This window comes from Oryctolagus cuniculus, chromosome 1 (assembly GCF_964237555.1).
Source record: "Oryctolagus cuniculus chromosome 1, mOryCun1.1, whole genome shotgun sequence".
Lineage (NCBI taxonomy): Eukaryota > Metazoa > Chordata > Mammalia > Lagomorpha > Leporidae > Oryctolagus > Oryctolagus cuniculus.
Window position 1 is genome coordinate 116,293,732 of NC_091432.1, and position 144,179 is coordinate 116,437,910.

Here is a 144,179-nt window from a genome sequence, read left to right on the forward strand (position 1 = left end):
TTTTTAGAACCATGTTGATATGTCACAAGGTTAAAGAACACTCCCCAACTCACTTATAAAATGAACTATGCCAGGTGGAAGTGCAAGATGGAATACAAACAGAACACCCTGATTTATGAATTAGATGAGGAAGTGAAGAACTCACCTGAGTAACTTTGGGAGATGGCATTTGTTCCTGTACACTCTAAATATAAAAGCAGATTTATTGTACTACACATTTATTGTACTCTAGGGAGTAAACGTGCTTTTCATAGAAAATTATGGGTTAGAAATTTGAAAACTACTCTGAGCTTATGATAGGATTAAGCAAAAAGTAAAAACAATGATAGATTTCCTACTTTTAGAGAAATTAAAGAAAATGGCAGGTTAGAATAAACTCCATGGAATGGAGAAATATGAATGTGTTTTTTAAAATATTTATTCTATTTATAAGCAGAATTAGAGAGAGAGAGAGCCCTTCTATTCTCTGGTTCACTCCCCAAATGATTACGATGGCCAGGGCTGGGCTGGGCCGAAGTCAGGAGCCAGGACCTTCTTCTAGGTCTCACCCATGCCTGCAGGGGCCCAAGCATTTGGGCCATTCTTCGCTGCTTCCCTAGGCACATTAGCAGGGAGTTGGGTCAGAAGTGGAGCAGCAGGGACTCAAATTGGCGCCCATCCAGGATGCCAGTGCTGCAGACTGCATCTTAAAACCTGCTGCACTGCAGTGCTGGCCCTGAATCGTGGTTTTTAGAAGCTTTGGAAAAGTGGTCCTTTTGTTACATATGTATGTGTATATATATATATATATATATATGTATGTATGTATATGTTTGTATGTATGTATGTAATCATGCAGATGTGTGCTTGTGTATGTGATAGATACAGGAAGGGGTGCAATGTATGCATACATTTGCATTCCTCTGCAATTCCTGGCTGGGGCCACAAGTGGCAGCTTAACCTGCTGTACCTCAATGCCAGTCCCCTGCTATGTATTTTTTTTTTTTTTGACAGGCAGAGTGGACAGTGAGAGAGAGAGAGACAGAGAGAAAGGGCTTCCTTTTCCGTTGGTTCACCCACCAATGGCCACTGTGGCCAGTGCGCTGCAGCCAGTGCACCGCGCTGATCTGAAGCCAGGAGCCAGGTGCTTCTCCTGGTCTCCCACGCGGGTGCAGGGCCCAAGCACTTGGGCCATCCTCCACTGCACTCCCTGGCCACAGCAGAGAGCTGGCCTGGAAGAGGGGCAACCGGGACAGAATCCGGCGCCCCAACCGGGACTAGAACCCGGTGTGTCGGCACTGCAGGTGGAGGATTAGCCTATTGAGCCACGGCGCTGGCCCCCTGCTATGTATTTTAAACTATATGTTAAAACTTAATTGGCATTTGGGGGCGGAGCCAAGATGGCGGAATAGTGAGGGCGCGCACCGATAGTCCGGGAAAATTTAGTTTAATAAAAGGGGAGTTACGGTAGCCGCAGAAAATAGAACCAAACAAAAATTGCAGGGGAAACCCTTCTGAATGGAGCAGGCGTGAATCGGACGACCTACTGGGAGAACAAGGTCGCCCACCGCACGGAAGCAAAGTCACGGGACCCAGCCGCAGAAGCCCCAGGGTCTGCGCGACAGTGCTCCAAGGAGAGTGCACGCCACACAGAAAACAGTGGGGAGACTTGAGACGCTCAGGGCTCCGAGTCCACACATCGGCGCTGGAAGGGGAGGTGAGCTCAATAACCCGAGACATTGGTGGGGAAACGGGGGTCAGAATCTAGAGGGGGGCCGGAAAGTGCAGCAAACTCACTACCGGAAAGAAGGAAAAAAAAAAGCTTCGGGGGTTTCTCTTCCCCCTAACCTTGCAAAGGTTACAAGCCTGCAAGACTTGAAGAATTCCCAAGAGACAAAGAGCAGGCCTCCTCTTTGGATTTACATATCAGTGGGGGAGAGTTAAGGAACTGAGTCACTACAATTCAGTAGCCTAGGCAACCCAGTGGGAGTCCAGAGGAGCCAAAGACTGGAAGCTAAATACCATCAATTCTGCACAGCCCTGCCCTGCAGTGTTACTTACCCCCTGAATAAATAAAATAAGTAAATAAATAAAAAGAGAGAGATTTACCACGCATAACCTGAGGGTGTCACCTTTGCACACCCTTAACCTGGAAGAACCAGGCAGAGCTCTCAGGCCCCACCCATCTCAAGCCTCCAAGGCTCCTCCAACAGCAGGCAGTCCACTTAACACGGACACAGTATAAAAAAAAAAAAAAAAAAAAAGAAAAAAAAAAGCGCACAGTGACGCAAGAAGAATTAACTATGCCGAGTAACAAACACAGAAATAGAGGGAGCAAGATCAACGACGACACTATGATGCCTCCAAATAAGCAAAACACCCCAAGCCAAGAGTATGAAGATGATGAGATAGAAGAAATGCAAGATACGGATTTCAAAAAATTTATGATAAGAACATTTAGAAGTTTTCAAAAGCAAATCCTTGAACTACAGAAATCCTTAATGGACAAGATTGAAAATCTTTCTCGTGAAAATGAAATTTTAAGGAAGAGTCAAAATGAAACTCAGAAACTAGTAGAACAGGAAAGTGTAATAGTCAAGAGAAATCAAAATGAAATGAAGAGCTCAATAGATCAAATGACAAACACATTAGAAAGCCTTAAAAACAGAATGGGTGAAGCAGAAGAGAGAATATCGGACTTAGAAGATAGAGCACAGGAAAACATACAGTCAAACCAAAGAAAAGAAGAGGAAATTAGAAACCTGAAAAATATTGTTGGGAATCTACAGGATACTATTAAAAAAACCAACATTCGAGTTCTAGGAGTTCCTGAAGGCATGGAGAGAGAGAAAGGATTGGAAGGCCTTTTTAGTGAGATACTAGCAGAGAACTTTCCAGGTTTGGAGAAGGACAGAGATATCCTAGTACAGGAAGCTCATAGAACCCCCAATAAACATGACCAAAAGAGATCCTCACCACGACACGTGGTAATTAAACTTACCACAGTGAAACATAAAGAAAAGATCCTAAAATGTGCAAGAGAGAAACGTCAGATTACTCTCAGAGGATCTCCAATCAGACTCACAGCTGACTTCTCATCAGAAACCCTACAAGCTAGGAGGGAATGGCGAGACATAGCACAGGTGCTAAGAGAGAAAAATTGCCAGCCCAGAATATTATATCCTGCCAAGCTCTCATTTGTGAATGAAGGTGAAATAAAGACCTTTCATAGCAAACAGAAATTGAAAGACTTTGTGGCCACTCGTCCGGCCCTGCAAAAGATACTTAAAGATGTGCTACACTCAGAAACACAGAAACACGGCCATCAATATGAAAGAAGGGAAAGGAAGAACACCTACCAGTAAAAGAGCATGGGAAGCTCAAAGCATATACTAGAAAATATTTCCGGGAAAATGGCAGGGCAAAGTCACTACGTATCAATTGTCACATTGAACATTAATGGTCTGAATTCTTCAGTTAAAAGACACCGTTTAGCTGACTGGCTCACAGAACACAACCCAACTATTTGTTGCCTACAAGAAACACATCTCTCTAACAAAGAGGCATGCAGACTGAAAGTGAAAGGTTGGAAAAAGATATTCCATGCCAACAGAAACCAAAAAAAAGCAGGTGTAGCCATATTAATATCAGACAAAATAAACTTTAATACAAAAACTGTTAAGAGAGACAAAGAGGGACACTATATAATGATTAAGGGTTCAATTCAACAGGAAGATGTAACTATTATAAATGTATATGCACCTAATTACAGGGCACCGGTCTATTTAAAAGATATGTTAAGGGACTTAAAGGGAGATTTAGATTCCAATACAATAGTACTGGGGGACTTCAATACTCCACTCTCAGAAATAGACAGATCATCCGGACAGAAGATCAACAAGGAAACAGCAGATTTAATTGACACTATTGCCCAAATGGATCTAACAGATATCTACAGAACTTTCAACCCTACATCTACAGACTTCACATTCTTCTCAGCAGCGCATGGAACCTTCTCTAGGATTGATCACATACTAGGACATAAAGCAAATCTCAGCAAATTTAAAAGAATTAGAATCATACCATGCAGCTTCTCAGACCACAGCGGGATGAAGCTGGAAATTAGCAACTCAGGAAACCCCAGAAAGTATGCAAACACATGGAGACTGAACAACATGCTCCTGAATGAACACTGTGTCATTCAAGAAATCAAAAGAGAAATCAAAAACTTTCTGGAAGTAAATGAAGACAACAACACAACATATCAAAACTTATGGGATACAGCAAAAGCAGTATTGAGAGGCAAATTTATAGCAATAGGTGCCTATATCAAGAAATTGGAAAGGTACCAAATAAATGAGCTTTCAGCGCACCTCAAGGACCTAGAAAAACTGCAGCAAACCAAACCCAAATCTAGTAGGAGAAGAGAAATAATTAAAACCAGAGAAGAAATTAACAGGATTGAATCCAAAAAAACATTACAAAAAATCAGCCAAGCGAGAAGCTGGTTTTTTGAAAAAATAAACAAAATTGACACCCCATTGGCCCAACTAACTAAAAAAAGAAGAGAAAAGACCCAAATCAATAAAATCAGAGATGAAAAAGGAAACGTAACAACAGACACCACAGAAATAAAAAGAATCATCAGAAATTACTACAAGGACCTGTATGCCAGCAAACAGGAAAACCTATCAGAAATGGATAGATTCCTGGACACATGCAATCTACCAAAATTGAACCAGGAAGACATCGAAAACCTAAATAGACCCATAACTGAAACAGAAATTGAAACAGTAATAAAGGCCCTCCCAACAAAGAAAAGCCCAGGACCAGATGGATTCACTGCTGAATTCTACCAGACATTTAAAGAAGAACTAATCCCATTTCTTCTCAAACTATTCAGAACAATCGAAGAAGAGGGAATCCTCCCAAATTCTTTCTATGAAGCCAGCATCACCTTAATCCCTAAGCCAGAGAAAGATGCAGCACTGAAAGAAAATTACAGACCAATATCCCTGATGAACATAGATGCAAAAATCCTCAATAAAATTCTGGCCAACAGAATACAACAACACATCAGGAAAATCATCCACCCAGACCAAGTGGGATTCATCCCTGGTATGCAGGGATGGTTCAACATTCGCAAATCAATCAATGTGATTCACCACATTAACAGACTGCAGAAGAAAAACCATATGATTATCTCAATTGATGCAGAGAAAGCATTTGATAAAATTCAACACCCTTTCATGATGAAAACTCTAAGCAAATTGGGTATAGAAGGAACATTCCTCAATATAATCAAAGCAATTTATAAAAAACCCACAGCCAGCATCCTATTGAATGGGGAAAAGTTGGAAGCATTTCCACTGAAATCTGGCACCAGGCAGGGATGCCCACTCTCACCACTGCTATTTAACATAGTTCTGGAAGTTTTAGCCAGAGCCATCAGACAAGAAAAAGAAATCAAAGGAATACAAATCAAGAAGGAAGAAGTCAAACTATCCCTCTTTGCAGACGATATGATTCTGTACTTAGAGGATCCAAAGAACTCTACTAAGAGACTATTGGAACTCATAGAGGAGTTTGGCAAAGTGGCAGGATATAAAATCAATGCACAAAAATCAACAGCCTTTGTATACACAAGTAATGCCATGACTGAGAAAGAACTGCTAAGATCAATCCCATTCACAATAGCTACAAAAACATTCAAATACCTTGGAATAAACTTAACCAAGGACGTTAAAGATCTCTACGATGAAAATTACAAAACCTTAAAGAAAGAAATAGAAGAGGATACCAAAAAATGGAAAAATCTTCCATGCTCATGGATTGGAAGAATCAACATCATCAAAATGTCCATTCTCCCAAAAGCAATTTATAGATTCAATGCAATCCCAATCAAGATACCAAAGACATTCTTCGCAGATCTAGAAAAAATGATGCTGAAATTCATATGGAGGCACAAGAGACCTCGAATAGCTAAAGCAATCTTGTACAACAAAAACAAAGCCGGAGGCATCACAATACCAGACTTCAGGACATACTACAGGGCAGTTGTAATCAAAACAGCATGGTACTGGTACAGAAACAGATGGATAGACCAATGGAACAGAATTGAAACACCAGAAATCAACCCAAACATCTACAGCCAACTTATATTTGATCAAGGATCTAAAACTAATTCCTGGAGCAAGGACAGTCTATTCAATAAATGGTGCTGGGAAAACTGGATTTCCACGTGCAGAAGCATGAAGCAAGACCCCTACCTTACACCTTACACAAAAATCCACTCAACGTGGATTAAAGACCTAAATCTACGTCCTGACACCATGAAGTTATTAGAGAACATTGGAGAAACCCTTCAAGATATTGGCACAGGCAAAGAATTTCTGGAAAAGACCCGGGAGGCACAGACAGTCAAAGCCAAAATCAACTATTGGGATTGCATCAAATTGAGAAGTTTCTGTACTGCAAAAGAAACAGTCAGGAGAGTGAAGAGACAACCGACAGAATGGGAAAAAATATTTGCAAACTATGCAACAGATAAAGGGTTAATAACCAGAATCTACAAAGAGATCAAGAAACTCCACAAAAACAAAACCAACAACCCACTTAAGAGATGGGCCAAGGACTTCAATAGACATTTTTCAAAAGAGGAAATCCAAATGGCCAACAGGCACATGAAAAAATGTTCAAGGTCACTAGCAATCAGGGAAATGCAAATCAAAAGCACAATGAGGTTTCACCTCACCCCGGTTAGAATGGCTCACATACAGAAATCTACCAACAACAGATGCTGGCGAGGATGTGGGGAAAAAGGGACACTAACCCACTGTTGGTGGGAATGCAAACTGGTTAAGCCACTATGGAAATCAGTCTGGAGATTCCTCAGAAACCTGAATATAACCCTACCGTTCGACCCAGCCATCCCACTCCTTGGAATTTACCCAAAGGAGTTTAAATTGATAAAGAAAAAAGCGGTCTGCACCCTAATGTTTATTGCAGCACAATTCACAATAGCCAAGACCTGGAACCAACCTAAATGCCCTTCAATGGTAGACTGGATAAAGAAATTATGGGATATGTATTCTTTAGAATACTATACCGCAGTAAGAAACAACGAAATCCAGTCATTTGCAACAAAATGGAGGAATCTGGAACACATCATGCTGAGTGAAGTAAGCCAGTCCCAAAGGGACAAATACCATATGTTCTCCCTGATCGGTGACAACTGACTGAACACCAAAAAGGAAACCTCCTGAAGTGAAATGGACACTATGAGAAATGGTGACTTGATCAGCATAGCCCTGACTGCTAATGGACAACTTAATACATTATCCCTCATAGTATTTTTTTTTTGTCTGTTCTACTTAATATGACTGGTTTAATTCTGTAATTATCACACAGTTATTCTTAAGTGTTGAAAATTAACTGAAATGTGATCCCTGTTAAACATAAAAGTGGGAATAAGAGAGGGAAGAGATGTATAATTTGGGGCATGCTCGGGCTGACTTGCCCCAATTGGTAGAGTTGGAAACATACTAGGGGACTCCAATTCAATCCCATCAAGGTGGCATGTACCAATGCCATCTCACTATTCCAAGTGATCAATTTCAGTTCACAATTGATCATAATGAAAGGACTAAGAGTCAAAGGGAGCACATAAACAAGTCTAGTATCTGCTAACACTAACCGATAGAATAAATAAAGGGGAGAGTGATCCAACATGGGAAGTGAGATACTCAGCAGACTCATAGAATGGCAGATGTCCTAAATAGCACTCTGGCCTCAGAATCAGCCCTAAAGGCACTCGGATCTGGCTGAAAAGCCCATGAGAGTATTTCAGGCATGGAAAGCCAAGACACTCTGGCAAAAAGATCTCTGTGAGTGAGATCCCAGTGGAAAGAACAGGTCTTCAAAGAGGGAGGTGCCTTTCTCTGAAGGGAGGAGAGAACCTCCACTTTGACTATGACCTTGTCTAAACAAGATAAGAGTCGGAGAACTCAAGGGGCTTCCATAGCCTTGGAAACTCATGACTGGTGCATAGGGAGATTACTGATACCATAAACAGGAGTGTCAATTTGTAAAGTCAACAACAGGAGTCACTGTGCACTTACTCCTCATGTAGGATCTCTGTCCTTAATGTGCTGTACACTGAGGCTTAATGCTATAACGAGTACTCAAACAGTATATTTCACTTTGTGTTTCTATGGGGGTGCAAACTGTTGAAATCTTTACTTAATGTACACTAAACTGATCTTCTGTTAAAAAAAAAAAAAAAAAAGAAAAGAAACTATCAATTCCCAACTTGACTCTCACTGGGATTAAACATGACAATAGGTCTGATCTGATTTCATCATCATTTAAAAAAAAATCATCTATTATTTTTCACTTTATGTTTCTGTGTGGGAACAAACTGTTGAAATCCTTACTTAAGGTATACTAAGCTGATCTTCTGTATACTAAGATAATCGAAAATGAATCTTGATGTGAATGGAAGGGGAGAGGGAGTGGGAAAGGGGAGGGTGGTGGGTGGGAGGGACGGTATGGGGGGGAAAGCCATTGTAACCCATGAGACGTACTTTGGAAATTTATATTCATTAAATAAAAGATAAAAAAAAAACTTAATTGGCATTCATAATGTGTCAGTTTTTTGATAGTTTTCTGATTTTTTTTGTGTTAATAGTAAATTTTAAAATTACTGTACATGGAAGATCAGATTAGCTAGCTAATGTTCCATTGTAACTCCTACGTTTTCCACCAGATGTCACTAATGCTGTAATGTTCAAATTGAGCTGAATGTCTTCAGACTGCAAGACTAATATTCAGCTTTTATGGTTGGAAGTTCACATGGGGATTTCTGGGTTCAAACATATTACTGCATCAGATTAAAATCACTTAGCATCTTTGGTTTACTACATCTTTGATGTGAATTACTTCACTGAAATCCGTGCTCTTGTGAGAAGTTGAATTGTGGGCTCCATGGGCATATCAGTTGTACTGTTGTTTAAAGTTGAGATGGACTGTTGCTTCTGTCTTCAATCAAGGAAGCCCATCCATGACTCCCCCCAGCTTCCATTACAGAGAGAATTGGAGGAATTTCTTTTTGGCTTAACTTGCAAATAATAATGTATTGTTCAAGCTTATTAATATATGAAATATATTTCAAGTTATTGTGCTCAGTGACTATAATCAAAATTTATGTTGTAATAAATATAGAATAAAAGCTGTCCCCTCTATTTCAAATGTTATTTATATTTTCTAAAATCAGATCTTTAGAGATCTTTCCATTCTAAATGGGTTATGTCTTTGAAAGCCAACAGTATTCAGTTTGGCTACTTCATCTATTAGAGTTACAATTCTGTTTTAGTCTAGCAAAAAGCTTGTAGCCCAGCAACCAGACCATTTAAAAATGGGTTGGCAGAAAAAAGTCAGAGCTGACACTCTAATAACTTCAGTTGTTTTGTGTTAACTCATTCTCTATTATTCTCTGCTATCATCTGATATATTTTTATAAGAGAGAAATGCAATATAATTATTTATTTGTAGAGTCTACTTCAACTATGTTTATTTGCATCATTTTCTAGGCAAACATGTTTTCTTTTTTTAAAAGAGTTTTTATTTATTTGAGAGGTAGAGATATAGACAGAGAGAGGGAGAGACAAAGAGAAAGCTCTTCCATCCATTGGTTCACTCCCCAAATGGCGGCAATGGCTGAAGCTGGGCTGATCTGAAGCCAGGATCTGGGAGCTTCTTAGGGGTCCCCACTGTGGTTGCAGGGGCCCAAGCAGTTGGGCCATTTTCCATTGTTTTCCCAGGCCATAAGCGGAGAGCTGGATCAGAAGAGGGACAGCCAGGATATGAACTGGCACCCATATGGGATATGGTGCAGCAAGTGGAGGCTTAGCCTACTGTGCCATAGCACTGGTCCTGGCAAGTTTTCACAGTCAGACTTAGAGCAGACCAAAATTTTTAAAATTTAAGAGACTTTTATTTTATCAGTTAGAAAGATAGAGAGACAGGAAGACAGGGACAAATGGGTAACATGATCTCTCATTTATTGATTTATTCCCCAAATGTCTTTAGCAGCCAGGGCTGGGTTAAGCTGAAGTCAGGAGCTAGGAACTCAGTGTAGGTATCCCACATGGATGGCAGAAACCCAAGTATTTGAACCATCATCTGCCTCCCATGGTGCACATTAGCAGTAGGCTGGAATCAAGAAAGGAGCTGGGTCTCAAACCCCAGGACTCCCAAGTGGGATACTGGCATCCTGAGCCAAACAACTTCCCACAAAATCTTTATGGTCTTGGAACCTTATCTGTGCACCAAAAGGCCTCTAAATATAAAATGGACCACATCTACTTCATTTTGATGCAAAGGAAATATCTTGAACATCTTTGAAAACTGTCTAGACATGGACATATAATAGTGGATGTCTTGGGTCGTGGGTGTGAATTTACTTTCAGAAAGGGCAGACTCACTTTCCAAGTATAGAAATTAGTTGTTTTGAAGATGTGTTGATTCTGGTGGCCACAATATTTCTACAAAACAGCTTTTGGATTGTGTATTTGCAACGACTAATAGCCAGCATAGCTCTGTAAAACAGGCTGTGAGTATAGAGCTTCCAGATCTGAAAAGGGAGCTTCATGGGTTTGGATCATCTCCTGTGCCAGGCACCAGTGAGGTGCTCACACCTGTTCAGTGAGCTTTGGAGTGAATACAGGTTGGGTTGATGGGGAAGTGGGAGACTTGGGCCACATGCTATTTTGGAAAGATTCCTTTGCTGCTTGAGATAGAGTGAGAGAAAGAAGGCTGCAGTACCATTTTCTGATATCAGGATTGGAATACAAACTAGAATAGTGGAGCATTAAGTTTCCCTCCCTGCATTTGCCTGTTTGTTCTTCTCTCATCACGGAACAGTGTCCTTGTTTAAGGGGATTTGAGGTAGCCTCCAGACAAGCAGTTTAAGACATTTTTTTCTAATCATAGATACTTAGATAAACAGATAGGTGTCCATTTGTATTCGGAAATATGTATACCTAAAGTATTTTGGCACATTGCTGTAAGCAAAAGATTTCAAAAGTACACCATGAATATCTTAATACACCGGGATTTGATGGTGATAAGCTGATACAGAAAAATCATGGAGGAGGATTGAGAAGAAATGCCACCACCCACAGGACTGCACGAGTAATCAGAGGTGAGCCAGGGTGGGCTGTTCATCCCCGTGGGAAGTCTGCATGCTCCTAGGACTGTTGCCTTCTCTATGTCTAAGCCCTGCATCTTTCTGCTGTTAAGTCCCTCTTAGACTGCTGATGAGCATTCTAAACTGAGAATCCATTCCCTATTCTAGTACTCATTGGTAATCATGGAGTGCACAGCTGGTGAGTCTCTATATCCTGAACCCATATTGCCTATTAGCAATTATGCTCCCACAAATCCGTGTGAGTTTCCGTGTGTGTGTGTTGTTTCTGGTGGCATTGTTGTTGCTTCTGGGAAACTCGTCATGTATGTCACTGTTTTGTCAGTGAGCACTGGAGACATTATTCTTTCTTGTGTTTTCATGTCCTCATGTCTAGTGTCGAATGCTTTCAGCACCTCAGTGCAAGTTGGGGTACGTCTAGAGAAAACTTCTGAAGTTTCTCAGGTATGTTCTCTTCAGGAGTGAAGTGAAATTCACTCTTCTCTCTGAAAACAGAAGGAATAGAATACCGACTGCTATCCTTCTCCCTCAGCACTGTAACTTAATAGATGATTTTCTGTTTATTTGGTTCTAGTAATTTCATCACCCTGCCACAGACTTGTCATTCTTGCCTAGAGAGATCAAATAGGTCTCAACTGGCAAGTAGTTGATGCTAATTAATAATTAAAAAAACTATAAGGACACAGGAATGATCAATGAATCAATGTTAACTCTTGTCAAGTAATAACAGAATAATTCCATTGCTCTGTAAAACATTAATGAGATTCTAAATGCCATGGATTAGTCAAAAGTTAGTTCAAAAGGTTGGTCCATTAAAAAGAGAGATCTTGAGAACCAGGTAGAAAGACCCCAGATAGCCCACACATGAGGATGATTGTTCTTTATTACTCTTTTACTTCTTTTTAGAATCTGATCATGAATCTAGGAAGAATGGCTGCCACCAGAGGAGGGGTGGGAGTGAGGGTAGAGCCGAGAGCAGCAGGTGCAGCAAACTTTGCATTTTTTTGTTCTCATTTTAACTTTTATTGGATAAAGTGAATATACAGACACATACAAAACATCAAACAACAAAAAATAAATTCTCCACCTGGCTTTTTTCCCACACTTCCCACTTCTAATCTAGCTCCCTATTTTAAAGCCTCTTCTGTTATGTTGGTGGTTATTGTATTTTTTTAATCATTTGCTAATACTCCCACTTCTTGGCTTTCAATGCAGTTAGTGCCTTAGTGAGTTTTGTGATCCGCACAGACCACTACACACTGTGTAATTTATAAACACTGGAAATTGATTTGGCTCATGGTTCTGGGGACTGGGAAGTCCAAGATTAAGAGACCACATCTGATAAGGCCTTTTGCTGTGTCATAACATGACAACTAATAGAAGGGCAAAAGAGCTCAAGGGAACATGTGAGAGACAGCAAGACAGGCCTGTTACACTCTTTAGAAAAGACTTATTAATTTATTTTAAAGGCAGAGGGACAGAGAAAGATCTTTCATCTCCTGGTTCACTGCCAAAATGGCCACAACAGCAAAGTGTGGGCCACACTAAATCCTGGAGCCAAGAACTCCATTCTGATTCTCCATGTGGTTGGCAGGGGACCAAGTACTTTGGCCATGATCTGATGACTTCTCAGGTGCATTAGCAGGGAGTTGAAGTGGAAGGAACTCAAACCACTACTCCAAATATGGAATGTCAGCATCACAAGTAGTAGGTGAAGCACTGTGCCACAGTACTGGCCCTCCTAACTCACTTTCCTTTCATACCAATTCCTTGGATACTGAACCCACTCCTGAGTAAAGGACTTTAATCCATTCATGAGGCAGAAGCTTCATGATGAAAATACTTCCCAATGGACCTTACTTCCCAAAACTGCTGCACTGGGGGTTGAGTTTCTAGCACAAGACTTTGGGAAACAAATTCAGAAAACTGTAGCAGAAGGAATCTACTGAAAGAAGAGATAGTTTGGCCACATTTCCACATTTCCATGTCTATCTACACCTATGACTTCCAAGTCATATTGTTTGGGTCTTCTGGTGGTTATCTTTTCAATTTTAAAGAATATGTTGAAATTGTATATTTTGTTGTCTGTTTTAGTAAACACATTTGTGTGACATTACCTGCCATATCTCTCTACTACTTTAACATTTATGTTGTATTATTTTTAGATACATACTTCTATTGCTTTTACTCTCAGAATTATTATTGTCTTTCATGTTTTATTTGTATGCTGGCTGGGCAAACTGAAATAGCATTTACATTATTCCAATTATTAAATTGCCCCATACTCATGGACCACTTAGAATGGGTTTACCTGTTGAGGGAAAACATGTAATCTTAGGACATTAAAAACGGAAGGCCGGCGCCGTGGCTCACTAGGCTAATCCTCCGTCTTGCAGTGCTGGCACACCGGGTTCTAGTCCCGGTCGGGGCTAGCTCTCTGCTGTGGCCAGGGAGTGCAGTGGAGGATGGCCCAGGTGCTTGGGCCCCGCACCCCATGGGAGACCAGGATAAGTACCTGGCTCCTGCCATTGGATCAGCGCGGTGTGCCGGCCGCAGCACGCCGGCCGCAGCGGCCATTAGAGGGTGTGGCGGCCATTGGAGGGTAAACCAATGGCAAAGGAAGACCTTTCTCTCTCTCTCACTGTCCACTCTGCCTGTCAAAAAAAACAAAAAAACAAAACAAAACAAAAAACTGAAATACATTTGTCAAGTGTTAGATCAAATGGGATTCCTTAAGCTTAGCCTTCAAACCCTCAAGAAATTACTCATTTGGCTGATGGTGTGTTTAATTTCTAGGATCATAAACATAAAACATTAAATGTTTCTGAATGTTCGTTATTCATAGTCACTCATTCTTTCCCTTCTTGATTCTGGAAGTGTTAACTATTTTTAAATATCAGTTTTTTTTCTTTTCTTTTAGGTATCTATTTTTTTCAGGAGTTAACTGTTACAACTGTTTTCCTTGAACTTTGTCCCTTTGCCTCTTGTGTTATCCTGTTTTGCAGCTGAGTTTTTTTTTTTTTTTCCCTTCATCTCTATGAATCATGGCAAAGAGTTCGTAATATTAGTACTACAGTTTCCTTCTGTGGTCTTAGAACTCTCCCTTTAATGAAAAGATGACAGTACCTATTTAAGGTGCATTTAGATTTTTTAAAAAGATTTATGTATTTATTTGAAAGGCAGATTTACAAACACACACACATATACACACTCAGAGCGGGGGGGAGAGAGAAGAGGTGTGTGGGGGGGGCGAGAGAGAGAGAGAGAGAGAGAGAGAGAGAGAGAATGAGAATCCTTACTTCATTCTTCAAATGGCTGCAACACCTGGGGCTTGGCCAGGCTGAAGCCAGGAGCTTGGAACTCCTTATGAGTCTCCCACATGGATGCAAGAACCCAAGGACTTGGGCCATCACCTGCTGCTTTCCCAGGTGCATTAGCAGGGAGGTGGATTGGAAGCAGAGCAGCTGGGGCTCAAATTGGCTCTCATATTGGATGATGGTGTTGCAGATGGTAGCTTAGCTCACTGCACCACAACACCATCCCCAACATAGATATTTTGTACATCCCATATCTTAACAGTTGTTTTAAATTTTTCAAATATTGTCTCAAAATTTTATTTATTTCTTAGTGTTATGGCACATTCTTATCTGGTACTCAGGGTTCCACTCATATCACTGAATGCAGTCTTTGTCCTCAGCTGGGTTCCTGAAAGGCTCAGTATGACTTCCAGTTACGTTCCACAGAGGGCAGAAAAGGGCACAGAGACAAGTGCTTTCTGTCAGGATGTGGGGATGCATCACGTGGTGGAGCAAATATGAGAGCATCAGAGCAGCAGATTGAGAAGGGAAAACTCACAGTAGCAGTGACTCAGGATGAAGATCAGGTTGAGCTCAGAGTGGAAAGCTCAGAGTGACAGGAAGGGGGAGAGACAGACGGAGAGAGAACTCTTCCTTCTGCTGGTTCACTGCCCAGTGGCTGCAGTGACTGAAACTGGGCCAGGCTGAAGCCAGGAGTCAGGAACTCCAACCATGTCACCCATGTGGGTGGCAGGGGCCCAAGTACTTGCACCACCTTTGTTGCTTTCCCAGACACATCAGTAGGGAGCTGGATTGGAGGAAGAGCAACTAGAAGTGAAACTGGCACTCCCAAATGGGATGATGGGGTTGCATGCAGGGCCTTAACATATTGGACCCCACTGCCACCCCAAGAAAGGGCTGTTAAAACTGGCCACCGTGGACAGCCTGGCCATTGTCATGAAGGTGGGTCTAAATGCTTAAATTAACAGGTGTCTCCTGCCAGCTCTGATAGCTGATGCCAACTTGCTGTCTGAGAGTTGGCAACAAGCTGCCCACAGAGGTTAAAATGTTCAGAACCAGCCGTGAAAGAGAAGAGAGTGAGTGAGTTTGAATGAGCACCCTCTCTAGATACAGAGAGTGATGAAGCCTCAGATACATGCCAGGTACATGAGTCTGCAACCTCCCTGGACAGGATGTGATGTCACATAGAGGAGTGTTTTTCCCTCCTCCACAGGGGAAAGCATTGCTTGATCATGGAAACACTGTGTAACTCAGGAACCCAACAATCCTGACTACAAAAGGTTGAATATGTGGCTCTCAGTTATTTAACTCCACTAAGCATCAGTCTCTACATCTGTGGAATGGAAACAAAGATTCTTAGCTACAATGTGAAGTGGAGGAAGTGAGATTGTGTCCGTAGGCTACCTGGCCAGGAGCTTGGCACCTTGTCATTGTTCCATGTATTTGATTTTACCACCTGTTCCTTCTCCCTTCTCTGGGCATGGAAACATACCCACGATACCATTTGCTAGTTTGCAAGGTGAAGGCTTCCTGCCTCCAGGAAGCATACCTGATGTTTACAGGATTACTGTGTTAGGTACAATCCTCAGTTCTCTGTAGTATGATCTCATGTAATTGTCCTGACACCCTCTGAGGAGCTCTGCCCATCATGTCTGCAAATACAGGCACTGAGACTTTAACAGATAACTGCTTTGCTCAGTGTCCCATAGGTAGTAAATAATGCAAGCAGATTCAAAACCACGTAGTTTGACCCCAAATCTCCTGCGATCATCTCTACAAAGACTTCTTTTTTTTTTTTTTTTTTTTTTTTGACAGGCAGAGTGGATAGTTAGTGAGAGAGAGAGAGAGACAGAGAGAAAGGTCTTCCTTTTGCCGTTGGTTCACCCTCCAATGGCCGCCGCGGCCGGCGCACCGCGCTGATCCGATGGCAGCCAGGTGCTTTTCCTGGTCTCCCCATGGGGTGCAGGGCCCAAGCACCTGGGCCATCCTCCACTGCACTCCCTGGCCACAGCAGAGGGCTGGCCTGGAAGAGGGGCAACCGGGACAGAATCCGGCGCCCCGACCGGGACTAGAACCCGGTGTGCCGGCGCCGCAAGGCGGAGGATTAGCCTAGTGAGCCACGGCGCCGGCCTAAGACTTCTTTTCTATATTGCCATTTCAACACTCATTTAAAGTTTTAAGGAAAAAACAGAATGAAGAAAATAGCTTTGTGTTGTGATGTGATGTGGTTAAATATTGGTATTACTGGCATAACATCACCTTGATATGCTATTTGGCATTTAGTGTAGAAACATCAGTGTTCAATGCAATAACTGAAGTAAGACTGCTGTGGTGTGAATTGTGTGTCTCCAAATTCCCATGTTGAATCTCACCTCTTTCTCCCTGCCTTGTAAAGAAACAGCAAGGAGATACCAGCCAGGAAAGGTGGCAAAATCAGTGGCACATCTGATCTTGGCCTTTCAGCCTCCCAACTTTAAGATAAATAAATGTCATATTTTTACACATTACCCAGCCTCAGATGCTTCTAAAGAAACAAACAAATCAAGACAAAAATAATAAAAATACCTATTTTGGGGCTGGCATTGTGGCACAGGGATTAAGTTGCTGTTTGTGATGCCAACACATATCAGAGTGTGAGCTGGGGTCCCTGCTGCTCTCATTCTGATTCAGTTTTCTATTAATGCACCTGAAAAGACAGAAAATTATGGTCAGAGTACTTGGACCATGACTATTCATGTTGGGGACCAGGATAGAGCTCCTGGCACAGCCTTAGGTGTGGAGTGAACCAGAGGATGAAAAATCTCTCTCTGGCTGTCCCTCTGCTTTTCAAGTATATAAATAAATAAAGAAAAACTTATTTTAGTATTGTATATAATGTTACTATATACAGTATTATATAATTTTATAGTAATATTCAATTGTACTGTATTTTTTGGGAGAACTGAATGAAAGTTTGCTGGTATCTCTGTGTTATTTGTTACAACTTTGTGTGAATCAACAATTGAAGAATCGAAATATGGGGCCAAAATCAAGGAAACCAGTATGTCAGCCTGTGAGAATCCTGGTTAGGACATGAGCCTCAGAGTGGTGACATCATAATGGTGGGCTGTCCTGACTACTGCAGAATCTGGTCTTTGTGGATTAGTCCACAGTGCTCTAGCGATTGCTGCAGACAGGACTGCGTTCTAGTGCTTAAAATTGAAGAAAAAAAAGATGTTTTCATCAACCAAAAAACGTTTAAAACGTTTTGGACGTCATTCAAAAGTTCACTGCGCCAGGTAGGCCCTCCTTTTACTGTTGCTGATCATCCTGACAGACTGGGGGTCCCAGGAACTGTTCTCTGCTGGTGCCTGAAACAGGAACTTATAGCCTTAGCACTGATTTAATGAAAAGCTGATCATGCTTCTCAGATTACTGCCCTTGAGCTCAAGAGAGCAGATTTGTATGCTTAGGGGAGACATTGGCTCCATGGGAAATAATTTTCTGTAGGTCTCTGAAAGGGCTGCCTTATTTATGAAAGAGCTTCATTTGTTTTCACTCTAGTTTTCTTTCACTCTGATTTCCTTTCTCCCTCCCTCTTCCTCTCCCTTCCTTCCCTTCCTCTCTTTCTCCTTCTCTCTCTCTCTCTCTCTCTTTCTTTCAACTGATATCTAAGCATGCTCTGATGTTTAGAAACTTTTGGATGTTTCTATTATCATTTGGTATTATTTAGCACTTTCTCCTCCAAATGTGAATATTGATTTATGTAAGATGGGATTCAATTTAATAGACCCATCATTATACAAATTTTCATGTTAACATGAAAGTCAGTTATAATTACCTTTTCCCAAATCTTCATGTCATTCGTTTTACCTATGGTGGGTAAATTAAATAGGTTTTAAAAAAAAGTGTTTTCTCCTTTTTAAGCTCTTGGTAAGTAAAAACTCATATCTAAGTGGCCCTTAAGGCATGTAGATAGTGACTGAGGTAGAATAAGTGTTTATTAGGTAACAATTTATCTATCTCTCTCTCTCTCTATATATAAATTGCTTTAAAATATTAAGAAAATATTTTATTTTCAAGTAAAAATGTGACAGGAACTTTTGCCAATGTACATACCTGTTGCTGTCAATCAGAATGAAACAGCAGCAAATGATTATGGAGAACTTTACAGAATTTTGCTTTTGATATTTAACTTTTATCTTTCAATCTAACACTATAAACTGATATTGTTTTTCCACATCACACATTTTCTTATTGTATGTGCTCCAGTGATACTTGGCTAGGTAGAGACATTGGTGCTTTAATTTTGTTAATGTCTCTCAGTACCTTCTGAGCCTTCAGTGGCAGAAACCTGAATGTCCATGGTTCTTCTCAAGGAGTCTTCAAGATCTTTTTTCTCAGCTTCCTCAAACTTCTTCTAGTTTCCATTTCTTGCTGACTTCAAATCTACATTCAGATAGTTTTGTGCTTATTACAAGAAAGCACAGTCCCACAGAACAAAAATTTTTTTTTTTCCTAAGTGCAGCTACAACTATTATCAGAGACTTAGTGACTTAAGATTGCACAGGGATGTCTTGTTCCAAGCCTGTAGGTCAGAGGACTATTTGGTCTTCTCTGGGTCCTCTGATTAGGGTCTGCTAGGGCCTGGTCATGGTGGTGGCAGGCTGCCCTTCTTCCTGGCGACTTTGAGCCAGCATCTGCTTCTGAGCTCATCCAGATCTTTGGCTGAATTCTGTTCCTTGAGGATGCAGTACTGAGGTTTCCCTTTCCCCACTGGCTGTCAGCTCATGGTTGATGTTGGCTTTTGGGAGCTGGCTGTGTCCTGTCTCACGTTCACATGTGGCTCCTACCTGTGTGATTCACTCAGCCTCTCTCTTACCCTTCAGCTCTTTGGCTCCCCCTTTTGTGCATCTCCCTGACTCAATCCATGTGACATTTCTTCAATTTCGGGGCTCCCGTGAGTAGTTTTGGCTCACAAGGTTAATCTCCCTATAATATTGTTCACATTCTTACATCTGCACAGCCTCTTTTGCCAAGTGGTGCATTCATTGGTTGTAGGGGTCAGAGTATGTGCATCTTTAGGGTGGCCACCCTGCCTAGCACAGGCCTCCAAACAACCCTCCTCCCTTCAATTCTCCAAACTCATTTGTTCAGGGTCACCCATGACCTCCATGTTACTACATCCAGTGGTCAGTCCTCAGAAAGTGTCTGCCCAGCATTAGACGTGGTGGCTTGCTCCCTTTTTGTTACACTCTCAGCCTAGGGCCCTTCTTCCCCCTTCCCCATGGCCTCTGATCCTAGCTGCTGCTGCCTTGTTTCCCCCACCTCTAAGGGCCTGCCCTTGGGCACTGCCCTTGATTGTGGTTTCCATCCAGCTCCCGAAGTGTCCTCTTCTCTTCGATAGCTTTGAAAACTACAACCTCACTTGGCTTATAGCTGTAGAGCTGTTTGGGGACTTGAGTCTATAATTTTTAGCACAGGGCAACCACTAAAATTTGGCATAAACTGTCATATATTTGATCATGACTGTCTGTTCTGGGTGTTTGGTGTACCTAAGGGACAGCTCACCTCCTGCGGTTGACAACCGAATTGAAAAGAACACATTGTTGGAAGGTGTCGATCATGAAATCCTGATCCATGGCCCTGTGACCTTAAGAGCTGGGTTGAAGAAAAAGAAGCATTTGGCAATTTTATATCATTCGGTTTTACTAATATCTAACTCAAGGTATGCATATACTATATACTGTCCTGATTTTCTTAAAATATATTACCACTAACAAATTGTGTTTTCATGAACTCTTACTATAAGCAAATAGAGTGATTTTACTTTTGCTTTTGCAAATATTTTGATTCTTCATTTAACCAACAAATAACATGGAGGTCCTGGTTTGTGTTGTGCCACTGTAGAAAATACAATCAAGAATGGGGCAGTTTTTAAAAAACAATTTTATTTACTTTGTACATCTATTGTGGATATCAGAAAGGATAAGCAGTCAAAGGTATTTGAATTTGGCTTATATACCTCAGACCTTTGAGACAGAGAAAACATAGATTATTTGATAAGGTGCTTTTGAGTGCTGAGTGCTGCCACCTTACCTAAGATCATATCACATATTTTAGAAAACTGATTGCAGCCATTACCATCGTAAATGTTTGGGTACATTCACAGTCACTATTAGTATGACAAGCTTCTTTGTTAAGCAATAATATACTTTGTAAAGAAATAACTCCGTTATATGAACAAACTTATTTCTTCTTTGTAACACCTCACTCTCACAATGGAACATTGTGTTATGCCTTGATTCAATTAATTTGGTCAAATCAGTCACCCCGAATCAGTGCAGCATTGTTCCTCTTATCCCGAGAGAGAAACTGGGTGACTTAGTTTCCCTTAGACTTCAGCCCACCTTCAGGTTCTGGGGAAACTTGCTGACATTTTAGGGTGATGTAGTAACCAAGTTCAGCAAGTACTTGATCAAGTGACATGTATGCACTTTGTACAGTAAGTGAATTTTAGTTTGTATGCAATAATGAAGAGGATTTAATTGTTTCTTCACAAAGGCCATTTTCAATCTTTGGCCTCTGAAGTACTTTTTGAAGTACATGATATGTAGATAATAAGAGTGACTCTCTCAAAAAGTAGTATCTTTAATATACAGAGTGTGCTCCATGCCCCATAGTCAGCATTCAGAGAAAGAGCAGTCCATTGGTAGCTATTGGCTACCTGCAGTTCTGTGTGTTCAGGTCTTCCTGGGCCAGCCTTTTCTGAGGACACTCTTGGTGAAGGCCTCTCTGTGCTCTGCACTGAGGGAAACAGATGTGAAGGAGAGGTGGTTGTCCTGAAACAGGGAGAACCTGGGTTTCCTCAGGAGCTCAGCTGTTGAGAATTTTGTCAAGTAGCCAACTAACAGAGACTTTGCTTGATTATCTTTCCTAGCTATGAGAAGTCTCTCAACATAAACTACAGAATACCAGTGAACCACCTATGGATAGCTGAATGTGGACGTGATACACAGAGAAAAGGCAAACCCTGTTTAGTCGAGAGATCGTTCCGTCTGGGATGGCCACTGTTGAATTTTGTGGCCACTTTCCCGTAAGTACTACAACTCTATCTTGTTTTACTTAGACATGGAAGGACACAGTTGACCACCTCTTGTCCAGGATAGATAGAAAAAAGTCATTAAATTTTTGTCCAAACTTCTTTTTGAAAAGGAAAGCATCTTAATCTGCTCATGTAATATGGCACTGCTTCACATTTTGACCTCTAGTCATAGCACTTGGCTGCATTGTGCTTTCTCCCAAGAGGTTTTTGTATGCAAATACCACTGAAAGGATAGTCAAATAGTGGGAATTAGTGTAGTAACTTCATTTTTTTTTTCCAGCAATGACTTTTCAAAGGGGCTCTGGGAGCTACTTGGGGAGTAGGTGTTTGGTGTTTAGAAAGAAAATTGGAGGGAGTGAGGCTTGAAATACAATCCACTGTCCGACATCACTCCCCTCAAGATGCAGGTATTATCTTCCCCAGTAGAGTTTCAGATGAATTTATAGACTTCTCATATATTCGTCATTGATAGTTGCTCACCAGTTCCTTTGCACATACTAAACTTTAGCACAACAAGTGTATGGCATTCAACACAGAAAAATTATTAGTGTTTGACCCTTTATAGTGGGCATCTGTGAAGTTAATAGCTAAAAAGTAGTTGTTTACACAGAGTAGGGCTATTTTGTGTTCTTATGACCATTTAGGTTCACAAAGGGGATTCAGTTCCACCAAAACTTCAGTTTGAAGAAAGTTATTATTTAGAGATAAAGGATCAATAGGAAGGAGATGGTGGAGGATAAAGAAATAGGAGAGTGAGCAAGTGAGATTCAAGAACTCTCTGAGGTTTAATTAACCACTTTTTCAGTTGTGGAGACTGAGGCTTACAACAGTTCACATACTTTCCCATGGTCACAGAGCTTGCATCCCATAGTCTACTGTTTAAATTTAAATTTAATGCTTAAATTCCAAATCAGTGTCTTTCACTGTGAAACCTGTTTCCATCCTTGTGACGTTGCTGTACAAGAGCAGAGTTCATCGAGAACCTGAGTATGAGAGAACTACCTACACCTGCATTCCCACCAGCCGCCACTGCCTTCTGGATGGTAATCTGCAATGACCGTCCCAGCATGGTAGAATCTATGTTTTGTGACATCTAATTTTTCCCATTTGTCTAATTGCAGATCTTCAGCGATAAAAGAAAAATGGTATTCATTACTTGAAAGGTATTTGGCCAGAATACATGCTTTGAATCTTTAGTTTGTGATAGAAGTGTGTAAATTTCTGCAAGCCATGGCCCCAAATTATTTCACTATTAAAAATAGATACTTTGTTAAACTGTCCTCAAATAATTTCTGATTTGGACTTCTGCATATGCTTTCAATAATATTCCCTCATTTACATGCATGCTTTATTGTTGAGGAAGTTAAATGCCCCTCTCATCTTTTCCTTTTTGCCAGCCTGTGGCTTGGAGCTAACGTTATTCTCATTATGTATTACATTCCTGTGAGTGCAGCTTACTCTACTGAGTGAGGCTCAAAGTAATTGCCCCCTCCTACTCTTCAACTCTAGAAGGTTACAGGGCCTTCAATCCAGGCAGGAGTACTTTGAGTAGTGGATCACAGTGCCACCTGTGAGTCTCTGGACCATGTCTTATTTTCCAGAATTATTTTTGTTTATAGTTCCTATCCATACTTTGATCTTGCTGAATTATCCTGTAATATATATATATATATATGTATAAAACATCAAATATACAGAAATTTTTGCAATATGGATTGATCTGAAATGAGCTGATAGCTAATTCATCTATTTTTGGTTATTACTGAATTTTATTAGGCAAATAAATTTAGCCAAAGAAGAGAACTACATGCATAGCATCCTTACTGAAATCAACATTGAGGCTATGAACAGAAGTACTTCTGTAAGTGTGTTTATTCAATTGAAGCTTCAAGTTCCTGACTTAGAGTAAAAGGGAGGTAGACAGGAATAGAGGCAGGGATTGTGAGAAACAAAGAAGTGTGCGTGTGTGTGTGTGTGTGTGTAGGTGATTAGCAATGGAAGGGGGAGAGAGAGGAGGGAGGGAGAGCAAGTGAGCGAGCATTTGGAAAGGACCATATGGGAAAATATATTTTCACATATAGTTCTATGTCTTTGTATACATAAAAAGTAATTTACTGGTAATATGAAGCAATAATAACCAGTAGTAACCCATAGTATCTGAATGGGCATGCTCAGAAATGATACCTGTTAAATGTACATAAACTGTAGTGTTTTGCTTTATTAAAGTATTTTCCACAAGGTGGTTTTTCTTTTGGAATTAAAACATTTCGTTCAATTATTGCTACTTTCAGAGTGTTGCTTCTTATTTTCATTTTTTAATGATATCTATTTTAAAATGCTTTTGTTTATTTTGGATGACTTGTCAACATACAGAAACGTACAAAAGAGTGCTAACTATATCACATGATTTTTATCCCAAGGTTCCTATTTGGTACCATTTTGCCCCACTTGCATTATTATTTATTTTTTCTGGTTTCTCTAGGCATTTGCATCTGAATATCTATTTCCAAAGGCCAGTTACATTCATTAAAGCCCTTCAGTACTGAATGCCTGTGTATTTCCAGGCAGTACAGTGGTTATACAGTCTCCACCTGTAAACTGAACACTGATATAATATTTTAATCTACCATTCATGCTCCCATTTTATCAGTTGACTCCTATAATGCTCCATTTCCTGATAGGGTGAACTCCAGGGTCAAGTATTGCATTGAGCTGTTGTTCCACATAGAGTGGATTTTGGAAAGGTGTTCCTTTCTGTAAAATGTCAGGACTGAATTGACTTGGAGGGATCACACTTTTAGGAGATCAGCATGTTTCTACCTCATTTTCCCATGCTGTTGGGAAGAATAGCTTCAATTGAGTAAAATTTGATTTATGAACTGTTGTGCACTAGATATCCCAGATATCTCATTTCTTTGTTCTTTATAGTAATTTTAGAACACACAAAATATTTTAGGAGGAAATAAAGCTAGTATAGAAAAGTGATTTTAGGCATGGAAAGCCAAGATACTCTGGAAAAAAAAAAGACTTAAATGAAAGATCTCTGCGAGTGAGATCCCAGTGGAAAGAAAGGGGCCATCAAAGAAGGAGGTACCTTTCTCTGAAGGGAGGAGAGAACTTCCACTTTGACTATGACCCTGTCTGAATAAGATCGAAGTTGGCGAACTCAAAAGGCTTCCATAGCCTTGGCAACTCATGACTAGAGCCTAGGGAGATTACTGATGCCATAAACAAGAGTGTCAAATTGTTAACTCAACAACAGGAGTCACTGTGTACTTGCTTCTCATGTGGGATCTGTCCTTAATGTGTTGTCCAATGTGAAGTAATGCTATAACTAGTACTGAAATAATATTTTACACTTTGTGTTTCTGTGTGGGTGCAAACTGATGAAATCTTTACTTAATATATACTGAATCGATCTTCTGTATATAAAGAGAATTGAAAATGAATCTTGATGCGAATGGAATGGGAGAGGGAGCAGGAGATGGGATGGGTGCGAGTGGGAGGGAAATTATGGGGGGGAAGCCATTGTAATCAATAAACTGTACTTTGGAAATTTATATTTATAAATAAAAAAATCTAATTGAAGAAAAAGAACAACAACAACAAAAAAGAAACTTAGGAGCATGGTATCCAATGAATGAAATTGTTTTAGTAAATTACAATCATACTTTTTTCTGATTTCCTTAACAAATGCCCTTTTATTAAGAGAACATCAGGGGATGAAACATAATAAAGACAATTTTTCCTGTAAAAAAAGAATTTAAAGGAAAGAAATAAGTTAGAAATGTATTTCTATCCAGTTTGTTTTAATATACTTAAGGCCTGTGGGAGTCCAATTTTGCTATTTATTTATTCTCTTTAAGCATTGCTTATCAGAGGACCCAGACCTCTTTATGGATTTGTCTGATTTCTCCAACTACATCCATGATACATGCTCTTGTTTCTATATTATCTTATTTAAAAACAATGTCTTGTATAGTATCTAGTGAACTCTAGATTTGATTTCACAAACACTATTCATGTGATTTTTCTGTAAATCATCTCCGGTTTCCATAGAGGAGTCTATGAATATGAGGGCAATAGAGAGCTGTTTTAGATCCCTTCTTGACTGGCAGAGCTGGGAATGAAACTTCAATTTCTAGAATGTTCAGTTGTAAGCCCTGGATTTATTGTCTCCGTAAGTTTGGTGATTAACTCAGATAAAATGCTCCTTCCATTCTGGTTGGTCAAACAAGAGTGGCTGTGATAGCCAGTTCTTAAGGGACTAGAAATGAATGTGTGAGAAGTTATGGTACTAAAATAAATGCCCTCTCAGCATTTGCAGCATTTCTTTTCCTCACCTAAGCTGTTTTGAGTGTCATAGCTTTTTTATTTAAAAAGAATTATATGCTTTACTGAAATTCTTTCTGTTGGCTTCCTGTTATATAAAGGAATGAAAATAAATTCTAACTAAGGACTAGTACTCTACTTTTTACTTTGTGAGCTTTAAAAACAAACTTTGTGTTTAACTTATGGATAACAATTGATAATAATTTTGTCATGTGCTCCAAAATTCTTCCATTTCAGCAATGTTTTTCTCCTTTTCCTTTTACAGTCTATAATTGTGACAGTAACCAATTTAGACACAGCGAATGATGTCATCAACCTATCACTGCCAGTACTAGGATTAACTGTAAGTAACTAACAGCCACTTTTAAATAGCAACCTTGATTTTTTGTGACTGATATATTTTCAAAAAGACATGTATAGAGAGAGACAGACAGACAGAAATACAATGGCAGAGATGTATATAGAGAAAAACAGAGAGAAAGAAGCTTGTATAGAGAGGTCCAACTCATTGGTTTAGTGCCTGAATGCACACTATGCACTGGGGTGTTCTGGAGCTGAAGCCTGGAGCCAGGAATGCAATCCAGTCTTGGAACAGAGTCAGTTGTTAGGGGGGTGGGTCACAGGACATTGATTTAAAAAACATAGTTCATTTTCTTTAGTATGCAGTGTTTTCCTTTGTTGAAGCAACTGGTATCATCAGACAAGAAAGAATTCCATTTTGACAAAGAGTTTGTCTATGTCCAAGTCAAGGTATTTCAACAGAAGCTTTTTAACTCCTACCTTAAAAGAAAAGACTTTCCTGAGATCTCACTTCCTATTGGCAGAACAATTTTGAGAATATTATGCTGTGTCTGTGTGTGTGTGTGTACGTGTGTGAGATAGCCTTCTTGTCTGGGATACTCTGTAATGTCAAGGTCTTGTGTTCTCATCAGGAATCAAGAGCAATCATACTAGCATTCCACACTAACTCCATCTGAATCATGTTTTTGCTTCAGTCTCCTTTGGAAGACACAAAAGTTATTTAAGAGATACACAGTGTAGGTGTGCTTGTTTCAACTAGCATTTCCAGAGCTGCTAGGGGGATTGTTTCCTGGAGCTGGCCTATTCCTCAGATTAGAGTCCTTGTCCCTTTTGTCTCCAGAATGAGGCTTGTCTGAATGGAAGCCAGTGGGCTGACATTCTGCTCTTTCAAGGTATCTTATGATATCCTCCAAGTGTTATTTGGTTTAAGCATAGTCATGGCAGGTGTGTGACTCCATAGGCAAAAGGGTTGTATGGACAAGGACACGTGAGGGTAAATGCAATATTCTCTAAAGAAACTGGAGATAGCAGAAGGTAGAATTCTCAGGATCGGACTTTCCTTTTAAAAAGGCATAAATGTGATTTCTCATTTCACGGAGCACACAGAAAGCACCCAGCCAACTACACTGTGGTTCCACAGATACATGGCCTATCAACAGCGATACAGCAAAAATGTGGGGTAGATTCTTGGAGGTTCTAAGAGGGACAGGAGGTACTTAAACAAACCAGTCTTGCTAACTCAAAAACTGTGGTCACCCCATTGGATGGAATAGCATTTACACTGGTCCGGTCCTTTTCTTGTTTGGAAATGTGGAAACACTAAGGAAATAAGTCCTGCAGGTATGTACTGATGAAGATTTGTTGTGATGCTTCATTCTTTTTTCTCCAAGGGCTCTGAAAAAGACTACCAACTCTTGGTCAGCTCTGCAAATGAAGAGGCTCCACAGCCTCTTATTGGTAAGATTTGTTTAATGCCAAATCTATGCCCAGAATGTGTATCAGTGTAATAAGAAAATCAAAATAATCACATTTCTGATAGAAAAGCCTATAAGGTTGAGTTTTGTAGCATTTGATCTAGAGGTCATTGATAAAAGGATTATACCTCTCCTAAGATAGTTTTGGAGCAATTTAGCTACAGAAAAAACAATTCAAGGATGAGCAAACTTGTTCATGTCCTTAATAGAAACAGAGTGGTTAGAAGGAGAGGAGGGAGAACGTTTGTCACAGACCTTGCAGTAAAATGTTGAAGATGATTCCTAGGAAGATCACACAGCATTTCCTCTTACCTGCTTACGGTTCAACAATCTTGGAAGCACTTTCATGTGTAACTTAGGATGTCTTCACGTAATCTGTAAAATTTAAATATGAAATTTCTTTTTTGGAAAGATATACTGCAGTCTCAGAATACAGGAATCGCTGAGTGCATCTGAGGAAACCTCCACCTGCACAATGCGCGTTTGTTTATTTATTTTTGGTGTTTTCGCTGAACATTGACATCTTTGCAAAAGTCAATAAAATAATGTAATAAATAATGTAATGCAATAAAATAATGTAAAAAAGGTAAAAACTGGCAATATATTTTAACAAAAGGCTTTAATTTACATAAAACATGTTCTACACATAGGCATAGAAAAGGTTCATACATCATGACTGGCTCTGAAGATTTTAAGAGCATATCATTCATGGTGGCCCCTTGGCTGCCATCCTGAATGTGTCCTTTAACAGGCTCTCAACACTCAAGTGTTGATTAACTCCTGCGCATCCTGACATTTTGGTTTTATTGTGCTAAAGTCATGGAAGTTTCTTTTCCTGTAAGACAGAAGTTACTATAATTCTTGTTCACTATCTGTGCCTGATGAAAAGGAAAAAAAAATAAATTAAAAAATAAAATTCAGTGATAGATTGTAAATGGAAAAAAGGGAACATTTATTTTTTGTAAAAAGAAAAACAAAACCCATCTTAGGTCCGGCACTGTGGTGTAGAAGGTTAAGCCACTGTCTGCAATGCTGGCATTGCATATGGGTGCTGATTCGTGTCCTGATTGTTCCACTTTTCATCTGGCTCCCCACAAGTGGACCTAGGAAAGAAGCAGAGGATGGCCCAAGACTTGGGCCTCTTCACCCACATGGGAGACTCAGATGAAGCTCTTGGCTCTTGACTTCGACCTAGCCCCGCCCCGACCATTGCAGCCATTTGGGGAATGAACCAGCAGATGGAAGATCTCTCTCTCCACCTCCCCTCTCTAACTCTGCCTTTATAGTAAATTAATAAAATATCAAAATATACATCTTAAGGCACAGGATATTTAAATTATTTTAACTTTTATTTAGTAGATATAAATTTTCAAAGTACAGTTTATGGATTACAATGGCCCCCCCCATAACTTCCCTCCCACCCATAGCCCTCCCATCTCCCGCTCCCTCTCCCATTCCATTCACATCAAGATTCGTTTTTGATTATCTTTATATACAGAAGATAAAGTTAGTATATATTAAGTGAAGATTTCATCAGTTTGCCCCCACACAGAACACAAAGTGCCAAATACTGTTTGAGCACTAGTCAGGATATTTAAATTTTAAAAATTTATTTTCTGAGAGGCAGAGAGAGAGAGTCAGGAGAGACTGAGTAAGTGCTAAACTGCGCCTGAGGCAGGAGCCAGAAGCCAGGAACCAGAAACTCAATCCAGTTCTCCCATATGAGTGGCAGGAATCCAGCTTTTCAAGCCATCATGTCTGCCTCCCAAGGTCTGCATTAGCAGAAGGCTGAAATTAAGAACTATGGACAGGGATCAGACCCAGGCAGTTCAATGCGGGACACAGGAATCACCACAGGCATCTTCACTTTTGTGATAAATATCGACCCCCTATTATAGGATCTCTGAGAATTTCTCAGGTCACCAGCAATTTCAAGGATGTAAGAGTAAAATAAATGACTGGGCTTGCACTCTGGAAATAGTACTTTGCACAATGCCTCTAGGTTTCCAACACCCTGTTGCCTTCCCTTGGCTAGTTAGCTGGGAGGGCCCCTGAGAAGGAATGGTCACAGAAAACCATGGTTCCACTGCTCTTGAGCAGTCCTGACTATAGAGCTGACAACATAAAATGAAGTCTCTCTTGATTGCCAGCACAGGAGTGAGATTATTGATCACAGCAACTCATGACATGTATGGTCCAATAATTCACAGAATGTTAACCACTGATGTTTCTTCATGCATTTGCACTTAGATGTTTATGTGACAAGGGAGGTTAAGGATTGAAAATGATGAAGGTAATCATAGTGGGGTCAAGTAACTTGCAGGAGACATAAAAATCTAGTTGGTGTCAAGGCAGAAAATCAGGAGGCCTTATATATTTTCTGATGGAAACAGCAGACGTCACCAACATGGAATGCAGAGAGGGATGTATGCATTCCAAACTAGGCAACAGGTTTCCACTTTTGTTCTCTTTACTTTTGAAAAGTTCCTTGCTGGGACACCTGCTTTACGTGGTGTCTCTTCAGAGAGTTTGCATGATATTCACTCACAAGACAGCCCTCTTCTTTCCCAAAGCCCCAGGAGAACTTCAGCAGGCCCTAGTGTGGTACCCATGCTGATGACAAGGCATGTTTGATCATCCCCATCAGCCTGATCTGTATTGAAATTTTTCTCTGCATAGGACACGAAAATATATACACAATTCAAACAACCTACCTTCGAGCTGCGAACCCGTCACCTGCATCTGAGAATGCTGTCGTTCTTCCCAGCCTCCACGAATCTACCTTAGAAGAGTTGTGCTCACATGTATGTGGCTATTTCATTCTGAAACCCAGGTGCCAGGCCACAGGCCAGCGCAAGAGTGGTGAGTCCTTTCTTTTTCAGCAACTTCCTTCTTTCAGGTCACATCCCAGGTAAGAAATTCATGACCCAAAACTCCTCTCCATGGGGGAGGGGGAGCAGTAGAAACAGAAACCCTATGCCCATGCAAATTCAGGCTTACAGAATCCATTCAAAGACCAAACTCTGGTCTAGAAGTTTGTCTTCATTTCTCTGTGTTAGGTCTTTAGTCTTCTCTGGATGCCCTGGATATTTTCTGTACATAGTTGTGCCCATACCCACCTATGTCACATTACAGTGCAGCTTCTGAGAAGTCATGACTTTCCCATCCCCGGGCTTCTCTCTGAATCTCGGCTGAGAGCAGCAGGTGATCAATTTACTGCATGACTTAGACACACTCAAAGTGGAAGATCTCTAGGAGAGCAAAGATTTGTGCAGTTGAACTGGGATCTGTCCTGCCTTGGGCAGAAGTGGCTGAGGGGTTGTAGCCTGAACTGAATCTTTTTAAAATATTTATTTGAAAAGCAGAGTTAGAGAGAGAGAGAGAGAGAGAGAGATCGATTGATCTTCCATCCCATGATTCACTCCCCAAATGGCCCCAACAGCCAGGGCTCGGCCAGGCCAAAGTCAGAAGCGAGGAGCTTCTTCACCTGTGTCTCCCACATGGGTGTAGGGGCCCAAGGACCTGGACCATATTCTGCTGCTTTCCCTGGTGCATTAGCAGGGCGCTAGAAGGGAAGTCAAGCAGCCAGGACTTGAAACAGTGGCCATATGGGATGCAGTATCTCAGGCTGCAGCTTAACCAGTTATGTTTCAATGGTGGCCCCTTGAATGGACTCTGAATGAGCCCACAGCAAGCTGACTTTACACATCTGCTTCAGACACAGATCTAGATTAGACCCGACTGAATCTTTGTGGTTAGGGGTTTCTGAGCTTCCTGCTTTCCATTTTCCTGCTACCATTCCAGTGTTCTTTTTATAGATGTGTCTCTGCTGAGAAACTTGTTAGGAAAATGAGAAATATGGTGGCAGTAACTGATTTTCTTTTTTTTTTTTAAAGATTTATTTATTTATTTGAAAGTCAGACTTATACACAGAGAGAAAAGGCAGAGAGAGAGAGAGGGAGAGGAGTCTTCCATCCACTGGTTCACTCCCTAGATGGCCACAACAGCCAGAGCTGTGCTGATCTGAAGCCAGGAGCCAGGAGCTTCTTCCAGGTCTCCCACATGGCACAGGGGCCCAAGGACTTGGACCGTCTTCCACTGAACCTGAGTCTCTTCAAAACTCTGTATTTCATTGGCAGTTGATTTTAAAGGGGGAGAGAGAGAGAGAGAAATAGAGAGAGAAATAGAGAGAGAGAGAGAGAATATCACAGTGAGATAGAAATTTCATGTCCTTCAATTCACTCCCCAAATGGCCAGAAAGGGTCATGGCTGGGTCAGGGCCAACACTGGGATCTGTAAATTTAATCAGATCTCCCTTGAGAGAAACCCAATTTCTTGAGTCCTCAGTGCTGCCTCCTTCCCAGAGTCTGCATTTGAAAAAATCTGGAATCAAGAGGAAGAGTTGGAAATCAAACTTAGGTATTCTGATATGGGACTCGGGTATTTAACCACTAGTCTAAATATCTGCTTCCTATCTACAAGTTTACAGGAAATGGGAAAGAAGAATTCATTAATACCACATGAATGCGATTGGCCAATTTCAGAATGTAGGAGTTTCTACACAATAAATAACGCAACTTCTCTCTTTTCTCTAACTATGGTCGAAAATATCTGTCAGATAGAAAAGGTGGAAACTAGAATCTAGTTCACTCATCTACTCTAATAATCTCCTTTCCTCTCCAGGTAGGCGCATGACCCGACTGCTCAGGCCGAACAAGAGCAAAAAGCGGGGTGATCTGACCAAGGGGGACTCTTCAGCAGCTCCTTTGTCAGTCCGATTCTGTCCAGCCTCCCTCTTGGTGCTGTCTAGGAAGAAAAAACTGACGAGCCCACTTTCGGTAGGTCTCGCTTCAATCTTCTACAAACCTCCCAAGGACAGGAATGTTGAGGGTTAGGTGTCTTCCTGTTATTCTATTTCCAAATGAGGAAATCTTGTGTCAGCCCCTTCCTTTGGCTGAAATGCTTTATTACTATTACTTCAAGGAAGAAAAATCAGATTTAGATTTCACAGTCAGACACAAAAGCAAAAAAATGATATTCTTATTGGTTCCACTGATTTCAGCTAAGATCCACATAGAACTGATCAGAAAAACCACAAAGGGCTATGTGTGACTGAACCACTGTGTCCACCTCACCCTCAGATTCTCCTTTAACCTCTTCCTTGAACTCTGCATGAGTTTTCAGTGTCCTTTCATTGCTTCCTCCTCATCCAAATGACTCAATCTTGCAACTCAGCATATCTCACAGATATGCTATTTGTAGCTCAAATGCTTCCATACATCCTTTGGCATATATTCATGCTTCTATCATGTGAGAATGTGGCCCATTTTATTTCCAATTAATATACTTCATAATCACCATATTTGTTAATTGTCCAGTGTTCCCATGTACTCTACTAGATGTAGGGAGTGTTATGCTAGGTGGGAAGGAGTTTATCATGTTAGTTTCATGTTAAATATTGTCCAGACCTTGTAGAATTTGCAACAAGTTTAAGGAGTTGCTAGGACCATCATCCAGACATCAACAGTGGATAAAAAGAAAGTTAAGGTTGTGTGCAATGCCCAAAGTTAGAGTGAAAATGAGTGGGCTAGTAGATTAAACATTCTAGAATACCTGACCCTGAAAATCCTTTACCTTCTCCCGTGGGCATAAAGGTGGAGCAATAGGAAATGAAAATCTGGTGAGTAGAGAATGCAATCCGAGATAGATTCAGGGAAGAGATGGATTTTCAGCCTGGATTTAAATGAGTACAAGGGACTACAGGAAGTAGGAATGGGTCACAGTCACTGAAGCATAGTAAACCAATGATAAATAAGTGTGACAGCTAAGTTTCCCTATGTGGGCAAGATCAAGGATATTTGGAAGTACTGAGAAAAGCATAGTAAATTAATAAAGAGTGGTTCATTAGAAGTTTGAATCAGAGAAGTTTGATTTAAAAGTTCAGTGCACTGAAGAAGAAAATATGATTAAAGCATGTTGAAATTCTTCAGATGGAAGTGTTAAAAATATATTCAGAGATCCCAAAAACAATTTCCTTCATTCCTGTCAGCTCTCTCAGTGTCCCCTCACACACTCTTGCTGTTTTTTTCTAAAATGGAAAGAAAGAAAGAAAATAAAGAAAGTAGGGGTGAAAGGTGGGGAGAGAGTGTGAGTGAGTGGATATAGAGGAAGGGGAGAGAGGGAAGCATCATTATATTCTTAGAATTGTATCTGTGAACTACATTGAATCTCTTATCTTTGTATTAATATAACAGTATTGTGAAAATAAATGGAAATAAGCCTTTGTTCAAGGCTTCTGGATCTGTAATGCCCTATCTCTTGTTCTTTTTATTTGCCATAGGATTTACTTTACCTTATTGACAAAGGATCACAGGCAGAGGGAATATTCAGGAAACCAGGAAGCATAGCATCTTACACAGCCCTGAAGCAAAAAATAAGTTCTGGAGGTACAGTTGACTGGAGCAATGAATCTCCTCTTGTGGCAGCCGCTGTATTACAGGTAGGGAGAGTTCTAGCGTCATGTATGCACAACATGGAGGTATGTGGATGGTTTCATTCATCACAACTACTCCAAGGCTTAATAGATTTAATAGATGGAATACTCAAGAGACAGGAAATTGTAGCAGGCAGCTACTCCCTTCATTGTGTAAACATTGGATGTCAGATAAATTTTCCTTTTTCTTCAAACTGACGTCTGAACACTCCATTCTTAGAAGTTTTTGATGGTCAGCAAACATTTGCCATACAATGAATCAACAAATGCACATAGATGCAAAGAAAATCTTCAGTCATTTCCCCTGTCTTTTATGCCTTTTTAAGAATGTGGTGGACAAAGGACTCTGCCATTGTGCTTGACTTCACTTTGATCACCTTTGGTATACTTTGTTTTTTGGATTGGGCTTAGCCCAATAGTCACAGTTGTATTTGAACAGTAATCTGAGTATAACACCAGGCACATCTCAGAAATCTGAATTTAAAAGTTGATGCAGCAGTCAAAATTGGATTAGAATTCTGAAAATATAATCAATGTAAAATATAAGTAGGTTTCAAAAGATGCAAAAAATTCTAAATATCTAGGAACACTTGCAAAAGAGAAAATAATAACAGAAAGAATTGAACCCTTCCAGATACTTGAATTTTGTTAACAGCTATAGAAAAATATGCTAACACGATAATGTCTACAAATGGGCCTTCAAAACCTATGAGAATCTGTATCACATTTGGTCTTTCTTTATCCTCCATGTGTGGCCAAATGAGAAATAGCAATAGGCCACTGATGACTTATAGGTGACAAATACTACACTCAGATCATAGCAATATACTAGGGAACATACATGAGATTCATGTCACTTTCCAGCAAGACGTAGAGAAATTGCACTGAAGGCTTTAAAATCCTTGGGAAATACCATGGGAAATACCTGGAGAGGTGGTCCAGACTAGACACGAATATTTGATCAGGACCAAATTGAATTTGTCATTGAGCTGTCTATAAGCAGAAGGTAAAGAACAAAATGCAATTTTTAGAACAAGCCCTATCAATTGACTGTAGCATAGAAAAACCCGAGATAAGACACAAGTTCCAAGTGCATGACAGTCCAGTACACAACAGACAAAGGTACTCCTGAATCCTCCTAGACTCCCACATCCAGCCACAGCTGGAAGCTTTCTCTCTCCACACAGATAAGGATTACTCCCTGGAAAACACAGTGGATGACTCTAAGTACCAGAAAAGGGTACTGCACACCAATGACATAGTCAAGGTAGAAGAGGCCTGAGATTTTGTCCATTTTCTTCACTGTTTTATTTGCTGTAGTACAAACTATGTGTGGCAAAAGAACAGCTCAATAAATTTTAGAGTTAGTGAACTGTTGCTGGATTACAATTGCAGTAGTAGTTGGAATGCATCTTCAATATTCATTGCTATTGAGAGTCTTGAGGCTTCTAGTGAGACCAGTGGAAGGAAAGCTGGCAGGCAATATGACAGCCTGCCCTGACTGTTGTCCAAAAAATGTGACTGTTCACTAAAGTTTAGGAGAAGGACTGACTTTACAGTGGTAAGACTTGTTCATCAGCCACATGATGTGACCAGTATTCTGAGTTAGCAGTTAAGAAGCCTTCCTTTGCATGCATCTAGCCCAAATACTCTAAGCTCTCGACTGGTGCTTTGTTTAAGTTGTATGATTCCCTTGTATAGAGGGCATATATGTTCCAACACAACGATTCATTCTGAAGTCTACCTACCTATTGGGAATTTGGAAATGCATATTCCACAATCCTCTGCTTTCATGTTGAGAACACTAAATGTTAAGGTGTGAAAGAAATCTAGGGTGAGGTTGTTAGGGAGTTTTCCCCCAAGAACAACACATAACTGCCATCGGAAGCTTGAATCCTCACTTAACATTGTAAATGAGTGCATGTGTTTGTATATTTAGTTCATTTGATTAAGAACCTTTGTTGTTAAGGTTTATTTAAAAGCACTGGGTCTGATATAAACATGTAAAACAGGTATTTTTCTATGCTTTTGGGGAAGTGATAGGGTTGAGGGTGATGCAGAACCAGACTCTGTAGGTTTGAATGAGTTTGCTAGAATATACAAACAAGATGAATCACACAGGAAGAGACTTTTTCTTCACTCCCAGAACTTCCTAGCTGCTGCTTTTTTGCTTCTAGCTTTTGTCAGAAGAAAGTTGAGCACCCATTTCTACATGAGCCCTTCAGAGAATTGGAGGTCATAGTTTGGATGTCTAAGAAGAGAGTTGGGATTAAACTGAATATTTCAATTAAATACTTTCTTTGTAATTAACCTCATATATATTTGGCATCAAATTAACATGACTTATCTTTTAAACTCTAAGGATTTTCTTCGAAGCCTGCCAGGAACTATATTTTCAGCCAAGCTGTATGACCAGTGGCTTGATGTATTTGAGGAAGAGGACAAGAATAAAGTACCTGCAATTCAGAGGTGTTGATACAATAATTACTGTACTTTAACTCTGCTTCACAACCACAGTCTACACAGCATGCAAAAACAATACTAGTTCTGCTTTAGAGTTCTATCTGCTAAACAAAAGAACAATGTGAAAGGGTCTCACTGGTCACACAGGTGAAAGCCAGAATGAAAAAAGATATAGGCTTTGCCTCTGTCATTTAGTTCTTAATTCTCTCCTAATGTTATTGATATGGAGTCCTTCACCATTGTACACATTCTGAATTTGTGACATTGATATGGGAGGAATACCGCTGGTCCAAGAGATAAGACCAATTTATCAGTGGTCTGACCTAAACATAATCCAAGAGCTAGCCGAGCAGAGAGGTCTATATACGGTGTACAATGCAACATTTTTGTATGTGTTTGTATCTAGACTGAGTCAGTTAAATTATAGCACTGGGCTCTTGTCATGAGGCAGCATTCTTGTGCTACTATCTTTAAAATGAACGTAGTGCTTTCAATTTGCTCGCTGTTTAATTTCAACAGTAAACTTTCAGTGCCACACATATGGCATGCAACACTGTTTTTTAAAATTTACTTATGCTTACTTATGTATTCAGAAAGTTTGCTGCAGTTAAAGCACATTGCTATGGTTTCACCAAAACTGCAGGCAGTGATTTTTAGATATGTTGGTTCATTTTCTGTATTTTCATTGTGTTGTGTTAAAGGCATTCAAAGTGCCCTATTTCCTTTGTATATATATGCAAGTTGCTGAAGAAAATGCATTTTCTGTGTTTAGGCTCTTAGCCCAGCTGCCAAAAGCCAATTTTATTATCCTGAAGTGCCTGTTTGTGTCCCTAAACAAAATTGTTCAACAGTCTACATTCAAAATTATCGCTACCTCAGACTTATCATTGTGTCTTGCCCCAAGAATTCTTCCCCTGTGGCATTCAACGTCCAGAAGCTCAGAGGTAGCAGATGAATTAAGGAAGAAGGTAATTAGATGTCTCATTTTTATGCCCTCGAGGAGCAGGGTCCCCTTGGAACCTGAAATTCAGGATATGAATTCTGAAAGACCATTTTTTAAAATGAACATTTTAGTGACACTGCTCCAAGTTCATTTATCCTATCCTGGGAGCTACGGGAGGGCGGCATGTTAGGTAGGAAAAAGGTAGCAGTGAGTCACTTCTCCTTTCCCTTTCAGGAGACAGAACAGTGATTTGACTTACCCATGGAGAGAGTAGGAACTCATGCACTATGATAGAAAGGAACCTGGAGTTGGTTGGACAAATCAAGGTGCAACAATTCTAATTCTCATTGTTGAAGGTTGTGTACATTTGAGCCAGGTTTCTACACCAGGGTTTTCTCAGCTGAGCAATGGCAGTGGGGGTAGCATCCATCTCTCCTGGCTGTCAGTGACGCTGCCTTGTTTGCTTGCACAAAATGAGCACACCTAGCTCCACACACCTTGACCTTACTCTGCCAGCTGTGGCTCATCCAGAGAAATGCTTGTCTATATCTTCTCTGCTACTGGCACTGGATGCAGAGCATCCTAAGAGAGCCACAACATTCCAAATGCAGACACAGTTCCTTCCCGAGCTCCCTCTCAATGTAAGGCTGAGGGGAGACAGAGCAAGGCTACAGGAAGCCTAGTCAAGCAGAAGTTCTGTTTGTAGCTGACTCCTTTCTTGTCAAAGGATTCACTGAGAATTTCTGCCTCCCAAGTTTAAGGTATATCATTGGGCCAGTGCATTTCACAAGTCTTTGTATACTGAATACTTTACAGATTTTACCATGCAACCATACATCTTCACCCCTAACTTCCTTTATGGATGACATTGAAATTATCTTTATGGTGAAGTCATTGATTTGAAAATGTTAGCAATTCAGCAAATCCCTAGTTACCCAATATTCTAGAGAGTATAATGGTTATTTCTGAGAGAAAACTAGTTTATATAATTTTATGTTAACTCTGAATTTTTCTCATAATTCTGAATTTCATGTTTCTTATAATGTTAAAATTCACATATGACATGATTTATGGCTATGTAAAATTAAAAAGAATACCTTATTTTCACCCTTTTGTGTCACAGGTTTCACTGACATACTTTCTAATACAAAACTGTCCTGAGATATTTAAAGATGCCACCAATTCAGTCTTGTGGAAGAGATCCATGATTTTCTACAACAATACTGGGGACAATGCTGTGAATTGCAATAATGTCTCGGGGGACAGTGACAACATTGTGGGTGAGAGCTCTCTGGGATCTCCATGAGAACATGGCAGATCCTCCATCTGGGGTCACTGGCTTTGCTGAGAAACAGATAACAAGGCCACCAGGTGTGAGAGAAGATGCTTAGACAGTGTCAGTTCTAGAGCTCAGGGGCCAGTACCAAGAACAATGTTGTACTGCCCAGACTCTACTGCCTCTGCCTTTTCAAGGCTTCCACAGTTCAGGAGCAGTTTCATAATGTCTTGAGACCAAAGAAAAGTTGAGAAGAGGTCCCTAATGTACAGAATTGCTTGTTCAAATCATAACTGCTTGAGAGACATCATGCTATGATCCATTTTGTGGATTCATTTTCTAACCTAATTTAAATGGGGCCTTTTCATATGAGAGTACCTCACAAGTTCTATGGAAACATGGAATTAAAATATCAGGCTTATGGCACAAAACATAGTCAAATCAATGTATAATTTTTCATAATATATATTTTTGACATCACGTGAAAATATTTTTGATCAACATGAAGTCCTACTTTAAAATTCTTTCATCCATAAACTTTTTGAAGTGCTCTCAGACATATCATTAATATGTCCAGGTTGAAACTCATTGAAGAGGCTCACAGTATTGCCTGCTTTATATCGGCTCCTTTGACACTCTGGGGTACCTGAAGCATCCCATGTTTCCAGTGCTCTTTGAAAGGGTGTGAAATGAAGCAGCATCACTGAGGAGCAGAGCACTTGCTCTGATGTCTTACAATTGTTCTGGAAGCTAGAACCCTGTGCCATCATTGAGTAGTGGCCCTGTCTTTGGCAGTTATTCTGTCACTCAGGCTCATACCAGTAAAATATGGAAGGAATATCGGAATTTTATGATTGCTTTAAGGGTTAAAGATGATTGCAAAGCAAATTAGTTTAAAAAAATCACAAAATATGACTAGTAGAAATCCCCATGAGCCTAGAAATTTGTACCATTCAATCCTAGGTAGATGTAGCTAAGAGACATCCAGCAATTTGATAAGGGTGAGTTTAGTAGGACTTGGGGGCATGTATCATGAGTCCCTTCCTATGTTTTCCAATCAGTGGTTTTATCATATTCATCCTATTGCTTAGAGGAAATATTTTGGAAAGCTCATTTGATCAGGAATTGACCTGACTCCATTATATGAGAATATTGATAACCAAGGCAATCTGTTTTTTTCTTCCACAGATACTAAGGAGGTGCAATCTCTTGATTGCCAACCCATGGATGTGACGCTGATTAAAACAAGTGAAGAGCTGAAGGGTGACTCTGAGGCCACCTTTGATGTGGGCCCACCTAGCCTTGTGTCAGAATTTTTACTAGGTTAGAATCTCCGTAATTACTTAACTACTTTTATTTTTCCTGAACTCTCCTTAACAATACACTAATAACTTCTTTTAAAAAAACTTTGCAAGATGATTCTTACTTTGGATGAAATCTTCCATTTCTGTAAAGAAAGAATTGAACCTCATGATAAAGGATTGGACATGAGGCACCTTAAGCTAAGACAACCTTTTTGCTTCATGGTTTTTGATTATTGGTTCTCAGCTGAACACTGTATGAACAATTTCCAAGTTACCAGCTCACCATATTGGATCTTTTTTTTTCCTTCTCTTTTATCTAAGAGGACATTTCCTGCAGAAATGTACTCAGAGATAAAAATAAAAAATATAAATTAGAATTGAAAACAGGAGTTTATTTGGCCAAAAATTTTAAATCCATACATCATTTTCTCATTAAATATATTTTAATAAACTTTGCTATGAAGCCTCAAAACATTCATGGAATATGTATTATGACTAATAGATAAATGGATTCAAAACTTATCATATCAATATCAGAAGTTGACATGAGTCTGTAATCTGAGAATATTTATACAAATTTTTAAACAACAAAAATTTAGATAACCTTTTGGTTTCTTTTCCACAGATAACCTGGTACCGCTCCTGGTGCCTACTCCTGTTTCAAGCATAGATACTGATTACACAGATCACGTAGAGGAAGACCTCAGATCCATAACTGGTATGGACCCATCCAGCTCTCTGTCTTCTATTTTGTAAATCACTGATGATTAGAATTTGCACTGTTATTATGACTCTTGTTATTCCTTGCTTCCTTTAATATTACACTAAGAACTTTTCCAAAAATATCTGCAAGATTTTTCTCACTGCTTCTCACAGCTTGTGTCCAGAAAGAACTGAATTTCCTGGTACAGAACTGGACACAAAACATTGTAATTTAAGACAACTTTGTAGCTTCATGTTTTTCGATGATTTGCTCTCAGCTGGACACTGGATGAGCATTTATGATGTTGCCAGCTCATCCCATCTGATCTCCCCTTCTCCTTTATGCAAGTGGACTTCACATATTTCGTTCAAAGATGGTATTTAAAGTTAAATATAAAGTTAAATTTAAAGTTAAATTTAAAGATGGAATCTATATATTTATTTTGGTCAAAATAATTTTTAAATCCATGCATAGTTTTTTCATAATGTATATTTTCATAAACTTTTTTCATGAAGCTTAAAAACTTAAGAAAATACTTATCATGAGGAAGCAGTGCATGTATTTAATAATTTTTTGTTCCAATACCAGAAGTTGAGTTTGGTATCTGAGCGTATTCATACTAAGACAACGGTTTTTTTTGTTTTTTTTTAATTAACAGAGGAATTGCAGACACCTCTGGAGTCCTACTCAGGCATAGAGACTGATGAGGAGACACAAGTTGGGGAAGTTGACAAGGCTCCACCTGGTACGAGTCTACCCAGCTCTCTGCTGTCCATTTTCTGAGTTATGAAGATAAGAATCCTATTACTACTTCTTTTGTTTTCGCTATACTTTCATTAACATTACCTCAATAACTACTTTCTCAAAAATGTTAAGGCCCACCTTGCTCTCTGTCCTCTATTTTCTGATCTCCATAGATTTGAATCTCCATCACTACCTTGGATTTTGCTTTTGCTTCATTTCCTTTATCAGTGTGTTAAGGACTATTTCCTAAAAGTGTCTGCAGGCTTTCTCTGAGTTTAAATTAAGGCCACACATTCCATCCAATAATAATCAAATTTCTGGTAAAAGGATATCCATGAGGTACTTTCTACTAAGAGAAGGCACTTTTGATCGTGTTTTTAGATCATTTATCTTTAGCTCATCACTCACTTTTCAGGCATTAATTGTGAAACTAGGCCCTTCTGAGAAGTCAACGGTGTTTTTTTTTTTTTTTAAAGATTTATTTATTTGAAAGTCAGAGTTACACAGAGAGAAGGAGAGGCAGAGAGAGAAAGGTCTTCCATCCATTGGTTCACTCCCCAAATGGCTGTAATGGCCAGAGCTGTGCCGATCCAAAGCCAAGATCCAGGATCCAGCATCCAGGATCCAGGAGCTTCCTCCGGGTCTCCCACGTGGGTGCAGGGGCCCAAGGACTTGGGCCATCCTCCACTGCTTTCCCAGGCCATAGCAGAGAGCTGGATTGGAAGTGGAGCAGCTGGGACTCGAACCAGCACCCATATGGGATGCTGGCACTGCAGGTGGTGACCCTGCTACGCCCCAGCACTGGCCCCAAGTCAATGGTGTTTTCTAAAGTCTCTGCTGCTACTAGTCAGTTCTGTTCCATCAGGGCAAGTGCAAATTTTTGTAGATGGTATGTTGTTGCAGGCTTCATCATTAACATCCTGTTGTCACTCCTTAAAATTTGCAAACTGCTGATTTTTTTTCAGGACATTGTCCTCATCACTTTTTTATAAAGCATCAGTGAGTCCACCAGCATTCAACCCATGCTTCCATATAAACCTTGTCTTAGTTATTACATCAATATTTGCTGAATAAAGATGCCATAACCTTGCAGGTGTCTGAAACTATCCTGTTGAGACATGTTGTAACAAGTTGGTATGAATACATTATTGTGCAAAGTTAATGAAATGTGCTTCATATGACATCTATGCATGCATTTAAAAGTGTTTGAATAAAAATAAAGTTTAAATTGCATTTCCACAAACATTTAGAACTTCCTCAGACATATTTGATAAAATACCTATTCCATCTTTCCATTTCTACCATATTTAGAAATATTCATATAACTAGTTGTTTACCATAATGTATATGCTTCTTATGGATGCAATAAGAATGATTCCATAACACACATCACTTGTATAACCATTCATTTGCTTGATGATGCATGTTAGTACTTTAGTGAAGATTCAGCTGAACGGTTCTTTTGTATGAATCTCGGTTATCCATGGGCTTACAATCAATCTGAAGCTTGACCATGGGACAATTGTGTGTCCTTAAGTGTAGGTACATCAGGTTGCATTAAACTGGACAAGCTATGTACTAATGTAAAATGCGAACAAAACTTTGCACATGTTACATACAGAAATAGGCCCTTGGATTTAATAATGCATTGACTTTCTTCTTCTTTCTCTTTTTTGAAAAATGGCACAGAAATGAATTCTAGGTAGATCTGACATTTTTCTTGCCTGCATCTTTCCTAGAGACTACTAAACTGGATGCAGTATTAGGATTGAGTCAAATGATATCCAGGCTGCTTTGGGTCAAATGAGTAAGAACTGAAATTACTTGGATCAGGGCTTATATGAACCAAAACTTCTGCTAAGTAGTCTATAATTCAGACTGGTACCATGAAGTGGCAACAGAACCAGGAGCCTCTTGATCTTTCTTACCACCAGGAGAGTTGCCCTCATGTGTATGCAAAGGTGATACACTCAATACCCTTGAAGTGGCCAGTAGATCTGTATTTAAGTCTGATTATGGAACACAGCCATCTATCAGGCTACACCTTGGCTCCTCAGTTGAATTTTACAGTGTTTGCTGTAAGGGGATTACTTGAGAAAATGTTAAGATACCTTATTGAGAAGGCATGCACACTTCAGCAATAAATCCTTTGAACTCAGCTGTTTGTTACTGATCACCTTTTCTTTGAAAAGCGACTCTGGATCAGCATTCATTTTGCAGGGACTGCTGATAAGTTAGAAATCATTTTGGTTCACTTGGTCAGATGTCACAAGGCACAAGACCATAGAGGATCATTGCACACAACCAAGGACACCGACTGCAAATGTGGGTTATCCGTTAAGCTGCCTGAAGTTGCCATCCCTACAGATGAGTGGGCCAGAGAATGACTAAGGAGTAGGCTCAGGCACTTGTGTGCGGAAGGGTGGATTCCTATGATGGGAGATAGTTGGCAATTGCTAGGCATTCCAAATGCCAGGGAAGATAAATGAATTGGGGGAGAATTACTATGAGATAAGATGAGCATCAATGTCCAATTGGTTTGAACACCAAATGCCTTCTACTTTTTCAGGTGAGATCTTACCCATGAATTTACTATAAACTTAGCATCAGGAAACTTGCACCTTTATATATTAAAAACCTCATGGTACAATGCAACAAGCTGTGGCTAGCACCATCTAACAAGTATTCTCACTGCAAAAGTTGAACATGGGGCTGTTCTAGATTTCCTTACCAGTTTCTAGGAGGTGGGGAAGGAGAGTACATGGGTTCTGGGAGCCAATTTCAGAATGTAGACCTTCCTACACAACAAAGGATACAATTTCTCCCTTTCTAATTACTCAACATATGTGCCATAACCTGGAAATACTGTAAATGAGTATCTATGACTTCAACTCTGCAACTAATCATCTCACTTCTTCTTCAGATCCCCACCAGGAGCGTACTCAAAGTCAACATTCTTTAAGAAAGTGGCTGAATCAGTGGGGCTTTTATGGAAGCAGGAACAGCTCGCTTGAAGAACCTACCCTGCCCACACCTGAGCCACCTCAGCTATTTGGGTCTCTGATCCAAGATGTTTGCAAGAATGACAACTTGCCCAGACCTCTCTTGGTAGGTCTCATTTTGGTTTTCAATAACCCATCTTTGTTGAGAGAACTTGGAGGGGTCAAGTCTCCTCATTGAAATCTGTCCCCCAGTGGAGAAAATATGAGATAGCCACCATATTTGGCTGATAAGCTTTGTTCATGCTACTGCAATACAGACAATCTCATTTAGGTATTGCAGAGTGAAAAAAGCAAGTCTATGTTTCGGAAAAAAGACCCCATACTCTTGGACAGAAAAATTAAAATGGGCTCTGTGTTTGAGTCTCTGTGAGTCCACCTCCCCTTCACATTCTTCTTGGATTCTTAAGAACCGGAATTATCTGCTAATCAGAAGTTTCCTGTCATTTCCTCTTCCAGGCAATTTAATCTTACCACTCAAAATGTCTCACATGTATTACATTTGTCTCTTCAGGGCTTCAACATAAAAATTCATCCCCTGGCATGTGTGAATCCTTCGTTCTAAAGGAATTTGTAAATTGAAAGCTACAGGTTGAGGCCTATAAAAGTTGGGGTACTATGTTGTGAGTGGTACATTTATTGAGGGTTCAGCCAAGCTCATCTCTTAATGTAAGGATTTGTAGGCTAGATGTGAAGAAATTCATCATGTCAGCTACATGGCAGATGCTGCACTAGACTTTGCACCTTCCATAGGTGTATGTAGAGGAAATTTGTATTGACATCCCCATGTCACCAAAGGAATAAAAGTCTTAATGAAGTTCTTTATTGTGACCAAGCTCACTGAGCAAACAAATGGCATACTTGATTGAAAATGCTGCAGAATAACTGAATCTGAAACTTACTGTTCTTCTGCATTAGACATGTAAATAGGGCAGTAGGAAATTAAAAAAAAACTTGGTAAAAGGGAATGCAATCAGAAGGTTTCAGAGAAGATGGTTTTCAGCTTCATTTTAAAGGAGAAGACAACTCTAAGAGGCAGAAATGGAGTATACAGTCACTCTAAAGGGAGTATAACATGGAAACGGATATAGAAACAAAATGTCCACCCTTGGGGACAATCATTGGGAAAGTTGGATTTAGAGGTGTAAATTCACGGGAAAGGATAACACTGTTAAATCAAGCATTAACATGTTTTGTTGTTTGAACATAGAATGACTGGTGGATACAAAATGTATTCAGAGACACCAAAATGAAATCTTCATAGTTATTTTCATTCCATTCTCTGTAGAGCTGTAACTTTTCATACTTTTGGTACCTTTCATACCAGAGACATACATGTGTTCTGGGTTTGTGGAAATGGGATGTCATGTAATTTTATACCCTTTATTTCACACACAGGATATGCTTTTCATAATTGAGCACAAAAGTCTGTGCACACCGGGCATGTTTAGAAAACAGGGCAATCGGAAATCATGTAGAGCACTGCAGAGGAAATTGAATTTGGGACGCCAGGTGAATTGGAAGAGGCAGTCTGTTTTGGTGGTTGCAACCACCTTCATGGTAGGAAAAGTTTTAGCATCACCTATTTATAATATGGGTGCCGTATGGTGGGTTTCACTCATTATGGTTGCCTAAGAACAATAATAGGCCTAAAGATTTAAGATTCTGAAACCAATGTCACAAAGTACATGTTGACGGCAACTACTTCATTCGTTGTTGAAAGCCCCATGGAGTGCATATGCTTTCTTTGATCATCACAGATGACCCTGTCCTTGTTCATTCTCAACAATCCATATAGAACTAATATTATTATAATGCTGTTCCCAAAATCATGTCAAAACTTACCCTTCCCAACACAGAATGAGGATCCAAACAAACCTTCTGGATTTGATGATTTTCACACCATATTATCAAGCTCTCTTTTTAAAAAAATTCTCTTAAGCTTCGAAAGCTGTTACAGTATTTGCCTTACACTGAATCAACAAAGGCTAAAAAAAAAGGGGGCCATCAAAACCTCCATTTATTTAATGATAATTTTTTCCCCCTGTCCCCTACGCCTGCACTTTAAAAGTGGTATAGGAACATTTTCACCACTTTTGCCTTCTTTCAGTTTCATGAACTCTGGTATGCTTGGTTAGTAACTATTTAATTTAACACACTATCCATGGTACTAAAAGTAGAGTAACTTTCAACACAAGCCTTGCTTTGAAAATGACTCTGAATTCAGGTGTAGTACCCAAGTTAGTTCAGAATTCTGAATATTTAGTTAATCTCTATGGAAAATAAATGCATTTTGAAAAGATGAGGCTAAATCACAAGTGCATGCTGTATTTCTATAAGAGAAAATAAAAGAGCAGAGAAAAAAATGAATCAATCCATCCTGCTGCTTTTTAAGAGCTATGTACAAAATATGTCACTGTAGTGATGATTAGAAATAAATTTTCCAAATTACATTAATATAAGACAGTTTTCCATCTTTCGTAGTCAAATAGGCCATAGGATAAATAGCAACAGTGTCATAATGCCTTGTAGCTATGCTAATGGTACAAAACAACAAGTTGAGTTTTATCCTCTGTAAGGTACATACATGAACTGGATTTAATTTTCCTGCAAGACTTAGAGTTATCCTCTGAAGACATTGTAATCTGGACCTTCTATGATTACCAAGTATGATAACTAGAGAATTGTTTTAGACAAGAAATAGATATGTAACCAGGGCCACGTTGATTTTGTCATTCATGTGTCTAGAAGCAGAGACCCAATAGCAAATATCTTTGGCATAATCTTCTTGGGTTGTGTTGTGACTTTAATAACCAGTTCCCAGGGCCAGCACTCTGACATACCCAGTTAAGCCACCTCCTGCGGTGCCACAATCCCATGTAGGCACTGGTTTGAGTCCTAGCTGCTCTATTTTCCATCCATCTGCCTGCTACTATTGTTCCTCGGAAAGCAGCAGAGGTGGCCCAAATACTTGAGCCTCTAAAAAACCCACGTGGGACACCCAGAGCAAACTTCTGGCTTCTGGTTTCAGATTGGCCCAACTCCCACCATTGCTGTCATTTGGAGAGTGAACTACAGATGGAAGACCTTTCTCTGTCTTTCTCTCTCTCTCTGTAATTCTACCTTTCAAATAAATAATAAATAAATAAATTTTTTAAAAAATCCAGCTTTTCATCTGGTTTAAGATATCAGAAAGAAGGCACATGATGCACGTGTGTGTTCCTGTGGTTTGCATCACCAAAAGTGCCTTGAGTTTGGCAAGCTCCCAGAGCCAGCCACAGCTGGAGGATTTCCTCTCTCCACAGGCTGATCCAACTCCACAAAAATACCTGCTTAATACATATTATTGATATGGGTGCTATTGCAGACCAATGACATAGTGAAGTTTTACTGGAATGGGACTGTGTCTTCTGACTTCATTGCTTCATCTCAAGTACTACTGACTGTGTCTGGGACAAATAATAGCTCAATGAATATTAAAATGTATGAACCTTCATTGGATTATAATGATGATAGTTGCCTGGATGCATTTCTTAAACCAACCACTCATGCTTAGATAAAGAAACTGAAATTTCATAAAGTTTCATGGGCTCAATTTCACGATATTAACATTGTGCATCAGTGCCATAAATGAGCAAACTTTCCTTGGATCCACTAGGAAGCTTATCTATAGTCTGGGTAACCAAAGACCTGGATTAGTGATATATCTAAATTATGCTTAAAATCCTTCTTGTGGGGATTGTACATGTTTCAACCAATGGATGTAAAGAATAACTTGTAGGTAAAAACTAGGCATATGGTAATATATGCAAGGCCTTTCTGCTTATAACTATAAAGAGGGGCCGATGCTGTGGATAGTAGGTTAAACCTCTGCCTGCAGCACAGGCATCTCTTATGGGTGCCAGTTCAAGTTCCGCTTACTCCACTTCTGTTCCAGCTCCAAGCTAAAGGCCTGGGAAGGCAGTGGAAGATGGCCCAAGTGCTTGGGCCCTGCACCCACAAGGGAGACCAGGAGGAAGGTCCTGGCTCCTGGCTTTGGATCGGCCCAGCTCTGGCCATGGTGGCCATCTTGGGAGTGAACCAGCAGATGGAAGACCTTTTTCTCTGTCTCTTCCTCTCTGTGTATAATTCTACCTCTCAAATAAATAAATTTTTAAAATAAAAAGACCTATAGAGAGATTAATTTCCATAAAGACGTGAAGAATGAGACTGTGATGTGAGTTTTCTCCCTTTGAGAACACACAACTCAAGTCAGAAACTTTCATCTTCACTTTCCAAGTGTATATGAGTATATGCATGGGTGTAGATTGTGGGGAGCAACTCGGACTAGACTGTTACTGGAATTAAGACTTATTCTATGCATCTGCTCTCCCACAATATGGCGCTGAGAAGGGAGTAACAGCTTCTACGCAGCTGCCTCCAGTTCGACCAGTAACCTGCAGGAGCTGATCCTGCTCCTGATTGGAGGAGAGCAGCGTACTCGGCGTGTGGGTAGCAGAGTTGGGATTGGTGGAAGAGGACTATAAAGGAGGAGAGAGACAACATGCACCAGGAACATCTATCTGAAGGAACACCTGTGCAGCCCCCGAGAGAGCCGGCCAGCGGTGTGCCGCTCCCCTGCGGAAGTGGGGAAAGTGGCAGGGGGAACCGCCCATCCACGGAGGTGGAAGGGACGGTAGCCAACCCGGGAAGAACCAGCAGCAAACCCGGGGAGGGCCGAGCAGACAAAAGAACAGCGCAGGGTCCTGTGTTGTTCCTCCGTGAAGAGGGGGAGTGACATAATGGTGCCGTGACTCGGATAGGAAAGCCCTAGGCAGGGTTTAGTGTCGTTCCTCCACGAAGACGGGGAGCGACAGTAGATATTTATGCCATCTGATTCCAAACCTTTACTGCTGGAAATTAAAACTAGTGGGCATGAAATAAACAGGCTAAATGTGTATGTTTATTTCTTATCAAGAAAATAGTAGAAGTAATATTGCTCAACAACAGATCTTACTTGTTTGTAAGATGTTCCTAAGGAAGGAAGTGTCAGATGATGGCAGTAGACTTTGTCTCCATTCCCACCACTGTCTAGACACCCTGCATGTATTCTCTGCTTTTGGATACAGAAAATCCACATGCATGCTTCTGTAGAGCAAGTTAAGTGGAGGGTTGGAGATAGTCTTGGAGCTGTCAGTTTGGTGTCTGTGAAGAACATTGGAACTAAACTCAAAGCATCAAAAGTTTTCTTTCCAGGTTAGCCAATGGCTGTTCCCATGAGAATAATATGATTTATTTCTTTTTTTTACCTATATAAGAATTTTCTTTCAAGCATTCCCGGCAGTCTTCTTACGGACCGTCTTTATGATAGCTGGCTTCATGTTTTGGATGAAGGAAACAAGAAAACTCAAATAGCAGCATTTCAAAGGTGATAATGCAGTAATTACTCTGGGGCTTTCTAAAAAAACCTCCATATTTTCTTAAAAAATCAGCTTCTATTTTGCCATTTTATTGGAAATCATTGGCTCGAGACAGAAGCTAGAGTAATAATCAAGTAATAGTCTTTGTGTAACATTATCAAAAAGTCAGCTAGCTAGAAAATTCTAAAAGTGGTTCAGGAATTTAATTGAATGACACATTTGTGTGTGCATTAATACCTGGCATGAGTCTTTTAGACAATTGATAATTCTTGTACTCTTAAACACCTTGTGCTACTACTTTAAATAGCAAAGGAGCTATTTTTATTTAATTTCTGTTTAAATTTATCAAGAAGCTTTCAGTTGGCTACATTCTAGAGTGCAATGACTGTTTTAAATATGCTTCTATTAAATTCAGTTCTAATGGTATTTGCTGCACTTAGCATATAATGTAGTAGATTCAGAGAAACATTGCAGAAAATATTTTGAAGACATTTTGCTACATTCCCCAGTATTTTAACTTGGTTGTGCCAATGGCATTAAAGGCATTTTGCTCCATTTCATCAGTAAGTACAATGTTTTAAATTAAAGTTCTTGCTTTAAGAACGCATTTTTCTGTGTTTAGGCTTTTCACACTACTTCCAACACCCAACGCTACTATCTTACAGTCCATGTTTGGCTCCTTATTCAAAATAGCCATGAATTCAACATCTTTTAATGAAACAACTTCTGACCTGTCCATGCATGTAGCTCTAAGCCTGCTTTGGCCACGTATTTCCGACATTTCAGAACGAAAAACAGAATGGCGAAGAAAGGTAATTGCATGTCTAGTTTTTACCCGTAGGGAGCACTGTCTCTACTTCGTGTCTAAAATTCAGTATATTAATTTTGATGGATCATTTTGAAGTGCACACTTCAGGTACTCCTCTGGAATATATTCATCCTTCTTGCATTCACTAATGGATTGGGAGAGCACTGAGTCACTTTTTTCCATCCAAGAATCAGGACAACAGATTCAAGATAAGCTTTAGAAAGAAAAAATTCATGTGGTATAATAGAAATGAACCTGGGCTTTGATGTTGTAGGAAACAAGGTTCTATGTCACCACTGAGTGTGACATTGAACACTGTTTCCCAGCTGAGGTTTTTTTATTTATGTACTGGTTATAATTACAGTGACACAAGAACTGGGTGACACTGCCTGAATGTTCTGGGCAGTATGGGTGCACCCATTGACCTTGCTCTGCTAATTGTGACTCATGCAGAGATATGAGTCTGATTTCTGCTCTGCTGGAAGAACATAAAAATGAGCCTACACTAAGCATCGAAGAAACTGAAAAATAGATCTCTGTAAAAATTAAGCATAGGAATGTGAGAGGGAGGTGGAGGATGGGAAGAAGCATGGATGGGAGGCAGGCAGGGGAGGAAGTGTCACTATGTTCCAAAATCTGTGTATATGAAATACATGAAACTTCCCTAACTTAAATAAAATTTAAAAAGAATGAGCCTAAGATTCCAGAACATCACAGTGGAGTGACAACATGACAAAGTCAGGCTCATCCAGAAAGTGAGGCAGAAGGCTGAGGTGAGGTGGGGCAGTGCACAAGGAGAGACTGCAGTCAGACAAGCAGACATTTTTTCTCTACCTGCCTCCTTTCTTGCCAATAGAAGCTGCTGAGAATCTCTGCTTCCCAAGTACAGACTACTTTGAAAATGAGATTCCCAAGTTTGTGTCTATTGGGTGCTATATGAATATTAAAATGTGACTATACTTTTTCACCTCAAACCTCCTAATTGAAAGTGTCATATCTCTAAAAATGTAGTCATTGATGTAAGCTGCTCACAAAAAAGGTGCAAACTGAAAGTGTTAATCCGTGGATTCAAAGAATTTAGATATCTGTTGCACAAATACTCTGAAACCTGATAATGTTTCATAGAGAAAAATGGGTTCATATGTTTTAATATCGATGCTGAATTTTTGGAGTTTCACATTTTTGTTAGATCCACAATTCATATATGAAATATGGTTTATAGTGATGCAAAATATAAAAATACATTTTATTTTGGTCTTTGTGTTACAGGTTGCCCTTGTTCAATTTCTAATTGAAAATTACGTGAGGATTTTTAGGAGTGACATCTTCACCTGCGTTGGAGAAATCACAATAGATCCAAAAAGCTACCCTGCAACTGCAGGTACCCTGGATCATTTAATTGCCTTTGGTTAGACCACTATGTACCTACCTAGACTCTGTTGAGTAGTATATTACGTAGCCCAGTCAAAGAGGTGCAAGTAGTATTGTTCATGTACAAACTGAGCCAACTGAAACTCTAAAAATTTTGATTATCTGTTCCTCTAAGTGGCATAATGAGGAGCCCCTCCTGATTTCTGACCACCAGGAGTGCTGCCCTCATGTGTGTGCAATGGTGATGCACACAATGCCCATCAAGTGCCCAGTGTATGTGTCTTTAAGTCAGATTTTGGAAACACAGTCATCTATCAGGCTACACATGACTTTTACAGTGTTTTAAATTAAGAATGCATTGAGTTGACTCAGTTTATGATTTGGTATAAGGAGGTTAACTGAGAAAACATTTAGATACCTTATTGAGAAGGTATGCACCTGAGCAGTAAATCCTTGGAATTCAGCTGTTTGTTACTGATCACCATTTCTTTGAGAAGCAAACCTTGATCAGCATTCATGCAGGGGCTGCTGATCAGTAAGAAAGCATTTTGGTTCACTTGGCCAGATGTCACAAGGAACAAGGACATTGAGGATTATTCCACACAACCAATGACACCAACTGGTGAAAGAGGAATAAGGTCACCCACTGACTTGCCTGAAGTTCTCAGCCCTCAGGAGCAAGGGGCCAGAGCATGGCTGAGGAGTAGGCTCAGAAAACTTGTGCAAAGAAAGAGATTCCTGTGATTGGAGATAGTTGGCAGTGGTTAGGCATTCCAAATGCCAAATAAGAAATCCCAGGGGCTGGTGCCATGGCTCACTTGGTTAATCCTCCTCCTGCGGCACCAGCATCCCATATGGGCACTGGGTTCTAGTCCTGGTTGCTTCTCTAGTCCCGGTTGCTCCTCTTCCAGTCCAGCTCTCTGATGTGGCCCGGGAGGGCAGTGGAGGATGGCCCAAGCACCTACACTTGTGTGGGAGACCAGGAAGAAGCATCTGGCTCCTGGCTTTGGATTGGCGCAGCGCTGGCTGTAGCGACCATTTGAGGAGTGAACCAACGGAAGGAAGACCTTTCTCTCTCTCTCTCTCTGACTGTCTATAACTTTACCAGTCAAATAAAAAAAAAAATCCCAAAATGAGAGGAGCCTGACTATGAACAGAGATGATTATCAGCTTCTGATTTATTTGGAATACCAAATGCCTTATAGCTTGTCAAATGAGACTTGATAATGAACATGCAGTTTAAACTTAGCATCAGGAAACTTGCACCTCTACAGGCTAAAAACCTCACTGTATAATGCAACAAGCTGTGGCTAGCCTTGTCTGGCAAATATTCCCACTAAAGAATTGAACATGAGACTGTTCAAACTCTAGATTTCATTAGCAGTTCTATGATATGGGGAAGTAGAACATATTCTCACCACTTGGGTGCTGGGTGCCATTTCAGGGTTTAGACATTTCTATACAACAAGAGATGCAGTTTTTTTCTAGCCACTTCAATACGTGTGCTATAGCCTGGGAACACTGTAAATGAGCATCTCTGACTTCAGCTTTGCATCTAAACCTCTCATTTCTCCCTCAGATTGTCACATGAAGAGAACTCAAACGATACATTCAATAAGAAAGTGGCTGAATCAGTGGGGCCTTTGTAGAAACAAGGATTTACAGCCCAAAGAGCCTATCCCGAGCTCACCTCGGCCAGTTCAGCTATTTGAGTCTCTCATTCAAGATGTTTGTAAAGATGACAAACTGCCCAGATCTCTACTGGTAGGTCTCATTTTCGTTTTCAATAACCCACCTTTGGAAGGGTCAAGTCTCCTCATCTGTCTGTCACCCAAGTGGAGGAATCATTAGATAGCCACCAGCATTGGCTGAGAAGCTTTATTCATGCTACTTCAATGAAGGAAAATCTTATGGAGGCATTTCAAGTGATATGGAAAATTCAACAGGAAAGAAGATACTGTTGTCTATGTCACTGGCTTCAGCAAAGCACCCCATACACATGCACAGGAAATTCCCAATGGGCTCTGTGTGTCTGAGTCTCTGTGAGTCCACCTCACCTTCACATTCTCCACTTGTCTCCTTCAGAACCTGAACTATCCACTGATCTCAAGTTTCTTATCATTTTCTCTTCTATACAATTCAATCTTACCACTCAACATACCTCACATGTATTCCATTTATCTCTCCAAGGCTTCAACATAAAAATTCATCCACTGGCATGTTTTACTCTTTCCACTCTAACAGAACTTTTGAAATGAAAGCTGCAGATTGGGGACTATTTGACTGAAAATTGGTGAACTATAATGTCAGTGGTAAATTTATTGAGGGTCCAATATCTCACCAAGTTCACCTTTTAAGTAAGGGAATCTTAGACTAGAAGTGAAGAAACTCATAATTTCAGGTACACGGTAGATATGGCACTGGACTTTGCATCTTTCATGGTGAATACTGGCAAATCTGTGAGTATCATCACCCCCAGTAAAGGAAAGTCTTAGTAAAGTTCTTTTTTGTACCCAAGGTCACTGAGGTAGGCACTTGCTGGTGGTGTACTTGGCTGAAGATGCCCTAGAGAGAAAAAAAGACTGGGAAGGGAACACGAGGCCCAAATAGTGGGACTCCTGCCACCCATGTGGGAGACTGGGATGGAGTTCCTGGTTTCTGGCTTCAGTCTGACCCAGCCCTGGAGTTGTTTTGGCCATTTGGTGAGTGAATCAGCAAATGGTAGATCTTTCTCTGTTTCTCCATCACTGTTGTCACTCTGCCTTTCAAATACATACCTAAATAATTAAACAAACAAAACAACAACAACAAAAAGAAAATGCCCTAAGATACTTGACTCTGAGAATTATTTTTCTGTATTTGTTATGAAGATAGAGCAATAGGAAATAAAAGACTAGTGACACAGGAATGCAATCCTAAGGTTTCTGAGAGGAGACAGGTTTTAAAGCGACGTGGCAGACCAGGAGATAGAAATGGGGTATATAGTCACTCGGAGGGGAATAAAGGAATGGAAAGTAAATTGAGCAATATGATGTCCACAGTTATGGACAATTATTGTGGCAATTATTGGTTTTTGGGGAGAATGAGTACATAACGTTTGCTTATAAAAGAGTAATTCCACAGAGGCCTAGAAGCAGAGAAATTGAATTTAAAAGTAAAAATTCACTGCAAAGGATGGCATTGTTAAATCAAGCACTTAAGATGTTTTGTTGTATGAACATGGAATGACTCTGGGTACAAAGTGCATTCAGAGACACCAAAATGAGATCTCTAAATTTGATCTCTATTCTTGTTCTCCAGACTTGTAACCTTGTATGAAATAGCTTTCTGTCACAACAGGGGCATGCTTGTGCTTGGGACTTGTGGATATGAAATATCATATGATTTTATGCCTTTTATTTTATCCAAAGGATATGATTCTTTTAATTGAACAGAAAGGTCCACTTACAAAGGACATTTTCAAAAAACGTGGCAATGAGAAATCATGTAGAACCCTAAGGTACAAACTAAACTATGAACGCCAGGTGAACTGGGAGAGTGAGTCTGCTATTGATGTTGCGACTACATTAAAGGTAGGAAAAGTGCTAGCATCATCCATGTATGGTATGGAAGCTGTGGGATGGCTTTCCTTAATGATGATGATCCAAGAATAATAATAGACCTGTGGCATTAAGATTCTGGAAAACATACTATAAAGTTCTTATTAAAAGCAGCTACTCTCTCAGTTTAAAATCCCATGGTTTGCACATGCTTTCTTGATAATCATAGATGACCGTGTCTTTCCTCAGCCTCAAGAACCAATACAAAAATACCATCATTTTTCTTGCTACTCAAAAAAACACTGTCAGACCTACCCTTCTATATACAAAATCCTACCCAAACAAGTATCCTGCATTGGGTAACTTTCACACTGTCTTTGTAACAAAGGATAATTTTTCACACAAGACTTCTGAGCTTTTGAAAGCTGTTAGAGAACTGTGCTGTAGCAGCACATACTCTGCTTCACAGTGAATCAACAAATACTCAAAAGAGACCATCAGAACCTCCAGTCCCTCATCACCCTTTCCCCTGTCTCTTATGTCTGCACTTTAAAAATGGTATACAAAGGATTTTTACTCTTTCTGCATTCCTTCACTTTTACTACTCTGATATGCTTTGTTCGTAGTTACTATGTTTGACACGCTACCCTCAGTAGAGAGTGTAGAGTAACCTTGCTCCCAACATAAGCCTTTACCTCAAAATCTCACTATCAATGCAGGTGTAATAGCCATAATTATTTCAGAAGACTGGACATTCAGTTCAACTCCATGAAAAATAAATACAGTTTTTAAATGATACAACTAAATCACAAGGATTTCAATATATTTCTATATGTGAGAAATAGTAGAACAGAGAAGAAATTGAATTGATACATTTTACTACTTCTTAGAAGCTGTGTAAAAAAGTATGGTAGTGTGGTTGTGACTTCAAACAAGTTCTGAAAATTCCACTGCAATTATTCAGTTGATGTTTCCTTCCCCCTCCTCATATTTGGCCATAGGACACATAGCAAAAATATAGTAATGGCTCATTTTGACATGACTGTGCTTAGACAATAATATGAATAACATGTTGAGTTTTACCCCCCTCCCCGTAAGGTATACACATTAAATAAATTTAATTTCCAGCAAGACTCAGTGATTCTCCCTGAAGACTTTGCAATCTGATTCTTTTTTTTTTTTTAAACTTTTATTTAATGCATATAAATTTCCAAAGTACGACTTATGGATTACAATGGCTTTCCCCCCATACCGTCCCTCCCACCCACAACCCTCCCCTTTCCCACTCCCTCTCCCCTTCCATTCACATCAAGATTCATTTTCGATTATCTTAATATACAGAAGATCAGCTTAGTATACATTAAGTATGGATTTCAACAGTTTGCTCCCACACAGAAACATAAAGTGAAAAATAATAGATGATTTTTTAAAATGATGATGAAATCAGAGCAGACCTATTGTCATGTTTAATCCCAGTGAGAGTCAAGTTGGGAATTGATAATTTCTTTTTTTTTTTTTTTTTTTTTTTTTACAGAGGATCCGTTTAGTATGCATTAAGTAAGGATTTCAACAGTTTGCACCCCCATAGAAACACAAAGTGAAATATATTGTTTGAGTACTCGTTATAGCATTAAATCTCAATGTACAGCACATTAAGGATAGAGATCCTACATGAGGAGTAAGTGCACAGTGACTCCTGTTGTTGACTTTACCAATTGACACTCCTGTCTATGGCATCAGTAATCTCCCTATGCTCCAGTCATGAGTTTCCAAGGCTATGGAAGCCCTCTGAGTTCTCCGATTCTTATCTTGTTTAGACAAGCTCATAGTCAAAGTGGAGGTTCTCTCCTCCCTTCAGAGAAAGGTACCTCCTTCTTTGATGGCCTGTTCTTTCCACTGGGATCTCACTCGCAGAGATCTTTTTGCCAGAGTGTCTTGGCTTTCCATGCCTGAAATACTCTCATGGGCTTTTCAGCCAGATCCGAGTGCCTTTAGGGCTGATTCTGAGGCCAGAGTGCTATTTAGGACATCTGCCATTCTATGAGTCTGCTGAGTATCTCACTTCCCATGTTGGATCACTCTCCCCTTTATTTACTCCATCAGTTAGCGTTAGCAGGTACTAGACTTGTCTATGTGCTCCCTTTGACTCCCAGTCCCTTCACCATGACCAACTGTGAACTGAAACTGATCACCTGGAACAGTGAGAAGGCATTGGTACATGCCACCTCGATGGGATTGAATTGGAATCCCCTGGTATGCTTCCAACTCCACCACTTGGGGCAAGTCAGCCTGAGCATGTCCCAAATTATACATCTCTTCCCTCTCCCATTCCCACCACCATGTTCAACAGGGATCACATTTCAGTTAATTTTCAACACTTAAGAATAACTGTGCATCAATTACAGATCTAAACCAGTCATATTAAGTAGAACAGATAAAAAAAACTACTAAGAGGGATAATGTATTTAGTTGTTCATTAACAGTCAGGGCTATGCTGATCAAGCCACCATTTCCCATAGTGTCCACCTCACTCCAACAGGTTTCCCTCTTGGTGTTCAGTCAGTCGTCACCGATCAGGGAGAACATATGGTATTTGTCCCTTTGGGACTGGCTTATTTCACTCAGCATGATGTGTTCCAGATTCCTCCATTTTGTTGCAAATGACTGGATTTCGTTGTTTCTTACTGCGGTATAGTATTCTAAAGAGTACATATCCCATAATTTCTTTATCCAGTCTATCGTTGATGGGCATTTAGGTTGGTTCCAGGTCTTCGCTATTGTGAATTGAGCTGCAATAAACATTAGGGTGCAGACCTCTTTTTTATTTGCCAATTTAAATTCCTTTGGGTAAATTCCAAGGAGTGGGATGGCTGGGTCGAACGGTAGGGTTATCTTCAGGTTTCTGAGGAATCTCCAGACTGACTTCCATAGTGGCTTGACCAGTTTGCATTCCCACCAACAGTGGGTTAGTGTCCCTTTTTCCCCACATCCTCGCCAGCATCTGTTGTTGGTAGATTTCTGAATGTGAGCCATTCTAACCGGGGTGAGGTGAAACCTCATTGTGGTTTTGATTTGCATTTCCCTGATTGCTAATGACCTTGAACATTTTTTCATGTGCCTGTTGGCCATTTGGATTTCCTCTTTTGAAAAATGTCTATTGAGGTCCTTGGCCCATCTCTTAAGTGGGTTGTTGGTTTTGTTTTTGTGGAGTTTCTTGATCTCTTTGTAGATTCTGGTTATTAACCCTTTGTCTGTTGCATAGTTTGCAAATATTTTTTCCCATTCTGTCGGTTGTCTTTTCACTCTCCTGACTGTTTCTTTTGCAGTACAGAAACTTCTCAATTTGATGCAATCCCAATAGTTGATTTTGGTTTGATTGCCTGCGCCTCCCGGGTCTTTTCCAGAAATTCTTTGCCTGTGCCAATATCTTGAAGGGTTTCTCCAATGTTCTCTAGTAACTTGATGGTGTCAGGTCGTAGATTTAGGTCTTTAATCCATGTTGAGTGGATTTTTGTGTAAGGTGTAAGGTAGGGGTCTTGCTTCATGATTCTGCACGTGGAAATCCAATTTTCCCAGCACCATTTATTGAATAGACTGTCCTTGCTCCAGGAATTAGTTTTAGATCCTTGATCAAATATAAGTTGGCTGTAGATGTTTGGGTTGATTTCTGGTGTTTCAATTCTGTTCCATTGGTCTATCCATCTGTTTCTGTACCAGTACCATGCTGTTTTAATTACAACTGCCCTGTAGTATGTCCTGAAATCTGGTATTGTGATGCCTCCGGCTTTGTTTTTGTTGTACAAGATTGCTTTAGCTATTCGAGGTCTCTTGTGCCTCCATATAAATTTCAGCACCATTTTTTCCAGATCTGAGAAGAAGGTCTTCGGTATCTTGATTGGTATTGCATTGAATCTGTAAATTGCTTTTGGGAGAATGGACATTTTGATGATATTGATTCTTCCAATCCATGAGCATGGAAGATTTTTCCATTTCTTGGTATCCTCTTCTATTTCTTTCTTTAAGGTTTTGTAATTTTCATCGTAGAGATCTTTAACGTCTTTGGTTAAGTTTATTCCAAGGTATTTGATTGTTTTTGTAGCTATTGTGAATGGGATTGATCTTAGAAGTTCTTCCTCAGCCATGGCATTGTCTGTGTATACAAAGGCTGTTGATTTTTGTGCATTGATTTTATCAATGCAATCTGATTCTTGATAACACCATATCATACAACTAGAGAACTGTTTTAGGGTAGGAATAGGAATATGAGCAGGGCCACACTGATTTTGCTACTGAGGTGTCTGGAAGCAGAGGCCTAACATGATTTCCTTTGCATCTTCTGCTTGGCTTGTGTTGTGGCCGTAAGAACTAGCTCCAGTAATGTGCAGTGCCTCAGGATCCAGGAAACCACAGAAAAGACAAATGACCCAAGTGTTTGTTAGTGTGGTTTGCATCAGCCCAAGGTGCCCTGAGTCTACCAAATTCCCAGAGCCAGCCAGTGTTCAAGTGGTTCTGCTTTCTGCATACTGGACCCACTCCGTGGAATACTCAGTGAACACTCCTTACTTCCATGGAAGTCTACTGGACACTGATCACACAGTAAAGATATTACTAGAATGAAGCTCTCTGTTTTCATTGCTCTATCTTCAGTAGTAATTGTTTCTGGAACAAACAATAGCTCAATAAATATTAAAAATGAGTGAGCTTCATTGGCTTATAATGAAGATAGCTTCTTGGGTGCATTTCCTAAACCAGTTGCCATCACAAAGATTCATGGTCTGTATAATGAGACCAGTGCAAACAACATTAGCAAGGGTCTATAACAAGTTCCATACATGCCATCATAAAGAAAATGAAAACCTGAGAAAGCTTAGGGTTCAATTTAATGATATTAACATTATTCATCAACATTGTAAGTAAACTGATCTTCCATGACTCCACTTAGGAAGCTCATCCATAGCTCTGAAAGGTAAAGACCTGAAATTGTATTCTATCTAAATTATGATTGTTTCCTTTCTGTGGGGATTGTATGTGTGCCAGCCAGTGGGTTGTGCAGAATAACGTGTAGGTAAGAAATGGGTATCTGGTAACCTATGCTTACAATTGTAAAGAGTTGAATCTATAAAGACATGAAGAGTGAGGCTGTAATGATAGTTTTCTCCTTAGGAACCCACACAGCACAAGTCAGAAGGCCTACTCCTCACTTTCCATGTGCATGTGACTGCATGGATGAGTGTGGGTACTTATGTTATTTGATTCTAAACATTTCCTGCTAAGAATTAAAAGCACCAGGCCTGAAATAAACAGGCAAAATGTGTATGTTTATTTCTTGTCAAGAAAATAATTGAATGAGGATGATTCATCAGCAAATCTCGTTTGTACTAGTTTGTAAAATGTACCTAAGAAGGAATTGACAGATGATGGGAGGATACATTATTTTCATCCCCATCACGCCTAGAAACCCTCATTTATATTTCTACTTTTGGCCAAAGTGCAAGTCCGTGGCTTGACATGTGGAAATAAGTGGAGAGTTGGAAGCAAGCTCTTTGTAGGTCAGAGTTGGGGGTATCTGTGAAAAAATTGGAGACTAAACTGAGTACTTCAATTAAAGTTTTCTTGTAGGTTAGCCAATCATGTTTTCCAGGAGAATAACTTTTTTTTTGAATCCCTATAAGGGCTTTTTAGGAAGTATCCCAGGAAGTATATTTACGGATGACCTGTATAATAACTGGCTTCGTGTCCTGGATAAAGGGAATGAGGAGACTCAAATAGCAGCAATTCAGAGGTGAGGATACCAATAATCTCTTTAAAATATCAGCTATTTTAGCATTTCATCCATTAAAATCATAACCACTGACAAGAGTTTTTGGTCACACAGATGGAGGCCAGTTTAGAAAGGTATGCAGGTCATGCATGCTGCTGTCATTCATTTGTTTCTCATAACATTATTAATACGGAGTCCTTGACCTTTGTACTCATCCTGAACATACTGCCTTGATACAGGAGGAAATTCATAGGTTCAAGTCAAAGGCAAGAGGCCCAACTGATCATTGGTCTTTGTGTATCATTGTCAATGTGTTAGCTAACCAGAGAAGTCCAGTGGAGGTCTAGGAATTGAATTCATGACATGTTTGTGTATGTAGTCCTAAGCCGTGATGAGTCTGTTTGATAACTGGTAACCTTTGTACTCTTGCCATGGGTGGCATTCTTGTGCTACTACCTTACAAAGAAGCAAAGGGGCCCCTTGTACTTAATTTCTGTTTACATTCATCAAGAAGCTTTCAAGTGGTCAAATTCTGGAATTTAATAAATATCTTAAATATGCTTCTGTTACATTAGATAGTAATGAGATTTGCTCCGTTTAACACGTGACATAGTAGATTAGAGGAAATATTGCAGACAGTACTTTGAAGACACATTAGGACATTGACCAGTACTTTCATTGGGTTTTGCCAGTGACAAACAAAACATTTAGTTCCTTTTCTCTGGATGTACAATGTCTTCAATTAAAGTTCTTGTGTTAAGAGTATACTTTTCTATGTTCAGACTTTTAGGTAAGCTGCCAAAATCAAACTTTAAACTCCTGCGTTCCCTATTTGGAGTCTTAGAGAAGATTGCAAAGCAATCATCTTTGAATAATATGACAGCTTCAAAGTTGTCATCTTGTGTAGCTCCAAGTCTTTTTTGGCTACGTGGTTCCACAATCTCAGCAAGAAGAAAGGAAAGGAGGAGAAAGGTAATTAGATGTCGCATTTGTATGCCCTAGGGAGCACTGTCTCCACTTTGCATTTACAGTTCACTATCTTAATGCTGATGGACCATTTTGAAGTTCTCACTTTAGGTACTCCTCTGGAGGGCCATAGTCATTCATTCTTCTGGCAGTTGTGGGCAGGTGGGATGGTAAGCAAGACATTGATAGCAGGGAATCATTTCTTATTTCGCATCTGAAAATTGACCACAAGACTGATAGTGTAAAGTAAGAAGAGAGTCACATGATGTTAGGAGCTTGGAGTGTGGCCAACATTATGGTACAACAGGTTGGGTAGCTGTCAATGTTACTGGCATTCCATATTGCAGTGATGGTTCAAATCCCAGCTACTCTGCTTTTGATCCAGCTCCCTGTTAATGTGCCTGGGAAGGCAGTGAAAGATGGTTCCCTGTATTTTGTGGCCATTTGGAGAGTGAACAAGCTGATGGACTGTCTCTTTCTCCTTCTGCCTTTCCCTCTCTGTAACTCTGTCTTTCAAATTAAAAAAATACATATTAACAAAAAAGAAATGAACATGGACTTTGTGTTGTACAAAACAGTCTTCAAGTCTAGGTCTCTCCATTGAGGGAGACATTTGTAAGCCAAGGCTTCCTCAGCTGATGAATGGTAGAAGCTGTAACTCAGAGAAGCTGAGTGACTGCTAGGGTGGCTTTGGCAATGTGGGTGTGCACACTGAACTCCCTTTGCCAGTTGTGATTCATTCAGATATGCCTGAATCTGATTTCATTTCTGCTGATAGAATATGATATCAACTGAAATTTGAGAATATCCTAATAGATTCACGATAACAAAGGGGCCAAACTTTTCTCTAAGCTCCTTCAGAAAGCCATACTGAGAAGAGACAGGGCACTGCACAAGGAGAGACTGAAGTTAGACAGGCATACATTTTCTCTCCACTTGCCTCCTTTCTTGCCAAAAGAACCAAACAAGAATCTTTGATTCACAAGTTTAGGATACATCCCTGAAAGTGAATTCCCCAGGCTTGCATCTATTTTGTTGCTTTACAGATTTCACAATGGGATATATATTTTTACTCTAACCATTCTAGAAATCCTAATTGAAAATGTCATATCTGTAAAGAGGTATTCATTGAAGGCTGGCGCTGCAGCTCAATAGGCTAATCTTCCACCTGCAGCGCCGGCACACTGGGTTCTAGTCCTGGTTGGAATGCCAGATTCTGTCCCAGTTGCCCCTCTTCCCGTCCAGCTCTCTGCTGTGGCCCAGGAGTGCAGTGGAGGATGGCCCAAGTTCTTGGGCCCTACACCCGCATGGGAGACCAGGAGAAATACCTGGCCCCTGCCTTCGGATCAGCGCGGTGTGCTGGCCATGGTGCACTGGCCTCAACGGCCATTGGAGGGTGAACCAACGGTAAAAGAAGACCTTTCTCTCTGTCTCTCTCTCACTGTCCACTCTGCCTGTCAAAAATAAATAAAAAAATAAAAAAACAACAAAAAATGAGGTATTCATTGATGAAAAATGCTGAAAACTAAGTTCAGAAATGATGTTAATCAACTGACTAGAAGAACATAAAAATCTGTACCCACGTGCTCTCAAAATTGACATAATTTCCCAGAGAAAATGGATTTTCATAATTTTTTGTCAACTCTGAATTCTTCCTGAAATTCTGAGTTTCACCTTTTTTGCTAGGTATTTGATTTTTGTATGGAATAAGGTATATACTGTTGCCAAATATAAAAATACATTCTATTTTTGCCCATTTTTGTTGCAGGTTGCTGTTGTAAAATTTCTAATTGAACATTTCTTCAGCATTTTTGGGGAAGACATCACCTCTCCCGTGGAAGAAAATGCAATAAATCAGGACAACTACTCAGAAACATCATTTAGGTGATTTTGATGACAAAGTCACGCTGATTCACCCTGCAAATGACTGGGTTAGGCTAATGCACAAAGAAAGAACTTAATCCAGGTCTCTCATATGAATGGCAGAGATCAGTGTACTGGAGCCCAAACTACTTGTTTCAGTACATTGTGGCGGCAAAATGTTTTGGAATTCATGGCTGGTTTTTCATTATATAACCTTTTCATATTTAGTGAAAAGATGTTTTGAATCAAAACATTTTTGGAACCATAATATAGTAATACTTTTAATTCTGTTTTTCCACAAATGGTTTGAAAGCCTTTGTAGATACTGTCAATGTGCTCTAGATTAAACTCAAGTGAGGGGTTCTAAACAATGCCTGTTTGATTTAGTTCCCTTTTCCACTCGATAGTCTCCCAGTGCTTTTTCAAGCAGTTTGAAGAAAACTGGCATCATTGAGGAAAAGGGTCTTGTTTTCCTGTCAAACAAGCTTTCCAGAGCAAAAAAACTTGTGGCATCATTTTCCTGTGGTATTATTTTTGTTTCTCTGTCAGCTTCAGTTTATCTGTAAAATATAGACAAGAGAATATATAAATCTCAGGCTGCTTTATGTGTTAATCAGATGCAGATGTAAACTAAAACAGCTGAAAAAAGAAAAGAATTCATAGGGCAGTAGAGATTCCACTGAAACTGAGAGCTAGCTAGTACTTCCCAACCTAGCTAACTGCAGGCAACAAGCACTCTACTCATAAGTGGAATTCAGGATCAGAACCGGAGAACATGTCCCTGCAGATTGACTTTTCCTGGTTTTGTGAAATTCACCTCATCGCTTACAGGAAAAATCTTTGGGAAAATCCATTTCATCAAGAATTGGGATGTCTCCAGTATCTTAGAATATTTATACCAAGACAACCTTTTGTTTTCTTTTTTACAGAACAAATGCATAAATCTGATGCATCCACATCCACTAAAGTTATGATAATTAGCAAGAAGGCAACATTGACAGATGATCTCTAGACCATACCTGCTGCCAGCTCCACCAACTGTTCTTTCATTTTCTGAGTTCCTGAATTTTGACATTTACAGATACATATGACCTTTATCCCATATCTCCTTTCACATTGGGCTAGGAGATATTTTGACAAATGTTCACAATATTTTTCTAAACTTGGATAAAAGCTTTACCTTCTAGTGAAGAATGATGGAATATATTAGTAATGGAATGGATAAGAAGAACCTTAAACTAAGACTACCTCCAGAAAAGTCACATCTTTGGCAAAAGAAAGTGTACAAGATCTGATTTTCTTAAACATACTTTTTCATTGGTCCAGTATATCTAGTTTAAATACTCTGGAGATCCTTTTTTAAATTCCATGGAGATTCTTTTGATGACTTTCAATATACCATAAATATCTTTGCTACATCCAAAGTAATTAAATATTATAAGAATGAATGTATAAAAAATACATTTTGACAAATCCCACTTTAAAACTAATTGAATCAAATGACTTTTTAAAAGTCTGATAGTTTGATATATAGGAAATTTCAGTATTGCACAATACTGAAAGGTACAGAGCATAAGCTCAATTTTCTTTCACACTCTTTTAAGGATTGTTTGTATCTTTCATTCTATTAAATTATTTTATTCTATTGTTTATTTTTCTTATGAATACAATAAAATTACTTTATCACTTACTGGCTTTGGTGACCATTTTATTTTCCCATAATTAGAGATTTGCTACAAGCTCAGCTGGATAGTCCTTCTGGTCTCACCTGAGTCACTCAAAGGCTTGCAGTCAACTGACAGTGCCACTGGGGCTACTTTAGGGTCTTTGGATTTATGCTGGCTCTTTTTTGACTTCCATGTCTTCTAAAGGGAAGCTCTGCCTCCTGCATGTGTAGCAGGAAGAGATGCCAAACACTTCTCAAACCTCTGTTTGCTTCATGTTTGCTAGTCCCCCATCAGTCAAAGTCCAGTGGCATGTGGTCAAGGCCCCGATCCACTGGAGGACAGGACTACACAAGGGGCCACACGACAAACTACAATGTTCCAAGACAAGGGGCATTCATTTTATTGAGGGTTATTACCCTAGTATGAGACACATAATCCAAACTCAAGGCAGCATCATCACCTCACTCATCCCTTTATTCACCCACTTTAAACACTTCATTTTCTAGGATCCCAGAAGTCTGTTAGGTTCTCCTTCATGGGTGCCAAGGACCCAAGTGCCTGAACTGTCATCTGCTTCATCTGCTTTCTCCAAGGGTGTGCACTCGCGGCAAGCTGTATTGGAAGTAGAATAGCTGGGAGTTAAACCAGGCATTCCCATATGGGCTCCAGGCATATGACTTAACCACTGCCCCAAATGCCTACCCCAATGTCAAATTCTTTATTAGCATTTTCTAAAGGTAAATCTAAGAGTGGTGGAAAATAACTTTGAAATAATAATAGGCATTTCCCCCTCAGATATTCTTTGTTTCCACTTTCTCCCAATAAATGTCTAGGTCGTTACTTCTGGAAGAGAATTTACAGCGAAAATATTAGGAAAGAAGAACTCTATGTTGCTTGTGTTTAAAAAATTGAGTCTCCTGGAACTGGCATTGTTCAATGCCAGCATCCCACATTGGCAATGGTTTGTGTCATGGGTGCTCCACTTCTGATCCAGCTACCTGTTAATGGCCTGGTAAAAGCAGCAGAAGAGGACCCAAGTGTTTGGGCCTCTTCCACCCACTTGGGAGTCCCAGATGAAGCTCATGGCTTTGGCCTGGCCCAACCGTGGCTATTGAAGCCATATAGGGAGTGAACCAACAGATGAAAGATCTCTCTCTGTATCTCTGTCTATCTCTCTGTCTCCCTTCCTCTCTGTAATCTAATTTTCAAAATAAATAAATATTAAAAATAATTGAATCTCTAGTGAAGCTAACAATATCTGAGGCATAAGGATTTAGGTGAAAAATTCAAGGAAAATAGCAGGCTTGTTAGGATTATGGGACATGAATCCAATTTCTTGAATGGTATGCACATGGAGGCTTCACAGAAGACCCCACCCAAAGACACATCTGAGACAGATGGGCCCTGTTTACTCCCAGTTTCTTGTTCCTCAACATGGATCAGCTTAGTAAGAGTGCTCTCAGTGACACACTGGATTTGAGGGAGCGATGTTTCATTGGCATCTGTATAGACTGGCTCCCCAGCACCAGAGAGCAATAAGAAGATCTCAGCAGTTGCTAGTTCCCTGAGATGACACAGAGGCCCAGGTGAGTGACAGATACTTTTCTCCAAGGCCCTAACTCCTTGGCACTAGAAAACTGAGAACATGGATAAATCCTGTATATCTATTATCTGATAATAGTGGATTGAATTAGAAATTGGTTGAGCAATTTAAAAATAGATAACAATGTTTCTTACATCTCCTGCTTGCGTAGACTCAGACTGGTACTGCTATATAAAGAATGCTTGCTTTATGCCTGCCATCCTTGAAAGGATTCCCTAAACAAATTTGGAAAATGTATTTTCCTACAGAGGTTGCCTTCTAGCCATTCCTGTTACTCATCTTTACACATTTTATAAAGTGAAATGGAGAAATGAAGGTTCTCAGAAGCGTGGGCGTGAGTTCACTCCTCCAGTCTGAGTCTCAATCTCTTTAGAAAAGGGTTGGGTGGAAGGAGTTGGAGTCTCATGTTTTAATATGTTATTTTATAAATTATTTTACTAATTGAAGGGCAGAGAGCAAAACAGATAAGCAGAAAGAGAGATTCCCCCACCTCACCACTGGTTCACTCCCCAAATATCCAAATAGCAGCAGGTGACAGCTAAAGCCAGGAGTGAGGAAGTCAGTCTGGGTATCCTAAGTGGATGGCAGGGATTCAAGTACTTGGGCTCTCACCAGCTGCTTCCTAGGATGCATGTTCACAGGAAGCTGTAATGTAGAACTAAATGGGACTCTGTCCTAGGAACTCTGGTAAAAATAAGGGATTTGGATGTTGGAAGTGGCATCTTAACTCCTAGGCAAAATGCCCACAACTGGGCTTTAGTTTTAATGTAACTGTTTCTTCTCTTCTCCTAGATATATTTCAAGGAAGAAAGGCCTCAGGAAAAGACTTCTCAGTGACTGAGTTTATCCTGCTGGGATTAACTCAACAGCCAGAACTGCAGCTGACTCTCTTCTTCCTGTTCTTGGGGATCTATGTGGTCACTGTGGTGGGGAACCTGGGCTTGATTGCTCTGATTGGTCTGAACCCTCACCTGCACACCCCCATGTACTACTTCCTCTTCAACCTGTCCTTCATTGATCTCTGCTACTCCTGTGTCATAAGTCCCAGAATGCTGGTGAGTTTTGTGAAAGAGAACATCATCTCCTATGTTGAGTGCATGGCTCAGCTCTTTTCCTTCTCTTTCTTTGTTATTGATGAGTACTGTATCTTGACATTGATGGCCTATGTCAGATATGTAGCCATCTGTAAGCCCCTGCTGTACAAGATCACCATGTCTCCTCAGGTCTGCCTCATGCTGACGGTGTGTGCATATGTCATGGGTTTTGTGGGTGCCATGGCTCACACTGGATGCATGCTGAGACTCAACTTCTGTGATGGCAACATCATCAATCATTTCATGTGTGATGTATCTCCTCTCCTCCAGCTCTCCTGCACAAGCACTTTTATCAATGAATTGGTTATTTTTATTGTGTTGCTCATCAACATAACAGTGCCCAGTCTTACTCTCTTCATTTCTTATACCCAGATCCTCTCCAGCATTTTGCGTATCCGTTCTACCAATGCCAGGTCCAAAGCCTTCAGTACCTGCAGCTCCCACATGATCACTGTTTGTCTTTTCTTTGGATCTGCATCTTTTATATATTTTAAACCTTCTCCTGCTGGGTCTCTGGCTCAAGATAAAGTATCCACTATTTTTAACACCATTGTGGGGCCAATGATGAATCCTTTCATCTATAGTCTGAGAAATAAAGATGTTCATGTTGCATTAAGACTTTGAAGAATAGCATACTTTCCCGACTTGAAGCTGTCTTTGTTATAGATGCCAATTCCTAGTAAAAGCACATGATATGTAAATCCATGGAAAGAAGGGTAAGAAATCAAGATAAAATGGTAATATTTGGATAAGAGGGAAATTAATTTAATTACATAGATCACTTCATGATTCAAGACAATGGATGCAGGTGGAGTATCAGACCTTCAACCTTTCAGAGAGCCTGGAGAACTTTTCATTCTGTTATTCTCAGGAAAAAATGTAGTAGAGATATTACTGTAAGAGGGAAAAGTTGAATGATGTTAACTCCATAAATGGTAAGACTGAATTTTTAGACTCTGACACATCTAGGATTTCTGTGCAACTTTGTCATGGAGATATCAACTTCTGTGAATCTAGATTCACGGAAATGTGAATTCTGTGAAAATGTGGATTCCTAGATTTGAGGACATAGTGAAGCTCTTATATGAACCTTAAATGAACAGAATAGGAGCCCCTGGAATGGACTGGGGGGCTCCAGAGAACATTCTAGAACTTAAGTAAGAACTAAAACTGCTCTTGCCCTACAGCTCCCCAGTGTAGAAAAGCCATTTTCTCTGTACATAGAGGAAAGGAAGGGACTAGCCTTAGGTACCCATAGTCAAAAATTGGGGCGATGCCTTAGCCAGTGGCCTACTGTAAACAGCCAGATTATGTGGCAGCAGGATATCCAGAATGCCTGAGGACTGTAGCTGCTACAGTTATAGTGGTTGAAGCAATATCCAAATCAACTCTTGAGGAACTATCCCTCATCAAGTACAGGGGGTCCTTGATGCTAAATGTTATCAATGGCTAACTAGAGGTTAACTCTTCTTCTCTTAAGATTTATTTGTTTATGCATTTGAAAGGAAGAGTGACGGGGGGAGGGAGGGACACACACACACACATACACACAGTGCAAGCACTTCTACCCACTGGTTTATTTTCCAAATGGCTGCAACAGCCAGGCCAAATTGAGGAACCAGGAACTCCGTCTGGGTCTCTCACATGGGTGGCAGGGGCCCAAGATTTTGGGCCATCTTTTGCTGCTTTCCCAGTTGCATTATTAGGAAGCTGGATTAAAAGTGGAGAAACTAGGACTCTGACACCCTGATTTGGATATTGACATCCGAAGCAGAGGCTTAATAACCTGCACACAATACTGTCTTCTTGAGGTCAATTCTTAAGCTATCAGGCCATGTTGTAGGACTCCTCTGAGTCCTCAAATCCTCAAAACCTGCCAAACCTTAACTCCCAGTCAACATTTTGCCTGAAACAGATGGTAGGGAATTAGCACACTCTTGCACAGAAACTATGGAATAGACATACTTTAACAAACCAGGTCTAGAGGATGAGCAATTACTCAATTCTGATGCTGAATGTTTTACTGGTAGAAACAGTTACACATATAAAGAAGCTGAAAGGACATTGTTAGCCTACAGGAAGTTGTAGAGGGAAAAACCCTGCCACCCAATTTCTTTGCCCAAAATGTTGAACTTGCTGCTCATATTTGGGCTCCACATCCAGGGAAGGGATTGAGATGAAATATGTAGGAGACTCCAAAAACACTATTCTAATCTTACACACCCATGGTGCTATCAGGAAGGAAAGAGGTCTGCCTAATGCAAAGAGCTTCCCAACTAAATATCATGATGGAATATTAAAACTACCTTAGGCAGTATTGATGCCTGGGGAGACTGTGGTAACTCACTGTCAGGGACATCAAAAGAGGATACTCAGATCATTAAAGGAAATAACTTAGCTGATAGAGCTGCTAAGATGTCAGCCTTCCAGGCCATAGAGACTCAAGCTGTCTCAGGAGACTTACCTATAAGTTCACAATACTCTTCAGAAGAGGAGACATAGGCAAATGAAAAGGGACTTAACAAGGATGCTGGTGGATGATTAAAACATGATGTCAAGAATTTTTTGCCTCAAGCAGGAAATTACTAATATTTAAATAATGCCCTTCACATGGGAAGAGATTCCATGACTGTAGTGTGGCATAGCAATTTGTAGGAAAGAAGACCTTAGCAATACTGTTAAAGAAGCAAATGAGGGCTTGTGAACTATGCTTCCAAAATGTGCCAGGTCATCCTCAATTTTTCCTACTTCCACCTGAGCCATGCAACATCAACACACTCATCCAGGGGAAGACTGGCAAGCGGACTTTACTCAAACACACTCTACTGGACAGTTTAAGCACATCTAGGTCTTTATAGATAGCTTCACTGGATGATTAGAAGCCTTCCCAAGTAACACAGAAAAAGCAACAGGAGTGGCTGAATTCTTACTAAAGCATATTATTCCATGCTTTGGGTTCCCAGAGCACCCTCCCTTCACTGCTATGATAATTCAACAAATATCTAAAGCCTTAGGAATTACTTGCAAGACACATTCTTCCTACATGCCACAATATCTATGAAAACTAGAAAAGGTAAATCAGTTTTCAAGGTCAACTATGACAAGAAACCTCAGAAATAGTTAAACTTATTTCCTAATGCCATCTTGAAAATAAGAACGGCTACTAAATCAGTTCTTAAACTTGGCCCTTTTGAAATGTTATATGGAAGGCTTTTTCTGTGTGATTCAGATACCAATTAGACAGTTGATCATGTTATCATTTCATGTTTATTTTAAAAGCAAAGGTGGGATAGGGAATGGTTGGGTTGGATAAGAGAGATACAGAGAGAGACACATGGACAGAGATGTCCTGCTTGCTGATTTTTTTCCCCCAATGTTTGCAACATTGGGGCTAGTTCAAGCTGAAACCAGGAGCTGGTAACTCAACTCTGGATCTCCTACATGAGTGGTAGATACCCAATTTCTTGGACCATTCCAGCTGCCTCCAAGGCAGTGCATTAGCAGGAAGCTAGTTTAGAAGTGGAGTTGGGATTACACTCAGGCAATCTGATAGGAGATGTGGATGTATACACATAGTAGTTTTCCATGATAAATGTATAAGAATGGAAAAATGTTAGTGGTTTCCATGTATTAAGGGAGAAATGGAGGCAGGAAAGAACTGAGTCTAAAAGGGCAACATGAAAATTTCTTGTAATGAAAATACTCTATATTTTGTTTGAACCTATGAAAATAAGCTGCAATTTTCTTTAAATTAGAAATACTTTCTGTAGAAATGAGCACCTGATAGTTTATTTTTATTTATAAACAATTCCTTTACATCATAGAACTTTGGTCATGACATTAAAATATATTGGCCAGTGGTACTGCATGTTCTAGAAGGTTAATTTAGTTTGACATGATCCTGCAAACCATAAGTCCTCTTAGTTAAACACCTTTTTTCTTTTCTGCATGATATAGTGTAATATAAAGCTTAAATTACCACTGATTTGGCAAGTTAGAACATATGGGCTTCCATTACCTAAAAGAAGTCAGAAATGAGTGCTTAATGTTACGATGTATCTCAGTGAAAAAGATGAATCATTTGCCATACTTTGTTATAACTGAGTTACTCTCATGTGGCCATCATGAAAAAAGGAAGGGAATGAGATATTTTTGCAATGCAAAGAAAGCCCAGAATTTCTCTACATTCATTCTGTATCTGCTTCCAGGTGCCCTGGCTATATTGCAGATGAAATAATGACTTTCATTCTAAGCTCTAGCTTAAATTACTGGAATAAAACTCTTATTGCAATGTGATTTGATGTAACATGAACTTCCATGGAATGTTTCTGACTCTTCTTTTTTACTTAAATAAGAGATCTTAATATTTCCATAGAAAATACACATTTTAATGAATAACTAAGGTCTTGATCATTTCCATAGATAAAGAAATATCAATCTCATGGGATAATTCTCAAGTTTTCCCTTAAGGATTTTTGGTCTCCTAACAATTTTTAAGAGTCTGAAAATAATAATTGGGATGCATTTTAGTAATTATTGAGTTTCAAATTATCATAATAGTGAAATAAAAATAGGTGTTTTACATTTTTCTTGCCTCTGCTTTTTTTCTACTTTTCTCTTTAACACTTTTTCCATGACTTTATTTAAAAAAATGATTAGTTAATTAATTCAAGAGTTGGGGTCAGAAGAGAAAGCAATAGGGAGAGACAGAGGGAGAGAAAGTGTGCCCATCCACTGGTTTACTCCCTAAATTGCTTCAATGGCCTGAGGACTGATGCCTGGAGCCAGGAATTCAATCCAAGTATCCCATATGTGTGGCAGAAATACAACCACTTGAGACATCACTGTTGCCTCCCAGGGTCCATATTAGCAGGAATCTGGAATAAGAAACCAGAGCCTAGAGTCTAACCTAGATACTCTAATTCAGAAGCAGATGTTCTTATGGTTGCCGACACTCTAAGCAAACGTCTCCTCTGCACCAGTCCCATAACTTTAATATCTATGGAAATCATCCCCATACATTTCCTCCATGTTCTAACCTTTACCTGAGCATAGACTACTGTATACTTCTACTTGGATGTCCATTTGGCAACACAAGCCCACCAACTTCAAAACTGAATGTACAAATTTAACCAATGTTCCTACTTTTTGTGCATTCTTTCTGTTTGTAGCAATGACATCATTTACTCAAACATATAGGTTACAATCTTTGGGAAGTTTTTTTCTATTTTAACTATAAATATGAGAAATCGAATCTTCCATTGTAACACTTCTTCCACAAGTGTATTTTTAGAACTACTCACAGTAGCACTGCTAATTCAGGGTTTTTTTGTTGAAAATCATTCATGGGCTGATGAATTATAAATGTTAATTGTCAGCTGAGGTTCATTCCTTCATATACCCACCATATTAATCTTCCTACATCTGCACCATTACTATTTCAATTCTGTGCCAAAAAAATGAAAATAAAGATAAAAACCTTCTGTAGTGAATGGCTCCTTGGTTTTTGCACTTGAGAACTTCCTCTACTGATCTAAATGTGCCTTTGACCTGCAGTTTTGTTCTGGCAGTCCTGTAGGGGGAACATTGAGAACTTTTGAGAGACTAAAAATTCTCAGTGTAATGTTCAGGGAGGATGGAAATTATATAGTCTTTTCCTGCACTCATCACCACTAATTTGAAGTTCTCCTGCATGACCTCTGAGAGTTCAGAAATGGCCTTTTACATGCTCCTCCTATGTTATTTTGTGCTAAATTCAAGTCTACAAGAAACATTGAGACTACATATGCCTGTTCTTTGGGGCTAGAAATTTGTTATGGGTTTCATGAGTAATGGAGAGGGGATTATCATTCTTTCATTCCTTTACTATAAAATATTTATTGAGTAATTAATATGTGTACCAGGTATTTCTCAAAGGTGCTACAGAAATAGCATTGAAGGAAATAGATAATGTACCTGATATTTTTGTGCTTATATTCAAATATTTGTGAGTTCCGAATATGTGTTTATGTGTTGTAGAAAGAAGAACATGATGGGGCCAGCGCTGTGGCACAATTGGTTAATGTCTTGGCCGGACGCACCAGCATCCCATATGGGCGCTGGTTCTAGTCCCGGCTGCTCCTCTTCTGATCCAGCTCTCTACCATGGCCTGGGATAGCAGTAGAAGATAGCCCAAGTCCTTGGGCTCCTGCACCCATGAGGGAGACCCAGAAGAAGCTCTTGGCTCCTGGCTTCAGATCGTCACAGCTCCGGCCATTGCGGCCATCTGGGGAGTGAACCATAGGATGGAAAACCACTCTCTCTCTCTCTCTGCCTCTCCTCTCTCTGGGTAACTCTGACTTTCCAATAAATAAATAAATCTTTAAAAAAATAAGAACATGAAACAAACAGATAATTTACAGTATTTCATATATAGAGAGATGCAGGTGTAGGAGAGGTCATCCTGGTTTCTGTTTTGGGATAGGACTCATTTGGTAGGAAAGCAAGTGTGTATAAAGTTGCTGTTGGAAAAAGGAATGTCATTATCATGAACTAGTCTGTAAATCCAGTGGAGGCAATTAATGTTAGCTCCAAAGCATGATCTCTGGGGAAACAGATGACAAACATAAGTTTTCAGATTTTTAATGAGGTCCCTTGGATTTCCTAACTCATAAAAAACCCTTGGGTCATTCTAAGAGGTGGCTCTTCTGGTATTGGCAAATCCCTTTTATCACAACATATTCTGACAAGAAAACTCTGGTCAAAGCCACGATGAGAAACCATAATCTGTGACTCCTGGCTTCCCAGAGCCTGGGGTACTGAACAATGTGTTCTGGTTCCCTCAATCCCAAACTTGATCAGAACACAAGAAAATCATTCTGAACTGCTGCTCACTGCCCAAACTTATCAGCGCCACTTGCCCCTGTGTAAGAATAGGGGAGCGGAGTTAACAAAGTCCTCTTTGAGCCCTGAGGGAAAAGGGTGAGTGTTGACTGTATCTGTCCTGCTAAGTACTCACAAACCTCATCTGTGGGAGCCCAGAAATACTCAAAATGGCTCACCTTCTCTGCTGATGCCACCATTGACCCTGAAGAGGTCAAAACATGGCCTGGAGGGGCTGTACAGTCTAGAGTGGTTGAAGAATCCCAGGAGCTTCTCCCTATAGAAGTTGCTTCCAGGTCTTCTTGACATTAAGTGCTCAGAAGGGTGGGCTTGGGTTCATTCCTTCATTCTGGGTCGTAATTCATTAGTGTTGGATTGGGTGAAGAGAACAAGGTTCCCATATTTTAATGTTTCTATTGTACCTCTAATCACAGGTATGTGTGAAGGAAGAATGGCCTCAGGAAATGAGTCTTCAGTGACCCAGTTTATCCTGCTGGGATTAACTCAACAGCCAGAACTGCAGCTGCCTCTCTTCTTTCTTTTCTTAGGAATCTATGTGGTTGCTATGGTGGGGAACCTGGGCTTGATTGTTCTCATTTTTGTGAATCCTCACCTACACACCCCCATGTACTACTTCCTCTTCAACTTGTCCTTTGTTGATCTCTGCTACTCCTGTGCCATAACCCCCAGAATGCTGGTGAGTTTTGTGAAACAGAACACCATCTCCTATGCTGAGTGCATAACTCAGCTCTTTTTCTTCTGCTTCTTTGCTATTGATGAGTGTTATGTCTTAACATCGATGGCCTATGATAGATATGTGGCCATTTGCAAGCCCCTGCTGTACAAGGTCATCATGTCTCCTCAGATCTGCCTCATGCTGATGGTGTGTACATATACAATGGGAATTGCAGGTGCTATGGCCCACACTGGATGCATACTGAGACTCACCTTCTGTGATGGCAACGTCATCAGTCATTTCATGTGTGAAACACCTCCTCTCCTCCAACTCTCTTGCACAAGCACCTACATCAGTGAGCTGGTGGTTTTCATTGTGTTGCTCATCAACATAGCAGTGCCCAGTCTTACTCTCTTTGTTTCTTATACCAGGATCCTCTCCAGCATCCTGCACATCCATTCAGCCCATGCCAGGTCGAAAGCTTTGAGAACCTGCAGCTCCCACATAATCACTGTTTGTCTTTTCTTTGGATCTGCATCTTTTATATATTTTAAGCCTTCTCCTGCTGGATCTCTGGCTCAAGATAAAGTATCCACTATTTTTTACACCATTGTGGGACCAATGGTGAATCCTTTCATCTATAGCTTGAGGAACAAAGATGTTCATGTTGCACTGAGTAAGACTTTGCAGAAGACAAAGTTCTTTTCCTAAATATAACTGTATTAGTTATCAATGCCATTTCTTAATAAAGATATGTATATTCATGGAAAGAAGAGTAAGAAATCAAAATAAAAATGTGAATAATTTAGAAAATAGGGAAAATTTAGTTATATAGATAAGAAGTGAAGAAAATATAAAGAAGTGGAGTGTCAGACCTTCAGCCTTTCAGAGGAAGTCTGAAGAAGAGTTCATTCTGTTCTTAAGTTTCAGGAATTATAATGTGTGTTTTAAATAAAAAAAAGTTGCATGATGATTACACCAGAAATGGTAAGACTGTGAGCTTTTTGACTAGGAAATTGTGCAGCTTTTTTTTATTCATGGCAATATCACATTTGGTGGACTTAAATTCATTTATTAATTTATTAATTTAGCAACTCTCCATTGAAAGTTATAGGGGATTTTGTTTTGGGGGATTTCTTTGTTTTCATGAATGCAGAACTTCAAGGGATGCTTTTCTCCCTCTGGTCTCTGGTGTGTTCTCATTGTCATCTTAGGAGAGGGTGAGATATGGAGACCAAGGATTTTCTTATGGGCCTGGTTAAGAAGAAGAAATACAAATAACCTTATAGAGCAGCCAGATAAAAGGGTTTTACTGGTTGGATTTCAGGGTAAGAGTGTAGGTACTGAAGCATGGTATGTGTTTATTGGGAAGAATTTTACCATAAACGCTTACCAATTATTGGTAGAGGAATACTTTTCCTCTCTCTAAATAGATTTCAAAATCTTAAATCATTATCACTCATAATTTTCTCATTATTTTCATTCTTCCTTTTTTTCTCAGTGGTTTATGTAATATAAATAATGTAGTATTTTAATAAGTAGATACATAATGTTTATGTACCCTCTACCCAGATGTTTTTAAAATTCAGACATCTGCTGGTGATAAAGACAGGAGATGACTGAGCTGTCAGAGGGCTGATTGTTTACAGCAAGGTGTAGATGGGTTGGCGTTCTAAGACATGATGAGTGAGCAGATACATGCAGACATATCATGGAAATGTTATGCAGAATGATATATTAAGGTGATGACAGAGTACCTGCAAGTTGTACTTTAGACAGAGTGGTCAGGAAGGGCTTTTCTGAGGAGGTGATATGTCCTCTGAGTGCTGACAGACAAGAAGGAACTAAGCACATGGAGTACTCTAGGCAGAGGGAGTAGCGGGGGCAAAGGCTCAGAGGCAGTGACCATCCCGGCGGGTACAACAGTCAGTGTGACAGTGGTGTGGTGGAGGAGGGGTGCATGTTGACTGATTTAAAAGTCACATTACAGTAATTCTATGCACTTTTCTTTTTACCTAATGTCCCAAAATCAACATGTATCTTATAATCAGTGACATTTTACACTCATATCTGCCTGCTGGCAGTTGTACTGTAGTTGCCATTGCTTTTGCATGGACAAACTTGTTTGTAGCTATTCATGTTCTGTAGTTGAGAAGAATTACTCATCAATATGTGTGGATTTTATTTCCTTTGAAATTATTTAGTTTTTAATAAATATTTCTTAGAAAGCTTATTTCTACAGTTTGTATAACTATAACTTCAAACCATTTTGTATTGTTTAGATTTGGGGAGTAAATCAGTGAGAGTAAACCACTGAGAGTGAGAGACCTCTCTCTGTCTGAACCTTTTTTTTTTTTTTTTGCATTTTTATTTTTTTAACAGGTTTATTTTTAAAAATTTTTTATTTAGTAAATATAAATTTTCAAAGTACAGTTAATGGATTACAGTGGCTTCCTCCCCCATAATTTCCCTCCCACTCACACACCTCCCATCTCCCATTCCCTCTCCCATTCCATTCACATCAAGATTCATTTTCAATTCTCTTTATATACAGAAGATCGATTCAGTATATATTAAGGAAAGATTTCATCAGTTTGCACCCACACAGAAACACAAAGTGTAAAATACTGTTTCAGTACTGGTTATAGCATTACTTCACATTGGACAACACACTAAGGACAGATCCCACATGAGAAATAGGTACACAGTGACTCCTGTTGTTGACTTAACAATTTGACACTCTTGTTTATGGCATCAGTAATTTCCCTAGGCTTTAGTCATGAGTTGCCAAGGCTATGGAAGCCTTTTGAGTTCGCCAACTGCGATCTTATTCAGACAGGGTCATAGTCAACGTAGAAGTTCTCTCCTCCCTTCAGAGAAAGGTACCTCCTTCTTTGATGGCCCCATTCTTTCCACTGGGATCTCACTTGCAGAGATCTTCCATTTAGGTCTTCCTTTTTTTTTTTTTTTTCCAGGGTGTCTTGGCTTTCCATGCCTAAAATACTCTCATGGGCTCTTCAGCCATATCTGAATGCCTTAAGGGCTGATTCTGAGGCCAGAGTGCTATTTAGGACATCTGCCATTCTATGAGTCTACTGTGGATCCTGCTTCCCATGATGGATCGTTCTCTCCCTTTTTGATTCTATCAGCTAGTATTAGCAGTGAGTAAGGGACAAATATCATATGTTCTCCCTGATCGGCGACAACTAACTGAGCAGCAAAGGGGAAACCTGTTGAAGTAAAATGGACACTATGAGAAACAGTGACTTGATCAGCTCTTGTCCTGACTGTTGATGTACAATGTAATATTTTAGCCATTTTAGTATTTTCTCTTTGTTTTGTTCTAGTACTATTGGTTGAACTCTGTGATTAACACACAATTATTCTTAGGTGTTTAAATTTTAACTGAAAAATTATCCCTATTAAATATAAGAGTGGGAATAAGAGAGGGAGGAGATGTACAATTTGGGACATGCCCAATCGGACTTGCCCCAAATGGTGGAGTTAGAATCATGCCGGGGGATCCCAATACAATCCCTTCAAGGTGGCATGTACCAATCCCACCTCACTAGTCCAAGTGATCAATTTCAGTTCACAATTGATCACACTGATAGGTCTAAGAGTCAAAGGGATCACACAAACAAATCTAGTGCATTTTTATTTTTAATTGATTGATCGAATAATTAATTAATTATTTTTCCCATAAATCTTTTTTAAAAGATTCATTTTATTTATTTAAAAGACAGAGTTACAGAGAGAGGTCGTTTATCTGCTGTGTCACTCCCCAGATGGTTGCAATGACTGGAGCTGTGCCGCTCCAAAGCCAGGAGCCAGGAGCTTCCTCCAGGTCTACCACATGGGTGCAGGGGTCCAAGGTCTTGGGCCATCCTCCACTGCTTTCCCAGGCCATAGCAGAGAGCTGAATTGGCTTCAGACTGGTGCAGCTCCAGCCACTGCAGCCAACTGGGGAGTGAACCATCAGATGGAAGCTTCCTTTCTCTCATAGAGAGAGGAGAGGCACTGAGGAGAGAGGGGAGGGTGAAAGGTCTTCCATCTACTGATTCACTCCCCAAATATCCTACATATTGGAAGCAGGGCTAAACTGAAGACAAGAGTATGCAACCCCATCTGGGTCTCCTCTATGGGTGGCAGGAACTCAAGTTCCTGCATTATAAGGAAGCTTGGCAAGAAGTGCAACAGCCAGGACTTGAACCAGCACTCTGATATAAGAAGCAGATATCCGAAGCAGTTGTAACCCACTGTGCCACAATGCCTACCCCTTGTTTCCCATTTTCTTGCTTTCACATGGGTTATTTGATATTTTTTCAGAATTCAAATTTGATTCATCTATAGTGCTCTGAATTTTATCTCTCTCTATATGTTTAGTGTTTACCATAGATATCACAACATGTAACTTACGCAGTTGACATTTTAGTACTTTAAGAAAACTATGAAAATCTTACTTCTATTTAATTAGTTTTACCTTTTCCTATTTTGAAAAATTATCTTAAGTATTTCCTCTATGTACATTGAGTGCAATATCAAATGATATATATATATATATATATATATATATATATATATATATTTTGCTCCAGCTGCAGGCAGTGGCTTTACTCACTATGCCACAGAGCCTGCCCCAAATAAATAAATCTTAAAAAAATGAGGGTACTGACACTATGACCTGGTGGTGACTAGTGGTGCCTGCAGTGCCAGAATCCCATATGGGCACCTGTTCATTTCCTGGCTGCTCCATTTCCGATCCAGCTCCCTGTTAATGATTCTAGGAAAGCAGCAGAAGATGATCAATTCTTTGGATCCCTGCACCTGCATGGGAAATCCTGAAGAAACTCCTGGCTCCTGGCTTCAGAACGGTTCTGTTGCAGCCCTTTGGGGAGTGAGCCAGTCAATGGAAGACCTGTCTCTCTATTACTGCCACTCCGTAACTCTCCCTTTCAAATAATTACATAAATACATCTTAAAAAATAAAGTGGGAAACAAAAGAATGAGAAAAAGCAACAAGAGAAACAGAATACAAATATAGAGTAGTTCCTAAGACATAAATAAGTCAATAAATTATTTAAATAAATTAAATGGAAGGCTCAACTAAAGGAAAGATTATCAAGTGCATTTAAAAGTGATCAATTTATATACTGTCTGTAACTTCAAGTATAACAGTATGAAGCTACTTCAAAATATTTCTGAAAAATTGAATTAAAATATCAGGCTATTTTGGTACAAAAATTTTTAAATGTGAAAACAGCCTTGTGGCATAGCAGCTAAAGGCACCCATCTGGTATTCTGGCATCCCATATGAGCACTTGTTCATGTCCTGGCTGCTCCACTTTCTTTTCTTTTCTTTTTTTAAGAATTATTTTATTTATTTGAAAGGCAGAGTTACAGAGAGAGGTATTCCATTCCTCTGGTTCACTCCCCAAATGGCCGCAACGGCCAGAGCTGAGCTAATCTGAAGCCAGGAGCTAGGAGCTTCTTCTGGGTCTCCCAGGAGGGTGCAGGGGGCCCAAGAATTTGGGCAATTTTGTACTGCTTTCCCAGGCCATAGCAGAGAGTTGTATTGGAAGTGGAGCAGCTGGGACTCGAACCTGGTGGCCATGTAGGATGCTGCTCTACAGGCTGGGGCCTTAACCCACTACACCACAGCACTGGCCCCTGCTCCACTTTTGATCCAGCTCCTTTATAATGGCCTGGGAAAAGCAGTGAAATACAACCAAAGTACTTTGACCTCTGCATCCATGTGGGAGACCAGGAAGAAACTCCTGGCTCCTGGCTTTGATCTGGCCCAATACTGGCCATTGTGGACATCTGAGAAGTGAACCAGCAGATGGAAGATCTCTGTCTCTGTCTCTTTCAGTAACTCTGCCTTTCAAATAGATAAATAAATCTTCAAAAAATTTAAATGTATGCATTTTCCATGAATTTTGTGAACTGTCCTCATATAAGTAGATTGAAAGTAAAAGAATAGGAGAAGAATACCTAACATATATGCCAGGCATTTCTCAAAGAAGGTGCAAAAATAATATTGAAAAAAAAGTACATAGCATTCCTGTTTTTTACAGCTCAGATTCAATTATTTGTGGGTTCAGAATGTGTGTTTATATGCTGTGGGAAGAATAAGAGCAAGAAACAGATAAATGTATAACTATGGACAAATGATGTGAATTCTGCAGTGATCATACTGCTTTTCTATTTGGGAATGTGGATGTGATTCATTTGGTAGGAAACCAAGTGTATGTAGAATGTTGTTCCAAAAAATGAATGTCATTATCTTAAACCAGGCTGTAGATGCAGGGTAAGTAATCTCTGTCAGCTGCAAATTCTGATCTCTGGGGAAGCAGATGAAGAACATAGGTCTTCCAACTTTTAATGAGATCCCTTGATTTTCTCAACCATAAAAACCCTTGGGCCATATTAGTAGTTGGCATTTCTGGTACTGGAAAACACTACTTATCATACACTAGGCTGGCAAGAAAACTCCGGTCAAAGCCATCACCCAAAACAATGACCTGTTATTCATGGCGTCCTAGAGTCTGGATAACTGAGGAATGTGTTCTAGTCCCTCATTCCCAAACTAGCCTCAAACAAAAAGTATCTCCTTTCTGGTCTGTTCATTGGTAAAATTCATCAGCATCACTTGCTCCTTCGTGAAAATAGGGGAGAAGTATTAACAAGGTCCTCCCTTGGATCTCAAGACAAGAGGGTGAGTGTTGATTGTGTCTGTTCTGCTAACTCCTTCCAAATCCTATTTGTGGGAGCCTGGGAATCCTTGTAATGTCTTATCTTTTCTTTGCTGAGAACTCTATTGACCCTGAGGTAGGCAGACATGGACTGGAGATGCTATAGAGGAAGAGTTGTCTTAGAGACCCTGCATCTCTTTCCTGCAGAAATTGCCTTCCCAGATGTACTCGACACTAATCTTTACACATTCTCTCCATTGTATAAACTGCAAAAAATGAAGATGCACAGAGGATAGGCTGGAGTTCTCTTCCCCATTCTGGGTTTCAATGTCATTAGAGTAGGGATGGGTGAAAAGATCTGGGTTCTCATATTTTTAAATTCCTATTTTTTTCTCTTTCCACAGATATGTCCAACGGAAGAATAGCCTCAGGAAATGACTCCTCAGTGACTGAGTTTATCCTGCTGGGATTAACTCAACAGACAGAACTGCAGCTGCCTCTCTTCTTCCTCTTCCTGGGAATCTATGTGGTCACTGTGGTGGGGAACCTGGGTTTGATTGTTCTGATTGGTCTGAACCCTCACCTGCACACTCCCATGTACTACTTCCTCTTCAATCTGTCCTTCATTGATCTCTGCTACTCCTGTGTCATAAGTCCCAGAATGCTGGTGAGTTTTGTGAAACAGAACATCATCTCCTATGCTGAGTGCATGACTCAGCTCTTTTTCTACTCCTTTTTTGTAATTGATGAGTGCTGTATCTTGACATCAATGGCCTATGATCGGTATGTGGCCATCTGCAAGCCCCTGCTGTACAAAGTCACCATGTCCCTTCAGGTCTGCCTCATGCTAACAGTATGGACATTTGTAATGGGGTTTGCAGGTGCTGTGGCCCACACTGCATGCATGCTGAGACTCACTTTCTGTGACAGCAACATCATCAATCATTTTGCATGTGACATCCATCCACTTCTCCAGCTCTCCTGCACAAGCACCTACATCAATGAGCTGGTGGCTTTCATTGTGGTGGGAATCAATGTAACAGTGCCCAGTCTCACCCTCTTTGTTTCTTATACTCAGATCCTCTCCAACATCCTCCGCATCCATTCTACCCATGGCAGGTCCAAAGCCTTCAGTACTTGCAGTTCACACATAATTGCTGTTTGTCTCTTCTTTGGATCTGCAGCATTCATGTTCCTAAAGCCTTCTCATGCTGAGTCTCTGCCTCAAGATAAAGTACCCCCTATTTTTTATACCATTGTGGGGCCAATGATGAATCCTTTCATCTATAGCTTGCGGAACAAAGATGTCCATGTTGCACTGAGTAAGACTTTGAAGAAAAGCATCCTTTTTAAATCATAGCTGTGTTTTTGTTACAGATTCCAATTCCTAATAAGGGCACATTACATATAAATTCAGAGAGAGAAGAGTAAACAATCCAAATAAAAATGCAAATGATTTAATGATATGAAAAATAATTAGTTGTAGGTATCATTCACAACTCAAGAAAATGAATGTAAAAGGAGTATTAGACCTTCAATCATTCAGAGAGAATTTGTAGAACAGTTCCTCCTATTATTCTCCAGCTTCCTTTAAGTAATTATGGTGTTATTAGGAGGAAAAGCTGGATGACACTAACTTCTAGGGCCTCAGGGTTGGAATATAGATGCTGGGTCATGCTATACATTAACTGGAACAATATTCCTACAAGTGTTTTATGATGCATTGTGGAGAAATTTTTCCCTTTCACCAAATAGATTTTAAAATCTTAATTCACCATCAGTCATATTTTCTCTGTATTATTATTGTTTATTTGAAATACAGAGTGAGAGTGAGAGTGAGAGTGAGAGTGAGAGTGAGAGTGAGAGAAAGAGAGAGAGAGAGATAAATCTTCTATTCGCTGCTTCATACTCCCCAAATGACTGAAAAGGCAGAGCTGGACCAAGCTGAAACCAGAGACCAGGACCTCAACCCAGGTCTCCTATGAATGTGACTGGGACCCAGCTATTGGAGGCATCACCTGCCATCTCCCAGGTTGTACATAAACTGGAAGCTAGATTACAGTATGAAATGTAGGCATTCCAAGCAGCAGCTTAGCTGTTGTACACAAATAGCAAGCTGCTCCAGTTCTGATCCAGCTCCCTGTTGATGTGCCTGGGAAAGCAGCAGAAGATTGGCTCCTGCAGCCATGCAGGACAACTGGATGAAACTCTTAGATCCCAGTTTTGGCCTGGCTCATCCCCAGATGTTGTGGCCATTTTGGGGAGTAAACCAGTGGATGGAAGACCTCTCTTGTCTCTGTAATTCTGCCTTTCAAATAAAATAAATAAATCTTTTTAAAAATTCAGAGCTATTTAGTGTTATTTAAAAGATAATGTGTAGTGGATTTCACTACAGATCACCATAGAACCGTTGGCATAACTCCAGGATATGTTACAAATTAGATAAGATGGGAGGAGAAAGAAGAGTTAATGTTTTTATGTGATTAGTATCAAATAAGTTATTTTTGGGTGAAAATAACAACCACTTTTCAAAGGTTGCAAAGCCTTGATCCCTAAAGTTTATTTCCTAAATCTTTGCCTGCACACATAATATCCTATTATATATCCCTCCTAACCACACCACTGTCACGCTGCTTGTCACACTCATCAGGATGGTCTGCGACTTTGCCTCAGCCACTCTGTCTGACTGGAATGCTCCATGTGCTTGGCTCCCTCCTGTCAATAAGTTCTCAGTGTAAATTTCACCTCCTCAAAAAGCCCTCCCTGGCCACCAGTTCAAAGACATCATACAAGTACTCTCTGTATCATTGCTTTAGTATAAGACTCTATATGACACTTCTAGGATACGTACACATGTATCTGGTCACTCATTGTGTGTCCTTATTCAAAAGTTTAATCCATTAAATGGCTTTTACTCTGAGTGAGATAAGGTATTTGTGAAATCACTATTGTATAGTTCATGAATTGACTTGAAAAAATAGAATTAAGAAAGCAGAACTCGGCTGGTGCCGCGGTTCACTTGGCTAATCCTCCGCCTGTGGTACCAGCACCCCGGGTTCTAGTCCCGGTTGGGGCATCAGATTCTGTCCCAGTTGCTCCTCTTCCAGTCCAGCTCTCTGCTGTGGCGCGGGAAGGCAGTGGAGGATGGCCCAAGTGCTTGAGCCCTGCACCTGCATGGGAGACTAGGAGGAAGCACCTGGCTCCTGGCTTCGGATCAACACAGTGCACCGGCCGCAGCGCGGTGGCCTTTGCGGCCATTTTGGGGGGGTGAACCAAAAGGAAGACCTTTATCTCTGTCTCTCTCTCTCTCTCTCACTGAGAGTGAGAGACCTCTCTCTGTCTGAACCTGTTTTTTTTTTTTTTTTGCATTTTTATTTTTTTCAACAGGTTTTTTTTTTAAATTTTTTATTTAGTAAATATAAATTTTCAAAGTACAGTTAATGGATTACAGTGGCTCCCCCCCCCATAATTTCCCTACCACTCACACCCCTCCCATCTCCTGCTCCCTCTCCCATCCCATTCTTCATCAAGATTCATTTTCAATTATCTTTATATTCAGATATATACTAAGTAAAGATTTCAACAGTTTGCACCCACACAGATACACAAAGTATAAAGTACTGTTTGGGTAGTAGTTTTACTGTTAATTCTCATAGTACAACACATTAAGGACAGAGGTCCTACATGGGGAGTAAGTGCACAGTGACTCCCGCTGTTGATTTAACAATCGACACTCTTATTTATGATGTCAGTAGTCACTCAAGGCTCTCATCATGAGCTGCCAAGGCTATGGAAGCCTCTTGAGTTCAGTAACTCTGATCTTATTTAGACAAGGCCATAGTCAAAGTGGAAGTTCTCTCCTCCCTTCAGAGAAAGGTACCTCCTTCTGTGATGGCCGGTTCTTTCTGCTGGGATCTCACTTGTGGAGATCTTTCATTTAGGTCATTTTTTTTTGCCAGAGTATTTTGTCTTTCCATGCCTGAAATACTCTCTTGGGCTTTTTAGCTGGATCTGAATGCACTAAGGGCTGATTCTGAGGCCAGAGTGCTGTTCAGGGCATTTGCCACAGAATGCGCTTTAAAAAATTTTTTTTTATTTATTTGAAAGTCAGAGAGAGAGGAAAAGACAGACACACACAGAGAGAGAGATTGTTCATCCTTTGTTTCACTCTGAAGATAACCGCAAGGCCTGGGCCTGGGTTGGAATCTAGGAGCCAGTAACTCCATTCTTGTCTCCCACATGGGTGGCAGGTTCCTAACCCTTGGGTCACCTTGTGTTGTGTGTCAGCAGGGAGCTAGATTGGAAGTGGAGCAGCCAGGCCTGGAACTGATTCAGCACTTACGAAGGATGCTGGCATCCCAGGGTGCAGCTTAACCTGCTCTGCCACAATGCCTTCCCCAGGAATTCCAATTTTTTAAGTGCATTCTAACGTATGATTTCTCCCCCCACCCCCACCATTCTTTTCAAAGTGAATTACTTTATGTTTTATGATAAAAGCCATATTAAGGTAGAAATTGATATATCATTTTGATTTTGGTAGCATTTCCCTGAAGATTAGTGTGGAAATGACCAATAACAAATTGGAGCCATTTGTGTTAAAACCCTGATCAAAATCAAATGACAGGTGTACCTAAGGAAGAGATCTTGAATTGGCATTGTGATAAGTGAATTGAGCTGCTGTGTGAGATGCTTGCTTCCTATATGGGAGTGCATGGGATCGAATCTCTCCTCCTCTTCCACTTCAGCTCCTGCTTATGCACCTGGGAGACAACAGATGATGGTCCAAGTACTTGGGTTTGTGCCACCTACATGAGAGACCAGGATAGAGCTCCTGGTTCCTGACTTCAGCCTGTCCAGCCCTGGATTGGAGAATCAGCCAGTGTGTGGAAATTCTGTCTCTCTTTCTCTTTTCCCTTCTCCATTTCAAATAAATAAACTTTTATGTTCACTCCAGAAACACCTGTGTATTGCACTTCTCCTTGAACCAGATATTATCATAGGAAATTTCTCTGGCCTGCAGTATTTTAGACAAGGTCCTGGTATCAGGAAAGTTGCCTAGAAGAACTGACTCTGAGAAGGGAAAAACACTCACTCCTGCACTATGTTCTTTTGCCCAGTGAGCTTTATTGAAAAGAGCTTGCATATACTTTACTCTCTCTCTGAAAGTTACTCCTTTGTCCTGATTTCCTCAGATGTATCCAGGAATTTGACAGCATGCCCAAGCTGTATTACAACACTTCTGCTATTGCAAAATAAAATCTCATGTTCTTTTGGACCTATATATGATTTTTTAAATAATTTTGACACTAGTATTGCATAATACTAATACTGCATAAAACCAACAGTTTTTCTCTGGATTCAGAGTCCCGAGTGCTCACCATTCTATAATAGGACAACTCCAGTTGTTTTTCTCTATACTCACACTCAACATGTGACGAGGCCAAGGCAACTTCAGCTGGCTGACAAGGTCACAGCAGAAGGTCTGTCTCAGCAAGGCATGAGAAGGACAGCTGCGGTCCTCTTGGTGGTTTTAGGTTTGATGGGAACTACAAGCTGGAGCTTCCTGGTGGTCCTGCTAATGGTTGCTGTATTCCTAATTTTATAGAAGAGCACTTAGTCTCATAACCTCCAATATGTCCATTGCCTTATAGAAGTTTAATCAAGCAGAATGTTAGTGTAGAAGAGAGGGTTAATGCCTTATGCAAGGTTGAGCTGCTTGTAGAAAAGAATTAAAAGGCAACAGGCTCTCTGGTATATACTTCCCACTAGAATAAAGATAGATGTTAATAAAGCTTTAATTCACTATATGCTACAAATACTACAATGGTTAGGATGTCAAAACTGTAGAAGAGAGCTAAGTGAACCTTTAAATAAGTACAATAAAGAAATTAAAAAATTACAGAAAGAATTGCAAAGAGGGAATACATTTTAAAAAGGGTCTACTTTGAACTTGGGGCTTCTAGTAAAGATTAGATTAGAAAGGTACTATTCTAGCTTATGTAGCCAATTTCTGCATAGTTCAGCAGCACTTGAGGCCCTGGCTTGTGGGGGCAGCCTGTTATCTTGCACCTGTCTGTGATTGTTACCCATGCTCTAATAAGTCCTTGAAAATCAAAAAAACTGTAATTAGAAAAAATGGACAACAGGCTTTTCATTGTAAGAAGAAAAAATCATTATGTGGCTTATGATATAAAAATAAAGTCTGGGGCTCGAGAGCCAGAGCCATGCCACCAGCACTGCTGTGAGTGTCTCTCATTTCTTCGAGCGCCAACACCTCTCACACCTTGGGGCCCCTGGACTGGCTGGAGCTGGTCTCCGGCAAACATGAAACATTTCTGTGAGGTGTGTGAGGTATTTCCCTACCAACCAATTCTCTCACACCTGGGTTTCCTATAATTTACCTCCATTCTGACCCTGTCTATCAGAAGTTAGTGTTAAATCTCAGGTTGCGGGTGAGTTTCACAAGAACAACCTAAGCACAGCCTGTGCAAGGGCAGGCTGTTAGCTGTGCTTCTGACTGACTGGCTCTAAATCAGTTGCACTTTCAATTCTCATGTTCCATCATGAAGGTGATCATAATCAGCATGATCATGAGAGTCATCATGGCTCAGAGGACTCAGGAAAGCTCTTTATTTACACACGGGTTATACAGCTGAGGAACAGCAGATGAAAGTGATGCTAAGGAGAGGTTTGGAAGGGTCCTCAGTACATGTGCTTTGTTCCTGTAGGGCTGGGGAGCATCATGAGGCAAGCAGATGTGTTCTTGTTCACCAACTCAGAAGCTCCCTGAATTCCTTCCTTTTGGTTTTCTTTGGAGGTATCATTAAATAGACAAGATTAATTAAGTCATTAGCCATTAGTGACCCACTCAATATTCCACATCTCCTTTCTCCCTAGGGACCAAAGAGTGGGACTGAGAATAGGGCTGATAACTGTACTCACATGAGTGTTTCCCATGCAGCCAGTCCCCATCCTGTCAGTATCCAGGAGCCCTAGCCATCTGCAGTCTCATTAGCATAAAAGACATGTATGCTTGACAAATACCTGGATGAAGAACAAAAATGTTTTCTTATTGTCAGTTATAATTTCACAGTGATATTGAAGCACTTTTATGTATATAATATGTGCGTTATACATGTATCTACCTTATGGAAATGTCTATTAAACTTATATAAATATTATTAAATTAGATTATTTCATTTTACTTTTACTATTGAGTTTTAGGAGTCCCTCTTATGTTGTGGATATTAAGCCTTTATCAGATATATTTTTTGAACAACTTTTTTTAGCTTTCTTGTTTTCTTTTTTGTTGACAATTTCTGCACTTATTTTTACATTTTTATTGATTATTTATTTGTCAAGGAGGGAGGTCGAGAGAGAGAGAGAGAGAGAAAGAGAAAGGCAGGCAGGAAGGAAGGCAGAAACAAAGACAGGGACAGATAAAAAAGAGGCACAGAGTGAGATCTCCCATTCTTTGATTCATTACTCAAATGATCACTGCAATTGTGGCTGGCTGAAGCTAAAACCAGGAGCTAAGAACACAAGCCCGTATCTCCCATGTGGGAGATAGGGACTCAATTACTTGAGTCCCTGAGTGTGTATTGGTAGGCAGCTAGATTGGAAGTAGAGTTGGGACTCAATACCTGACACTTTGTTCCATATTAGATATGAGTGTATATAGCAGTTTTAAATGACAAATGTATAGAAATGGAGAAATTATTAATGATTCCCAGGAGTTATTGTAGGAATGAAGGCAGCAGCAAAGACTTGACTAAAAAAGATTACATTGCAGGTAAATAATGACTTTAATTCTAAGCTCTACATTAGAACCCTGGATAAAATACTTCTTGCTATGTGATTTGATGTAGCATAAACTTCCAGGGAATATTTCTGACTCTTGTGTCACCTAATTAAGAGTTGTTAACATTTCCATAGTGAGCACACAGTTTAATTAATCACTAAGGTCCTCATCATTGTTGTAGACTAAGGAATATCACTCTCATGGGCTCCATGGCAAGTTTTCCCTGACGAATTTTGAAGATCCTGAAAATAGCAATTGAGATATATTTTAGTAGTGATGGTGTTTTAAATTATCCCAATAGTAAAATTAAAAATAGGGGTTTCACTTTTTTTCTTGCCTCTGCTCTTTCTTTTTACTCACCTAAACCCATGAGTTTACTAAAATAATTAACTGATTTAAGAGTTGCTGCAGGGGACAGAAACAAAAAGAGAGAAAGTTAATGAGACAAAGAGCCCCCAACAACTGGTTTACTCCCTAAATGACTTTAATGGCCAGGGGCCTGAAACCAGGAGCCAGGAAGTCAATCTGGGTCTACCATACACATGGCAGGAGTCCAACCATTTTAGGGATCACCACTGCCTCTCAGGTTCCATTATTAGCAGTAGCTGGAATCAGGAACCAGAGTCTGGGGTTGAGTCAAGAGATTCCAGAGTGGGACACAGGCATTTCAACTGTCTAAGAAGTAGGCCAAATGCCACCCTCGTCCTATAGTATCTCTGGCAATCATCTCCATATGTTTTCTTCACATTTTAACCTTTCTAGCTCCCTTTATTTTTGCATTTACCTGTCATGTATTTCTGTGTGGATGTCTAGTTGGTAACTGGATTCTACCATATTCAAAACTGACTGTGTTTTTTTAACCAACATTCCTATTTTTTCTAAATTTGTTTGTAACAACAACATCATTTACTAAAACATATGGGTTAGTATATTTGGGAAGTTCTTGTCTATTTTTAATTCAAATTATGAGAAGTTCTGGTGAACATTCACTTGTAAACTTATTGCACATGTCTGTTTCTTAGAACTACTCACAATGGCGTTGTTAATCCAGGACATCTTGTTGAAAATAATTCATAAGCTGATGAATTAAAAATATAATTGCTACCTGAAGCTCTTTACATTATGTTTTCACCTACAATAGTTTCTCTCTCTCTCTCTCTCTTTTTTTTTTTTTTTTGACAGGCAGAGTGGACAGTGAGAGAGAGAGACAGACAGAGAGAAAGGTCTTCCTTTGCCGTTGGTTCACCCTCCAATGGCCAGCGCGGCCAGCGCACTGTGGCCGGCGCATTGTGCTGATCCAATGGCAGGAGCCAGGTACTTCTCCTGGTCTCCCATGGGGTGCAGGGCCCAAGCACTTGGGCCATCCTCCACTGCACTCCCAGGCCACAGCAGAGAGCTGGCCTGGAAGAGGGGCAACCGGGACAGAATCCGGCGCCCCGACCGGGACTAGAACCCGGTGTGCTGGCACTGCAAGGCGGAGGATTAGCCTAGTGAGCCGCGGCGCCGGCCTACAATAGTTTCTTACTTCACATTTTCACTATTTCAATTCTTTTCCAATAAAGAAATAAAAATCTTAAGTGATTCCTGGTGAACAGATCCTTGGATTTTGCACTTGAGAGGTTTCTATATTGATCCAATTCTGGTCTTGTTCTGAGTTCATGCTCTTTTTTTTTTTTTTTTTTTTTTTTAATTTATTTGACAGGTAGAGTTACAGACAGTGAGAGGGAGAGACAGAGAGAAAGGTCTTCCTTCCATTGGTTCACTCCCCAAATGGCCGCCATTGCCAGCACTGCGCTGATCCGAAGCCAGAAGCCAGGTACTTCTTCCTGGTCTCCAACATGGGTGCAGGCACCCAAGCACTTGAGCCATCCTCCACTGCCCTTCCAGGCCACAGCAGAGAGCTGGACTGGAAGAGGAGTAACTGGGACTAGAACCCAGTGCCCATATGGGATGCTGGTGCCGCAGGTGGAGGATTAACCAAGTGAGCCATGGTGCCAGCCCCTGAGTTAATGCTCTTGTAGTCCTGTGGGGAGACAATGGGACCTCTTGGGGAGCCTGTGCAAGTTCTCAATATGAGGGTCAGAAAGGAGAGAAATGTGAGTCTTTAACTGTGCTCTTTACCTCTACTCTGACGTTCTCTTTGGTGGCCTCTAAGTGTATACGTGCCCTACCCAATGTTTTTCCTATGCTACATTCAGGTCTATAAGTATAAACACAGAGACTACTTAAATTTCTGCTTGAGGAACAATACTTCTTAGCAACTGTAGGTTAAAGGAAAGATGTAGAGGAAATTATAATTCAATTATTCTTTTACTTTGTGAGTACCTAATGCATATGCCAGATACTTATTGAGTACCTAACACATGTTCCAAGTATTTCTCTGAGTTGCTGCAGAAGTAACATTGCAGAAAATGGGTAATATTCCTGCTCTTTAGGAGCTTAAAATCAAATGATTTAGGGAGTAGAATATGTGTTTATGTGATATCAGAAGAATAAGAAAAATAAACAGATGAATTTATAATATTTGATATATGAAGAGTTAATGTGGAAGCGGGAGAGGTCACCCAACCTTTCTTTTTGAAAGAAAGCCTGACCTCTGGATTTATCACTGGAGAAACACTGATTTTCCAGTTTTTAATTAGGTCCCTTGGATTTCCTAACTTATAAACATCTTTGAGTCATATTAGCAAGTGGCTTTATTGGTGCTGGTACATGCTATTTAACACCCCCAAAGCTGTGAAGACACTCGAGGGAGAGCCACTGTGAGAATCCTTGATCTGTTTGTCTTATGGCTTCCCAGATCCTGGGAGACAGGAGTGTGATTTGGCTATCTCAGTTGCCAACTTGCTCAAAGCAAATGGAAATCTCTTTTCTGGGCTGCTCGCTTCTACAATCGATCAAAACTAATTTCCCCTGTGTATTAAGCATGAAGAGTTAAAAAGGCCCTCCCCTGACTCCTGTTGCAGAATGGTGAGTGCTGATGTATCTTTCCCATTATTTGCCTCCAAAATGTTGTTTGTGGGAACCAAGGAGTCCTCAAAATGCACCATCCCCTTTCATGTGAGACCACAATTGACCCTGAAGAAGGCACTGGTGGACTGTAATGCTGCAGAGTCAAGAGTGAAAAAGAGTCCCTGGATCTCCTTCCTACAGAAATTGCCTATAGGTTTCTTTACATTAATCTTTACACTTTAACTCAGTTAAAAAATTGTAGGAAATGAAGCTGCATAGAGGGTGGGCTTGAGTTAACTTCTCTATTGTGGGTACAGCTGGAGTACACTACCTCTTCTGTGTTGCATTCCCATTAGACTTAAGTGAGTGGAATCAACATTTTAATATTCCTATTTTTCCACTTCTCACAGATATGTCTGAGGGAAGAATGGCTTCGGGAAATGACTCCTCAGTGAGAGTTTATCCTGCTGGGATTAACTCAACAGCCAGAACTGCAGCTGCCTCTCTTCTTCCTCTTCCTGGGGATCTATGTGGTCACTGTGGCGGGGAACCTGGGCTTGATTGCTCTGATTGGTCTGAACCCTCACCTGCACACCCCCATGTACTACTTCCTCTGCAACCTGTCCTTCATTGATCTCTGCTACTCCTGTGTCATAAGTCCCAGAATGCTGGTGAGTTTTGTGAAACAGAACATCATCTCCTATGCTGAGTGCATGGCTCAGCTCTTTTTCTACTCCTTCTTTGTAATTGATGAGTGCTACATATTGACTTCGATGGTCTATGACCGATATGTGGCCATCTGTAAGCCCCTGCTGTACAAGGTCACCATGTCCCTTCAGGTCTGCTTCATGCTAATGGTGGGTGTGTATGCAATGGGGTTTGTGGGTGCTATGGCCCACACTGAATGCATGCTGAGACTTACCTTCTGTGACAGCAACACCATCAATCATTTTGCATGTGACATCCATCCACTTCTTCAGCTCTTCTGCATAATCACCTATGTCAACTAGCTGGTGGCTTTCATTGTGGTGGGCATCAGTGTAACAGTGCCCAGTCTCTCGCTCTTTGTTTCTTTTACCTGGATCCTCTCCAACATCCACATCCATTCTACCCATTGCAGGTCCAAAACCTTCAGTAACTGCAGCTCCCACATAATTGCTGTTGGCTTTTTCTTTGGATCTGCAGCATTCATGTTCCTTAAACCTTCGTCTGCTGGGTCTCTGGCTCATGATAAAGTGTCCACTATTTTTTATATCATTGTGGGGCAAATGATGAATCTGTTCATCTACAGTTGAGAAATAAAGACATTCACGTTGCATTGAGTAAGACTTTGAAGAAAAATGTCCTCTTCTAACGAAGCTGTCTTTGTTATAGAAGTCAATTCCTAGTTAAGGCACATGTTATATAAATTCATGGGAATAAGAGTAAGGACTCATAATTAAAATGCCAAGGATTTAGTAATAAGGAAAATTAGTTACAGATTTAAACATCATTTCAGAGAGTCTGAGAGTCGTACATTCCATTGTTCTACAGTTTCATTTTATGACTTATAATTATGTAAGGCTAAAGAGCTGGATGAGACTAACTGCTGGGTCTTCAGAGTAGAAATACAACTACCTGTGCATGTTATGTGTTCACTGGGAAGAACTTTATTACAAGTATTTAGAATCATTGGTGGAGGAATTTTTTCTTTTCACTAGATTGATGTAAAATGGTAATTCATTATCATTCATATCTTTATTATTTTCTTTTTTTCTCATTAGTTTTATATGATATAAACAATGTGGTATTTTCATAAGCAAATATTATGGAGCATCTACTCTGCACTAGGTTTTATTTAAATGCAAAGATCTTGTGGGGGCGTGAACACGAAGTGTCTGTGCTCTTACAGGGCTACTGCTCATAGCAAGGTGAGATGGAGTGCAGGTGTTCTTTAGGAGGAGACATGATGAGTGAGCAGATATAAGAGGAGATACCCTTAATGTGTTATGCAGAGTCACATGGATACAAAGATACAGAGAATATTGTGTGATTACTTTACACTGGGTCATCAGGAATTTTTTTGAGGAGGTGACATTTACAGTGACAGCTGACTTACAAGAGGGAACCAAGCACAAGGAACATTCTAGGCAGTGCGAGTATCTGTGGTAAAATCCCAGAGACAGTGACCACCCTGCAGAGTGAGGGCAGTGTGGCAGTGGTATGGTGGAGGGCAGGTACCTATTAGGATATGCATGTGGTATACAGGAAAAGAAACAACTGGAACAAGTCAAGGTATCCTCATCAGATGACTGGATAAAGAAAGTGTGGTATAGAAGCAGTAGAATATCATTCAACCATTAAAATTAATGAAATCATGCCATTTGCAGGAAAATGGACTGTACAACATCATGCTAAGTGAAATAATCCAGTCCCTGCAAGGCAAATATTCCATGATCTCACTCACATATGAGAGCTGAAGAAAATCCCTAAATTTGAACATGGGATGTGATTTACAGAGGGTGAAAATGGTGGGAGGCATAGACAGAGTTTGGATAAAAAAAAATAGGAGAAACTAGGTGTGGCTCATTAATTGTGACAAATAAACTAATACAAGATATTAATATTAGAGGAATCTAGGCATGGGACATAAGTGAATTCTCTATGCTACTTCATAATTTTTGCTTGTAAATTTAAACCTATTTTTTTCTTTTTAAAAATTATACAGAGGCCAGTGCCATGGCACAGTAGGCTAATCCTCCACCTGTGGCGCTGGCATCCCATATGGGTGCTGGTTCTAGTCCTGGCTGCTTCTTTTCCAATCCAACTCTCTGTTGTGGCCTGGGAAAGCAGTTGAAGATGGCCCAAGTGCTTGGGCCCCTGCACCCACACCAGGAAGAAGCAGCTGGCTCCTGGCTTCAGATCATCACAGCTCTGGTAGTTGCAGCCATTTGGGGAGTGAACCAACAAAGGGAGACCTTTCTGTCTGTCTTTCCCTCTCACTGTCTGTAACTCTACCTCTCAAATAAATAAATACAATCTTTTAAAAAATTATACAAAGAGATCAAATTGCATATATTTTTTTAAAGATTTATTTATTTAGGCCGGTGCCGTGGCTCAATAGGCTAGTCCTCTGCCTGTGGTGCTGGCACACCGGGTTCTAGTTCTGGTCCGGTAGCCAGATTCTGTCCTGGTTGCTCCTCTTCCTGTCCAGCTCTCCTCTGTGGCCCGGGAGGGCAGTGGAGGATGGCCCAAGTCCCTGGGCCCTGCACCCACATAGGAGACCAGGAGAAGCACCTGACTCCTGGCTTCGAATCACAGTGCACCAACCGCAGTGGCCATTGTGGGGTGAGCCAACGGTAAAGGAAGACCTTTCTCTCTCTCTCTCTCACTGTCCACTCTGCCTGTCCAAATAAATAAATAAATAATATTTAAAAAAATTTATTTATTTATTTGAAAGTCAGAGTTACACAAAGAGAGAAGGAGAGGCAGAGAGAGAGAGAACAAGGCCTTCCATCCTCTGGTTCACTCACCAACTGACCTTAACGGCTGGGGCTGTGCCTATCTGAAGCCAGGAGCCCGGAGCTTCTTCCAGATCTCCCACGTGGGTGCAGGAGCCCAGGGACTTGGACCATCTTTTACTGCTTTCCCAGGCCATAGCAGAGAGCTGGATTGGAAGAGGAGCAACCGGTCTCAAACCAGGATGACACTGCAGTTGGAGACTTCACCTGCTACGCCACAGCGCTGGCCCCAAATTTCATATTTTTCATGCAAACAGTCTGAAGAGTGTGACACTTCCCACACTTCTCTCCTTTCCTCACTCTCAACTTCCCTTCTCCTTATTTTCTTATTTATCTTTTCATTTTTACAATGACATAATTTCCATTTACTTTGTAATCACAAGATTAGCCTTTTTACTATATAGAGTTCAATAAGTAGTAAGTGGAAAAACCACTGTTCCACAAGAGTATAGGTAAGGGCTCTAAACACTAATCAAATCTCAAAATTTTGCTCTTATACATTACTTTTTGCATACTTTGTATATTAGTTATCACCAATCAGGGAAAACATATGATGATTACCTTTTGGGGACTGGCTTATTTCACTAAGCAAAATGGTCCCCAGTTGTACTCTGAAACTATCCTGAAAATTTTTTTTTTTTTATTTGGATTTTTTTTTAAACTTTTATTTAATGAATATAAATTTCCAAAGTACAGCTTATGGATTACAATGGCTTGCCCCCCATAACGTCCCTCCCACCCGCAACCCTCCCCTTTCCCACTCCCTTTCCCCTTCCATTCACATCAAGATTCATTTTCGATTCTCTTTATATACAGAAGATCAGTTTAGCATCATTAAGTAAAGATTTCAACAGTTTGCTCCCACACAGAAACATAAAGTGAAAAATACTATTTGAGTACTAGTTATAGCATTAAATCTCAATGTACAGCCCACTAAGGACAAAGATCCTACATGAGGAGTAAGTACACAGTGACTCCTGTTGTTGACTTAACAAATTGACACTCTTGTTTATGGCATCAGTAATCACCCTAGGCTCTTGTCATGAGTTTCCAAGGCTATGGAAGCCCCCTGAGTTCACTGACTCTGATAATATTTAGACAAGGCCATGGTCAAAGTGGAAGTTCTCTCCTCCCTTCAGAGAAAGGTACCTCCTTCTTTGATGACCCGTTCTTTCCACTGGGATCTCACTCGTGGAGATCTTTCATTTTTTTTTCCCCAGAGTGTCTTGGCTTTCCATGCCTGAAATACTCTCATGGGCTTTTCAGCTGGATCCGCATGCCTTAAGGGCTGATTCTGAGGCCAGAGTGCTGTTTAGGACATCTGCCATTCTATGGGTCTGCTGTGTATCTCACTTCCCATGTTGGATCATTCTCTCCCTTTTTGATTCTATCAGCTAGTATTTGCAGACACTATTCTTGTTTATGTGATCCCTTTGGTTCTTAGTCCTATCATTATGATCAATTGTGCACAGAAATTGATCACTGGGACTAGTGAGATGGCATTGGTACATGCCACCTTGATGGGATTGAATTGGAATCCCCTGGTATGTTTCTAACTCTACCGTTTGAGGTAAGTCAGCTTGAGCATGTCCCGAATTGCACATCTCTTCTAATGAAGAACTGGATTAAGGATTCCTCTGGGTTGCCTTTAGAAATCTCTCTTTTTTTAAATAATAGGTAAAATCCAACAATTTTATGTAGTACAAGCAAGTGGTATTTATCCCACGTAAGCAAGGCTGTCAGCATTTTAAAAAATCAATAAATTGGACATACTACACAAACTGCAAAAATGTTAAATGGTTACATCAACTTTTGTAAAAGATATTTGGCATAAAAAAACTGAGCAAACAAGAAACAGAAGAGAAATTCCTCATCTAGATAAAGAATATCTACCAAAACCAACTTTAATAGTGAAATTGGACAGTTTTCCCTTAAGTTGGGGAAAGGGGGAAGTGTCTTTTTCTCACCACTACTTTTCAATATTATGGTGGAATTACTAGACAGTGCAGTAACACAAAGAAAGGATACAAAATGCATACATATTGGGAAGGAAGACATAAAACTGCTAGCAAATGTCATTATTGCATGTATAGAAAATTCAAAAGTACATCATAAGTACCCCTGGAACAATGTTAGTGTAGCAAAGTGGCGAATTACATGTACAATTTAATTGTTGTTCCATGTATGGGTAAGAGCTAGGATTTGAAATTTAAAAACAAAATTAAGCATCATTTAAAATTGCATCAGGTTAAAAAGCAAATCCCAATCGGTGTCTTTTAACTGGACAGTTCAGGCCATTAACGTTCAATGTGACTAATGAAAAGTGGTAACTTTGCCCTGCCATTTGCCAAAGATAAGTTCTAATATATGCTTTGAATTCCCTGTGATCTTTTGCTGTGAGGTTTCCTTCCTTTATCTTCTTTCATACTGATGACCATGTTTCTGTGTTTCTGTGTGTAACACATCTTTAAGCATCTGTTGCAGGGCTGGACGAGTGGCGACAAATTCTTTCAATTTCTGTTTGTTATGAAACGTCTTTATTTCACCTTCATTCACAAATGATAGCTTTGCAGGATATAATATTCTGGGCTGGCAGTTTTTCTCTCTTAGTACCTGGGCTATATCTCGCCATTCCCTTCTAGCTTGTAGAGTTTCTGATGAGAAGTCAGCAGTGAGTCTGATTGGCGATCCTCTGAAAGTAATCTGACGTTTCTCTCTTGCACATTTTAGGATCTTTTCTTTATGTTTCACTGTGGAGAGTTTAATTACAACGTGTCGTGGTGAGGATCTCTTTTGGTCGTGTTTATTAGGGGTTCTGTGAGCTTCCTGTACTAGGATTTCTCTGTCCTTCTCCAAACCTGGGAAATTTTCTGCTAATATCTCACTAAAAAGGCCTTCTAATCCTTTCTCCCTCTCCATGCCTTCAGGAACTCCTAGAACCCGAATGTTGGTTTTTTTAATAGTATCCTGAAGATTCCTGACAATATGTTTTAGATTTCTAATTTCCTCTTCTTTTCTTTGATCTGACTGTATCCTTTCCTGTTCTCTCTCTTCTAAGTCCGATATTCTCTCTTCTGCTTCACCCATTCTGTTTGTAAGGCTCTCTAATGTGTTTTTCATTTGATCTATTGAATTCTTCACTTCAGTCACTATCACAGTTTCCTGTTGTACTAATTGTTTCGTTTCATTTTGATTCCTCCTTAATATTTCATTTTCACGAGAGAGATTTTCTATCTTGTCCATTAAGGCTTTATGTAGTTCAAGAATTTGTTTTTGAGAACTTCTTAATGTTCTTATCAATTTTTTGAGATCTGCTTCTTGCATTTCTTCTATGTCATCATCTTCATAATCTTGAATTGGGGTGTCTTTTTCATTTGAGGGCGTCATGGTGACTTCCTTGTTTTTATTACCTCGGTTTTTGCATTTGTTATTTGGCATATTGGAGATATTTGGTTTCTTCACTGTGGTGCTTTTTCTTGTTATACTATGACTCTAGATTAAGTGGACTATCTGTTTTTGATGGAGCCTTAGGGCTTGAGATGGGTGTGGCCTGAGAGCTCTGTTTGGTGTCCCAAAGGTGACACTCCCAGGTTAGGAGTGGTAAATCTCTCTTTCTCTCTCTTTCTTTTTTTGATTCAAAAGGGAAGTAATTCCGCACAGCTGAACGAAGTTGGAGGTAGTTAGCAGGCAAATGATATACCCACAGGAGCCAGAGATCGGAAGCTCTTTCCCAAGGACCACACAGGGAATCTGTTTGGCCCTCAGAGTGGGTTCAAATTCTCCTTCAGTCTCCCACTGGGTTGCCAAGGTTACAGAATTGTAGCGTCTCTGGAGAGTACTCAGGTGAATTCCGTGAGTTCTCTCCCCCACCGTCTCTTTTTTCACAGTCTCAGTTCAGTAGCACCACAAATTTACTAGGTCCTAATCTCCTGTTAATTCGCCCCGCCCAGAGTCAGGGTTTTCTGCTAGGCTCAGGGCCGGTGCAGACCTGAGGTCACTCTGCTTATGACGTATGTCCAAGATGGCGCCTGCTCTTTGTCTTGCTCGCCCTTGAGAGGTGAGCAGAGAGAGAGAAACCCGTGTCCGTACCAGTCACCTTTTTTTTTCTCTCTCTCTCTCTCTCTCTCTCTTCCAGTTAGCCTGGTGAACTTTTCCCCCCCGGGGGTCGTTCCCTCTAGTCTCCTCTCTCTGCTTGCCTGCCGGTGTCTCAGGCTATTGAGGTTCGGCTCACCTTGCGTTCCAGCGCTGGTGTGTTGAGTCTGCCGCTGGTGTCCCGAACTGTGGGCTCCCACGCTCTCCACACAGGTCCGCTGTGAATCACGCGTTCTGGAAGAGTTTCTTCTGCTGTTTCCTCCCCTACTCTTCCTTGAACCTGCAGTATCTCCACTTTTATTAAACTATCTCTCCCCGGACTATCAGTGTGCTCCCTTCCTATTCCGCCATCTTGCCTCCAGCTCGAAACTATCCTGAAATTTAAAGTGTATTAAAAATAATGTTCAACATAATATAAGGAAGTGAATATTCTTGTGCTGTGCACAGTTAGTTCTTTCTAGTAAATTTTATGGGAACCTAGGTTATAGGACTGGTCTTATGTGTTTATATCTCAAAGTGTACAACCAGAACCATGGCAACACTGGTGGTGATGATGGATGCGGTAAATGCTGAGACACTTGCTTATCTCCCCTTGAAGAAATTTATTTACTTTCAAAGGACAAGAATCCAGATTTAACCTTTCTCTACACTAGGTAAATATGTTCACATCAGGGAGACTTGGCTTCTCCCTCTCTCGGATGGAGGCAGGCTTCTGAGCAAGCCTCTTATGTTCGCTGAAGGGTTCATTCTCTCAAATCACTCTCCAATGCAACAATGTATGTCCATGCAGGCAGGAAAAGCCATCTGGATCTCATCACGTTATCCTGGAAGGACTGGGGCAATGCAGATGGATGCAGCTGTTGCCTAAAATACCAGCAATGTTCCTTGATCCAGGAGTCTCATGGTTGCTTTCAGGATAATATAGACAAATATTGCTGTTTACAACTTATCCTGGTGATCTTGCAACAATATATTAAGCATTCTATAGGATGTTCTCAAGAGTTCAGAACATGTTCTAAAAGGAAAAACAGATCTTTGGATTAACTCTAATATTTGGAAATTTAAATTATTATCCTAAATTGTTTCTAGATGCTTTTGACCTAGAGGCAATAAGACCAGATACAGGTTGGGAGAAAACATTTGGAAATTTTACATTCGGTGTAGAACCCTGGAGTGTATCTGGAAAGCATAAAAATTCTCAAAACTCAGCAGTTTAAAAAAATACCAAGCATCTTATTAGAGAATAGAAAAAGACTTTAAAGAGCAAGTTCACTGAAGAGGATATTCACCTGGAAAATAGCACCAAAAATATTAAACATTCAGAAATGTTCAAGATCACTAGTTATTATGGAAATAAAAATTCAACCAGAATGAGATATTACTCCACAACTGTCTGGATGGCTAAAATAAAATATAGTGACCGCAATAAACGTTGGCACAGATGTGGAGAAACTAGTTCACCCATGCATTGCTGGAGCAGATGCTAAATGGTATCATAGCCACTCTGGAAGACAGTTTGACATTTTCTTAAAACACTAAACATAAAACTTCAATTACGCAGTCACTGTATTCCTGGGCATTTATCTTAGACATATAATTGCACAAAAAACACCCTGTACTCAAATGTTATACCAGTTTTTCTCATCATACCCCCAAACTGGAAGTAACTGAGATATATTTCCAAGTGTTAATGGCTAGACAAACTATTGTACTTTCATACCATACAATAGAAGTCAACCATTGATACATACAACAATCTGTATGAATATTCAGAGGACATTTATACAAAGTGAAAAAATTTATGCAAAATTATGGAAATATAAACCAGTTGGTCTTGGCCAAGTGTCATGGAGGAGGCAGCCTTGGAAGAGAAGAGCATGTGGCTATAGAAGACCATTGTTAAGATTCTGGTTGTGATATTGTACAAGTGTCATGCAAGGTGTTCCCAGGAGGAAAATCTACGCAAAGGGTCCATAAGATCTCCATTATTTACTACACACATGGGCATGTAAATATATCAGAACAAAACTTTAATTCAGATATAGAGAGGGTGTTCAGAGTAGTGTTTAGCTTGCTTGCATTACCCGTCTGAATATCTGGTTCAATATCTGGTTCTTACTCCTGACTCTAGCTTCTTACTAACATAGACCCTAAGAGGCAGTGATGATGGTCAAGTAATTTGGTTCCTACCACCTCCCCCAGCCCCACCAACCCCTGACTGTATTCCTCGCTCCTGTTTCTGCATTGATCCAGTCTTGGCCATTGAGGGCATTTGGAGACTGAAACAGAAGATGGGAGCTTTATCTCTTGCTATTTGTTACATTCTCCTTCTGTGTGTGTGTGTCTCTCTCTCTCATTCCAATAACCAAATTAAAAGAAACTCCTAAGAAAGCACTACTTCCAGCAATGTATCAAAATTATATTGAAAACAATTAACAAGGTTACCTAAAAAATTTATCTGATACCATTAATATTTTGCACTTGCTAAGATTTTTTATTTGCAGAAGTTTAATCTCATTAAATTTTTTCAAAGAGTAACCAAAGAGAATTTAGACAACTAAAATTTGTAATATGTGAAATTAAAACTTTCACAGAATAAATTTAAGTGTAGATTAGAGATAAAGAAATAGTGGCCTCCAAATAGAAGCAAAGTTTCTACACTTTCCTCAATGTCATAAATTGTTAATAAAATGTAGACATATGGTCTACAGATGTAGACCATATGATTAAATATTGCATGCCTAAGGTAAATACTAAACATTTACACAGAAAGATAAAATTCATGTCACCACAGATGACTCAAAATTTAATTCTGACAAAATATCAAATAACCCCTAGCAAGCCAAGTACACAGCAAAAGAAAGACTGAAAAACAAAGGGTAGAAATAGACATTGATGACTACCATGGTAGATTCCCTCTGCCGACATCTAAACCAACATGGCCTGAGTAAATTAAATTATAAGGCCAATTAAAAGGCAGGTTGTCAATGTGTATTGACATATGAGGTAACCACATGTTGCCTACAAGAAACTCACTCAAATATAATATGAGGGTACTGCATAATGTTTGTGGAAAATGGATTTAAAGATTAGGTCATTTTGGTACAAAAATTTTTAGAAATGCATGCATAGTTTTTTTTTGTAATACATTTATCTTTCATGAACCTTTGAATTACTCTCACATAGGTAGGTTGAAAGTAAAGGAATGATAAATGATATGTTACACAAATATATTTAAGATTTGTTTATATTTTCTTAGAATAAGTCATTTATCATAATACTCATAGAATTTTTTAATGTTTGATTTTTATTCAAGGCAAAGTGACAGGGAGAAACAAAGTGAGAAAGAGATCTTCCATCTGCAGGTTCATTCCTCAGATGGTCATAGGAGCAGGGGCTGGGTCTGGTCAAAATTAGGAAACTGGAATTCCATTAAGATCTCCCACATAAGTGGCAGGGGCTCAGGTACTTGAGTCACCTTCCACTGCTTACCCATGCACACTGGATGGGAGCTGGATGGGAAACCGAGCATCTGGGATTGGAGCCAGTTCTCCAATATAGCATGTTGGCATTACAGGCAGTGGCTTAACACACTGTGCCACAATACCAGCCCAGATATGCATTTTGACAATGTATTCTCCCAATTTGCAGCTTGGCTTTCCATGTGCTTGTCTTTTGCAATTTAATATGAATGAGAGAAATTACCAAATCAGGAAATAGGCACCACATTTAAACTGACATTTCACAAATGAAGGCATGAAAATGGCTAATAAGTATATGAAAAAAGCTCAATATTTGTGTGAATTAAGAATGTATAAAGTAAAATCTAATTCAAGTACCACTACATACCCCTCAGTTGGCTATAAAGAGATCATAATACCAAATGTCTGTGATGATAGGAATAAACCCCTCATATATTGCTGTAGGGGATATAACATAGTAAAGCTTCTTCTTCTTCTTCTTTTTTTTTTTTTTTTTTTTTTTTTTGGACAGGCAGAGTGGACAGTGAGAGAGAGAGACAGAGAGAGAAAGGTCTTCCTTTGCCATTGGTTCACCCTCCAATGGCCACCACGGCTGGCGTGCTGCGGCCGGCGCACTGTGCCTATCTGAAGGCAGGAGCCAGGTGCTTCTCCTGGTCTCCCATGGGGTGTAGGGCCCAAGCACTTGGGCCATCCTCCACTGCACTCCCTGGCCACAGCAGAGAGCTGGCCTGGAAGAGGGGCAACCGGGACAGAATCCGGCGCCCCGACCGGGACTAGAACCCGGTGTGCCGGTGCCGCAAGGCTGAGGATTAGCCTAGTGAGCTGCGGCGCTGGCTCTGTAAAGCTTCTTTTGAAAATAAATTAACAGATTAAAAAAATTAGACCTAAACTTTCCACTTAGCCTAGTAATTTTACTCTCCACACTTTCATCTAACTCATTCTTCTCAAAAGTGTGAAGCATCCAGCAATGGCTAACAGCACCAGCTCTTCACACCACCCACCCGTCACTAATCTCTGTTTCCAGACATTTTTGTTGACTTCAGCAGCCTGAATCCTTTTTTTGATAATTGGTGCTGAAATACTTTGATGAATATGAGAAAAAAATGAACTTAAATCAGTAATGCTTCTGTATGCAAAAATTATTTCAAAATATACTGTGTGAAACTTAAAGGCTTAAAAATCCTGAAAGAATACATATGAGAAAATTCTTGGGAGTTTGGGATTAGCAAGAAGTTCTTAGATGGAACCCCAAAATAATAAACATAGTAAGAAATTGAGAAATTAAAATTCAACAAAATTAAGATTTTCTGTTCTTTGAAAGATACCATTAAGAGAATGAAAAGTAAAGACAGACTAAGATATCTGACAATAATATCTAATATAATTTGTGTTCAGAAAACCTAAAAAAAATCAAAACTCAACAATGAGAAAATTAACAGTCCAACTGAAAATTGACAAAAATTTGAACACTTTACCAAAGAAGTTACAAGGGTGGTTAGCTAGAACATGAAAAGTACTGTGTGATATTTGTGTAATTGGGAAAATACAAATTATATAGAGATATACTATGTACTTACTTGAATATTTGAAATTATAAGACTGACCATTTTCATATTTGTGACTAAATGAGGATGATTGGGAGGACCTGGACCTTTCATTCACCACAGACAGGAATGTGAAATAGTAAACACTTTGGCAGAATTTTCAGAAGGTAAACATAGAAGTAGGGGCTGGCACCGTGGCACAGCAGGTTAAGTGGTTGCCTGTGATGGCTGTACCTCTTATGAGAGTGCTGATTTGAGTTTATGCTACTTTGCTTCTAATATGGTCCCCACTAATGCTCCTGGGAAGGCAGTGGGAGATGACCCATGTGCTTAGGCCCCTGCCACCCAAAGGGAGAACTGGATGGAGTTTCTGGCTTCTGGTTTCAGCCTGGCCCAGCCCCAGCTGTTGCAGCCATTTCAGTAATAAACAAATAGACTGAAGACCTCTCTATCTCTTTCCCTGCAATGGTACTTGAAATACATACACACATACATACATGTTAAAAAGTAGAAGTAATATGGGGCCAGCACTGTGATGCAGTGGGTTAAAGCCCCAGTCAGTAGTGCCGGCATCCCATATGGGCACCTGTTCAAGTCCTGGCTGCTCCTCTTCCAATCCAGTTCTCAGTTATGGTCTGGGAAAGCTATACAAGATGACCCAAGTCTTTGGGCCCCTGCACTCACGTGGGAGACCTGGAAGAACCTCCTGGCTTTGAATCAGCTCAGCTCTGGCTATTGTGGTCATTTGAGGAGTGAACCAGTGGAATGGAAGATCTCTCTCTCTATGGCTCTACCTCTCTCTGTAACTCTGTCTTTCAAATAAATAAAATAATTCTAAAAAAAAGTAGAAGTAATATATGGCCCAGGTATTCTACCCCTACATATTTACTCAGGATATATGAATGCATAGAATGCAAAGACTAGCACACAAACATTTATTTCAGCCTTATCTGCACAGAAAACAATTGAAAGATTCCAAATGTTTATCAACAGGGCTGAAAAATATTAGAATATATCTAGACAACTGGATACATCTGCAGAAAGTATTTCAATTCTAGTTATGCCTCTTATGCCTCTATTAACACTGTTGAAGTTGCGCCAAATTTATTCGATTTGCTACAGTTTCTCATTTTCCTTTTGAATTGGAATTAAGCAGTTTCTTTGAACCTATCTTGAAGCTCACTGATTTTTTTCCCTTAAAATGTGTTGATTTTCAATTGCACATTGAAGGATTTCTCATTTTTAAATGTGCATTATTTCGGGGGCCGGCGCCTGGCTCACTTGGTTAATCCTCCTCCTGTGGCGCCTACATCCCATATGGGCTCTGGGTTCTAGTCCTGGTTGTTCCTTTTCCAGTGCAGCTCTCTGCTGTGGCCCAGGAAGGCAGTGGAGGATGGCCCAAGTGCTTGGGCGCTTGTACCTACATGGGAGACCAGGAGAAGCACTTGGCTCCTGGCTTCGGATTGGTGCAGCACTGGCCGTGGCAGCCATTTGGGGAGTGAACCAATGGACGGAAGACCTTTCTCTCTCTCTCTCTCTGTCTATAACTCTACCTGTCAAATAAAAAAAAATAAAGTGCATTATTTTGGTATAATTGACATTCAACGATCTTGGCATATTTCATGTACATATTTTGATGAATTGAAAAATAAACAAACACTCATGTTATCATGATTACATTCAAGACCATAAACATATCCATCACCTCCAAAAGATTCTCCCACCTTATTTTGTTATCAATAGTAAGTTAAAACTTTGGCTTCCAAATAAGAAATGAAAAGAAATAAAAATGAAAGAAATCACAAAACCTGGGGCCAGCATTGGGCATAGTATGGTTTCTCATTGGGATGCTGGTATCCAACAACAGAGTTGCTTGGCTGGAGTCCTGGCTCCTCTTCTTCTGAACCAGCTTCCTTAAGGTACAACCTGGGAGGCAGGAAGCAATGGCTCAGGTACTTGGGTCCTTGCCACCCTGGTGGGAAATGCAATGGAGTTTCTGGCTACTGCATTCAGCCTGGCCAATCTCTGACTGTTGCACATATTTGGGCAGTGAACTAGATAACCAGAGGTCTCTCTTTCTCTCATCTCTCTCCCTCCCCCCCCTTTCTCTCTCTCTCTCTATATATATATATCCTTATCTCTATTTCTATTCCTATCTCCATCTCTATTTCTATTTCTATCACCTTCATCTATATCAATCAAGCTTTATCATCTCTATCTTTCTCTGTGTTGTGCCTTTTTAAATAGATGCAAAAATAAACTTTCATATAAAAATTAGAGTTTTGTGGGTACATTCCTGGAATACTGAATAATTCACTCCTCTAGTTAATAGCTTGTGAGGGTTATCACAAGAAATTTCTCTGGTTAGCAATATTTAGAAAAGCTCCTGTCACCAAAGAGTTGCCTAGAAGAGCTGTCTCCACAAAGAACAAATGCCAATTCCTGACCTGGGCTGCTTTGACCAATGGGAATTGGCCAAAGCAGTTTCTGTGTTCTTTTGTATCTAAAGGTTATCCTCTTGTTTTGATTTCCTCTGATGTCACTACTCTCGCTAGATGTTTTCTCCTACACTTACACTCAGCACAAAATATTTTCATGTGTTGTGTGAGATATTTCCCCACCAACCAATTTTCTAATATCAGCTGGGGACCCTACAGTTTTCCTCCATTCTGAAACTATCTACCTTTAGATAGTGACAGATCTCATAGGTTGAGGGGTCGGTCCCACAAGACTGATCCAATCACAGACACCGTTGCAAGTACAAGCTGTTAACTGTACTGCTAACTGACTTGCTGCAATTCACTTTTGCATATCCTCTGCTCATATTTAACATTTGCAGAATTGCTCACAAGACTTTGAACAGACCTTTTTTTTTTTTTTACTGTGACATTTTTATTATACAAGAGTACACCTCAGGAACAACACATGGAAACAATGCTTAGAGGGAGGTTCCAAAGAGTCCCCAGTGCAGGTATAGTGCCTGTGGAATTGGGGTATACCACATGGCAAATGCATGCATTCTTTTTCACCAATCAAGAAGCTCTCTGAACTCCATCCTTTTGGATTTTATTGGAGGCATCATTGAATAGACATGCCTGATTAAGTTGTGGGCCACTGGTGATCCATCAATCTTTGGCCTCTCCTTCCTACTTGGAGATCAAGGATTGTGACTGTGGATAGGCCTGATAATTCCAATCACATGGTAGGTTTCCTTGGCAACAAGTCCCCATCCTTTGGGTATTCAGGAGCCTAACGCTTCCTGTAGTCTCATTGGCATAGAGAGACATGTATCCTTGCCAAGTTCTGTGACAAAGGACAAATGTGCTCTCTTCATAATAAATCACAATTGCAGAGGGGCATTGAGTACCTTCTTATATACCATCTACATCTTTTTTATGGAATGTCTATTCAGTTCCTTTAAATGTTTTTGAAATAGATTATTGTTTTAAAAATTTTTCCATTGAGTTTAGGAGTTTTCTGTTTATTAGGGGCAAGAGGTCTTTATCAAATATATTGCTTGGAAATATTTTCTCATATTCTCTGGTTTTATTTTCATTTTCTTGACATTTACTGTGCAATAACTTTTCATTGTACATATTTATACTTACACTTTTTTTGCTTATCCATTGGAAAATCAGTGAGATAGGTGGGGGGGAGGGGGGGAGAGAGAGAGAAACAGAGAGGAGACACAGAAAAAGGTCTCCCATCCTCTGATCCTTTCTTCAAATGCTCACAACTGTGACTAGGCCAGGCTGAAGCCTGAGAATTCAAGCCTAGTTTTCCATGTGGAAACCACAAAACAAATTATTTGAATCACCAGCAGCTGTTTCCCAGGGTGTGCATTAATAAGAATCCAGATTTGAAGTGGAGTTGGGATTTGAACCCCGGCATTTCACTGGCCATAAGATGTGGTTGTGTATAACCATTTTCAATAATAAAGTTACACAATTAGAGGAAACATTAGTGGTTGCCCGGAAGTAATGGGGGACTGGATGCAGGAATAAAACCTTGGGTTTGAAAGGGCAACATGGAGGATTCTGTGGTGATGAAAATATTTTGTATTTGACTGAATCAGTGATAATAAGTTGTGGTTTTCATTTAATTAGCAATAACTATCTGTGAGCATCTGACAATTTAATTTTACTTGAAAAATTCTCCTTTACAGTATAGAATCTAGGTTATTATATTTTAGACATTGAAACTATATAAAGCTGGTGCCATGGCTCAATAGGCTAATCCTCCACCTTGCGGCGCTGGCACACTGGGTTCTAGTCCCGGTAGGGGCACCGGATTCTGCCCCAGTTGCCCCTCTTCCAGGCCAGCTCTCTGCTATGGCCTGGCAGTGCAGTGGAGGATGGCCCAAGTGCTTGAGCCCTGCACCTGCATGGGAGACCAGAAGAAGCACCTGGCTCCTGGCTTCAGATAAGCACAGTGTGCCTGCCGCAGCATGCCAGCCGGGGCGGCCATTGGAGGGTGAACCAGTGGCAGAAGGAGGACCTTTCTCTCTGTCTCTCTCTCTCTCACTGTCCACTCTGCCTGTCAAAAAAAAAAAAAACTACATGAAAACTACATAAATCATTTTAGACATTGGCCAATTGGCCATGATTTCTGGGTATTTAAACAGGTTAGCTTAGTCTGATATAATCCTGCAAATCAAACATCCATTTATGTAGAACACTTTTTTTTATGTATCTTCATTGTGTAGTGTAATATCAATCTTAAATTAGATCATATGGGGCTTGAGTTACATAAAAAGAAACTGGGGCCAGTGCTGTGGCATAGCAGGTATAGGTGGCAGTTTGAGTGCTAGCAGCTCCACTTCCGATCTACCTCTCTGCTAGTGCACTTAGGAAAGCAGTAGAAGATGGTTCAAGTTCTTGGGCCCCTACACCCATGTGGGAGACCCAGAAGAAGCTCCTTGATTCTGGCTTCAATCTGGCCCAGCACCAGCTGTTGAGGCCATTTGGGGAGTGAATCAGCATATAGAAGACTTTTCATAAATATATAGATTAACATCTATAAGTTTCTTTCTATTTTTATCCTCAATTATGAGAAGTTCTGGTGATTCTTCCTTTGTAACACCTTTTCCACATGTTGGTTTCTAAGAAACATTCACAGTAAAAGTGTAACTCAGAGAATTTTGTTGAAAATCATTGGTAGGCTGATGAATTATAGGTATATTTGCTTCCTGAAGCTCATTCCTTTAGGTTGCCACCATACAAAGCTTCCTACATTTGCACTTTCACCCTTTCAATTCTGTGCCAATAAATAAATAAAAATAATGAGTGGCTTCTGATGATCTTCTATATTGAGCAGATCTTTAAGGTTTGCTCTTGAGAGCTTTCTGTACTGATTCAAACCTACCTTTGATCTGAGTTTATGCTCTTGTAGTCCTTTGGGGAGAGACCTCCTGGAGAGCCTATGCAAGTTCTCCATGTTTTCAGGCAGGAGGGAAATGTGAGCCTTTCTCTGAAGTTCTCTTTGATGACCTCTGAGTATACATGCCCTACTCATGTTTTATCTTGTGCCACATTCAGGTCTACAAATATAACATGAAAACTACATAAACCATTTTCGAATGGACAAGATTTTATTTAAAGATCAAGTATAGGTAACAAGACAGATGGAGAAGAGATTATCATTCAATCATTAATTTTTTAAATCAACTACCTGATATATGTGCCAAGTATTTCTCTAAGTTGCTGCAGAAATGACATTGTAGAAAATGAATAGTAACCCGATTCTTTAAGAGCTTGAAGTCAAATGATTGTGGGGGCTTAATGTGTTGTGAGAAGAAAAACAAATAAATGTATAGTATTTCATATATGAATTTTGATGTGGTTGCATGAGTGGTCATCCTGCCTTTCGTTTTGGGGATATGACTCATTTAGTAGAACACCAAAATATATGCACACTGGAATTGTTCTAAAAAGTTAATGCCTGGCTGGCGCCGCGGCTCACTAGGCTAATCCTCCACCTTGCGGTGCCGGTACACCGGGTTCTAGTCCCGGTCGGGGCACCAGATTCTGTCCCGGTTGCTCTTCTTTCAGGCCAGCTCTCTGCTATGGCCTGGGAGTGCAGTGGAGGATGGCCCAAGTGCTTGGGCCCTGCACCCCATGGGAGACCAGGATAAGCACCTGGCTCCTGGCCTTGGATCAGCGCAGTGCGCAGGCCGCAGCGCACCAGTGGCGGCGGACATTGGAGGGTGAACCAACGGCAAAGGAAGACCTTTCTCTCTGTCTGTCTCTCTCACTGTCCACTCTGCCTGTCAAAAAAAAAAAAAAAAAAAAGTCAGTGCCATTAAAATGAACTTGACAGTAAAGGCAGTCTAGGAAACTGTGCTTTGCTAAAAGGATTCTCTGAATAATATTGGCAAGTGGCTCTACTGGCACTGGCAAATGCTATTTAACCCCACCTGTGTTGGCTAAGACACCTTGAGAAGAGCACTGTGAGAAACCATGATTTGTGACTCATGGCTCTCTACATCCTGGGAGATTGAAGACTGCTCTGGCATCCTTAGTCCCAAATTTGCATGAAACAAGAGAGAATCTCTTTTCTGGGCTGTTCACCCCTGAAATTCATCGAAGCCACCTGCACATCAGTGAGAACAGGGGGAAGAGTTTACAAGATCTTCCTCTGATTCTTGATGCAGAAGGGTGAGTGTTGATTGCATCTGCCCTGCTAGTTTCCTTCTATACCTCATCTATAGATGCCCAGGAGTTCTTGAAATGCCTCAGCACCTTTCATCTGAGACCACCATTGACCCTGAGGTGGGAGTCGTGGACTGGAGATGCTGTAGAGTCAAGAGCTGCCAGACAGCTCCTGAATCTCCTTCTTCCAGAAATGTTCTAAGTCTTCTTGACCATCAGCTTTAACATTCTCTCAGTTTTGTAAAATGGAGGAGATGAAAGTGCACAGCAGGGCGGGCTTGAGTTTATTCTCCTGTTCTTAGTCTTGTCTAATGAGAGAGGGGTTGAGTGAAGAAAGCTGGAGTCTCATCTGTTACTGTTTCTATTTTTCTTCCATTCACAGATATATTTGAGAGAAGAATGACCTCAGAAAATGATTCCACAGTGACCCAGTTTATCCTGCAGGGCTTGACACAACAGCCAGAACTGCAGCTGCCTCTCTTCTTCCTCTTCCTGACAATCTATGTAGTCACTGTGGTGGGGAACCTGGGCTTGATTGCTCTGATTGGTCTGAACCCTCACCTGCGCACCCCCATGTACTACTTCCTCTTCAATCTGTCCTTCATTGATCTCTGCTACTCCTGTGTCATAAGTCCCAGAATGCTGGTGAGTTTTGTGAAACAGAACATCATCTCCTATGCTGAGTGCATGGCTCAGCTCTTTTTCTTTGCCTTCTTCATTATTGATGAGTGGTGTATCTTGACATTGATGGCCTATGACCGATATGTGGCCATCTGTAAGCCCCTGCTGTACAAGATCAACATGTCCCTTCAGGTCTGCCTCATGTTAACAGTATGGACATATTCAATGGGGTTTGCAGGTGCCATGGCCCACACTATGTGCATGCTGAGACTCACCTTCTGTGACAGCAACATCATCAATCATTTTGTGTGTGATGTATCTCCACTCCTCCAGCTCTCCTGCACAAGGACCTACATCAATGAGCTGGTGGTTTTCATTGTGGTGGGCATCAATGTAACAGTGCCCAGTTTCACTCCTTTTGTTTCTTATACCAGGATCCTCTCCAACATCCTCCGCATCCATTCTGCCCATGGCAGATCCAAAGCCTTCAGTACCTGCAGCTCCCACATAATTGCTGTTTGTCTTTTCTTTGGATCTGCAGCTTTTATGTACCTTAAGCCTTCTCATGCTGAGTCTCTGCCTCAAGATAAAATATCTACTATTTTTTATACCATTGTGGGGCCAATGATGAATCCTTTCATCTACAGTTTGAGGAACAAAGATGTCCATGTTGCACTGAGTAAGACTTTGAAGAAAAGTGTCCTCTCCTAAATAGAATTGGATTGGTTATGGATGCTGATCCCGCTATGGGTGCACAATACATAAATCTAGGGAAGTAATAGTTAAGACTGACAATAGAAATTCAAATGATTTATAATAGGGAAAATCAATCTGGTACATAAATCCTCTCACAAGTCAAAACAATGTAAGAATTGGAGTATCAGGCTTCATCCTTTTAGAGAGTATATGGAGAATAGTTTATTCTATTGTACTCCAGCTTCATTGTAGCACTTAAACTAATGTTGTAAGGATAAAAAGCTGACTAACTGGTGGGACTTCAGGGTAGGAATGTGGTTACTGGGACATCAAATATCTTTGTTGGAAAGAATTTTATAACTAATGTTTAAAAATCATGGGTAATATTTTTCCTTTCATCAAAAAGATTTTCAATCTTCAGTAATTATTCTATTTATTATTTCTATTCTTCCTTTTGTCTCTGAAGTTTATATAGAAAAAAATAGTGTAGTGTGCCTTTTGGAAAGACCCCTTGTATTTATTTACTTATCTGAAAGGCAGAGTGATAGAGAGAGGGGATGATAGAAGGACCTTTCATTTACTTGTTCATCCCATTATGGACACAAAGTCTGGGGCTGGGTCAGGTCAAAGCCAGTAACCTGGAACTTCATCTGGGTCTCCCAGGTGGGAGGCAGGGATCCAATTACTTGGGCGTCATGCACTGCTTTAGCAGATAGTTGGACAAAAGTGGAGCAGCTGGGATTTGAACAAATGTTCTGATGTGGTATTGCCACATTGCAAATGGAAGTTTAACCGGCTATGCCACCGTGTTGACCAATGTAATATATTTAATCAGCAAAACCTAACTCAGAATCTATACTGTATGAAGCTCTTTTTAACAATAAAAGATCTGAGACAGAAATGTCTGTGCTCTCAGAGGGCTAGCTGTTTACAGCTAGCTGTAGCTGGGTGCAGGTGTTCAGGAGAGGGCATGATGAGTGAGCAGATATGTATATATATGTCGTAAAAGAGTTACACAGGGATTTGTTTTGAAGTCCTGTCTATGTTCATTTTTAAACAACCCTGGGCATATGGTAAGGGTTCCATGGATGAGGTCTAGTGAAATCCATGAAATAATAAATAAAACCATTAAACAAAATCAAATTGCCCTACCCTGCACAAGAGATTTTCTTTTCTTTTCTCATTTCAAAGATATTATGTAAATTAATGAAAGAATACATGTTTGGAAAGTTCTATATAGTGATTTAAAAATCACATCCAGTCATTTTTAGATGCACTCTTCTTTTCACATAGTGTCTGTTACATCAATGTGCACCTTTAACCAGTGATGCTTCCCCATCATTGTCTTCCTGTGGATGGTTTTGCTGTAGCTGTCATTGCATGTGCTTACTTAATCATAGCTGTTCATGTTTTTGTCTTTTATAAGAATTGTGCAGAGACACATATATGGATTGGGTTAACTGCTGTTAAAATTATTTAATTTTTATCATATATTCTATATAAAATTTAATTATGCCATTCTTATAACTGTATCTTTGCTTGTATTTTTAACACAGCACTGAAGTAAAAAGCTATCACATTTATAGAAATATATTGAAATAAGACTGGTGGGTTTGAATTTGAAGACCTTTAAGTAAAAGTACTTCACTGATTAAATTATCACAAATGTATGTTTGTGTGTGTGTGTATGTGTGTGTATATATATATATATGCTTCTTTTAAAAAATGTTTTATTTATTTGAAAGGCAGAATTACAGAGATACAGGAGATACAGAGAGATCTTTCATTCTCTGGTTCATTCCCCAAATGGCTATAATGGCCAGGCCTTGGGCAGGCCAAAGCCAGAATCCAGGAGCTTCTTCCAGGTCTCCCACATGGGTGCAGGAGCCCAAGCACATGGACCATCCTACACTGCTTTCTGAGGTGCATTAGCAGGAAGTTGGGTTGGAAGTAGAGCAGCTGAAATTTCAACTGGCACCCATATGGGATGCCTGCACCACAGGCCATGGCTTTACCTGCTACACTGCAACACAGGCCCCGATATATCTATTTCAAAATAATGATAAAGAAGTACTAAGAATCAATATATCCATAAATCAATGAAGCTGGATCCTGACAGATAATAGGCTTACACATGAAAAAGAATATAGCAGAATACAGGTGAATTGTTGAATTCTCTGTAATATGGCAATGTGTAGATAGTTCAAGAAGAGTGCTTTTAGGGTAGACATTTTATGCCGTGGTTTAGCTGACATTAGGGATGCCCTTAACCCATATCTTAGTGCCTAGGTTTGAGTGCTGGCTCTGTTTTCCATTACAGCTTCCTGATAATGTATATCTAAGGAGGCAGCGCGTGATGGTTCAAGTAGGTGGGTCTCTGCTACCCTGTGGGATACCTGGATTCAACTCCTAATTCTTGCCTTCTGCCTGTTTCAGCCCTGAACTTTGTGGATACTTGGCGTGTGAATCAATGGTTAAGACATCCCTTGACATCTGTGTTTGTGCATGTCTTTCACGGGCTCTCTGCCTTCAAATGAAGAAAATTATAAAAATGAAAAACCAAAGCATACTTTCACCAAGTATAAGATAGAAATTGCAAGTGGCAATCAAGTTGTATATGCTTGGCAGCCTTTTCTGTTTCAGTGAAATTCAATGTTATCTTTATCCTATATCACTAATTATGGATTTTTTAAAAAGATTTATTTATTTATTTGAGGGTAGAGTTACAGGGAGGGAAGGAAAGTCAGAATGAGAGAGAAATCTTCCATGCACTAGTTCAGCCCTCAAATAGCTGCAACGGCTGGAGCTAGACCAGGCCGAAGCTAGGAGTCTGAAACTCCATCCAGGTCTCCCCTGTAGGTACAGGGGCCCAAAGATTGAGCCATCTTCTACTACTTTCTCAGGCATGTTAACAGGGAGCTGGATCAGAAGCAGAGCAGCTGGAACTCAATGGAATGTAGTATTGCAGGGAATGGCCTAACCTGCTGTACTACAATGCCATAATCTGTACCACATTTTTAAAAGAATACATGCATCCACCAAAAGACATTTAAGTTACTTCTATGTTTTTTTTTTTTTTTTTGTGATTAGTGCTGTAATGAACATGAGCATGCAGATATCTCTTTGTAATATTGTTTCAATTCTTTCAGGTATATACCCAGAAATGGGAGTGATTTTTCAAATGGTAACTATATTTTTAATTTTTTTGAGCAAACTCCATACTGTTATTCATAATGAATGTACTAATTTATAATTGTATCAATAATGTAGTTGGATTCTCTTTCTCCATATCCCCATATCCTTGTCAATATGTTTTTTTCCATAGTCATCTTAAGTAGTGGAGTCATATTTCATTATCTCTCTCTCTCTCTCTCTCTCTTTTTTTTTTTTTTTTTGCCAGGCAGAGTAGACAGTGAGAGAGAGAGAGACAGTGAGAGAGAGAGACACAGAGAGAAAGGTCTTCCTTTGCCGTTGGTTCACCCTCCAATGGCCACCATGGCCAGCGCGCTGCGGCCGGCGCACTGCGCTGATCCGATGACAGGAGCCAGGTGCTTCTCCTGGTCTCCCATGGGGTGCAGGGCCCAAGCACTTGGGCCATCCTCCACTGCACTCCCGGGCCACAGCAGAGAGCTGGCCTGGAAGAGGGGCAACTGGGACAGAATCCGACGCCCCGACTGGGACTAGAACCCGGTGTGCTGGCGCCGCAAGGCTGAGGATTAGCCTAGTGAGCCACGGTGCCAGCCCATTATATCTCTTTTCTGCATTTTTCTGATGATTATAGTGGAAATTACTCAAAATAAAAAGAATCATTTGTTTGAACCCTAACCAAATGGAGTGGGGAGTGCACCTAGGAAAGTGGCTCTTGGGTAAGTGTTGTTGCACAGTGGCTTAAGTCACTGCTTGAGATGCATGCATCTCAATGAGATTGCAAAGGAGTGAGTTCCTTCAACTCAGCTTCCTGCTAATGCAACTGGGAGACAGCAGATGATGGCCCAAGTACTTGAGTTTCTGCCAACTGTGTGAGAGACCAGGATAGTTTCTGGTAACTGGTTCAGCTCTTGTGGACTGAACCTGAACCAGTGGATGGGAGATTCTCTCTCTCTCTCTCTCTCTCCTTGTCTTTTAAATAAACAAGATAAAAAATAAACTTTTAAGTGAAAAAGAAGAGGCTGTTATGGGTGTATTCCTGAAATATCTGCAGGTTTCCCTCCTCCAGAATTTATCAGAGGAAATTCCTCTGGCACCCAGTATTTCAGATGAGCCCCTGGCATGAGGACAGTTGCCTATCAATAAACATCTCCATCAATGAATACATGTCAACTCCTGTACTGAGTTCCATTCCTCAATCATCTTTGTTCAACACAGTTTGCATGTACAGAGAAGTCTGTTGTTAGAGGGTGCTGTTGTCCAGATTTCCTCAGATGTTCCTATGCATTTGATAACATGCCCATCCCAGATTGCAACACTTCTGGTATTTCCAAATAAAATCTCTTGTTCTTGAGAGTCTCCCTGAGTATATGAATATATTTTATCATCAATATTGTGTATTGGAAAACCAATGTTTTTCTCCAGATTCAGAGTCCAGAGTGCTCACCATTCTAACATAGTCCACTCCAACTGTTTTTCCTTGTACTCACACTCAACACAGAATGTTTCTGTGAGGTGTCTGTGCTATTTTTCCAATAAACAATTCTCTAACATCAGCTGGGTATCTTACAGTTTAAGTCCATTCTGACACTGTGTACCTGGAGATCTCAAACATTGAAGGGTCAATTCTGCAAGACTGACCCAACCTCAGACACAAGTGCAGTCCAGGTGGTTAACTGACTGAATGGCTGTGAATCAGTTTCCAACATTTCCTCCTCATGTACCATCATTTGCCAGAGTGGCTCATGGAACTCAGGAAGGCCCTTTATCTGTTAATGCATGTTTGTTATACTGGGACAAAACTCAGGAACAGCAGATGGAGGCAATGCTTACGGCGAGGTTCTGAACGGTCCCAAGTGGGGCACCAGATCCAAAGCTCAAGTATTTCTGCAACATTCCTGGGAAAATTGGTGTTCACCGTAGGTCCTCTTCAGTCTGTGCCCTCCTGACTTCAGTGTTTTCAGATAGTCACTGTATTTTACATGCCAGAATTTTAATAATAATTAAAATGGGAGATAAGTGTAAAGTTACCATAAAACAAAAACTCTACACTACAGGATATTTTAATGCTATTTTATTAAATTCCGTTACTGCCAATGAAGGGATGGCACAATTATACATCTTACAGAGTTTCACATTATTCACAGACTTTATAGACTGAAGTAGTACATTCTTTTTACTGAGTTATTTTGGTTGCAATACTTTATAGATATAAAGGGTCTTTGCATAAACTCTTATATTCCAGTTATACAGATAAAACTTTTAATAACAGTGTCAGTCAGGGTATCAGTTAATGCCATTGTGGAAGTGTATAATATAGGCCATTGTGCTGGAGAATCCATACTACAGATGTGGAGAAGCAAAAATCAAGAGAGTAAAGAGTAATTACTGGATAGACAGATTTAGTAATGTTATGGCTAAAGTTGAGAAGAGTATAAGACTGGAATTGCATAGTCAAACCTTCCATAATGTATCCACTAATATCTGAAAGGCAGGCATTTGACAAGATTGAGGAATGGTGCAGGACAGGACTGGAGCTGGTTTTAGTGTCATCTGTCATTGTGTATTTGACTCTCTGTATTTTCACCTGTGTTTTAAGTCTATTCTGATAGGAATGATGAGTTGCCCGAGTCAGTTCTGGCCTTCCTGCAGTTATATTGATACCGTGGAAGCACTAGAACTGAATTATGGATGAATGCTGCATCTTCATTGTGTTGTCATTTTTTTTCTCTGTGTTTTTCATTTCCAGCAATGCTATGTTTAAAGTCTTCATTTAAAGAGGACAAGACACCATTCAAGGATCAACTAAATCTTACCTTAAAGAACATTTCCCTTCTTTGTGGACCTTAAATGATTTTGATACCTCTGATATAACTGGGTAAACTGTGAGCATAGAGTTTGATTATCTCCAAGGTATGATTGTTCAACTGAAATATGTAGCCTTTGAAACCATACAGATTTGAGTAGAAATCCTGGCTTCCACTGTTCTCTGCTCAGCTTTGTAAAACTTACTTTACACAAATCCCCTTGGTGTTGGTTATCCTACTTGTGTAACATAAATAAAAATAAAAGCATTCTCTTGAAATATAGTTCTCTGTATAGATAAAACACCTAGCACAATGTTTTACATATGTGTACATCAAAAATGACTAGCGTTACTCCTCTCATTCTAACAGTCTTTGGGTTGTTCACACTTTGAACAGCTCTGTCCAACCTACTTCTCCAAAAATCTCATTTCTCTAGTATAATCACCCAAATTGGCATTGTTTTCTTCTCCTACATTTAGGGTGTTATTTATTATCTTTTATGTTATCAACTGGTCATTTTACCGACTGCCTCTTCCCTTCTCTGATTTATTCTCTGATTTAGTATTTAAAAATGATTATGAGGATGAAAGAATTCTATATATGATGAAAAAGAGGAGAAATAAAGAAGTAGAAATGAAATTTACTCATAATCTAAATTCTTTAGTAAGACATTCTAGATTCTATAATGATTATAGAGTAGTTTAGGGCCATTCATTCATTTTTCTGAACATAGTACAATTCCTCCCACTTACTTGGCTAACTTATTTAATAGAAATTTGACTTATCTGTTATCTTGTAGTGTGGAAATTACTTTATATTTTTTATGATCACTCTATTTAAATGCTTGTTTAATCAAGAGACCAAAACTTTGCTATTGATTCAGAGACAGCTTGAATCTGGGCTTATATGATAAGATCTCTTAGATTTCTATAGCTTGATTGGTAAGAAACTGGAACACCTATTTTATATTAGATATTTAACATAACTTTCCCCCTTAGCCCTCAGAAAATTCTAAAATTAGCTATTTTTAATCTTATTGAAGACCAAGTAAGATAATGTTTGCACAAAATTGTATTTTGTGGACTCAAGGTTGGACCAGTCCTAGGGCCAACTGATTTGAAATCCATGTATATCTACCACTCAGAACAGCCTTAGTTACGTATGACTTTGAGGGTGAAAATAAAGATAATGATACTTTCTAAGTAACCTTAAGTCAGTCACTTTTCCCCCTTGTAAATCTATCATAGTTTTGTAAAAGATGTGGTTTCTTCTCTTTAGCAGGTTGAAGACTTATTTTATTGTATATATCTGGCATTTTTCTTTTCAGTGATCTTTAGTGTATATTATATATTTAATAAAATTATTACATAAATTTTTAAAAAATCAAGTATAAAACAAATAGCATATCAATAACTTTTTCCATACCTCAGGCAAAGTAGTTATATTTTGGATATTCTAGACATCACCTCATCCAGTTCTCTCATTTGTGGATGAAGAGTTTGTAACAGAGACATTAACACAGGTCATTTGACCAAATAGAGGTACGATTTAGTGGCTGAGATGAAACTCAGTCATTCTGACTTATACTTGAACTCGTTTCTCTACTCAGTTAAAGATACAATTGATTCTTGCCTTCTTTGCTGGCAAAGTAAGAGACTTACAGCTCAGGTTATGGGGGTTGGCCACCTGCTGGGCGATCTCCAGGGACTTGGCACAACAGCCTTCCCAGGGCCTGCTTCACCTCTTTGTTCCTTAGCGTGTAAATGAAAGGGTTGAGCATTGGAGTGATGATTGTGTAGAAGACAGCAGGAGCCCCAGCTCCTGCCCCACCAGAGCTTGGCTGCAGGTAGATACAGACAGGGGGCACGTAGTAGAGCAGCACCACTGTGAGGTGGGCAGTGCAGGTGGAGAAGGCCCGCTGCCGGCCCTCTGCTGTGCGGATGCGCAGCACAGCGGCCACGATGAAGACGTACGATATGACAATGAAGATCAGGCAGCCGGCAGCCACAATGCCAATGTTGGCAAGCATGACAAGCTCATTGGTGGTGGTGTCTGCACAGGCCAGCTTCAACACCGGGGGGATATCACAGAAGAAGTAAGTAATGTGGTGAGGACCACAGTAGAGCAGGTGGAAGGTCAGAGAGGTATGGATTGCAGAGTGTGTGGCCCCTATGGCCCAAGTGATGCCAGCCAGCCTGGCACACACCTGCCTGTTCATGGCCACTGGGTAGTGCAGGGGCTGGCAAATAGCCAGGTAACGGTCATAGGCCATGACTGTATACAGGAAGCACTCAGTGCTGGCCAGGAAGTGGAAGCAGTACAGCTGCATGGCACAGCTCTCAAAGGAGATCACCTTTCCATCCAGAGTCAGCAAGCCTGCCATGACCTTGGGCACTGTCACTGTAGACAAACACGCATCCAGGAAGGAGAGGTGCCCCAGGAAGTGGTACATGGGAGACTGCAGGTAAGTGTCAGAGCCCACAATGATGAGAATAAGGAGATTTCCAGTTACTGTGATGGTATAGATGAGGAGGAAGAGGAGAAAAAAGAGGCTGGGATGGTCAGCAGTGTACATCAGACCTTCGAGGTAAAAGTAGCTGACCATGGTCTGGTTGGAATACTCTGTCTCCATGCCAATTATTGATTACTAATCCCCTTTGCAGCTAAACTGACTTCAGCAGAGAGAATAAACAGCTGCTTCCTTTTCCTGAAATAAGATTATCCATTGGGCCATACCATCTTGGTCTTGCCCCTCAAGTGATTCACAGTTTTGGTCAGTTTTCATGTTTTCTTGCTGCCTGTTTCTTGATGATGAAATTTACAAAATGAGATCCACAGTTTCTCTGAGGCACATTAAGAATTATTAGCAGAAATGCACTTTGTAAATAATGGAATGTATACATGCATGGTAATCCCTGCTTGCTTTGCGTTTATATTTATTGCCTATATTCCAACTTTGTGATGTCTCTGTCCTCCTCATTAAGTCTGTCATGTGCAGATGTCACAGGCACATTATCATTGCTGTGTGTCATCAGGGAGTTGCAGTCCAACTTGGAGCATCTTGGTTAATGTTTTGGTGCTGTTACATCAGCCAGGAACAAAACAGCTCCCCCACCCCCACTTCCCTCACCCAGAGGGAGTTCTTTGGAATTTCAATTCCCCACAACCCTCAAGTGTCTGACAGTGAAGCCCTGAAGAATAGACTGAACAATTAACAGGACAATTTGTTTAGTGTATTTATGCTCTTCCTGTAAAGCTTTGTTCAAACTTTTGGGAATTGTTTATAGGTACCTTTCTCATTGAGCTTTTTCTCTTGGGCCACATTGAAATGCGAGTTCTCCCTGGGTTTTCATATCCTTTATCTCCTAAACCTAATTAGATATTGAATTACATGAAACTTTTCTTTCAACTCCTTTCTTTCTGTTGGATCTTGCTTCTGCATGCTTTATATTTAGACTTTCACAAGCCATTTTATATCCCATCTCTTACAGGGCTACTGACAATATTTCAATTTCACTATTTTCTCAGCATCTTTCTTTTTAAGCTTCCAGGACATAGTGAGGAACTTGCATTGCATTTATTCATTAAGTCTCCTTCATCTCCCATCCATGACTCTCCTTTATTCTTTCCTAATTGCTCATAACTCCTTTTATTACACACTAGTCAATAATTTTGTATAATATTTCTAAATTTGGGTGTGCATGACTTTCTTTCTTGAGTAGACCAAAAAGATGTGCTTTTTAGTAACATTATCAGAAAATCAATGTTGTACACTGTTCAAGGCACCATATTAGTGAATGCATGATGCCAGTATTTCTTCATACAGGGTATGACAAAAGTTTCGGGGGAAACACAATTTCAATCTGTGGTATATTATGTATCTCGTAATTTTCCCATAAATTTTATGATTTTGTATCTTATTATTGTATCTTGCCTATGAATGCTATAATTTTGAGATTTTGTCTTGTGGATATTTTTTTTTTGAAAATAGACATAAAGGATCAGTTTATTTTGAGGCAAAAAATCACACAATCCATGCATATTTTTTCAAACTGTGTATTTTCTTTTTTTAATCTGCTTTCAAAATTTTTATTAATATAAAGAACACAGAATTCATGTAGTTCAAAGATAAAATTCTAAGAATATAATAATACTTCCCATACTTCCTCCCTCCCTTTTGCGATCCCCCCTCCTTCCTTTTTTGAATCTTAGTTTTTGCAGTAAGATAATTTCAATTTGCTTTATAATAGCAGGCTTGGTGTACTATTAACCACAATGTTCAACAAGTAAAAAGTAGAAAGAGCACTTTTCTACAGGAATATAGGCAAGTGCTAAAAATAATAATGAAATTGTAAGATGTCAGTTTCATTCTTGCACTTTTTTGTATTCTATATTAACTACCATATATCAGAGAAAACATGATATTTGTCTTTTTGGGTCTGGCTAATATAACTATGCATAAAGGTCTCCAGTTGTGTCCATTTTGTTGCAAAAGATGATTTCATTCATTTTTATGATTGAATACTATTCCATTGTGTTTACATATCCAGTCATCAGCTGATGGACATCTGGGTTGATTCTATATCTTAGCTATTGTGTTGAGAAGCAATAAACAAGGGAGCACAAATAATTCTTTCATATGTTGATTTTAAATTGTTTGGGTAAATTCCCAGGAGAGGGGTGACTAGGTCATGTGGTATATCTATTTTCAGATTTCTGGGAAATCTCCAGCTATGCCATCAACCAAATTCATCTAATTGTTATCTACAGTACATTTCATTTCACAGTTGAATACACATTATTTTCATCAGTGCCTGGAACACTCTCTAAGATATACCATTTTCTGGGCCATAAAGCAAATTTTAACAAATCCCCCCAAAATTGAAATCATATAATGTGTATTTTCTGACAAGTGAATGATGTTGGAAATTAATTAAATTAAAAACTCTAGAAAATATACAAACACAAGGAGGCTGAATAACACACTTCTGAATGAAGAATGCATCATAGAAGAGGGAAAATTTAAAAAAATGAAGATGACACAACATATTAAAACTTAAGGGGTACAGCAAAATCATTGGTAAGAGGAAAGTTTATAGCAATTATTATCAACATCAAGAAATTGGAAATATAGCAAATAAATTATCCAACAGTGTATCTCAACAACCTAGAAAAAAAGAAGAAATCAAGCCTAAAATTAGCAGAAGAAAGTAATAATACAAATTAGAAAAATTAAAAAAACTGAAACAATAAAAAAACATACAAAGAACAGTGAAATTAAGACTTTAAAAAAATAAACAAAATTGAACACCACTGGCCCAACTAACCAAAAAAAAATTAAAAAGACCCAATTGAATAAAATCAGAGATGAAAAAGAAAGGAGATGTTACAATAGGATACCACAAAAATAAAAAGAATCATCAAGAATTACAACAAGTAGCTTTATGCCAACAAGTTGGAAAATCTAGAAGAAAAGAATGTATTTCTGCACACATACATCCTACCAAAATTGAGTCATGAAGACACAGAAAATCTAAATAGACTAATAACCAAGACAGAGATTAAGTCAGTAATAAAGATCTTTCCAACAAATAAAATATCAGGACCATATGGCTTCACTGCTGAATTCCACCAAACTTTTAAAGAACTAATTTCAAACCCCTTCAATCTATTCAAAGCAATTGGAAGTGAGAAAATCCTTCCAAATTCTTTTTATGATGGCAGCATTACCTAAATTCCAAAACCAGAAAAAGACACAACAAGAAAAGAGAAATATAGACCTATATCTCTGATGAACATTGATGTAAAAATCCTCAGATACTAGCTAACTGAATCCAACAACACTTTAAAAGACCATCTACCTGGACCAAGTGGAATTTATACCAGAGAACCAGTGGGTTAAAGTGGCCTGAAGCTCAGGCATCCCATATGGGCGCTGGTTCTAGTCCTGGCTGCTCCTCTTCCAATCCAGCTCTCTGCTATGGCCTGGGAAAGCAGTGGAAGATGACCCAAGTCCTCGGGCCCCTGAACCTACGTGGGAAACTTGGAGGAAGCTCCTGGTTCCTGGCTTTGGATCGGCGCAGCTCTGGCCATTGCAGCCATCTGGGGAGTGAACCATCAGATGAAAGACCTCTTTCTCTGTCTCTACCTCTCTCTGTCTTTCAAATAAATAAAATAAATCTTTAAAAAAATAAAATAAAAATGTAAAAAGCCCCTTTTTCTAATATTAATATGCTTCAAATACTTACTTTGAGCCATTCTGTTATGCAACTTAAAAATTCCTATTTATTTAAAAAATGCTTATTTAGTGTGTGTGCAATTTTTTTTTTTTTTTTTTTTTTTTTTTTTTTTTTTTGGACAGGCAGAGTGGACAGTGAGAGAGAGAGACAGAGAGAGAAAGGTCTTCCTTTTGCCGTTGGTTCACCCTCCAATGGCCGCCGCTGCAGCCGGCGCACCGCGCTGATCCTGGCAGGAGCCAGGAGCCAGGTGCTTTTCCTGGTCTCCCATGGGGTGCAGGGCCCAAGCACCTGGGCCATCCTCCACTGCACTCCCTGGCCATAGCAGAGAGCTGGCCTGGAAGAGGGGCAACCGGGACAGAATCCGGCGCCCCGACCGGGACTAGAACCCGGTGTGCCGGCGCCGCAAGGTGGAGGATTAGCCTATTGAGCCACGGCGCCGGCTGTGTGTGCAATTTTTAAGAAATCTATTGTGGGACTGGCATGTGACATAGCAGATAAAGCCACGTCCTATGGTGCTGGTGTCCCATATGGGTGTCATTTTGAGTCTTGGCTGCTCCACTTCCAATCCCGTTCCCTGATAATGTGCCTGGGAAAGCAGTGGAAGATGATCCAAGTCCATGGGCCCCTGCACCCACGTGGGAGACTCAGAAGAATCTTCTGGCTGCTGGCTTTGGACAAACTTAGCGCCACCCATTGCTGCTATTTGGGGAGAGAACCAGTGGATGGAAGACCTCTCTCTTTCTCTCCCTTTCTCTCTCTCTCTCTCTCTCTCTCTCTCTATCTCTATCTCTATCTCCTTCTCTCTCTTTGTAACTCTGCCTTTCAAATAAGTAAATAAATCTATATAAAAATAAGTATATTGTGAAACACTATGTTGTTCTTGGTTTTTTGAATGAACCCTGATCCATTTAAGAAATCATATAAAATAAACATCAAGTGTTTTGTTGCTATTAGTATGTTTTCCCATTGCAGAGCATGATTTCCAGTTTTTCATGATACTGAATTTAAACATTTGGGGTTTTACTTACAGAGAATTCCAAGTATAAAGAAAGAAGATGAAAGTGACTTAAGACTAACTTCTAATCACGTCACAAGAAGCTCTTTATTCTGAGCCATCCCTGATGGGAACACATACATACATAGAGTAGGAGTTAGAGGAGTATGTGATTTACAGACTAGGGCCTTGGTTTCCAGTTCCAAAGTAGATCCTTTGCTTAGGAGGGTAAGCCACACCTTTCATTTCTACTAGGGAGTTTAAAAGTCATTTTCTTTCATTCTTCTCCTCTTCTCTTCTCTTCTCTTCTCTTCTCTTCTCTTCTCTTCTCTTCTCTTCTCTTCTCTTCTCTTCTCTTCTTCATCTTAGACCTCCCTTTCTTCTCTACTTCATTTTCTATTTGATGGAGACATGGTAAGGGGTAGTTAAACTTCTTGAAAAAAGCACTATCTTAAGGCAGGAGAGAAAAATATTCAAACAGTAATGGCCTAGTTTTTAAAAAATATTTATTTAGAAGCCAGCATTGTGGTATAGCAGGTAAAGTTGCCTGTGACTCTGGCATTCCATGTGGGTTACCAGTTCATGTCCTGGTTGCTCTACTTCTGATCCGTTCCCTGCTGGTTGCCTGGGAGAGCAGTAGAAGATGGATCAAGTGTTTGGCCCCCTGCACTCATGTGGAAGACCCAGATGAAACTTCTGTTTCCTTGCTTCAGCCTGGCCCAACCCTGGCTATTGTGGCCATCTGGGGAGTGAACCAGAGGATGGACTGTGTCTCTCTCCATCTCTGGAACTTTGACTTTCAGATAGTTTTTTTTTTTTTTTTTTTTTTTACGGAACATGACTGTGAGAGCTAGGCCAACAAAGTGTTTCAACAATACTTTGAATCTGAAGTAAGGGACAATAAAAACTCATATAAGAGGGTATTCATTCAGATTCATTGTTAGGGATTTTCACTTGGTTTTCTACTGCTTTGCTAATATAAGCCATGCATCAAATCAAACACTTGAATAAATATTTCTATGTATTGGCCTTTTTATTTTAATAGAATAGATGTTTAGAAGAGAGTAACTGGATCTCAGTATCTGTATTATAAGCCTCATTAATTATTTTCATATTACTTTCTCAAAAAACTGCTATAACTCTTTTTTTTTTGTTTTTAGACAATATATTTATTTTCAAATTTCAAATAACATTAGGAGAAATGTGGCTTTTATGTTTACTGAATAGTGCATGGGTTAAAAGGGGTTTCTAAAATATTCCACCATCATCCGAACTCTACAACAGACAAACATCAAAGTTCTTTTAACAAGAGCACTGCCTTATTCCCTTCACCTTCTCCTCAAAATAGCTATGTTCATGGCCGGCGCCGCGGCTCAGTAGGCTAATCCTCCGCCTAGCGGCGCCGGCACACCGGGTTCTAGTCCTGGTCGGGGCGCCGGATTCTGTCCCGGTTGCCCCTCTTCCAGGCCAGCCCTCTGCTGTGGCCAGGGAGTGCAGTGGAGGATGGCCCAGGTGCTTGGGCCCTGCACCCCATGGGAGACCAGGAAAAGCACCTGGCTCCTGGCTCCTGCCATCGGATCAGCGCGGTGCGCCGGCCGCAGCGCGCCGGCCGCGGCGGCCATTGGAGGGTGAACCAACGGCAAAGGAAGACCTTTCTCTCTGTCTCTCTCTCTCACTGTCCACTCTGCCTGTCAAAAAAATAAAAAATAAAAAAAAAATAGCTATGTTCATAAAGAACACAACTTTACAGTGTAAGTAACAAAGAAATGCCACATAATAAAATTCAATGGCAATAATATTTCCATGAGGACAGGAGTTAGCAGGCTGAACAGCATTCATTAACCCTACCTCTTAACAGCCCCCTTTACTAGTAAGGAGTTTCAATTCCTCTATGCTGTTTCCTTTATTTTCATTATCTTTCTCAAAAAAAAAAAAACTGCTATAACTCTTCATATATGTACCCAACAATATAAGGTAACACTTCATTCATTCATATCAGCAATAAATGGCTTTTAATAGTATTTTTCTTGAGTATGAATTGGCAGCTTGTTACATTATTTTGCATCTCACTGACTAATAATGAGTTAAAGCATTCTTGCTGGTTCAAGTCCCGGCTTCTCCTCTTCCAATCCAGCTCTCTGCTGTGGCCTGGGAAAGCAGTGGAAGATGGCCCAAGTCCTTGGGCCCATGAACCCATGTGGCAAACCTGAAAGAAGCTCCTGGCTCCTGGCTTTGGGTCATCACAGCTCTGGCCATTGTGGCCATCTGGGGAGTGAACCAATGGATGGAAGACCTCTCTCTCTCTCCCTTACTCTGCTTCTGCATCTCTGTAACTCTGACCTTCAAGTAAATAAATAAATCTTTTAAAAAACCACATTCTTTCAAGGCTATTTGGATGTGCTCTCTTGATCCATATTCTTTTTTTCAAAAAATTTTGAGAGGTAAATTATAGACAGAGAGCGGGAGAGACAGAGAGAAAGGTCTTCTGTCCGTTGGTTCACTACCCAAATGGCTGCAATGGCTGGAGCTCGGCCAATTCAAAACCAGGATCCAGGAGCTTCTTCTGGGTCTCCCATGGGTGTATAGGGGCCCAAGCACTTGAGCCATCTTTCAATGCTTTCCCAGGCCATAAACAGAGAGCTGGATCAGAATAGGAGCAACTGGGACATGAACTGGTGCTCATATGGAAAGCTGGCATGTATACAATTTCCCAAGACTTTAAAACTCCGTAGAAACAAAAATATTTAAACAAAGACAAATTTCAAATCATATTTTACATTATGATAAAACAATGCATTAGTAGTCTTGACTTACATATATCAAAAAGGAAATGAATGTTAACTCAAAGGAAAGAAAATGCATAAATTCTTGAAAAGCTGATTCACAAAATAAGACACACTTATGAAATATGAGTGCTGACTAATAAAGGCAATTAAAATTATGTGAGAAGAGTGGGTAAAGTGGCCCAGCAGGTTAAGCCACCATTTGGAACACCTGCATCCCATTAAAGGGTATGTGTTTGAATTCCAGCTCCTGTTTTCAATCCAGCTTCCTGCTAATGAGATCTTGGTGAGACAGCAGATGATGGCTGAACCCCTGGCACACACATGGGTGACCTAGATGGAATTCCAACATCAACTTTGGGCTGGCACTTTTCTGACAGTTGAGAATCAAGCAACAGATGCAGAAATCTCTTCTCCCACCATACCACTTGTCAAATAAATTGAAAAGAAATAAAACCCATTTAAAAATAAAATTATGATTCTTAGGTGTTTAAATTTAACTGAAAAGTGATCCCTGTTAAATATACACTCTGGCAAACACACACACACACACACACACACAGAAAAACAAAAACAAAAACAAAACCATCTAAATGAAAGATCTCTGCGAGTGAGATCCCAGTGGAAAGAACAGGGCCATCAAAGAAGGAGGTACCTTTCTCTGAAGGTACAGTAATGGCCTTTGGACAAACTTAGCACCTTTGGACAAACTTAGCGCCACCCATTGCTGCTATTTGGGGAGAGAAGCGGTGGATGGAAGACCTCTCTCTCTCTCTCTCTCTTTCTATCTCTATCTCTTTGACTATGACCACTTTGACTATGACCCTGTTGGAATAAGATCAAAGTCAGCGAACTCAAAAGGCTTCCATAGCCTTGGCAACTCATGACTAGAGCCTAGGGAGATTACTGATGCCATAAACAAGAGTGTCAAATTGTTAAGTCAACAACAAGAGTCACTGTGTACTTACTCCTCATGTGGGATCTCTGTCCTTAATGTGTTGTCCAATGTGAAGTAATGCTATGACTAGTACTGAAACAGTATTTTACACTGTGTGTTTCTGTGTGGGTGCAAACTGATGAAATCTTTACTTAATATATACTAAACCAATCTTCTGTATATAAAGAGAATTGAAAATGAATCTTGATGTGAATGGAATGGGAGAGGGAGTGGGAGATGGGAGGGGTGCAAGTGGGAGGGAAGTTATGGGGGGGAAAAGCCATTGTAATCCATAAGCTGTACTTTGGAAATTTATATTTACTAAATAAAAGTTAAAAAAAATAAAAATAAAAACCAATGGACACGGAGGGAAAAAAAAAAAAAGAACTTGCCCTGCAAGCACTAGCATATATCCATGGGCAGGGAACTGCACACTCAGAGTAAAGCCAGCTTTTAACTAATTGTTTCAGCTTACCTCAGTTTCGCTTTCATGACCTTTCTAATGGAAGAAGGACTGATACACAATAAAATCATCAAGTGGACATGAAGAAAGCAGTACAGAACTCAATTTCATACAAATGCTCATCTCCTGAATAATTAAATATTGGCTGAGATTAGAAGCAAAGAAAAGTAAATACTTTGGAAAATTTTTAGTAAATGTTTAATTTGATTATTTTTAAAATAAATTCATTTATCTATATAAAAATAAAATTATAAGAGCAATAAAATTTAATTATTATTTATACAGTTGTGAAATACCTGTAGGTATTTCTTTGGGAAAAAGCCACTCTAAAATTCTAGACAACAACAACAATATTTGGGAGTTGTTTTCCCCTTAGGTATAAATAATAGTCCTCAAAAGACATCAGCTACCCCAGGAGTGTTCAGTTAAGAAATGCATGGACAAACATGCCACATTCAGGGGAAACCTTTCATTGGTCTCTTTGTGCTCATCCAGGGAACCTGAAAACTCAAGAGCAGCCTCTTCCCTGGAGACATCAAGTCAAGTTAAGCTCCTACTCATCCAGTCATCTTAGTTTTTATTGCCTGTACTTCACCGGGGTTGGTTCTTGAATAGAAATGAATTACTCTTCCTCAACAGAGTGTATCTGTTCCTCAAGTGACATCTTGGGAACTAATACCTGCACATAGCAGATAGAATGAAAAATATTGTGTAGAAATGTCAGACAAGTTTTACTGTTGAAATTCAGTATATACTGTAAGGTAAGTTATAAGAAAGGAAGATATAGCTTATAGTTCAATGTTTTCCTTCCTTCCTTTATCTTAAACTTCCTTGCAGAGAAATGTTACTTGGATCTCATCCTAATATCTGTTATGTAATCTCTCAGAGAGGTGGATGAATAGATAGATGAGAGATGAATGATAGACAGATGAGTATTATAGATAGATAGATAGATAGATAGATAGATAGATAGAATGGATATATACAGGCAGAGTAACCCAGTGGCTACAACATTAATAAACTTGCAATAGCAGATAAACATGTCAAACCTTGACTAGGATGATTGAGATTCCTGTTTCAGGCTCCCTTGGACTTTTCCTTATGAAATTTTTCATATTTTATGAGAAATGTACATGAAGTTATCCTGGTGATTTGGAATTGCTTATCATGTAGTAGAAATTTCAAAATTATATTGTTCCAGTTTTGGAGTTCTAGATATCCATCTTGGTAATTATAGTCATTCTGTTTCTGTTACTTATTTTCGTATTTGGAAAAAATATTTTAATGCAAAGTAAGCCACATTCCCTAGAGATAAGATATAGTCTATCCAGTTTACACTCAGAGCAAGCAGTTCCTGGTTTCTTTCTTAGTGGAGAACCTGTTACATAACCTTTTCCCATGGGAAAATTAAAAACAATCCTGAATTCTGGAAAATAAGCCAAAAATTCATTTCTGCCTCAATTTAAATTATACACAATACTGATTTTTCTTGACATTGACAGAAGTCCTCTAACATTGGATTATTTTATTTTCAGGCGCTAGATTATAAACAAGAAACATAGACTTGGCCGAACTGTCCTCTTGTATATGAATGTTTCCAGATTTACAAATATGTGGGGCAGAGAGGAGGATGTGAGCAAAATATGACCCCTAATGAAGTCAATATTGGGCAGATTTTACATGTCTAGGATAGAAGGCTCAAACAGTTAAGTGGTCTCTACCTGAAAGACTGTGATTGGGAGAGAACATATAAAGTTTATATCCTTAGAACTTCATAATACATGGTCAAATGGAGGAGAATCAGGGGACTTGCACTGTCTGAGACCGGTTGTTCACAAGACCATATGAGAGGATATGGGGAATACCACCATGGAGTTCAACTGACATGCTCACTGGTTCTGAGAGAGCAAAGAGATGCCCTTTTCAAAGCAAGCACCAGTAACCATGGCAGAGATGAAGGTTTCACAAACCTAGCTTTGAAGTTGAGAAGAAGCCTCTGGAAACACTAACAGAATTTATGAATTCCGTCTTTCTGAGGTCAGAACTGCAAGACACAGTGTTGTGTGATTCACCATCACATACTGAGCAGTTATCACAAGCCAGGTACTATACTGAGTACTTGATTTGTGTTACCTTATCTCATACTTTTAACTACCCAGTCAGTAGTGATGTTAACAATGCCAGGCAGCAAACAAGGAGAATGATTTTTGGGAACTGTGGAATTTTCAAGTAATCATTACTATCAACAGCTGCTAAGTTCTTGGCTGTTTAAGGTTCCCTATGAACCCTGAAGAGGAAGTAGAATGTGCTGAGTAGAATCTCAAATAGCCTCCAATGTCACCACTGCTTAGTGTACTCTCCTTGTACAGTCAGCTCTGCCTGAGTGTAGGTTTGACCACTGAACATGAGGTCATCACTCCCTTGAGGTTTTATGCTATGTGACACTTTGTCTTAAAAGTGGAAACACTCTGCTGTGTCTGAAGGACAGGGCTGTGTTAGGAGAACCTTAGGGACTAGGGCTTTCTGGGTCTTGGGGTGACTTCTCAGGGCTGAGAGTGATACAATCTGTCCACAACTAGGCAGATAGCAGTGTCTTCATTCCCAATGTAATGAATTCTGCCAACAATCTTGTTACCATGGATGAGGATTCAGAGTGTAAGAAGAAACTGTTGCCTCAGTTGCCACTGTCATTAAAACATGATGACACCATGAGCAGAGGGCCCAGCTACCTTGTCCACAGAAAAGTGAGAACAATAAATTTGAACGCTTAATGACACTAAATTTTCAGTAATTTAAAATACAGCAATAAAAAGCTAAAAGTACAGGTTTCTCCTATGCTTTTTCTGCATACATTTGTATGCATCTCCAGAGGTTTGTGTATGTCAGCGTATGTGTATCACAGCACTGTAAAATCCTCACGGTATATGGAATAAAAACAATTTTATCCTAGAACATAAATGTTTTGTAATCCAAGCTAGATTTTTTTCATAATAAACATTTTTAATGCACATTTGGAAAACCCTGCATCTTAGCATATTTGCGTGTGTATGAATGTGCTTGTGAAAGAGACACACAATAAGATGCTGAAGTTATTTCATCAATTTTGCCAAGCAAAATTAACAAGCAAAATTAAGTATAACCCTATAATTATCGACCAAAGTTATCACAGTTGCCACATAGAGAAAGAAATCTCTGTCTCAGTTAAGTGCTAACTGTCTTTATACCTCATCTCTAGGAGAGAGGCCAATGGAAGCAGCAGTGACGAACGTGAGCCTTGTGACAACGTTCTTCCTCACGGGCCTTCCCCACACACCAGCCCTGGGCTCCACACTCTTTGGCGTCTTCCTGGTGGTCTACGTCCTCACCGTGCTGGGGAACCTCCTCATCCTGCTGGTGATCAGCGTGGACTCTCGCCTCCACACCCCCATGTACTGCTTCCTCACCAACCTGTCCTTCATCGACGTGTGGTTCTCCACTGTCACGGTGCCCAAAATGCTGATGGCCTTGGTGTCCCCAGACGGCGGGGCCCTCTCCTTCCACAGCTGTGTGGCGCAGCTCTATTCTTTCCACTTCCTGGGGAGCACCGAGTGTTTCCTCTACACAGTCATGTCCTATGACCGCTACCTGGCCATCAGTTACCCGCTCAGGTACACCAGCATGATGAGTGGCAGGACGTGCGCCCTGCTGGCCGCTGGCACCTGGCTCAGTGGCTCCCTGCACTCTGCTGTCCAGACCACCTTGACATTCCGCTTGCCCTACTGTGGGTCCAACAAGATCCAGCATTACTTCTGTGATGCACCACCCATCCTCAAGCTGGCCTGTGCAGACACTTCAGCCAATGAGGTGGTCATCTTTGTCACCATTGGGGTGGTGGCCTCGGGCTGCTTTCTCCTGATAGTGCTGTCCTACGTGTCCATCGTCTGCTCCATCCTGAAGATCCGCACCTCAGAGGGGAGGCACCGAGCCTTTCAGACCTGTGCCTCCCACTGCATCGTGGTCCTGTGTTTCTTTGTTCCTTGTGTTTTCATTTACCTGAGGCCAGGCTCCAAGGATGTCATGGATGGGGTTGTGGCTGTTTTCTACACTGTGCTGACCCCACTGCTCAACCCAGTTGTGTACACCCTGAGGAACAAGGAGGTGAAGAAAGCTCTCCTGAAGCTAAAAGACAAAATATCACTTGTTCCGAGTGAATAAACAGAGAAACACACATGCTCATTAAAAAAGTGACATAATTAGTTATCCATGTTCTCCATGTTTGAAATTATTCAAAATTGACCATTCAGTAATGTGTCTTTCAACAATTTCCTCATGAATTTTTTATTTATGTTGAACATATCATATTTTATTTTTCTATTTTCCTGCAATAGAATTCTTGTTACTTTTTTAATAATAAAAACATTGGGATTTGATTTTGATACAGAGGGTTCACTTGTTTATATAATTACATAGGGAATATGCTTTTTTTGTTGATTAGTTTTGCATACAATATTGGGAACCTACAGTCATGGAAAAATGCTTTAGGGGTATTAATAAATATTAGAGATCATTTCTTTCTGGCATACAGGCGTGAATACTTTTAACTGTTCTATCAGTTGTACAGTTTCCTTGTGTGTAAGCACACCAGGGTGGAAATTCCTCCTTTATAATAGCTACCCCCTAATTTTCTGAGTAGACTTTTGTCTCTCTTCACAGGGCTTCTTTGCCAAACTCTTGCAGTGTTTTGATCCTTTTGTTACTGGAAACAACAACCACCTTACGAGAACCCTGCAGGTTTTTATGTTGGTAAATGAGATTGGGTCCCAGACAACGTTATCAGTAGATAATATATTCTGATCTGGGGTTTTCTATTCTACCTAACAAGAAAGAAGTCCATTTATAGTTCAGAGCAGGCTTATGGTGGTTCTGCTTTCTATAGATGGTAGTGGCTGGCCATGCTGTCCAGATAGTTCCTTCTGCCATCATCTTGGAGTCATGGAATTCACCTATACCAAGCTACAACCTGTCCAGAGCAGGAACAAACAACATTATAGACCAGGACCAATGGTACTTTTCATTTAGAAGGTAGAAAAGAAAATGAGTGTTCTTCAAACAGTCTCTTGAAAATGAAGTTAGAATATGAGTTGAATTAGCTGCACAAAGTTGAAAGCTATATCTAGTTTTTTTACAGTACACATTTTCCAAGAACTTTTGAAGACAATTCATGTAGATAGACAACTTGTTATCATGGGATTTCAGTGTATTTATTGTATAGAACAGACAGTCTGGCACAAACAAAGCACTCTAAAAATCCTAATGCATAGTTCTGTAACCCAGGTGCTGTACATCTTGTGGGCACCTCCAAGTAATGGAATAGAAGTGCTTGGACTTCACATAAAACAAACACAAGTTCAAATCAGTTTAGAAGCAATTTTATGTTCTGTATGTGAATTTCCCACCTGTGAAAGTCTTTCTCAAAATACTGTTATTGGGATTAAATGAGTTATTAGAAGTAAAAGTGCACTGAGAAGGGTTAATTTATAACAAATTCTAATTAACAGTTTTAAAATTCAAATCTGTTACCACCTTCCAGGGAGTCTGATTTTGAGAGTCACATGTTGACAGGTTATTTCAATAATTTCCTCACCACTAACATAGTAATTGTACTGATTTTTCCAACTTTTGACATATGTTTGAGAAATGAATGTGTATATATATATTAGAATATGTTGTTTTAAAATAAACATTTGAAATGATTTTGGTAATAAAGCTAATTAAATCAATTGCCTTAATTGCCTCACAGATTACCTTTGTTGATTGTGTGTTCTCACTTGGATCTATGCTCTTAGCAAATGTCCACTACACGTATATTATTATGAACCACAATTGCCATCCTGTACATTAATTCTCCAGATCATATTCACCTTATAACTGCAAGTTTGCATCTTCTGACCCATATGTCCTCTTTCCTCTCAACCCTCATTTCCTGGTAACCAATGTTCAATTTTCTTACTAAGAGTTCAGCTCAACTTTTCCTTTTTAGTTCCATATTACAGTATTTGTCTTTCTGTGACTGATGTATTTCACTAAATATAATGTCCTCCAGGTTCATCCAGGTTGTCACAAATGACAGAGTTTAATTCTTTTTTTAACCCTGAAAAAAATTTATTGTATATATGTACCACATTTCTTTTTCTGTATATTGACAATAATACTGCAAGAATCTGGTGTACAGATATGTCTTTGACATATTGATTTGTTTTCCTTAGGATTGTATAATAAGGTGTGGAATTACTGCATCATATTGTAATTCTATTTTAATTGTTTATGTGAAGGAGAGAGTAACGAGAGAGAGAGAGAGAGAGAGAGAGAGAGAGAATGAATCTTCCATCCTCTTGTCCACTCCCCAGATGGCTTCAAGGTCTGGTTCTAGTACAAGCTGAAGGCAGAAGAAACTGAGGGCTCCATCTGGGTCTCCCAAATGGATGGAAGGAACACAGTACTTGGGCCATCCTCTGCTGCTTTCCCGGACATGTTAGAAGGGAGCTGGACTGGGAGCTGAGCAGCTGAGACTTGGACTGCCATTTTGATCGGGGATGTCAACATCGCAGGCAGCAGCTTTGCTGACCCTTAATCTATCATTTTTCTAGAAATCTTGATACTGATTTCCTTAGTGGCTTCACTAATTTATATTCTCATCAACAGTATACGAGAATCCTTTTCCCACATTATTGCCAGAGCTTAACTTTTTGAATGTTTGATAATAGCCAGCTGAACAGGTGATCTTTGTTGCACTTTTGATTTGTATTTCCCTGATTATTAATGATGTTGAGCATCTTCTCACATATCTTTTGTACTTTTATATTTTTTCTTTGGCAGAAGCCTAATCATACTTTTTACTGATATTAATTAATCTATTATATAATTTCATTTATAGTGTTTATTCATATTAATGTAATGTTATAAATAATGCAGCATTAAGCTATTATGTGCCATATTGTATATAACATCGCAGTGTACTCCTGCTCCTCCCGCCGCCGCCGCCCTGAGTCACTGCCTGCGCAGCTCCGGGCGCCTGGCTCTCCCTGCCAGCCCCCGGTAACGGATGGGGGCCTGGAAGGGCAGGGGAATGAGGAGCCGGCCGGGCGGCCGGCGCTGAGGGAAGGGACACAGGGACGTAGGGACGGGAACCGCGAGAGCGGAGGCCGCTGGCTGCTTGGGGCCCCTCCGGGTCGCGCTGTGAGGCTGGAGCCGCTCGCGGAGTCTGGACCGCGTAACCTGAGAGGGGCCCTGGGACCGGCTTGGGGTGGCAAGGGGGCGGGGGGGACGCGCCTTGACTTTTGGTTGGGAATGTCTTTAGCGCTTCATTTTTAAAGGATACCTTTGAAAACCTTTTTTTTTTTTTTTGTTCCTTTTTTTTTTTTAAATTCAGTACCGTGAAAATCTTACTGGACTCTCCTAACCTGTGCGTTTTCTTCTGAGAAGTCTGCAGTTAGGCAGACTGGGGCATAGGTGCTTCTTTTCTCCTATGGCTTTGAGAATCTTCTCTTTATCATTACTGTTGGAGAGCGTGATTATAATATCTTGGGGTAGACTTGGTTGAGTTGACTCTGACTAGTGAACTGTGACCTTCCTGTGAATAGATAGTTGTATATTTCTCTATGTTTGGGAACCTTTCTGTTTATTTTTACTTTTAAAAATTTTGAAAATATAGAAATGTGGTTTTCTTTAAATCACTGATAATGAATTACTTTTAGTCATTTTATTAGTTATTTTTCATTACTTTTTTATTTTTTTATTTATTTTTATTTTTTTTAACTTTTATTTAATGAAAATAAATTTGCAAAGTACAGCTTACGGATTACAATGGCTTCCCCCCCATAATGTCCCTCCCACCCACAACCCTCCCCTTAAGGAAAGGTATTTTCCTAGCCTATAGCAATCTACCTAAACTCACATGAGTCTTGGTTAGGTTCACTTTAGAATGTTCTCCTGGCTACTGACCCTTCATCTTCTTAAACAGTCACTTTCTGTCTGATGTGTTCACAATATCAGATGTCACTTCTAAACAGGCGATTTTCTTTTGTGTTAATCAAGCTTCAACTTTCTTGATTTGAGTCCATAATAATTTCTATTGGGTAGAGATTTCCATGTAGATATAAAGATTTTTCTCCTTTTCAGTTCCATTATTTGTCTCTTGTGAGCCAAGAATGGCCTAAAGCCAACACCTGAAACTTGGAGGATTTCCTTTGATCCTTCCTCTGATGTTTCTTCCTCATGTAATTGAAAAGGGTACAAGAGATGGATAAACAGAAAAGACAAAGGAGACAGGATGACTTGAAATGTTAGGGAATGATCTGAAATATTAATGGGATATATTAATACTTCAATAATGAACATTTACATCATCAAATAGTAATTAGGACAGCTTTCTTCTATAATTACTCATGGTGTCAATATTAAGCTCTAAATGCTACCATTACTGTTTTCAAAAGTAAGAAAAAGAAGAGAAATCAGAATAGGGAGCATTGTCTGTCTCTCTGCCCTCCCACCTCCCCTACCCCATTTCTCTCTCTCCTTCGCAAATAAATAAAATAAGGTAAAATAAAATAAAATAAAACGAAACCAAAATAAATGTTTTCATTCCACCTCATCAATCTTTCATCACATTCTACATTATTTTGATTTCTTCTCTTGAGTGTCTCCTTGAAAGAGCAACCCTGGAGTACTGAACTAAGATGCTACCCACAGGGGATAATTATTAGTGGTGTAATTTCTTTGTTAACCTGTATTTCAAAATACTGTGTGAGTATGGTCATGGTGTGTCTGATCTACATTCCCTGAGTCAACTAGCAGTTGAAAGGGATTTAAAATAAGAAGTAAAGTGTTAAAGCATAGGGCGAATTAGATCAAATCTTGAATCAAGTGACTTTTATAAAAGTCCAGATGCTGATACTTGTTCATCAGTTCAGTTTTGCTCTTTCTCAATTAATCAATTGAATAATTCCTTCTACCATTTTAATTAGGTAACTATTATTTTAGGATCAGAAGATACAGAGCTTCAAGACAGCATTTATGTTCCAGAATGCCAGTGTCTAATGGAGAGCACACAAGTAATTAGAGGACTTTAATGTCATGATGTGTTAAGGGCTGTTCTAAAAATCCATGGAAAATGCGTATTGTAAAAAAAGCTATGTATGGATTCAAAAATATTTCAGCACCAAAGAAGCTTATCTTTCAATTCCATTTTTATATGAACTGATTAAAGTAACCTTATATATGTGAGATGCCATCTAGCCTAAGTTAAGCAGTGAAGTGAACCACCTTCTGAAAGTAAAGAGAATTAACATGCAAATAACAAAGCCCTGCCCTAACTATGTAAGTCATAATAATCCACACACATAGCTTGGACAATATAAAGTTAACTACAATTTATGTGTTTTGAGGTGTACCTTAAATTCATAAAATTTCCCTTTTCCTTGTGAACTCATATTTTAAATTGATTTGAATCTTTTAATTCTAGTGAAAGGAAAATGAGGCATAAATGACCAAGTCCAAGACATTTAACATTTTCTTATTCCTTAATGTCCAGACCATACATCATCTTGGCAAGAACCTGCACCCAGTCAGCCACATGAAGGTCAGAAGGTGCTATCCTATCAGGACTCTGCAGGTAGACAGAGTTTTGGGTGGATGATGTTAGGATCTTAACTCAAACGTTTACCATGTGATTCGGGTTTTCTCATGCTGTGGGTGAAATTGCTAAGATAAAAGGGACCTCCTCCATGGTAGAATAGAGGAGCATTTTACAGATGAGTCTTATCATACCTTAACTCAAGTTACTATCAGCAAAATGTATTTTTACTGGACTTCATATTCACATTTTGTATATCCCTCAAAACATACCAGTGTACGAGCCTTTAAGTTCAACAAGACACTTGTGCCGTCCTAAAGATTCAATATCATCCATAGAGTTGATTCACATTCAGCAGAAACTGGAGGGAGTCACAGGAGTGCTGAAAATATGACTGAGATTTGTGCAGCAACAAGATGTCCTAGTGACAGTGTTCAGGACCATCAGATACCAAAAGAAGATAAAGGCTCTGGGTTTGAAATCTTAATAGATAAGACAAATGAGGATTTTTTTACTACTCCTTTAAATATAAGACGTTGGCTATCTATTCACATGTCTGGTGATGTTTCTAAAAGGAGTTCAAAGCATAAAATATGCCAAGTCATTCACATATGGGCAAAGCTCTTCACATCAGTGTGAAAGAATCAGCATAGTAGGCAGCCTGCTGCTTACTAATCAGCATTCCTAACAGAGACCATATTAATTTCTGTTCAGCATTAAGAGTGAAGTGAGGGGATTGCTGACAGACTTTCCTGTGTGTTCAAAGGTGTCTGTGGGCATAGCCCTGACTGTTAATGAACAACTTAATACTTTATCCCTCTTAGTATTTTTTTTGTCTGTTCTATTTAATATGACTGGTTTAATTCTGTAATTAATACACAGTTATTCTTAAGTGTTGAAATTTAACTGAAATGTGATCCCTGTTAAACATAAGAGTGGGAATAAGAGAGGGAAGAGATGTATAATTTGGGACATGCTCAAGCTGACTTGCCCCAAATGGTAGAGTTAGAAACATACCAGGGGATTCCAATTCAATCCCATCAAGGTGGCATGTACCAATGCCATCTCACTAGTCCAAGTGATCAATTTCAGTTCACAATTGATCATAATAAAAGGACTAAGAGTCAAAGGGATCACATAAACAAGTCTAGTACCTGCTAATACTAACCGATAGTATAAATAAAGGGGAGAGTGATCCAACATGGGAAGCGAGATACACAGCAGACTCATAGAATGGCAGGTGTCCTAAACAGCACTCTGGCCTCAGAATCAACCCTAAAGGCATTTGGATCTGGCTGAAAAGCCCATGAGAGTATTTCAGGCATGGAAAGCCAAGACACTCTGGCAAAAACAAACAAACAAACAAAACCTAAGTGAAAGATCTCTGTGAGTGAGATCCCAGTGGAAAGAACAGGCCATCAAAGAAGGAGGTACCTTTCTCTGAAGGGAGTAGAGAACTTCCACTTTGACTATGACCCTGTATGAATAAGATCGAAGTCGGTGAACTCAAAAGGCTTCCATAAAGAACAGGTCTTCAAAGAAGGAGGTACCTTTCACTGAAGGGAGGAGAGAACCTCCACTTTACTATGACCTTGTCTAAACAAGATAAGAGTCGGAGAACTCAAGGGGCTTCCATAGCCTTGGAAACTCATGACTGGTGCATAGGGAGATTACTGATGCCATAAACAGGAGTGTCAATTTGTAAAGTCAACAACAGGAGTCACTTACTCCTCATGTAGGATCTCTGTCCTTAATGAGCTGTACATTGAGATTTAATGCTATAACGAGTACTCAAACAGTATTTTTCACTTTGTGTTTCTATGTGGGAGCAAACTGTTGAAATCTTTACCTAATATATACTAAACTGATCTTCTGTATATATAGAAAATTGAAAATGAATCTTGATATGAATGGAAGGGGAGAGAGAGCGGGAAAGGGGAGGGTTGCGGGTGGGAGGGAAGTCATTGGGGGGGAGGGGGATGCCAATGTAGTCCATAAGCTGTACTTTGGAAATCTATATTCATTAAATAAAAGTTAAAAAAAAAAGGTGTCTGTGGTAGACTGAGTATCCTTTGTCACTACAAATCTCTGGCATGGCTTCACAGGTTTTTTTTTTTTTTTTTTTTAAATGAGATTAATGAGTTTAAATTTTTCTGAAACTTGTTGACAAACAGAACAAACATTTAGCCTATGAGGACATCCTTCACCTACATTAGCGTTTCCATTTTTTAGCAGGTCCTTTTGTTTCTATCTTAGAATTTCTGGGGTGTGCGCTGTGGCGCAATGCGTTAAAGCCCTGGCCTGAGGCGCCTGCATCCCATATTGGTGCCGGTTCAAGACCTGGCTGCCCCTCTTCCAATCCAGCTCTCTGCTGTGACCCGGGAAAGCAGAGGAGGATGGCCCAAGTCCTTGGGCCCCTGCACCCACGTGGGAGACCTGGAGGAAGCTCTTGGCTCCTGGCTTCGGAGCAGCGCAGCTGCGGCTGTTGTAGCTTCTGGGGAATGGACCAGCAGATGGAGGACCTCTCTCTCTCTCTCTGCCTCTCCTCTCTTTGTGTAACTCTGACTTTCAAATAAATAAAATAAATCTTTAAAAAAAAAGAATTTCTGCTGCTCTGCTACATCACCTACCTATTTTATGTTGTCTCTTTTTTCCAGTAGAATATTACTATGCTAATTATATTTTCAATTCCTTCTATGATAATTCCAACATCTCTGTGACATTGGAATGGTTCTGATGATTGTTTTTTCTCTTTGTGTTTATATCTTATAATTTTTTGTTGAAAGCTGGGTGTGTTGTAATGGGTAACAGGCCTGGAGGTGAAGAGGTCTTAACATGATGATTTATTCTAATCTGTAGAAGTTGGACTGTATTAAGTACTTGTCGTTGTAGTGCCGGAGGCTTCACATTTTCCTATGGTCCTGTGTTGCTCTGCCTGTA

General features: G+C 40.0%; 6 protein-coding genes and 2 pseudogenes across 9 annotated transcripts; 7 read left to right on the top strand and 1 right to left on the bottom strand.

Moving 5' to 3' along the window:
• Positions 1–16,418: 16,418 nt before the first annotated feature.
• On the top strand, positions 16,419–66,820 carry LOC100357199 (rho GTPase-activating protein 20). 4 transcript variants are annotated; one of them, XM_051818793.2, is made up of 27 exons: positions 16,431–17,780; positions 20,042–20,209; positions 21,422–21,577; positions 22,708–22,749; positions 23,363–23,447; positions 26,184–26,261; positions 27,610–27,676; positions 30,373–30,555; positions 32,377–32,531; positions 34,034–34,192; positions 36,549–36,655; positions 37,422–37,617; positions 38,716–38,872; positions 40,057–40,191; positions 40,798–40,890; positions 41,534–41,620; positions 44,543–44,727; positions 46,017–46,178; positions 49,916–50,025; positions 50,640–50,829; positions 52,095–52,206; positions 53,776–53,960; positions 55,607–55,768; positions 61,408–61,517; positions 62,279–62,468; positions 64,231–64,346; positions 65,255–66,816. In XM_051818793.2, exons 1-27 carry the CDS (start codon positions 17,716–17,718, stop codon positions 65,265–65,267), a joined length of 3,468 nt encoding a protein of 1,155 aa, XP_051674753.2. In that variant the 5' UTR covers positions 16,431–17,715; the 3' UTR covers positions 65,268–66,816. The 4 variants fall into 4 exon arrangements, with proteins under 4 accessions (XP_051674780.2, XP_017198353.3, XP_051674753.2 ...); XM_051818820.2 differs by lacking the exon at positions 46,017–46,178 and having other exon boundaries at positions 16,419–17,780; positions 65,255–66,820; XM_017342864.3 differs by lacking the exon at positions 20,042–20,209 and having other exon boundaries at positions 16,422–17,780; positions 65,255–66,819.
• A 1,085-nt stretch (positions 66,821–67,905) lies between these two features.
• LOC127483482 (olfactory receptor 8B3-like) lies at positions 67,906–69,369 on the top strand (annotated as a pseudogene).
• A 6,414-nt stretch (positions 69,370–75,783) lies between these two features.
• Positions 75,784–76,937, top strand: LOC100356942 (olfactory receptor 8B3-like). Its single transcript, XM_070047776.1, has one exon. The coding sequence runs from the start codon at positions 75,987–75,989 to the stop codon at positions 76,935–76,937; it is 951 nt and encodes a 316-aa protein (XP_069903877.1). The 5' UTR covers positions 75,784–75,986.
• A 6,390-nt stretch (positions 76,938–83,327) lies between these two features.
• Positions 83,328–84,459, top strand: LOC100356683 (olfactory receptor 8B3-like). The gene has a single exon (XM_002708352.4). It carries the CDS (start codon positions 83,328–83,330, stop codon positions 84,279–84,281), a length of 954 nt encoding a protein of 317 aa, XP_002708398.4. The 3' UTR covers positions 84,282–84,459.
• Positions 84,460–94,086: 9,627 nt separating this feature from the next.
• On the top strand, positions 94,087–95,028 carry LOC138846138 (olfactory receptor 8B3-like; annotated as a pseudogene).
• An 18,304-nt stretch (positions 95,029–113,332) lies between these two features.
• Positions 113,333–114,274, top strand: LOC100340459 (olfactory receptor 8B3-like). Its single transcript, XM_070062846.1, has one exon. It carries the CDS (start codon positions 113,342–113,344, stop codon positions 114,272–114,274), a length of 933 nt encoding a protein of 310 aa, XP_069918947.1. The 5' UTR covers positions 113,333–113,341.
• A 2,555-nt stretch (positions 114,275–116,829) lies between these two features.
• LOC127482931 (olfactory receptor 10S1-like) lies at positions 116,830–124,169 on the bottom strand. Its single transcript, XM_070065294.1, has one exon. The coding sequence runs from the start codon at positions 122,843–122,845 to the stop codon at positions 121,883–121,885; it is 963 nt and encodes a 320-aa protein (XP_069921395.1). The 5' UTR covers positions 122,846–124,169; the 3' UTR covers positions 116,830–121,882.
• Positions 124,170–134,851: 10,682 nt separating this feature from the next.
• Positions 134,852–135,823, top strand: LOC100355917 (olfactory receptor 10G9). The gene has a single exon (XM_002708351.3). It carries the CDS (start codon positions 134,876–134,878, stop codon positions 135,821–135,823), a length of 948 nt encoding a protein of 315 aa, XP_002708397.2. The 5' UTR covers positions 134,852–134,875.
• Positions 135,824–144,179: the final 8,356 nt, after the last annotated feature.

Bases quoted from the DNA above. Each gene is read 5' to 3' on its own strand.
- LOC100357199 (XM_051818793.2), top strand. From the start codon at position 17,716: ATGTTTTCATCAACCAAAAAACGTTTAAAACGTTTTGGACGTCATTCA. The intron at 17,781-20,041 runs GTAGGCCCTCCT...GGTGTACCTAAG, and splicing joins TCAAAAGTTCACTGCGCCAG to GGACAGCTCACCTCCTGCGG. The intron at 30,556-32,376 runs GTGAGTCCTTTC...TTTCCTCTCCAG, and splicing joins CACAGGCCAGCGCAAGAGTG to GTAGGCGCATGACCCGACTG.
- LOC100356942 (XM_070047776.1), top strand. From the start codon at position 75,987: ATGTGTGAAGGAAGAATGGCCTCAGGAAATGAGTCTTCAGTGACCCAG.
- LOC100356683 (XM_002708352.4), top strand. From the start codon at position 83,328: ATGTCCAACGGAAGAATAGCCTCAGGAAATGACTCCTCAGTGACTGAG.
- LOC100340459 (XM_070062846.1), top strand. From the start codon at position 113,342: ATGACCTCAGAAAATGATTCCACAGTGACCCAGTTTATCCTGCAGGGC.
- LOC127482931 (XM_070065294.1), bottom strand. From the start codon at position 122,845: ATGGAGACAGAGTATTCCAACCAGACCATGGTCAGCTACTTTTACCTC.
- LOC100355917 (XM_002708351.3), top strand. From the start codon at position 134,876: ATGGAAGCAGCAGTGACGAACGTGAGCCTTGTGACAACGTTCTTCCTC.